The sequence below is a fragment of the Pyrus communis genome, chromosome 4 (assembly GCF_963583255.1).
Source record: "Pyrus communis chromosome 4, drPyrComm1.1, whole genome shotgun sequence".
Classification (NCBI taxonomy): domain Eukaryota; kingdom Viridiplantae; phylum Streptophyta; class Magnoliopsida; order Rosales; family Rosaceae; genus Pyrus; species Pyrus communis.
Genome location: NC_084806.1, coordinates 4,879,073 through 4,989,186, shown reverse-complemented (window position 1 = coordinate 4,989,186; position 110,114 = coordinate 4,879,073). Strand labels below are relative to the sequence as shown.

The 110,114-nt window shown below is 37.0% G+C and overlaps 17 protein-coding genes, 1 long non-coding RNA gene, 2 other non-coding genes and 1 pseudogene across 23 annotated transcripts; 4 read left to right on the top strand and 17 right to left on the bottom strand.

The window, feature by feature from the left end:
• Positions 1-1,404: 1,404 nt before the first annotated feature.
• On the bottom strand, positions 1,405-4,842 carry LOC137732196 (cyclin-D1-1-like; annotated as a pseudogene).
• Positions 4,843-10,755: 5,913 nt separating this feature from the next.
• TRNAV-AAC (transfer RNA valine (anticodon AAC)) lies at positions 10,756-10,829 on the bottom strand. The gene has a single exon. It is a non-coding gene; the product is annotated as a tRNA-Val (tRNA).
• Positions 10,830-10,911: 82 nt separating this feature from the next.
• LOC137731645 (uncharacterized) lies at positions 10,912-13,179 on the top strand. The gene is made up of 4 exons (XM_068470816.1): positions 10,912-11,546; positions 11,632-11,839; positions 12,186-12,905; positions 12,997-13,179. Exons 1-4 carry the CDS (start codon positions 10,979-10,981, stop codon positions 13,085-13,087), a joined length of 1,587 nt encoding a protein of 528 aa, XP_068326917.1. The 5' UTR covers positions 10,912-10,978; the 3' UTR covers positions 13,088-13,179.
• Positions 13,180-13,978: 799 nt separating this feature from the next.
• Positions 13,979-17,356, top strand: LOC137731936 (uncharacterized). The gene is made up of 9 exons (XM_068471199.1): positions 13,979-14,383; positions 14,491-14,649; positions 15,288-15,377; positions 15,595-15,687; positions 15,765-15,908; positions 16,182-16,289; positions 16,446-16,497; positions 16,598-16,654; positions 16,742-17,356. Exons 1-8 carry the CDS (start codon positions 14,027-14,029, stop codon positions 16,630-16,632), a joined length of 1,038 nt encoding a protein of 345 aa, XP_068327300.1. The 5' UTR covers positions 13,979-14,026; the 3' UTR covers positions 16,633-16,654; positions 16,742-17,356.
• A 277-nt stretch (positions 17,357-17,633) lies between these two features.
• On the top strand, positions 17,634-18,948 carry LOC137731935 (uncharacterized). The gene is made up of 3 exons (XM_068471198.1): positions 17,634-18,166; positions 18,265-18,432; positions 18,518-18,948. The coding sequence occupies exons 1-3, from the start codon at positions 17,878-17,880 to the stop codon at positions 18,739-18,741; spliced, it is 681 nt and encodes a 226-aa protein (XP_068327299.1). The 5' UTR covers positions 17,634-17,877; the 3' UTR covers positions 18,742-18,948.
• An 864-nt stretch (positions 18,949-19,812) lies between these two features.
• On the bottom strand, positions 19,813-19,932 carry LOC137733052 (U5 spliceosomal RNA). Its single transcript, XR_011068370.1, has one exon. It is a non-coding gene; the product is annotated as a U5 spliceosomal RNA (small nuclear RNA).
• A 470-nt stretch (positions 19,933-20,402) lies between these two features.
• LOC137732441 (protein PLASTID REDOX INSENSITIVE 2, chloroplastic) lies at positions 20,403-21,867 on the bottom strand. Its single transcript, XM_068471748.1, has 3 exons — positions 21,525-21,867; positions 21,316-21,411; positions 20,403-20,806 (listed from the first exon to the last, which is right to left on the bottom strand). The coding sequence occupies exons 1-3, from the start codon at positions 21,753-21,755 to the stop codon at positions 20,612-20,614; spliced, it is 522 nt and encodes a 173-aa protein (XP_068327849.1). The 5' UTR covers positions 21,756-21,867; the 3' UTR covers positions 20,403-20,611.
• Positions 21,868-22,330: 463 nt separating this feature from the next.
• Positions 22,331-26,934, bottom strand: LOC137731909 (DNA polymerase lambda). Of its 2 annotated transcripts, none has more exons than XM_068471165.1 (13): positions 26,760-26,934; positions 26,534-26,671; positions 26,100-26,415; positions 25,877-26,007; positions 25,472-25,534; positions 25,016-25,195; positions 24,877-24,930; positions 24,477-24,565; positions 24,224-24,314; positions 23,794-23,874; positions 23,522-23,589; positions 22,736-22,823; positions 22,331-22,644 (listed from the first exon to the last, which is right to left on the bottom strand). In XM_068471165.1, the coding sequence occupies exons 1-13, from the start codon at positions 26,868-26,870 to the stop codon at positions 22,546-22,548; spliced, it is 1,509 nt and encodes a 502-aa protein (XP_068327266.1). In that variant the 5' UTR covers positions 26,871-26,934; the 3' UTR covers positions 22,331-22,545. The 2 variants fall into 2 exon arrangements, with proteins under 2 accessions (XP_068327266.1, XP_068327267.1); XM_068471166.1 differs by having other exon boundaries at positions 26,534-26,678; positions 26,760-26,899.
• A 1,748-nt stretch (positions 26,935-28,682) lies between these two features.
• Positions 28,683-30,374, bottom strand: LOC137732452 (UDP-glycosyltransferase 74B1-like). The gene is made up of 2 exons (XM_068471761.1): positions 29,732-30,374; positions 28,683-29,563 (listed from the first exon to the last, which is right to left on the bottom strand). Exons 1-2 carry the CDS (start codon positions 30,362-30,364, stop codon positions 28,799-28,801), a joined length of 1,398 nt encoding a protein of 465 aa, XP_068327862.1. The 5' UTR covers positions 30,365-30,374; the 3' UTR covers positions 28,683-28,798.
• Positions 30,375-35,077: 4,703 nt separating this feature from the next.
• Positions 35,078-35,524, bottom strand: LOC137733003 (uncharacterized). The gene is made up of 2 exons (XR_011068361.1): positions 35,425-35,524; positions 35,078-35,173 (listed from the first exon to the last, which is right to left on the bottom strand). It is a non-coding gene; the product is annotated as an uncharacterized lncRNA (long non-coding RNA).
• Positions 35,525-38,232: 2,708 nt separating this feature from the next.
• LOC137730673 (cypmaclein-like) lies at positions 38,233-39,316 on the bottom strand. Its single transcript, XM_068469640.1, has 3 exons — positions 39,113-39,316; positions 38,951-38,993; positions 38,233-38,499 (listed from the first exon to the last, which is right to left on the bottom strand). The coding sequence occupies exons 1-3, from the start codon at positions 39,206-39,208 to the stop codon at positions 38,315-38,317; spliced, it is 324 nt and encodes a 107-aa protein (XP_068325741.1). The 5' UTR covers positions 39,209-39,316; the 3' UTR covers positions 38,233-38,314.
• A 2,396-nt stretch (positions 39,317-41,712) lies between these two features.
• On the bottom strand, positions 41,713-47,430 carry LOC137732133 (uncharacterized). The gene is made up of 18 exons (XM_068471433.1): positions 47,240-47,430; positions 46,926-47,166; positions 45,727-45,939; positions 45,428-45,486; positions 45,183-45,320; positions 44,985-45,059; positions 44,776-44,859; positions 44,615-44,676; positions 44,419-44,488; positions 43,971-44,046; positions 43,755-43,885; positions 43,210-43,269; positions 43,008-43,082; positions 42,814-42,918; positions 42,611-42,706; positions 42,443-42,523; positions 42,266-42,367; positions 41,713-42,175 (listed from the first exon to the last, which is right to left on the bottom strand). The coding sequence occupies exons 1-18, from the start codon at positions 47,279-47,281 to the stop codon at positions 42,107-42,109; spliced, it is 1,779 nt and encodes a 592-aa protein (XP_068327534.1). The 5' UTR covers positions 47,282-47,430; the 3' UTR covers positions 41,713-42,106.
• Positions 47,431-49,344: 1,914 nt separating this feature from the next.
• LOC137730528 (IAA-amino acid hydrolase ILR1-like 1) lies at positions 49,345-51,398 on the bottom strand. Its single transcript, XM_068469520.1, has 5 exons — positions 51,000-51,398; positions 50,584-50,709; positions 50,139-50,453; positions 49,912-50,040; positions 49,345-49,734 (listed from the first exon to the last, which is right to left on the bottom strand). The coding sequence occupies exons 1-5, from the start codon at positions 51,366-51,368 to the stop codon at positions 49,345-49,347; spliced, it is 1,329 nt and encodes a 442-aa protein (XP_068325621.1). The 5' UTR covers positions 51,369-51,398.
• A 3,054-nt stretch (positions 51,399-54,452) lies between these two features.
• On the top strand, positions 54,453-55,844 carry LOC137731090 (peroxidase 6-like). The gene has a single exon (XM_068470166.1). It carries the CDS (start codon positions 54,614-54,616, stop codon positions 55,760-55,762), a length of 1,149 nt encoding a protein of 382 aa, XP_068326267.1. The 5' UTR covers positions 54,453-54,613; the 3' UTR covers positions 55,763-55,844.
• A 79-nt stretch (positions 55,845-55,923) lies between these two features.
• LOC137731089 (chaperone protein dnaJ 16-like) lies at positions 55,924-60,267 on the bottom strand. The gene is made up of 12 exons (XM_068470165.1): positions 59,906-60,267; positions 58,840-58,963; positions 58,535-58,617; positions 58,321-58,432; positions 58,135-58,239; positions 57,976-58,026; positions 57,360-57,449; positions 57,131-57,239; positions 56,880-57,028; positions 56,744-56,797; positions 56,388-56,611; positions 55,924-56,297 (listed from the first exon to the last, which is right to left on the bottom strand). The coding sequence occupies exons 1-11, from the start codon at positions 60,040-60,042 to the stop codon at positions 56,393-56,395; spliced, it is 1,233 nt and encodes a 410-aa protein (XP_068326266.1). The 5' UTR covers positions 60,043-60,267; the 3' UTR covers positions 55,924-56,297; positions 56,388-56,392.
• Positions 60,268-67,418: 7,151 nt separating this feature from the next.
• On the bottom strand, positions 67,419-68,415 carry LOC137730739 (zinc finger protein 5-like). Its single transcript, XM_068469697.1, has one exon. It carries the CDS (start codon positions 68,413-68,415, stop codon positions 67,624-67,626), a length of 792 nt encoding a protein of 263 aa, XP_068325798.1. The 3' UTR covers positions 67,419-67,623.
• Positions 68,416-72,916: 4,501 nt separating this feature from the next.
• Positions 72,917-77,020, bottom strand: LOC137731617 (uncharacterized). 2 transcript variants are annotated; one of them, XM_068470774.1, is made up of 7 exons: positions 76,553-77,020; positions 76,145-76,281; positions 75,784-75,833; positions 75,129-75,688; positions 74,084-74,164; positions 73,582-73,644; positions 72,917-73,252 (listed from the first exon to the last, which is right to left on the bottom strand). In XM_068470774.1, exons 1-7 carry the CDS (start codon positions 76,604-76,606, stop codon positions 73,181-73,183), a joined length of 1,017 nt encoding a protein of 338 aa, XP_068326875.1. In that variant the 5' UTR covers positions 76,607-77,020; the 3' UTR covers positions 72,917-73,180. The 2 variants fall into 2 exon arrangements, with proteins under 2 accessions (XP_068326875.1, XP_068326877.1); XM_068470776.1 differs by having other exon boundaries at positions 75,817-75,833.
• An 8,282-nt stretch (positions 77,021-85,302) lies between these two features.
• On the bottom strand, positions 85,303-86,643 carry LOC137730553 (protein JINGUBANG-like). The gene has a single exon (XM_068469535.1). It carries the CDS (start codon positions 86,617-86,619, stop codon positions 85,303-85,305), a length of 1,317 nt encoding a protein of 438 aa, XP_068325636.1. The 5' UTR covers positions 86,620-86,643.
• A 1,821-nt stretch (positions 86,644-88,464) lies between these two features.
• Positions 88,465-89,912, bottom strand: LOC137732294 (metalloendoproteinase 2-MMP-like). Its single transcript, XM_068471602.1, has one exon. The coding sequence runs from the start codon at positions 89,747-89,749 to the stop codon at positions 88,622-88,624; it is 1,128 nt and encodes a 375-aa protein (XP_068327703.1). The 5' UTR covers positions 89,750-89,912; the 3' UTR covers positions 88,465-88,621.
• Positions 89,913-96,694: 6,782 nt separating this feature from the next.
• Positions 96,695-99,820, bottom strand: LOC137730884 (uncharacterized). The gene is made up of 7 exons (XM_068469883.1): positions 99,244-99,820; positions 98,893-99,033; positions 98,440-98,805; positions 97,769-98,011; positions 97,505-97,597; positions 97,147-97,347; positions 96,695-97,047 (listed from the first exon to the last, which is right to left on the bottom strand). Exons 1-7 carry the CDS (start codon positions 99,565-99,567, stop codon positions 96,835-96,837), a joined length of 1,581 nt encoding a protein of 526 aa, XP_068325984.1. The 5' UTR covers positions 99,568-99,820; the 3' UTR covers positions 96,695-96,834.
• Positions 99,821-100,036: 216 nt separating this feature from the next.
• LOC137730885 (uncharacterized) lies at positions 100,037-103,118 on the bottom strand. 2 transcript variants are annotated; one of them, XM_068469886.1, is made up of 11 exons: positions 102,810-103,118; positions 102,469-102,618; positions 102,235-102,353; positions 102,095-102,141; positions 101,892-101,992; positions 101,601-101,688; positions 101,354-101,462; positions 101,012-101,183; positions 100,823-100,894; positions 100,616-100,729; positions 100,037-100,520 (listed from the first exon to the last, which is right to left on the bottom strand). In XM_068469886.1, exons 2-11 carry the CDS (start codon positions 102,529-102,531, stop codon positions 100,413-100,415), a joined length of 993 nt encoding a protein of 330 aa, XP_068325987.1. In that variant the 5' UTR covers positions 102,532-102,618; positions 102,810-103,118; the 3' UTR covers positions 100,037-100,412. The 2 variants fall into 2 exon arrangements, with proteins under 2 accessions (XP_068325987.1, XP_068325985.1); XM_068469884.1 differs by having other exon boundaries at positions 102,469-102,582.
• Positions 103,119-110,114: the final 6,996 nt, after the last annotated feature.

The window sequence follows — 110,114 nt, the reverse complement described above, 5'->3', positions numbered from 1 at the left end:
ACATGTACCCATTTAAGGAAATAACTTGAATTCAAACTAAGATATAAACGAAATAAAAAGCTATGTACCAAAACATATTTTGTTTTGCCTAATATGTAGGAATTGATTAGTTCTCAATAATCTTATGAAATTTTCAAAATTTTGAATTAATTACATTTATGGGTGGCATAAAGTTTTAAATGTAAATATGTTGATGCGTGTAAAATAGAAGGACTTTGATAAAATATTTAAGTTGGAGATTGCATCCTCATTTCTCCTTTAATTAATAACATGGTAGCATGCATGGGTGCTTTTTCTCAATGTCCTTGATGGATGATGGCATCATTTATACCCTAAAAGGGCAACCATCCAAGAGGAATTAGAGAAAAGTGCACTTTCTTTCCGGCAATTGTCACTACGTTGGTTGTTTTACTTCACGGTGGTCCATTTAAACAGCCATTGACATAATTTAGATGTGTGTCCGTGTGAGTAAAACTAAAAGAAATAAAAGTGATGTAAGAAGATTTGAGAGATGATGGATACTCGATCGGTTTTGCATATTGCCACCTGGAAAATTAATTGAGAAGATAAGATTGCATGGCCTATGCATGCAGTTACTCGAAATGCATGGTTACCTTTTACAAGGCATATGTGCATAAAAGTTCATCAGATGTGATGTTACTACATGCAAAAATAATATCCCCATGTCGGGGATCTGTGACTAAATGACATGGTCTCTTAACTGGCCTTTTTCTATCTGTAGTGAGAAGCTGTAAGTACTTAATTAAAAGCACCTTTTAAGGCCTTGGCTTTTCCCCACCATATTTCACGCTCAGCTTTTGCGTATTAACGAAACTGAAACCCTACTCATTTAGCTGATGATCAATAAAATACAATAGCGAAGGTGAAATATCACTATTTATCAGGCTGAGTTGTCTGATATTGGGAGAGGTGTTAGAACAGCCACGGGTTGGTCACGAGATAACTTGCTTACTACCATGGTACCAGAGATATATCCGCTCGGGGGTACAGCTGGGGATATCTACGGTAATGTGTAGAACATCTATCACATAACTTACTTGCAGACTCATAGTGACACAGTAGAACTTCTTGTCCGTTTATGTGAACAACATTTATCACGTAACTTGCTTACAGTGACACATCAGATTTTATAATCGTTAGCCACAAGAGGCATTTATATGTGTGAGGATAAGTCACATTCTCACAATATGAACAGTCACGGTCGATGAATGAACTGTCGATCGATCTTTATTGATAGAGGGACCAAACGTGGCCTTCACTTTGCAGAGGAGCTAAAATCACTTACAAACTTCCACACAGTAAATAACATAAAGCACCAAACTACAAATTGTGTATTGTCAATCATGTGCCATGAACAGAGAGATAGCTATACAGAGAGAGAGATGAAAGAAATCTTGATTATATTTTATTGATGATGAAACAAATACAACACGCATGAAAAGGCCCCAAAGACCTTAACTTGTATTTTTTAGGACTATTAAGGAGGTTTCTCCTCCCCGTGAGTTTTTTTTTTGCTCTAAGTACAAAAAATCAAATAAATTAAGACAAAAAAAGGAGTAGGCACGAGTGACAATGCACCACCCTTGTAAACACCAGAGTTCATAAGTATGGTTATAGGCCTACCTCAAGACCAATAAAAGAGGCTATTTGCCGCCAAAAATGCACACATACACAGGTGTGCGCCACGCACTCTGCCACCAAAGCAGTGCGAGAGACTCACACACACCCCACTCAAAAGTCTAATATTGGTGGAGCCACCGATCGTATTCAGTCTTCACCTCCACCCGTTCATTCGGCTTTCCCGTCAAAAAACGCACATAGTAGAGAAGTCGAAGCAATAATTATGCCGTCGGATAAGGAGAAAAACTTGAGCAATGGTACTCGAATCACATCATATGATCACTCCCAAACCGATGATAGCACTTTCAAAAATAGAAATTTTTTGTGTTTCTATTTCATCTGACTTCACGCTGATCTCATTCAATTTAGTACTGCTCGAACCTCAAAGCTCGATTCGTAATTTTGCCAACCCTTTCTTTTCTTTCCACGCTTTCATGTCCCACCAGCTTCAATGAGCCCTTTGAATTCAATCCCCTACTTCATTCATGCTTCCATGACTCCACTATTTTATAAAACATATCTCTGTACTAAAAAACAAATCCCTCTCCCTTGGGAATCTGCAATGCCATTATATAACGAATAATGGCAATGCCCACCAGCAAAAACAACAAATAAAATAATAAAATCTCACCAAACTCTCAAACATATAGACATTATATATGCTATAATCTACAGAAAACCCCAATATCAGTCACTTTTTAATCCCAAAAACCCTCCTAAAAATTATTGATGAGGTTTCTAGATAACTTTTGGACCACCATTTATTTATTTATAATTTTCCCATCTCCCCTTACTCGGAGTTTCCTTTATCATCGTCTACAAGCAGTTATTTGTTTTCCTCCTTTTATAAGATATTGGTGATGATGATGACGAGGATGATAATGAGAACGACGGGGACAATGAGTCGGAACTCGACCTCATTCTGCCCCGAACCGTAACTCGGAGTTGCAGTGGTAACACATTGGGTGATGACTTTTTATTCCGACTATTTTGAACCACTAGATCTTGCATTAATCTATAGCATCCGATTATTTTCTCCTGCAAATGATTAGAAAATGGAAATATTTCGGAATTTTTATAATGAAAATAAATATGTAGATTAGAAAAATTTAGAATATCGTTTCGTAAAACAATAAGAATGTGTGCTTACTTTGCTTAGTCCATCACACCATGACTCGGCATGTTCAGGGTTTTCAAGCGACAGATTAGGCATTTCATCGGCTGCAGAAAGTATTGCTGCCGCAGCAATGCATGATGGCCAATATTCAAGAAAGCTAGAGTCTGTAGATCGATCGACATAATTATTAATCAATCAACGACAAAAGGTCAAGAATAACAACTAATTAATCAAAAAATTAACACCACGTATACATGTACGTACACCTATACATATGTATTACGTAAGGATATACAAGTCTGCATGCATATGTATTACGTACACGTACCCTGGATATTCGATAAGATGATATCCGTGGCGCGTGCAAGGAGAAAGCCAATGAAAGTTTCCGTTGGATCGAGCTTGCATGCAAAGAAAGCGATGAAGCTGAAGGGTGTTATGGATCGTAGCCTCCAATCCAAAACGCTCAGCACCAGAAGCTCCATCCTGCGGATTGTTCTGGGTTCGAATATAAACTTGGCACCTTCTACCTGTGATACGTGTACATCTTAAAATATAAATGACATGCTAGCTGTTTTCTAATATTATTGTCATATATAATTAATCAAATCAACCAAATAGGTTTAGATTAAGAAAAAAATAAAATTAGGGTTTGATTAGGTATAATGTGTGTACCTGAAGATCCAACAGCGAAGGAACCAGAGGTTCTTCCATCTTAGCAGCTAAGGACAAGCAAGCAATACTTAAAAGTTGCATCGGCCACCCATTTGCTTGCTGATCAAACAATAAACAAACAAAACGCGTACTATTATAAAAAGTATTATCTTCGTCATGTGGATTTAATTAATTAAGATTCCTGTGTAATTTGTTTGCACTTGATAAACAATGCTATAAGTATTAACACGTGCAGTGCACGTGTCAGAGAAAAATTATTTTTATATATACAAAGGCATGTAATAATTAGAATCTTCGTCACTGTAGTAATTATAAAGTGAGATTAACCTAATCAAAAAGGTTTATAATGGAACAATACGTACGACAAATCACCTACTGTTCAGTTTGAATCGTCGACTTCTTAGTTTGGTACTATTTTGTTGTACGTTTGAAAAGTCAAATGTAATTACTACACTTTTTTTTTTGTCGAAAGTTATACGTATTTAGAATGACAAAAGGTAATTATTTTAAGCATTTTGATGCGGGTTTGATCAATACCCGACCTCTTTACTCTAATAACATGCAATTAACCCACTAACGTTGTTATTATTTTTTAAATAGTCAATAAAGTAATTAAGTCTTTCACCAATAATTAAGATATAACCAAGATTAAATTTACCGGCAGCCGGCGGGAGTATAAGAACCGATCCAAGTAGTTAACGGAAAGATACGCCGTCAGTGGTTGAAATCCATAGTAACTCTGGACCTGTATACAAAACGTAATATTTGATTAATTGATTGAATAAGGATTGTTGCAAGGGAAGTAGTCTAATGTGCGCCGCCGGTATACATCCCTGAAGCGCAGTGTACATAGATCCGGCGGCTGATAAAGGGCACGCGCACGGCACGTGCTAGCAATGCGAGAGACGCTCTCACGCTCATGCGTTAATTTCAAGGGAAATAATTTTCACACTCTCCATTTGACTTGAATCGAATTTGATTAACTCGTTCCGATTAAAAAGATCGCTTGACGATTTACCTTGAGAATCCATGCAACGGAATCGGCTCTGGCGGTAACGTCGAGCGACTGAGAGTGTAAGCGAGACAAGTAATCGATACCGGGGACGAAGTGGCGCTCGCCTTCGATGAATCCGGCTATGGACTCTTCCTCGCTGTACGCCGGAGATTCCACTTCCGACCAGCATTCCGGCGACTCTCCGGACAGAATTCCGGAGTCCTCTGCACAGAGTAGGTCAGAGAAGCAGTCCGAGCTCCATACTGTCGACATGATGATGATGATGATGATCGCGGTCGTCTCCGGTTGCCTCAGTCATTGACTACCCATCACTTATCGACTGTGGAAATTTGTTCGGAGAAGTCGCCGGAATGCTTGTCTGTGTAGAGAGAGAGAGAGAGAGAGAGAGAGAGAGAGTGAGGAAGATTAGTTGAAGTGAGACTTTGATTTGGAGATTCCATCAGTTTCGTTGGATATATATGTATGAGATATTTGTATTTTTTTTTTATTTTTTTTTTTTCGTTTTCGTTGTAGCTAAAAATTCGAGACTAGAAAAAGATATATGATTTTCCCGGGAAAATATCTTATTCCGTTTTATTGGAGAAAAATATTACGTAAAGAGTGCGATGGCAACGGGGGTTTCATCACGTCGCCCGCGGGAAACCCATGCTATAATTCACAATTGAATTGTGATGGTAAAAATAATCTAATTTAAATTGTTTTGTCCCCTCGGACCCTTCCCTTTGAAGTTTCAATGAAGCAGTAATGACACGACATAGAATTATTTTGATGGACCTCGCGCTAAGGTGCAGTAATTGGGAAAGGAATCCTCTCCAAAGATCCTTTTCCACCAAATTCATTTAATTTGGGATCTAAATCGTTAGAATTTGATCTAACGGTTATAATTATTATAACTTTTAAAGGAACTCCATATTTGTAGCTAATAAATCAAATTTCAACGGCTCGGATCTCGAACTAGGTGGATTTGATCCCTTTCCTAGTAATTATTAACAATTTTACAGTCACGGCACCAAATTATATGAACTATCTTATCTACTGTTGGCGTAACTTTTGATTTGGGATGAAAGCCTTGATTATATATCAATATATTGGGTGCTGATTTTATGCTTAATCTAAAAAGTCATTTTTCTTTGTTTTTTTTATCGAAAATCTAAAAAGTAATTAAAGGGCATAATTTGGATAGAAGAAAAAGAAGCAAACTACCCAATGGATCTGATGGCATTGTGGCACTAAGAAAAAGTAAATAAAGAAGGCTGCACACCAATTAGACTACAAGAAATTAATTAAAGGATCTCAAGGTTTAAACTATTTGAGAGAAATGTTAAGAGATTTTTTCAAAATATGACTCCTTTATAAATTCTTCGACACCTCTTGTTTTTTACACAATGCTAATAGATCAAGGATAGTGTTGGTTCCCGTGTATTCCTCTTGTTACTAGTTTGAGGGTAGTGTTGGCTCCCGTGTATTTAAATTTGAATCTCATCATATCCAATAAATTATAGTAGTTTAAATTATTATCATGCATGTAAAAAAGAAAAAGGGCAATTCATTGAAACAATCAACCTGTTGATTTCCATACTAAGAGGATTCTTTAAAAAATACTCTTCATGAATGCTTTATCAACTTATGTTTTTGACATAATGTTTTATAATGTTAGTATGAGAATTGATGTTAAACTGTGAGGTGACAGAGAGTCCATAGAGTCTTACTTGTGAGAAAGTCCCCTTATCATTTCTCTTGACAACAAATACAATTTTTTTCTTCTTGAGAAATGCTAAGGGAGTCCTATAGCTAAAAAGGAACTCTCCATGAACTTTTTGTCACTCATGTTTTTTGGACAATGTTTTATAGTATAGGCATGAGAATTAACATTAAAATAGAAGGTGACAGAAAATATATGGAGAACCTCACTTTGAGAGAGTCCCTTAGACCATCTCCAAAGGAGATGTCAAATTTTAAGTGGAATATCATGTAATAAAATTTGAAGGTAGAAGCAAGCTCCAACTAATATGTGAATCCTATGTTGATTGACATGTGAGTTTTCATATGTCAAATTTGACATATGAGAAAAGAGGTCCTACAAATATCATTTATATAGATCTTAAAAATTTCTTTTAATTGATTTCTTTTTAAACTGAATCATACAAATATCATTTATAACAAAAAAAACATATTGGTTGAAAACAGAGAAAATCTGACATTGTTACATCAACTATAAAATTAACATTTAACATTTATCTTTTGACATTTCCCTTTGAGTGTGAAACGTTGAAATAAAACATCCGACATTTGATGTACAGGTTATGAAGTATACGTCCATTTTAATCTTGGCGCACGTTCGGTATAGCAGGAATGCATGCCAGGGTTAGTCTTCCACACACACTCATACAAGTCGTTCATATTTGCATGGGATGATCTTGACTTAAGATTCAACACGTTCACGTGAACTACTGATCATGACGTTGTTCTTGTTACAGCAGGCAAACCCTAGTTAATGCTATTTGCATCAGATGGTTGGACTGCCCTGTGTTTTTCTCAACTACACTGTAAGTTTGCTCCACACCACACACACACACGTACACATATCTGTGTGTGTATACGACCGTACTGTTTCCACATCAGGGTTTGGGAGGGAGACAAGGGCACTTAAAGTTAGCTTTTGATGGTACATGTCGTGTGGAGGGGATTGATTAAACGAGCTACGTACAGAGCTGTATACATATATAGGTGTTTCAATTATGAGAGATTGTGATGAATCTCTATCATGCTTGATTGATAACGAAAATTCAAGGGACTTAACGACGTTTGAATGAACTGTAAATCCAAGCATCAGCCGTTAATTCCGGCCCTTTCAGTTCATTGATCATTTTACGAATTATAAGGCCGGTTTCCCACCCCCCACCACCACCACCACTATATCTCACCATGGTCACGTACACCAATCATTACCACCGTCCTCATGAGCTGTCACCATCGTTTAACACTTACAAGTTAATTTCCTCATACTTTTAATAATTTAATACCTCACCCAAATTCAGTAATAAAATTATTTTTCTTGATATATATATATGAAAAATTGAGTAAGTAGCTAAGAATTGATGTTTTACTATAAAACCAATTATTAATATGGGAAGTAGTTCAACCTCTTATATATAACCCTCGTAAGGTTTCTCCTTTCTCCGATGTGTGGCTCTTTTACTTTCACATCCTCACACGCCCCCTCACGTGTGAGAGATTTTCAAGCCAAACACGTGGACAACACAAATTGGGTGATGTGAAGCACGTGTGGCCGTTGAGCTTCACACGTGGGCCAACCTGCTTTGATGCCATGAAGAAAGTTGAGGCTTCACCATAAAATTAATTGACAATATGAGAAGTAACTCAACTTACTTATATACCCTTACAAGGTTTATTCTTTCACTAATATGAGGCTATTTTACCTTCACATCCTCACAAGTAGCTGTTAGTATAATAATAATAATTGTGTGTCTGTAGAACGTTAGGTGGCCATTTGAAGTTTTTAAGACTTTGTGAACTCACTGCTATGCATGTATTCCCCCAATGCAGCAGCGTCCAACCCTCCTGAAATTCAGCTCAGTTCATCTGTCTCTTACCCAAAATAATTGAACCCTTGTTTTCTTCCTTTTAATACTATACATAACTTAAAAGTTACTCCAAAATAGCGGAAGACTTCACTATGAAAGTAAAACTACGGCTTCCTATGACACTTGTCACGGAATGAACGCCATAGACATGAGATATCTTGTGACTTAACGAGAGAGTAATATCATCAGTTGCATGCAAGGTTCTCCGAGTTTGCGTGAGAAAAAAAATCTAATGATATTTGTGCACCTTATTTTCTTTATAGAGAGATTTTTCAGTGTGATCAAAACACGGAATTCTACGCCACATGTCATCATACAATTGAAGTGAGACTTAAAAAAAAAATCTTCTAATTGTATAACGACATGTGGCTTACCACCCTGTGGTCGGTTGCACTAAAAAATCTCTCTTCCTATCTATAAATTGGGCAAGGTTGCAGCCTCATAGGTACCACTGCTAGTCTCCTAGCTGTGTGTATGTGTCCAAATCCGCTGCCCCCATGACATTTTCTAAAATTGTTAGTTAAATACAAAGTGGGATCAACACTGTTTTTTTGCTTTTGATTTTTTCTCCTTGTTATTCACTTCGGCCTTGTATTATCTGCCAGTCAGACAGATAATTGGAGGAAGGCCTTTATTTTTCCCTTCTTTCTTTTTTGTTGTTGGGAGTGCAGACTAAGCTAGATTTTGAATGAATAAACTTCATTGATGCTGAAATTAATTAATTAGATAAAGTTAAATAAAAATCAAATGAGTATTAGTGATTTTGCTTTCTGGTATCAGTTCCTTTCTTAGCTATGCTTTTAGTTTTAGACTCTCAAACACTCTATACGACCCATAATAAACTTCCTTTAGAACTTTTGGTCAATGGGGAAGATTGAGATTGACACAAGTTCCATTGGACATTTGAAGTTTAGTTCCACTAATTGAACCATATGGGGTTTTATTTTTTGCTTTCACACGACAATATTCTATTCTAAACTTCTGAAGTGAAAACTTAAACTCGAATACAAAAAAAAAGCGCACACTATCTTATCTAAATGACTTAACACACGTGCGCTGAACCATATAGAATGACTCAAAAACTTAACATAACATCATTTGATTAACAATCTATCTTCTTTGTGAAGTGGCTAGAACTAGGTAGTAGATCAATTATGTTGCCTTGATTTATTTGAACTTATATTTGAGTTGATGGGGACAAAGCCCCATATGCCAAAATAATGGATTCAGAAGTTGCATCTTTGTCATGCAACTGACAAAACCGGATTGTCCTTGGTTACAACTCTTCTCATGTTTGATATATAGTAAGAAAATTAAATAATGAAAATAGCTAGTAGTGTTACTATAATACTTAGTTGTTAACTTGCTTGGTGGATATTGGATAAGGAAGGACAAAACCAGCTTTCATTTGAAATGATTAGTGTTCCGCCTATCGTTGACATGTGATAGTTATTTCATCAATATGTTACCGTTACGTCAACAATATTCAACCAATATGTCGTTTCTATTTGATTTTGATCAGTTAAACAACAGAGATTTGATTTATGATCATTTTAACCGATTTCTCAGATAAACAGTAAAAAAGAATAGGAAAGAAATAGGAATTATGGAACTCTCAGCTATCATTTATAACTATTTAGTATATGAATTATCAATCATATTCATATGTTCAACTAAAACGTCAGTCAGTTGATACTTCTAGATTTGAGAGCGATGGAAAGCTCTCACTTACCTAATACCTAATGCCAACAAGAAAACATGTTTGGAAATAGGAGCAGGAACCATGACCATGACCCTCAGCCCCCGGGGAGCGTCTTGTTCTATTTTCCTATTGCCAAGTCCATGCTTGATACTGACTTCTGTGTTTTGTTCAACTAAAATAATGAGCCGACTCAACGTTGCCAACTTGCTAAACAAGGAAGACTTAACATCTTAGAAATTAACAAGCCTTGAGAAAGGCACTTGGTGGTCTACGTTGTCACCATTCAAGAATGGCTACTGCATGAACTGGGTTTTGAGGCTTCGTTTGTGATGTAGAACAAATGACACAGTAGATTGAAGAGCACCTTAACAAATGTAAAGAGCGAAGTTCAAGCTTTGAACATTTGAACTCCAAGCTTCGATATGATATTTTTAAGGCCGAATCCTATCATTTACTAGGTCAAAACTGCAATTTAAAATTGAGGATGTTTTGGGAATTTTAATTTTGATTTTGCTTTCAATTAGGATTCTTAGTGAATATATGTTCTGATATAGTACTTTAAAGTAACTTTTGGCATCTTCATATTATTCATTCAACAAGCTTTGAGGATTTCTCATATTTCGGTATAAATATCACCATACATCAGTTTAGTAGACTGATTATTTTGTACAAGCGATAATTTACACTAATTAGACACCTAACTATTTGAAGGAGGATATTTTAATTGTATTGTTGACCAATGAAATATGTGAATCTAATCCTGGACCAAAAAAAAAAAAAAAAGAAGGATGTGAATCTAATAAACATATAGAGCAAGAACCACTTCAAATTCAAAATTAATCTAAATTATACTTAAACAGTCAATGGGCCTTCAATTTCAATTGGTTGGGTATGAAAGAGCGACCAAACTCAGTCAATAATTCATTTGCTCTAAACCCAGCCCAACTGAACAAAACCTCCAAAGAGGAAAACTAAAAAATATTGAGATTATTAAAATTCATGGCTTCGCCCGGGTTCGAACCGGAGACCTTCAGTGTGTTAGACTGACGTGATAACCAACTACACCACGAAACCATGTTGGCATTGTTTCCCAATTTATTTTATTAATCCACACTTATTGTGGTTAATATCAAAGCGGTTGATGAATTAATCCAGTTGCTCAGTTACTCGGTTAGCAGAGAGAGAGAGAGAGAGGAACAGGAAAAGGCGACTGAGCGGCAAAGATGATAAGCACTGGCAGGTTTCCACCTCCTTGCACTTCCAAATCCCTTCTCGCCGCCGCCATCTCGTTCCCGCCACACAAATCCCAATTGGGCTTCGCCGTCTTTCCCCTCCCATCTACTTCTTCTTCCTCGCTCCCCACAGCCATTTTCAAAACCAGCTTCTTCCTCCCTCCCATTCGGGGCGCGCATCTCGGGTTTCTCGCCGTCCACGCCAGGAGAAGTAGCGGTTCGGGAGTCTCCTCCCAGAAAAGGCAACGGAGAGGCGGCGTTGTAACGGACGACGACTCTGATGACGACGAGGAGTTGGAATTGGACGGTTCTGATGACGTGTTCGATGGTGAGGAGGAAGACGATGACGAAGACGCGTTTGTGCCGTTTGGGAAGATGAAGAAGTGGCTGGAGAGGAAGCCGCGGGGGTTCGGAGAAGGCAAAGAGTACGACATTTCGATTGAAGAGAAGCTGCTCGAAGAAATTGAGAAGAGTAAGAAAGCACAGGCCGAGAGTAATCTCGCCAGGCTCTCCGAAAAGCCGAATTCGAAGGGAGACCAAAGCAAGAACAGCAGCAAAAGTCTGGCCTTTTTCTCCATTGGGTCCAATTTTGCACTCAAATTTTAATCCTTTTTCTTCAATTTTTACTGCACGTGAATTTGCAGGTGTTGGTGCGGTTCCGGATGGAGTTAGAGTGCGGGTGATCAATCTTCCGAAGAAGAAGAACATACACAGGGATTTGAGCTCGGCTTTCAAGCTGGTTCCGGGTTTGATTAGTATAAACCCCGCGGTTTCCGGAAACAAGAAGACTAAGGACCCCATTTGCAAGGGTTTTGCTTTTGTTCATTTCAAGTCCGAGATCGATGCAACTAGGTATGTGTATGGTTTAGGGTTTAGGGTTTATGGAATGGAAATGCGACTTTGAATCCCTTCGCCGTAGATATATTTGTTTAGAATATCGTTTTGTTAAAAATGAAACATGAAGAAGGGTAGTGATTGACTAGAAGGGTGCGGAAGTTTTCGGTCTATGTGGATAGGTGTGGTTGTAAAATGCAGCACAGGGCTCCGTTTTAAGTATGAATATTGAGAGTTGAGAGTACTATCAAGCATATGCATATCGGCATTTACCTTTGAATCTTGATTGTATGCATTGTGGTCTAAGTTTTATTACAATGCCGGTATTCTATTATACGAGTTGATTGGTTTTTCTACATGGCAGGTTTGTAGAGATGTTTTCTTCACAGAATGTTACGTTTGGTAAAATTCAAAAGCAGATAAAATGTGAGGTGGTAGATACGCCACAGCTGAATTTGGATCAGAAACAATCAACAAATAACCGTGGTGCTCTCCCACTAATTGTTTCTGGATTAGAAGGAGATGATAAAGCTGATTTTGACTCGGATGAATCTTCCATGGACGCATTGGAGGAGACTACCCTTGATGAATACGAGGGCTCTGATGTTGAGATTGTTGGACCAGAACTGGAAGACGTCATGGAACACTCATCGGATAACCATACTGCTCGTGAACTAACTGTTTCTGAATTGGAAGATGAGAAAGCTGATTCTGACTTGGATGATTCTTCCCAGGAGACATGGGAGGAGACCATAGTTGATGAATACGACGGCTCTGATTTTGAACTCGATGAATCAGAACTGGAAGATGCCATAGAGAATTTGGAATCTATCAGTGGCCCAGACCTAGATGGTGGAGATGGAGATAGCATGAAATCAAGGACGGAATCCGAGTCTTTATCAGCAGATTCATCCTCCTCGAAGCAGCTACTTGTAAAAGCAAAAGAAGAGAAGCTTCCCGGACAAAAGCCAGCTGTGAAAGGGAAAGGCGAAAGCTCGCCTAAGAATAAGAAGAAGAAGAAGCTTAATGTGAAACAAAAAGCAGTGAAGGTTCCAAAGTTGACGGTCGGCGGATCCGCCAAGAGGTAATCAGCTTCAGCTGCATATTTACTGAAAATTTTCAGTCTGTTCCTTCTTTAGGACAAAATTACATCAAGTTCGTTGCTTGTGCTGTAGGTTGAAGGTGAAGGAGAAGGCTGTGCTTGGTGACGTGTTCGCAAAATATGGGTCCAAAGAAGCTGTTTTGGCTTCAAAGGGAGATAGCTGACCAGGCCATTGTATGAGAACATGGAGTGGTAGTGTGGGACTGTAAACCGCAAAGTGCAAATGTATGAATGAAATTTGCTCTTCTTCCCCCTCTTTCCTTCTATATTATATAGAATATTCTAATCTAGTCTAAACTACGAGTAGGGGATTCCGTCTTCGGGTAGAGTGGCGCCACTCGTCCTACACCCCTACCCAGTTTGGCTACACCTAAAAGGAAAATTACTGCAATTTTTCTTCAACAGTAACTGACTACTAAGATTGACTCAAAAAAATCGAACAGTGAAGATTGTTTAAAAAGTCGGACTATTTCGTAGGTTAGAACTACATAAGACAACATCCAAGTTATTGAGGCAAAGTGTATACTGCATAAATCGTTGAGGCTAATTAAAAAACAATGACCAATTTGTTTTTATTAAAGAATAGACGTCTATTATCGACGCATTTTTAATTGTTTAAAAAGTCGAACTATTTCGTAGGCTGGACTACATAAGACAACATCCAAGTTATTGAGGCAAATTGTATACTACATAAATCGTTGAGGCTAATTCATAAACAATCAACAATTCGTTTTTATTAAAGAACAGACATCTATTATCGACGTATTGTCAATTGATTCAAGTGAGATTTTAGTGTAGGGTTACGCTAAGTTTTGCAAGATGGGCGATCTATTCAAGACGAATAACTTATATGACATAATATGACATGAAATGTCACGATCCCATTATATTAGTGTTATGTAAGCTGCTCTCCTAATCAGTTTTTGTGTATTTTTTTTTTTCATAAAACTGGGCCGTTGCCGACAAACCACTATTTGTGACTTGTGTCTGTAGCGAGGCGGCCCAGTCAAAAACCCATATCCTTCTCTATCTGCTCTGCCTCCGGCCCTGTGGCCTCTCTGATTTCCGAAACTTTTACAATCCATCGTCCTCCGGTAACTGTGATGAACTGCTTGTCTCAAGTTTCGTCCTACACAACCGCCATTTTCAGAACCAAGTCCTGCTTCGTCACGGCGGCGAGTTCTTCTCTGTGCGCATCTCTTCCCTGGAGAACAAAATTCAACCGTCCGATTGGGATTAAGTCTATCAACTTAGAATCAACGAAACTCCATGTCCAGCTCTACTCCTCTCGAAGCAAAAGAAGCAGCAGCAGCAAGATGACGTCGCTTCATTCGCGGAGAAATTCCGGACCCGAACCGGTTACTGAACCGGAAAAAGACGCCTTTTATGTAGTTCGCAAAGGGGATATCGTCGGTGTTTATAAGAGCTTCAGCGATTGCCAGGCCCAGCTTGGTTCTTCGGTAATTTCATAATTTTATTTATTTATTTTTCTGGATTGAATGAATTAAAATGTGGTTTAATTTCAATATTATTACCTATTTATTTTTGAATTTTTGAATTGTGGTAGATATTTGATCCTCCCGTTAGTGTGTACAAAGGGTACTCTTTGACTGAGGAAACTGAAGATTATCTCGTTTCGTTTGGACTTAAGAACGCAATTTACACCATCAGAGCTGAGGATATGAAGGGCGATCTTTTCGGCAAGCTTCTGCATTGCCCTTTTCAAGTAAGAGTTCCACTTGTTACTTCTGTTTTGCAATTCCAAAAGGCGAAGTTTTTCGCTTCCCATTTCGATATGAACTTGTAATTGATGGCATAGTAGTTGTTTGTGCGAGTTTTGAGTTGCTTTACTTGGTCTCAAGTGACATAACAATGTAATTTTGCCCAAGAGATGCTATTGTTTTTATGGATTGGCTTTGTAGTGGTGTAGGATTATGTTGTTGTCTTTCTCGTTTTAGGATCCAACATCTTCAAAAGATGAAACATCTGCGCTGGATGCATCCGAAAAGAGACCCCGTCAAGTGCCTGGGTCGGAAATTGTGGTAAGTTCAGAATCATAGCTATCTCTGAACTGGAATACCCTTGTTCAAGAAAATGAAGAACAATAGATGTCTTGGACAGTCATTACTACCTTATTTCTGAAATTTCGAGAATCTACAGGAAAATTTTGGTGTATTTCTCAATGTTATTATTTCGTTAAATAGAAGAATGATACGTGATTTTTAGTGTTTCTATCCATTTTTTAATATGATTTTTTCCTTGTTTATCCCTGTTCAAATGTAGGCTTGTTCTGTATTGTTAATTGTTTTTGTTTTCATTGATTTGGCTGCTTTAATCTCTAGCACACGTTTTGATGCTGTGCAGGAAGTAATTGGTTCAACTTCCATATTAGAAGACCAATTCAGAAAGCATGTCGAAATAGAACATTCCACTGAATCGCCACCCCTGGACACTGTAAGTTGAATATTTGGTGACGTTTGATGGCTGGAAAACATGTTTTTATATTTATTATTCTTTAGATAATACATATATGAACTACTATGCCCCTTTTTCAGATTTCCTTAATTGATTCTTTACAACCTGAAATTCTCTACGTTATTAGCATATTGATTTGCACGCGTTGTAAAAAAAATAAATGAGAAATGATTTTGTGGTCATGTCATATTTTTAGGAGTCCTGTATTCTTGAGTTTGATGGTGCGTCAAAAGGAAATCCTGGACTAGCAGGTGCTGGAGCTGTGCTGCGAGCTGATGATGGAAGTTTGGTATGCATTTTGCCTAAGGGGTTTGTCTATATTTTAACACTTAAAAAATCATCTCTCTGACCGTTCTTTTTATGTAGATTTGTAAAATTCATGAAGGTCTCGGTGTTAGAACCAATAATGTTGCTGAGTACCGAGCTCTGATTCTAGGGCTAAAATATGCTCTTAAGAAAGGTTTTACTAAGATTCGTATCAAAGGTGACTCCAAACTCGTCTGTATGCAGGTTTGTTAATGACCTTGTTATCTTATATTTGGTTTTGTCTTGAATTGTTATCTTTTGGCGTACTTTTGCTGGTTTAAAGACAGTTTTTAGCAAATTCACTCACTAACCTGCATATGCTGGTTGATGTTCTTAAATGCCAAAGCCATCTTTAAGCTTGAAACGAAGCTGTGTAGTGTTTTATTTCTTAAAGGGCCTTTCCTTCCTTATATGCAGTTGCCATTTCCTTTTGATCTTTGTTCCGCACGTGTGTAACTGTGGGTGTTATGGGAACAGGTTCAGGGGTTATGGAAGGTCCGAAACCAAAACATGTCTGATTTGTGTGAAGAGGTGAAGGAACTGAAGGATAAATTTATCTCATTCCAGATCAGTCATGTTCTCAGGGTGGGTGAAGTTGATTCTGTTTATATTTTGTGTTCTACGATAATTTTGTGGGTTTCGGGTTGCACTTCTTGTTAATTCCTCATCTGTCCCACACCAGTAATTTACCACCTTATTGGGGATGGTTATGAAGTTTTGACATTTTCTTGACTTCCAAAGGAACTAAACTCGGAGGCAGATGCTCAAGCAAACTTGGCAGTCCGTCTTAGCGGTGAGGCTTTCAAATCTGAATTTTGCATTTAGGGGGTTTCGATCTGCATACGGTCATCTGACCAACCAATTTAATTTATCATTATCTGTTTGCTATGTAGACGGTCAAGTCCAAGAGGAGGAGTATGGGAAGTAGTTTAAGCATGGTCTACTGCTGGGTATTTTCGCGTTGGTATCAAACAGAAAGTTAATATGATCATTACGAATTTTGTTACTCGTTGTCCTCAAGTTGAGTGTTGATGCAGGTGACTGAGTTTTTCAAAGATTAGACCCTGATAAGTTCAGGATCTTTGGCCTTCCAGCTGTGTGTATGACGACCAGTGTGGCTTCGGTGGTGCCTTGCTACTATGTGGTTCATGTGGCATTAATTAGCAGCACAGGAATGATTTCAGCTGAGAAACCTACCCCCATTCCCCATCTGCTAACGTTTCTATCTTTCAAGGTAGAGCCGGGGAGTGGCACCCGCGGTCATATAACTCGTGATGCAAAAGGGAGATTCAGTTTTGCAAACTCGCACCCCGCAAAGATGGGATTTGGAAGCCTCAGCATACAGAAAAGGTCAAGCCTAATGTGAAGTTCGATTCGCCTAACCAATTATCATCCTTTCATTAAACAAAAGCAGATACAATGTGCTTTTCCTACCATTTATACGACGAAATATTTGCTTGTAATCAATTCATTTGTTGTAATTGGACAAAGCCTTCAACCTCAGGTTCCTTTCGACGTTACAAAATTCAGTGTTATAAGCAGATACAATGTGATTTATCTACCCTATTTATATGAACAATACTTGCATGTAATCTTCTAATGTCCATCTCGATGCCTAAATAAATGTTTGTACATTCCAATTTGAGTACAAAGAGGTGAACATGCTGTCTGGCCAACTAGCTTAATTTACGGTTATTCCATCCAAATAACATTAAAGTGATTAAATTGATCGTCAAGTTAGACAAATAACATTTATGTATACAAACGAAATTTTACGTTAAACTAATTCAAACCGCAAAGAAAGAGGATTCATATTTGAAAACATTCAAAAAAGCATATCCGTTTTAGTCAATGTACCTACATCTTAGTATGCGAAAACGAACAAATTGATTAAATTTTGAAGCCCATAACTTTTCAAATCGCAAAGAAAGAGGATTCATATTTGAAAACATTTAGACAAACATATCCGTTTTAGTCAATGTAGCTACGTCCTAATATGCGAAAACGAACAAATTGAGTTAAATTTTGAAGCCCGTAACTTGGGGACCAAGGAAGGCATGGCCCTAAAAATGATGCGATCCCTTTTTCTTTCTTCAATTTAGTGATGGGAACATAAACTCTTGAACGACAGCCGGTGCCGCCGCTAAAACCCCTCAAAAAACCAGAGCCAAAGATGACGGTGGCAAGGCTGATCAGATTGCTGCCGAAACTTACAAAAACAAGAGCTTCACTTTCTTCTCCATCTCCTTCGTTTAAATGTCTATTTTCTTCCAAAACACCGTTTCCGCAGGACGTCGTTTCGAGCACAGCTGCCGACCTCGCTGACATGGGCGAAGAAGAAGATGACGACGTGCCCATCTACTCTAACCCGACTGCTTCCGCGGCGGCGAAGATCATGCTACCCACTATCCTTCAGCCAGGCGTCGTGGTGTACGATGGGGTCTGCCATCTGTGCCATGGAGGTATTTCAGAAATCCCATTTCCCCTTTGAATTTCTAGGGTTTTCAATTTGATCCGAATGGGGAAATTGGGTCTTGGTCTGATATGTCGTTGCAAACAGGGGTGAAGTGGGTGATCAAAGCAGACAAGTACAGGAAGATCAAATTCTGCTGCGTCCAATCGGAGGCTGCCGAGCCTTACCTGAGATTGTGTGGTCTTGATCGAGAGGACGTTCTTCGTCGATTTTTGTTCGTCGAAGGCCCGGGGCTTTACCACCAAGGCTCTACTGGTTAGAATCTCTCAGCATTAGCTTTAGATTATGGCGACCCTATCGTACTCCATCTTTTGAAATTTCATTTGACATGATTCTGCAGCTGCACTGAGAGTATTGTCCTACTTGCCTCTCCCTTACTCTGCTTTGAGTGCTTTCATGGTGATCCCGACTCCTCTGAGAGAGATGATCTATGATTACGTTGCCAAGCGGCGCTACGACATCGGTGGCAAGTCCGAAGATTGCTTGGTTTTGCAAGAGAAAGAGCTGCTGGAGCGTTTCATTGATAGGGAAGAGCTGATGGATCGAGCTCCCCCAGATTTGTAATCAGTTCTTATGAATGTGTTACTTGGTTTCACTAAGTGCTTTTGGAAGTGTCAAACTGAGTAGCATTGTCTTAAAATGATATATTACTCGTAATTTCGCGTCGACTGCACTCTGGACGCTAATGCGGCTGCCAAACTAATAACGCATTGTCGTTGTGGTGTTCCGATCTATCCACAAACCAATGTCGACACGATAATATGGTTTCAATCGAGGTTGTTATGTTTTCTAACTTCTTAACGATCGTTTTGGGGAATTGTATTGAGATTATTATGACATTATGAAAAATATGTAATTATCTTGAGCATTTTTTATGAGTATTATGAACATATTTCTTATATTAATGCATTGGTTTTGAGACAATAATACCATGAGCATTTGTCAAATTATTAATTTGTTAGAGAAAATAAAAATTGGTAGTACACGCTTCAAGAAAAGGACTAACTTAGTTACTTATGAAGATAATAGCACCATGTCATTTCTCATGCATAAGAATGACATGGGAAAATAAAATCGAGGATAGGAATTAGCGAAAAAAAAAGAGGGAAATTTTTTTTTTTTTCAGTTTTTTTAATAATTTTTAAGAGTGAAATGACTTAATTACCCTCACATGTTATGCACATGGTCTCATTTAACAGAAATATGGATGGAATATATGAAAAAAATAACGGTAGGGGGCAAATGGGCTAAAAAAATTAGTTTGAGTCCTTAATTTTCCAAAAGAAAAGTTCAGGGGGGAATTCGAAAGCTAAGTGAAAGTTCAGGGGCAATATTGACAGTTTACTCTAAAGAAAATGATCTTGGGTTCTAAAAACACTTGAAATCCTTTCTATGTGTTTTTTCTAATAAGCACTTCAAATATTTTTTCAAAATTTGCTTGCATTTTTACTAAAGATTGATTTCAAAAATATTTTTATTAAAAACGTTTTCAATTGTGTGAAAACATTTCCAAACGAATCTTTAAAATACCATCTTAAAAGACCATTACTCCAGACATAAATGGAAAACTGGATAGAACCATTCCACATTACACTAGTCGCATTTTAGAAACAAACACTAGACTGTAATTTGTAGGGCACTTCAAAGTTAAAGTACCCTTTTAAAAATAGGCGTATGCCGATATTAGCAGCGCGCACACGGTATTCTTTAGTAAAAGGCGAAAGAATAGTTCGCACTGTGCACACCACACGGCTCCGTGACTATAACAACCAGCTGGAGAAGCGTTATGTAATACGTCTTGGATGGTTGGTGTGCTTCTCCTGATCGATGTGGGACTCCATTGCAAATTGTTTTATTCTTTGTTTTATCTTTCCAGACCCTTTACCGAGTTCGTCCAAGAGAGGAACTATTGGCAGGTGACAAAGATAAACATGATTGTATACAACTGGGGATACGAAAAATTAGTCATGACTAAGGTCTTTGCACGTCATTAAGTGAGAGTGGCTCAAGAATCAACCTGAAATCCGAGGCTAGAGTCGGGTTCTAGCTGGCCTTATCCAAGATACTCCGAAGTTTTCCAACGAGAACAAATCAGCGAGTGAATTCATTTGCGGAGAAAGATGATTTCGATTAAACTGGATTAAGCGTTTGGATTTACGAAAAACATTCAAAACAAATATGCGAATTTCAACACCGAATAATAGAAGATTACGGGACCATAAGGCAGAAGGAACAGCTTTTCATTGATAGACCTCAGGAACAGATTCACAGCATAATGTTGCAACAAAAGCAACTAATACACTTCCAAATTTCCCTTGCCATCAGTTTTACAAGCACAACAGATACCAAAACTACTTGACCAACTCTATAATCTATCCTTAAACTAGCAAACTACAACGAAACAACCTTGCATAACAAGAGCTTGAGCTTCCTGTTAACTTTCATCACCGCCAGTCCATTCGTTCCAGTCCTTGTCAACATGATTTTGCGCCCATTTGATTGCCGCACGAGCTGCCTGGGGGCCTCCAGGTAATCCCCGTTCATTTAGAGTATCGGCCATGTCAATGAACGGAACCACCAAGAGTGTCCCAGGACCACCATACTCGGTGTGCAAGAAAGTACTGAATATCTGTCGACAAGAATCATCAGAGGGAAAATAGTTTAGTGCCTATACACTCCAACAAATCAACAGGAATCTTACCCCTAGAGATGATATAAAGTATCTAAAATCCATACGCAGCAGAAGCGGATTTTAAAGTATTTAAAATCTGTACGCAGCAGAAGCCACCTAAGAAATGATTCACAAAGCAGTTCTGTTATCTGTTATCCAGAGACCGTAATGTGCAAATCCTGCATTTTTGTTCTGCATGAACTTTTCTTAAATCCTGCATTTTTGTTTTGGTCCATCGTCTCGGATTTTAATAAGTTCATCAAACGGCGGCCAGAACATTATTCTAATTTAATCGAAATAGCCAAGTTCAGGCCGAGCCACCCGAAAGACAACAATGTGATGAGCATATTTTGGTAGCTATAACATGATGTAACATATTTTGGTTGCCATAACATAGACATTCAGCAATTTAAAGAGTCTAAAAAGATAGATTGATGCAAGTTTAAATCGGAAAGGCATTGAAGTACCTCAGTGCAGATGCCTACGATTTCTTCGACAGAGTCTTCATACATTTCTTTCTTGGATAGCTTGTTCAGCAGATGGGTCCTGAACTTTTCTGTCTCCTGCACCCAAAAAGAAAAAAAAAACACCAGAAATCGAATAAAAATCAAATCTTTATGAGGAAAATGACTACCAATTCTTAAAATCTACTAAAAAATCAAAATAACAAACTTACGGCATCAGCGAAATCAGGAATTGGGTCGGGAAATTTGTATTCGCCCGCTGCTCTGCATATCTGGTGCTTTTCTGAGGACAAAAATGGCGAAGCAGAAGAAAAATGTATACTACTGGTTTTTGAAACCCTAACACTCGAAATCGAAGACGAAGAAGAAGAGAGGAAGGAAGGGGAAGAGTGAAGCTTAGGAGGAGGCAGTGATAGAAGCGGAGCTGCAGTTGCCCAGCTCATCTCTTTCCTTCTTCTCTTATCTAAAACCTCCACTAAAACCTTATGCCGTATATACTCGTGGAATTGTGGGATTTGGATTTCTCACAAGGGCCTCTAACTGTGTCGAATTTGCAATTGAGCCCCCAGTCCCAAGGGGTTAATTTGGAATAAAGAACATGGGACTATTGAATTCTTTTAAGAAATAACAATACTTGATTACTCAAAGATGAGTAGGAACTAGCACTCAAAATTGTTTATTGTCAATTTATAGAACTTTATGTTTATAATAAAAAAATGTTCATATTATAAATCATCCTATAAAGATCGTCTCTACAAAAAATCAATTAAAACAAAGGTCGTTTAGCCATCAACTTGTTTTAAAACAAATGAACAGTATTAGTAAAAGCATTACGAACCGTCTAGATATTTATTACAATAAATTGACTAAACGATCTTAGTTTTAATGTATTTTTTGCAGAGATGATCTTTACAGAATGATGCATAGTATGAACGGTTCTGATCATAAGCACAAAACTCTATAATTAAAACACTACGAATTTTAAGAAGAAGTTCCTACTCATCTTTAAGTAGCCGAGTATTATTCATATTCCGTAACGCGGCGGCTCATAGAACCTAGTTGGATTTTTTCAATAACATGCGAGTACAAATGTTTTTTTTTTTTTTTTTTGGGAGACTTAACGCTGCGCATTTGGCTTTCCAAAATAAATAAGAGAAAACAAAAGAGCCACATGATTTACAAGGGATCCTATGTCCACAGGAATAAACAACTCATACAAAACATTTACACATTTCACAGATTTCTCTCTTGCGGTTGAAGCCAAGGAAACCCGAGGAAATCAAACACCTCCTTTTCTGTATCAAACTTCAAGCTTGCGCTAGCCCTCGCTCCCTGAAACGGAAATGATACAAGCAGGCACTAAGCGAACCGTGAAAGAGATACAAAGTGTGGTCGAAAGATCCCAAAAACAACAGGCCTTTACCCGTTTACTGCCAGAAGAGCCCTGCGTGGCTGGAAACAGCCCTGTGTCATCAAGCCGGAATCCTTTAGATTCAGCTAGTAATCTCAACCTGCATTCATAGATAGGATTTACAAAAATTTTGGCTTAGCATATGTGCGAGTGACAATTACCCTAATATGGCACATCAGAAAACAAGGATTCAAATGATAATTGTATACAAATACTGTTAGTATGTAAGTTGTTGAGCTGATTAGAAAATGTTATAAGATTGTTATGTGTGTTATGTCTCAGCTTATAGGCTGAGCTATTGTGTAAAACTGTGGTGTGTTGATTAAGTCTCATAGGGCTTATCACTTGACAAGTGTCTTGATCTTAAGATAGGTTGTAATGGTTGGTAGAGATTGAATTGAGGATATGTCTCTCTCTCTCTCTTATCAGTTAAGTGACTCTTCGAGCTATAGTGCTCTGCAAGAAATACAATGATAGTTGTTCAAGAGCTGTGCTCTGTGTGTTTCTTCTCTCTCTGATTTCATCTTCAAACCTTTCAAAATATTTCTTTCAAATCTTGTTAGACTTGGTTGTGTAGTGATATAGCTCGGATTCTAACAAATACTGCCCAACGGGTATGAGAGAAATGATACGAAGAATGTTCTCGAAAACATGGGCGTCAATGAGTCCTGAACATTCTGTTTATTGAACTACGAGACTAACTAATCAACAATGTTTCTTCTTCCCTCTAATTTGAGCATGCTTCAAATATGAGAAACTATGCTTAACATAGTGTAGAAGTCAATAAAGTAAACAAACCTCCGATTCAATACATCATTCCCTGTCCAAGCTATTAGTCCAAACGCATATATTTCCCGTGGGTAGACCTATAAAAGCAAAGCATGTAGTATAAAAACAATCACCCAAAGCAGGCCGTTATGCCCCAAGAGGAGGGATATACTACAATAGTGTAAGTGTACGAATATGTGATTTGAGTGCCTATATTACCGTAAGGCGATAAAATTTGGAGAAAAAATAACTGCTGCTAAATGTTTCTAGTAATAAACATGAAATAAATCACCAACAAAAACCTTAAGATCTATGCGATGCCGCAGCTCTCGTCCAGGATATGTGCAAAGCCCGAAATATGTGTCGACGCCTGAATCAGTACCCTGCTCACGTTATTGAATAAAGAAGTTAATGCAAGCAATTATAAACCACGGAAAGTGCATTATAATAACATGGAATAATAAACCAAGAAACACATTAGGGTTATGCAGACATTACATTGGCTATGCTTTCTGAAGTCAGATGATTCTATATTAAAACAACCAAGACATGTATAAATACTTTTTGCAGCATTTGACTCGACACAAACCAAATGCTTCTTACAGTTACCACCACTCAACTAGTAGGTGGAAACCTGAATTCAGTTTGTAACCCCGTGTCTGTAACACTGACATATGTACGTTGCAAAAGTCGTGAAAAGAAACGCATAAACAGAGAAAAGAATCATGTTACCTCCTCACTATGGGTACTGAAAACCAAATCCTCCCTTAAGAACTTCATATCCTTTAAATGCTTTACATACTTTGGTAAAAAGCCTTTATGACTGTGAAAACACAGATCAAAGTACGTCAAACTTTCCAAAATTAAAACCAGGAACTTGACTAGTATAGTAAGAAAACAACTACATTATGATCTTAAGAAATATGCATATCAGTATTTCTTAGTGCAAAGAAAATAAAGGGATGAGAAATTACGGCTTTCATACCTCATTCCATCTGGATGCGTAATTACAACATCCAGATCCCCACAAGAAGCTTTCCCACGTCTGTACGAGCCTCCACATACAATGACCACCTACGTGTAGTACAAAACTTAAGGCCACAAACTAGAATGGAAGCCAATGCTGTAATTGTGTGCAAGACTAATGCTTTTAAGGAATGCGTCAATGGATGTTATATTGATCCACATAACAGTCGTACCTAAATAAGGGATTATAAAAGCATAGATTCATTTGGCTCAATCAATTCCACAATATGGCAGCTGTTTAACACCAGCGTAAATATGCAAACTGAAGTTAAGTTCATTCTCTCTATTACACCAGTTCTTTGTTGCCTCACATAGTAGTTGAATCAAACGTAATTATGCTTACACACAATTATGCTTACCCCAGGCAAAACTTCCTCTCCGGCTTTCTGTAGAAGGCGCTCCATCTCTTCAGCCTATTGAATATAAAAAGCACCAATTTTTGTGGGTAAAAAGAACTCAAGTCAGCATAGAAATCAGGAAACATCATTATAATTAGACCTCGTGACGTGGGATCCTCTGTTTGATATCATCATAATATTTTAACCCCAACCTCTGTGATTTAGTTAATGAATCTTCATTCTTCAAATCATCTAATGTGCGGTATCCTTTCTCGTATAATTTCAGTGCGGTAGCTGGACCAACACCCCAAATTTCCTCAAATAAGGCGATTGTTCGTACCTGCAATCCATTAACCGAAAGGAGAAACCAGAACCGTCAATACAATAACGAAATGAAGTTGTGGACTCAGAATTAGCTCAAATATTGCGTTTGATATAGATAAGATATAACATCTCCTTATCATATATACATGTATGTGTATTACACACGTACACACCCATAAACATAAATCATAAGTGAAGTAGTGTATTTACAATTTATATGACATAAGAGTTCAGATTTCAAATTAGCAGCATAATACTGAAATCATAAATTTACTGAGGATCTTTCCAACACCTTTTCATCTGTTTCAAAGTGCTCCAACTTGGATAACTTCCCAGTAGTCACGATCTCCTGAATCTGCAATCACAGATCAACAGCTTCTGTTATCAAGTGGACAAACTAAAAAAACTCACCATTCCACACAGAGAAGTAATCTGCATATTCTCAGAATAGGAAGATTGAAGTTGAAGACTTACTTTGTCTGTCACTTAGACTCAAAACCGATCACAATTTAAGTAACTGAAAACAATTTCTCACCCTAACAATCCGTTTGTGATGGAAACATTAACCATACTTCAGAAGGCTCACAGCTTCACAAAAGACACCTAGTGACATGTACTTTGCACAAACATATTCAAAGATTGAAATTAAGCTAATACATCGTCCTCATACAAACCTATATCATGCACATTGACTTACATGATCTTGCATTGACTTTCCAATGTTGGGTAGGTCTTTAACTTGGTCCATACTTTGAATCTTGAAAGGTAACTTCTCTATAACCGCTATAGCCTTGTAATAGCTAAATGATCTTCGGTCATCACCCAAGGCTTTAATTTCAACACATGAAACAACCACACAACATCAGAATCCTGAAGAACCAAAATGCAAAGCAAACAAATAGATGTTACATAAGCCCCACCTCTATATATATTGATAAGTTTCCCGAAAATCTCGGTTATGTTCCTATTTAAATCAGGTGGGCTGTAGGGCACGGTTGATTCCAATGCTGCAACCTGATCCTTATTTGGGGCTTCGTGGGTTTTGGGTATTGAGGTCTGAACCAACTCATCACCAGGAGAAGATGATCTTCTCTTTTTCGGTTTTGGTATTTCGTCATCGCTCGAAACATAATCACTGGAAGACTTTTCTGCTTCCAATTTTACAGGGTACAAATCCTCAGACACCAATTTTCCTGAGCTCAAGCTGTCCTCAAGCCACTGATAAACTAAAACACTCTACAAACCACCCAAAGTTTGGAACTTTGAAGAATTATTATAATGCATTACACTTTTCAAAAGTACCCAATTGAAAATTAATTACAAAGACTAGAAGAAACGGTGAATAATTACTCACTCCTTTGAAATTAGCCAATTTCTCACTGCCCACTCGTTCTAAGAGGGCTTTTGCGCTCATAGCAAGTATGTGAGTGACCTTTTTCGTTAAGTGTTCCTCAATGGAGGCCCCCATTTGGACCAATTTTTGCTTCCAAATCTGAAATCTTATGTACCAATTTCTCAAAACATAAAGTAAGAAAAAAAAAAACATGGGTTATGGAGTGGAGAAGCTGTGAGTTTCAGACCTGTAAACGGCGACTCTGAACGCCGTTTTCGACTAAGAAGACGACCATTCCGGCGAACATTCCCTGAGGATCGGACGGCGGACTTTGATTTCTGGTTGCCTTTGGCGCCATTACTTTGACTTGGTCACGTTTATTCTGGCTGTTTCCAGGGCTTCTACAATAAAAGCCGTCGGGAATTTTACAGTTTTCACTTCTATGGGATTGGATGCGGTCGTTATCTAAGAACTTTACGTGCAACCGCTATCCATAGCATATAATCCTGATCGTTGGAGGACACGTGTCACGGAGAAGACATTTGGCAATCAAACACCATTTCTTCGTTTTTGATGGGTGGCAATCAGGTGAATTAAGCCAGGATGGTGTTTTTTGTCTTCGTGCCATTTTTTTTATCATATTTGTTATCTTAATGGGTCGTATCGTGTTAAATCTGTTATTTTAACAAGTTCTTGACATGTGACCCAATAAACCTGATTTGTTAATGAGTCTGTAGTTTCGTGTCAGGTTTACAAATCATTCAAGAAATTGGCATACCTCATGTCTAGATTTGGCAACGATATCTTATCGTGTTTTTAATGAATGATTCGATAACAACCAAAGAGGTTAACGGTGTACTCAATAACGACCTCACTCGTTAACAGTTTACCCGAGAAAGACCCCACTCTTTAACAAATTGACCTGAAACTCGTTATTTTCGTATCGTTTCGTATCAGATTAACAAATCAGGTAAAAAATTGCCGGGTCTAATAATAATGTGTTAGTGAAACTCAAAAAGACTCAAGGGCAATAATAAGGAACAAACATGTTCCTTCATTTGAGTACAAACTATAATATCTCTCCCACTTCCTTCCCTCTTATTTAAATAGCTATGGTTAAACCACGTTAACATTTTGTATTGATTTTTTTATATAGAGAGCAAAACAAAACAAAAATTGTGAGAGAAGGGATGAGAAGGAGATAAAAATACAAAGGGAGATAATCCTGCTCCTCCAAAAGTACTCATTTGATTAACGAATGATCCAACGGACCAAAATGTATCACACGTTATCCAAAAATACTCATTTGGAGTTACTTTTGATACTCAGGTGGATGAACTTATAAGGGCTGTGAAACATGGAATTGAGACGACATCAGCTTCTGGTCAGTGCCGAACAATGGTGTTTGCAAATACTGTTGAGGCTGTGGAATCGGTAGCAAAGATATTGAAGAGAGCTGGAATGGAATGTTACCAATACCATAAAGATTGCTCCTTGGAGGACCGTGCAAAGACATTGGTTGATTTTCAAGAGAAAGGTGGCATTTTTGCATGCACTGATTCTGCCGCACGTGGCGTTGACATTCCAAATGTATCACACGTTATCCAGGTGTGTCTGAGTTTTTTATACTGTTTCAAGTATTCATCGGGTATTTATTAGCATGAAACTCTTGGCATCAATTACTCATTTCAGGCGGGTTATGCTACTTCCGCCGTGGACTTTATACACAGGGTTGGTCGCACAGCCAGAGCTGGTCAGTATGGACTTGTGTCTAGCATGTATACAGAATCTAACCGTGACCTGGTTGCCGCAGTTCGTCGGGCAGGGGAACGGATCTGCCTGTGGCAATTATAAAACTCACAATTTGAAACAGATTGGTTATTACATATGGGGCTTGATTCTATCATTCTTGTTTTTACAGCTGCCTTGCGAAGAATCAAGGATTCATCAGCTAATGTGGAGAGCGTTCTCGCTTAAGACCGGCAAGGTTAGTAGAATAGAACTTGCATCTTAAATAACTTCATTATGATTTGAGTACATATTTGTTATGATATAAGGGATGGGACTGATTATATTTTTATACTTGTAGTATGTCTGCCGAAAAATCACACTCGTAGATGTTGATGAGGATGTTATAGCATAAGAAAGCTAGGTTGCGACGAAACTGATGTAAAAAGAAGCACACGCAATTCATATTCATAGATTTTAAACTTTTTACAACAATGATATTGACGAGTGAATCTCATGATCAATAAGAAAATAAGCTCGGAAGAAGCATAAACTAGTTTAATCTGTGCCGTTCATAAACTCCTTTGCTTCTCCATTCTTATTAGCAAGCCTCAGATGCTCTACAAAATCACCAATGCTCTTGTTAGAGCTCCCCCCTTCACTAAATTCTTTCTTAGCCGTCTCCCTCCATTTACTCGAATTCTTCTTAATGTCTTTGCTTCTCTCTCCCTCCATTACTCCCTTCAAGCACCCGACAAACTCTTCTTTCCTCACGACCCCGTCCTCGTCTTCCTTAGCTCTCACTCCAACCTCCCATATCTCCTCCACAAACTTAGCATTAGTCAGCTGATCTGCCCACTGCGGTATAGCCACCATCGGCACCCCAAGGCTGAGCCCTTCAAGTATCGAATTCCAACCGCAATGAGTCACGAAGCACCCAACTGCTTCATGTGCCAGCGCTTCCAGCTGGTTGCACCATGTCACAATCAAACCCTGTTCCTTTGCCGAGTTGACAATTCCATCGCACAGCTTACTGCGTTCTGATTCTCTTATCACCCACAGGAAATGCAGTCCGCTTTCTTTCAATCCCAGTGCCAACTCCTCCATCTGCTTCGCGCTCAAAGACACCATGCTTCCGAAGGAAACATACACGACCGATTTGGGTAGCTTTTCTTCTAACCATTTGGCGCATTCTTCGCCGAGAGGCTTCCATAGGCTTGCTCCATATCCTCTATCCCCCTTAATCTTCCCATCCAAATACGCTGAAGGCACCATGGGGCCAATCAACTTCACCGGCCAGAGCTCTGATATTCCTCGCGCAGCCTTTCATTTTTTAACATAAAATCAATACTTGCACGCAAAGTTGATAGTATGACGAGAAAACATGCGTATGTTTTCCGGTAGTGATAAAACGATAAAAATTGGCAGGATGATAATATAACATAATCGTTTGACAAGAAACATAAGTTAATTTATCTAGTATTTGTGTACCTCGCTTTCGAGTGCTTCGAAGGTGTTTGCAAAGATCCAATCAGCCTTGTCCAAGTTAGGATACTGATTCAGCTTCATCTTCAAGTAAGCCGGGTGACTATCTGGCTTCTTAAGAAAGCTAGGCAGGTCACGTAAGTTGAGCGGAGGCAGGCCAGGAACCAACAAGGGCATGTCCTCGAGCTTACACGGCAGTGAAATCAAACCGCGATGAATGTGCGAAAAAATGACGCACACAGTCGCCGAGTTGGTAAAGAATGAGGCTCCATAGACGCCATGTTTCTTGGCCACGTCAAGAGCCCACGGCAAAAATGAATCGCACACAATACAGCTGACAGGGAAATCGGAGCTTTCATACTTTTGGAGGAGCTGAGATAGGGTTCTTGAGCCATTGATTTTGAATGACTGAAGGAAAGTGTCCTCATCTGCGGCTTGAGCAAAGCCGGCCTCGTCGAACCCATCAGAGATGGGCTCGACGCCAACGTTTTGGACACGAATGGAGTTGAGAGTGTAAGTGGTGGTTGCCAACGTGGCCTTGATGCCTTTGGAGGCAAGGCGTTTTGCAAACTGGAGCAGAGGGTTGATGTGGCCTTGGCTTGGATATGGAAGCACGACAACATGAACCTTCCTCTCCATTTCTTCGCAGCTTTTTGGCAAGAAAATGATGGGAAGATGAGCATTCAGATGATGTCGGGTTGAGAACGGAAGTTGTTGTGTGGTCAGTATTAATTAGCACGAGGTTCGACTGTATAATTTTGATTCCGTGGTTGGCATAAATACGTAAGTCTGTATGCCTTGTTTAAATCAATACCCCCTTGAATTTTTAAGGGGATGGTGATGGGTAGACCTGATAAACATATATCATGCATGTAATCTCAATGTATTGTGTCATATCAAACTCGTTATCTTAACGAATTTTTAACAGGTGATCCGATAACAACATGATTCGTTAACAGGTCGTGTTATTTCATGTTAGGTTAACAAGTCATGCATAAAATTATCATGCCTATTGTATAGATCTGACGATATCTTATCATGTTGGCAACCCGATTTGTTAACGAGTTATTAACATGTTGACTCGAATCTGTTATTTTCGTGTTGTTTCGTGCTGAGTTAACGGGTCGTGTAAAAATTTGTCAAGTCTATGATGAAGTTTTGGGAAAGGGCAGGGAATGGGGCACGAGGGATTTTTTTTTTCAAACTTTTTTTGTTTTATTTTACTTCTTTTTTAAGTTCTTATTTTAATGGTGACTACTATATGCCACACAAAGTGTGTGAAACTTTTTTTTATTTTTTTTGAACAAACGATATTATCTATACTAAGTGAGGGGGTGGGCTTAGCCTCATAATGAGCTAGTAATAATGTGGTTCAAACTTGTCTTTGACAAAAAATTGAACCTAAGATCTCACACTTACAAGTGCAGAGGAATACCCTAGACCGTAGTACTATGTGACTTTTAATAAAAAAAAAATGAAAGGAGAGAGGAGCATAGAAAGAGAAGGGAGAATTTTTTTTTTTTTTTTAAATATTAAAATTATGTTATAATCATATATGGATGATGCTTTAAAAAACAACAAAATTTGTTTTATATGAAATTACATTATTGCTTATGTTTTTATATTTATGTTCAGCTTTTATTAGATGGTTAAAACGTTAATTTCATAAGATTTTTATCGGCCATCAGAGTTTTATTTATTGAGAATCAGAGTTATGTTAATAAATATGTTAGAATCTTTAGATTATAATTAATTTATTCTATTTTTCTAGACAACGCTTTTTCATTATTGTCCGTCGTAAAATAGCATACTCCTGTTGCACTCATGACATAGTGTAGAAGCATAAAAAAGATGCGGCCCAGTCGTCCCTACAGAAGCATACGAGGTGGGAAACATAATAAATCAGGGGACCGGCTTTAATTCTCTCTCTTTTTCCCGCCCTTGTTTTGTGACCGCGATGGAAACATTGAAATTTAAAAGGAGGCAGATTGTCTGCCGTCTTGTTTAGGTGTCATTCTCATCTTTTTTTATTTGTACGATCACGGTTAAGTTACGTCAACATTTTATATTTTAATTGTTTTTTATCTTATTATCTCTATAAAAAAATCAATATAAAATGTTGACGTGATTTAACCGTAATCGCACAAAATAGTAAGGGATGAAAAGGATACCCAAACAGGAGGCAGACAATCTGCCTCCAATTTAAAATGTGAACAACACTTTGCTTTTTGTGCGGAGGAGATTATGTTCAGATAAGGAAGGGAATGTACGCCGTTCAAATGACGGAAAGGTGAAAGTAAAGGGGTCTAATTCGATTGAACGACAATAATGCGAATATGGAATCTGAGTTCAGATATGTACAATGCTGCGATTGAATATCCTCGATTGACAACGAAAACATGGATGGCAACATGCTAACGCCAACCTGATGTCAAATAGACCTCGGCTGCACACACGGACAGAAATGGCCCGATGGCTTGGTTCGGAAGCCCACAAACTGACCGACCTTTTGGAGTGAGCTGGAAATGGATTTTTGGGTTTTGGATTTTAAAATATTTTTCACTATCAAATTAAAAAAAAATCAATGAAAATCAAACAATGTAAAGTTAATAAACAAGAATATAGAAGTGCAACTGTCATTTTACAACAGTGGTGGAAATATGTTGAGTTCTTGTATGACGGTGTGGGTCAAACTCCGTCCGTGACTAATCTAACAAAATTTATCGTTTGATAAAAAATTTAAAAAAAGCAAGAATATAGATATGGAGAAAATAGGTGTAACATCAACAGAAAATTTAAAATCCAAACTATAACGAAACAAAAACATCATACAACATACTAGTCATATCAGTAGCAGGTCCCGCAGGCTTCTATGTTGCCAGCGATGCCGGGAGGAACACATTTGCACCTCTTGCAGCCAACAGTTTCCTCTCCGGATTCTTTTAGTGCGGATCCTAAAGATTCATAAATTGTGTCTATTTATTATACATCGTGCGATTAGTTTTTATCATAAATAGCAGTGGTTGATAATGTGGCGATGAGCAACCGCATTAGTGCACGATCATGCATTTTCCATACCAGGTAGTCATCATTTTCAACCCCTTCAATGTCAGAGTTGTCGTTGAACCTTGGTGGGCACTTTCTTGAACTATCAATAAATCCCATAATTCCATGACTTTCCAGAAGCAATCAAACCTGAATGCTCCAAGTAAGATAGTTTGAATCATCAAGCTTTACAGTAACAGAAGTGGTGACGGTGGAGAGAAGACTGGTAATCGGCGACTGAACAATTTGTAGCTGAGTTGCAGTTACCATTTTGCAGATTTCGCGAAGAATTTTTTATTGAGACTTTTGATTGAACAGTTGGTGGGCAGACGAGAAGAAACCAACTTTTTGAGTGACCGGTATGTTTTCCGACGCCAAAAATCACAGAAAGATGCAAATTAGAGGGTAGAGAAGAGAAAGAAATGCTTTAGAGGTTGAGCGGAAACACCTGATCGGCCGACGATGATACCATGTTAAGATAGCTACAATAATAACTTTTAAGATAAAAAGAGATGAAGGAAATGAGAGAAAGTTGTATCAGTAAAAGTGTTTTTTCTTCATTAGGAAACTATACGATTTACATTGTTCACTTATATAGAAGTTTTCAATACCAAACTTGCAGAGCAAGTAATCCTCTTTAAATACCACCTTATATCAACTAACTCCCTCTAACCAAAGCACCAGATTCTAACTAACCAACTATATGTATAACAACCTATTTAATCTTTTGACAAGTGGCTTTGTTTTAACCATTGATAACTTCCTCACTTGGATCACACTCTTGAACTTCATCCTTCTTACAAATTTAACATTTAAAAATAACGATGCCATCTCGTCCTCAACAACGCTGCCATCTCCACCTTCGTCGTCAAATACCCCTCTCCCTCATCATAAACACCCTCAGCCTCCACGTCCTCCATGACTACTACGACCCCCAAAACTTCATAAAATCCCTGACGGCTCCGTCCTCACCACACTCTCTACTAGACCATTGGCCACTTACGCCTCGGTTAATCTCAGCTTTGTCAACATCACTGATCTATGCAATGCTAGATTGAATCCACCATTGGCAACGAAAATGAGGCTAGCCACACGGCTGATGTCATCCTGAAGTTAACCTGTCGTGAAATAAACCTGGGTGCACACACAGCAAGATTTCCCTTCATCCTTCTTACTGCAGTGCAGTTTTCATTTCTCTTCCTTATTCTATTAACTTTTCTGTGACTTTAACTTATATTTTTAAAAATTTCTTGATTACTCTTTATTTTATATTCGAATTTCTAGGGTTTTGCAAGATTTTTAGTTCTCTTTATTAAATTTAGGTTAGTCAATTTTTATGCAAATTACTTTAATTTCTCATGTTCTGAGTTTAAATTACCTATGTATGTGAGAGGTCTTCTTTCACATGAAATCTTGATTCCGTCACTGCTTGGTTCAAAAAGGTTAGTTCCACAAACCGCCCGACCTTTTGGGCTAGAGAAGGTTTTTTGGGTTTTGGGGGGAATGAATTGTGCAATTGCCTTAGCAATTGGGTAGGGCTGGAGTTACCCTTGCACATTCTTAATTATTTTATACTATTAAATGAAAATCAAACAAAATACACTACAAAAAAAATGAGCACTGCACACAATAAATTATCTGTGCCCTTTGAGATCAAAAAGCACCAACAATTGTGCTCATAGACCAATAGCAACAGTGCAGCTACTATCTTTATGTCTGTGCCCTCTATGGGCGTCACCATTGCTGATAGCACACAATATCGCTATTTGTGCTCAAAGAGTTCAGCACAAATAACAGCCTATTTGTGTCTTAATTCTGACAACCATGTCAGATTGTCAGGTGACATGATCATATGCGCACAATTTTCAAATCGTGCCCAATAGGTTCTATTTAAAAAAAAAAATTATTAATGTAGAAAAATTGAATTTTCTTTTAAATCAACAAATCCCACAATATACACGTATTTTAGATATTTACAACCAAGTCCTTCAGAATCCTATCCTCCCCCACAACACTGCAGCCGATGGACCCAAGTTCTTCGTGCAATGAAGCTCACTTAACCACATTCTCTTGCTTAACCTGAGAGTCCCACAACTTTTTCTGAATTGAAAATAAATCGTAGTTGAATAAGAATCTTAGTAAAAAGCATAGACTAGGAAATATTTATACCTTACAAATAGCATCCATTTCATCAAAGATTATCGCATGCAAACCACTCTGGTCTCCAGGGGAATTAAGGACATAATGAGATTAGAAATTATTGAAAAACCAGCCTAAGTGCACTTGACATGTATATATTTCCCTTACCGTGAGCCCTTTGATCATTCTCAGCATCAGCAAATAGATTCCTAACATTTTTCTTAGTTTCACCAACTTGCTCAAAACTTCAGGGCCATTAACAATCTAGCACAGTTCACAAAAACAGAAATCTCATCAATCACCAATGCAGATAATAGCTAACTTATCTCTAAGGATAAGTTGCATATCCAAAATCATTCAGACATGCTCAAATAGCTTTGTTAAAATAATGTACTAGCATCAAAATGATGTGTTAAATCATGATTCGACATGGTTCAATGTCTTTCCAAAAAGGAGTGTGGTATAAAGTTATACCAAAAAGATATCAGCGCAACTAGAAGAATCAGTTATCTTACTTATTTGTCACGTGAGGAGGGAAAACATGGGATACAAAAGCTCTTCGAAATATATCTGCAAACTCAGCACCTAAGCCACCAATTCCAAGTGTTTGAAGATTAAAGCCTGACAATGTTGCTACTTGTAGCTTCATGCTGATTTACAATCTGACGAATTCAGTTCAGAATATCAAATTTCAATACATTATTTGGTATTGTATACTATCTAAAATAATACTGAAAATGTTCACCTGAAAATGCACATCATATCATGACTCTGATATATGTAGCTAAATAATTGATCAAAGGAGCAAGTGCAAAAAATAAATTAAGAAACAATTGAAGAGATATGATATCTACACCCTTAGCAAGAGCAAGGCCAATCCTTTCCAAGAGAAAGAGAGATATTACCTAACACCAACATCATCGACAATGCTGATAGCCATACCGGTAAAGAGACCAGCAAGGCCACAAGCTAGATAGCCATATAGGTACTGATGATCACGACAATGATAAGTCCTTAAATACCCAACAATATAAAGTTGTTTTAATAACTGATTAGCAGCTCTTGATCAAAGAATGTAAACAAACAACTTTATAGATTAGATTATGTCTTTGTTGTACTGTAATACAAAAGAAAGAAAAAATCACAACCAATTTTAATACAATCAATTCAAACATTACACACAAACTAAAAATTCTAGAACACTAGAAATATGGAAAGGAAACTAATGCCAATACTATTTGATTAAAAAGAATTAATTAACAAAAACTTTAAAGTCATAATAAGATAATGTTTTAAAATTGCAGAAGTATAGAGGTAGGGTTACATCCCACGTGAAAAACCACAGGGTAATGAACTCTGTTTCTCTCAGGTTTTCAAAACTTAAAAAATTATAGGACATAATTGTATAAATTTAACTGAGATGAGCTCAAATACCTCCAAGCTTATCATACAACTCTACAGCTAGCTAACAAAAATACAGACTATCCAATTTTGAAATTCCAGTTGATCGATCACAAGGTATCAAAGGTCAAAAACGAACCCCTAAACCATCTAAACCCCTTTGCCTCCAAATACTGTGGAATCCCAAAAAATTACGATAAATTTGAAAAAGTAAACAAAAAAAAGGAAAACTTGATTGCGAATTAGGAAAAATATAAAACAACTACCTCCTTATGGCATTGATCTGAGGAATAGTGAAGACGATGGTGCTTCCTCAGAATCTTAGATCCGATCTCAGACTTAACCGACTCGACGAGTTTGAAGTCCTGCAGCTTCTTCAACTCCATCTGAAGCTTGTCTTGCTCTTGGCCCTTTGTTTGGAGCTCTTCCTTCTTGAACTTCAAGATCTCCTCCTTCTTAAGGAGCTTCTCGGTTTCTCCTTCTAAAGCCTCGTTGCCTGAAGCTTCTCTTGCATTTCTTCAAGTTCTGTCTCAAACGACAGACAGTTGGGATCTGAGCGTGAGATGCAACGAGAGGGAGAGACGGATCGATTGAGATAGAGAGAGATGCGGAGGCGTTGGTGTTTCTCAAATCTGATGTACAGGTGTTTTTCCAAGAGAAAAACGAAAGAAAATCTCAGATCTGAGAGAAGTGAGAGTGGTAGAGAGAGATGCATAGATTTTGTTTGGTTGAGATAGAGAGAATTTGGGTAGAGAGACAGAGGGAGGGGTTAAAGGGCGAGAGAGGGAAGTGGGGTGTGGCGTGTGGGTGGGTTAAGGAGGAAAGTGGGGTGTGGCTGGGTTAACTGAGAGAGACAGAAATGCAGAGAAAGTGGGGTATGTGTGGGCCTTAAGTATTTGAAAAATAATAAAAAATAAATAATTGTGTCTTTAGAAGTAAAAAGTTGGCACAAATGATAATTTGAGTCCATTATTTTTATAATGATGTCTTGAAAAAATATTTGTGCCAAATTTGTAGAAGAATGGGCACATTAATTAGTGCCTTTATGCAAAGGAAACAAATACAATTTTTTTGTGTGTAAAATTGGTTAGTTACCCACAAAATAATTAATTGTGTCCTCAATTTTGTATCCATAGGCCATTTTTCTTGTAGTGATAATTAAGAACATAGAATAGGAGAAAATAGGTGTAAAAACTATTTCCCATTTTTAACCATGGGGTAATGATTAGGTTGATGAATTTATTGATTTGTTATTTCTTAGTCCAATAAATTATAGGCGAGAGAGTTGCGTCTCACATGCATCCTTATTAACCTTAAGATTTGCAACTCAAATCGTTAAGAACGTTTAAATCATGTTTCATTGCTGTCTTCAAGTGGTTCTTTGTTTGTTTTGGGGGGGGGGGGGGGGGTGGGGGTGGGGGCGGCGCGCATTGAATGGAAGATTTACAATGTGGAGTTCCCAGTTTGCACAACGTCAGAGGACACCGAAAAATAGAACTCTGCGTTGTGATTTAGACGAGAGAGTTGCGTCTCACATGCATCCTTATTAACCTTAAGATTTGCAACTCAAATCGTTAAGAACGTTTAAATCATGTTTCATTGCTGTCTTCAAGTGGTTCTTTGTTTGTTTTTGGTGGGGGGGGGGGGGGGGGGTGGGGGTGGGGGCGGCGCGCATTGAATGAAGATTTACAATGTGGAGTTCCCAGTTTGCACAACGTCAGAGGACACCGAAAAATAGAACTCTGCGTTGTGATTTAGAATCTAGAACAAATGACATGGGAGTCGGCACAACTACGTACAAATTACACAATTAACATCGATAGAAAATTTAAAATCCAGATATATATATATATATATTTTTTATATATTATATATAACGAAATACATATACAAAAACATCATACAGCATATGAGTTCTGCTGAAATTTATTTATTTCCATTTGAGCATTTCTCGCTTCCCGTGATTTCTGATTACTTAAGGAGGTAATTCATAATTTGTGATAATTAAGGGCACTTGAGGTGGTTGTGGTGAGTAGTCATATCAGTGTAGCAGGTCCCGCAGGCTTCTCTGTTGCCAGCGGTGCCGGGAGGAACACATTTGCACCTCATGCAGCAGGTACCACATGCCCTTGTGCACACGTTTGGCCTCGAGTGCTTACTGCACCTCTGATTGCACAACCCTTCACAGTCTGCAAATTAAAACAAGCACACTCATGCGAACCCTATTAATTAACACTAATTAACGGTTGCAGTATGTGCTAAATCAATTGAGTAAGTCATGCACAAAAAGTGGTTTATATCCACGTTGGTTATAGCAGATGTGCTCTCTTCATGTTTGAATATGCCTTCCCGCATAGTTTAGAGTAGTTCAAAATAAAATAAAGTGATTTGCATGCACTTTAATTTTCTCCTCAGGCTCTCAGCAGACTTAAGTACTGTTCTCGTTTGGATCATTCAATCCAAAAAAGATTTTAGAGATACAAAACAAACATAATCATCCTGTTCAGAAGTCATTTCTAAAATAAAATATCGATTCTAAAGTAAAAAAATCAAGTCATTAGTTTTAATTTAATTAACTACATGTATCAATATAGAAGGATCGGAATTTTGAAAGCAAATGACAAGGCCAGGCATGCCTACTCAGGAATGGTAAAAGCCTTCTGTTTGCTCCTTTCACCACCGCCTGCAATAAACAGAAAGTAAAACTGGTAAGAAATATTTGCAGAAATTCAGAAAAAAGAACCCAAAGAGAAAAAAAAACAAAAGCAGTCGTGACTAGTGGGTGGTGAGTAATTAGTTAACCTGCGTTTCATGGTCTTCAATGGTAGAATGTTCGGATGAAACCACCGCCATGCAGAAGAACAAAACCACCACAACAAGAAGCAAGCGTGACTCCATTTTCCGTAGCAATATGTATCTACTTATAACAGTTTACTCTATCAGCAGTCAAAACTAGTGTTTTCTGAAAGCTAAAGTCTTGAACTACAAAGACAGAGAGCTGCCCCTTTGTTTATATAGTCCTTTTTTGACGTAGTAAAGTTACCTTATTGACCATGTCTCTTGTACCGTATTTGCATGCGCCCATGTCTTGTTCTGCACGTCTTGAACTAAGTACGACGCTGTATCGGTGTCTGAACCACGACGGACGGACCACGCACTCTGGTAGTACACAGCATTAGGCGACAAAAATATTCGTCGAAATTTCTAATTTGCCAGTGGACAAAACAAAACTCCATTTTAATTCAACTTCAGTTCTTTGGCATACGTGGCATCCAGCTAGCTTCTTGCTTGATGAATCATTCGCATGTAGAGGTTTGGTGCGTCTCATCAAGTTTGGAAGTGAAAAGTTTGGAGTTTAAATTTTGGTAAACGCCAAATTAGATATTTACTCATATCTTAATGTACATATGATTTTTCAAAAAACTTTTGGGTTGGCCTTATATACACATGCAAACCAGTTTCAGTATGTAATATGTATGGCATGCACACAGACGTTACTACGTGGGATATTAACTCGGGAAAAAAATAAATAATTTTCGCACACATTTTTTTGTTATGCTTAAACGTGTTATTTTGTTTCTTAATCATCGATCGTTTATTGAACGTAAATGCAAGAAATATAAAGAATTGTGTGCGAAACTGATGTATTTCGATAAATACATGGGTAAAAGGAAATCGATGAAACGCCCATTCCATTTCCATGAGCACCAACCACGACGCATGGGATGGGATAAGAAGGGGCATGGTTTGGTCATGGCAAGGGAGGGAATATCTGTGCATGCATGCACATGAATGAATGAGTCGGTTGGAAAGTATACTGAAGAAGCCAAGCTATTGACAAATAATACTGGTAATCTCATCTCGTATTCAGCACAGGACAGCTCAGTTCCAGTTGGATGGATTGATATCAAGAGAATGAGACGTCACTTTCTTTGTCCTCGTTATAGGCATGGAAGAAAAATCGATACACGTTCGAATAAAATTGTGAAGATATCTCAAGTTAATATGCATTATTACATATCTAACTTTTTCTCATACGATAGTGCGGGATTGATTTGTAATAATGTAAGCGTGACATCTTGCAACATGGCAGCTCTTGGTACACTGCAGTATTAATCTCATGTTGAGCTGGAGGAAGCCCTCGGCTTCTTCATACTAAACGAACCGCACAAAATTCCTGCATTTTTTCTGTTCACGACATATTTTCAAGGGTGTTATTCACATTTTCACTCTTTTTTTAGAGAAAGAGGAAAAAAAAAAAAAAAAACTTACATAGAACAATGATTACCAGGTAACATTTTATTTTAATAGTTCAATGTTATGTTTTACAAAATTTATACGTGTCATTGTTTTATTAAAAACGGAACGGCACAATAACCGTAAATCATTTCCTACTCGTCATTTTCCTCTATAAAATAATGCGGGTCATGGGTTGGCACGGGAACTGAACCGGTGCGTCGTCCAAGTTTTATATTTCCAAGGGGAAGGAGAGGCTGCAGAGTAAGCTCAAGTAAAAGGCAGGCGGTGACACATTGGTTTCTATGGTCCATGACTCTATGGTAGTATTATAAAAACCAGGTCCAGATGCCACGACATGAATGTTGTCTCCAAAGATAGCCACGAAACCTGTTCACCGCTTACATGTAATAAGATGACATTGATAGTGGGGGATAACTTTCATGGGTTCGGTACACTGTCAACAAGTAATGACGATTACATTGAAAATGAATTGATGCGGTGAGAAGCCAAATATTTTCCTACGAATAATGCTTGACTATTAAGAATGAGCAGGTACTCTTATTCAAAAATTTTAATGTTTAAATTTTAAAATTTTATACTTATGATCAAAGTCGTTCAAAACTAAAATCGCTTAGTTAATTTATTATAGCAAATATACAAAATGTTCATCTGATTTCATTTTATCTGTTTTTATACATTTTGATGGATAGACAATCTTAATTTTATTTTACATAGACGAGCTTTATAGAGTAATTTATAATATGAACTATTTTAATCACAAAAACAAAATATCTTGAATCGATAACAAACAACTTTGAGTAAGGACTCTTACTCATCCTTTCAATAACCATCTTTGACACTAAGTCATAGTTTGGTACTGAGGTGATTTTAAAAAAAATGGCTATAAAAAAAAGCTAAGAGCTTTTTTATGTTTGGTAAACATTCAGCTTCAGCTTTTTTTCACAGTTTTGGATGAAAAAAAAAACAAAAAACACAAAGCTGCAAAACACAACTTTGAAAAACCAACTTTTTTCACATCTGTTTTACATAAAAGTTTATCAAACACTATAATATTGTTTTTTTCTTTTTTTTTTCAAAAGCACTTTTACAAAAAAGTTTACCAAATACTTTGCTGCTTTATTTCACAGCTTTTTATTCTCACATCACAGTAGAAGCAATTTTTTTTCAAAGCACAACAATACCAAACCAACCCTAAGATCATTACAAAGCTTGTCTGAATATTTAACAGTACATTCGACAGATACAAGCTTTTAGAATCATTTTAACTCTTTTAAGGATGAACAACACCTCCCACCACCACCCACCAAAATTCAAAGAAACAAAAATGAAAACCTTTAAGAACAAACAATGCCTATATCTCTGAAGAGCTAACTAAGATCTCTCAACGTCAAAATTTCCAATTGTTCCCAGTAAGCTGAAGTTGATAAGAACTCAAAAACTTCAACCAAGAGCTTGGACTTTGGAGTTCTTGCCAATGCTTCCTGGGGAAAGAATGAACCACGAGAACGGTGTTGTTTCGAGCTTGAGGAAAGCCCTCTAGAAAAAAATGTTGATTTCCTTTTCACTCATCTCATATACATGGTCTCTTGCATCTGTCAAAGCACTCTGCAGCATGATCCAAAACATCATTATATAGCGGAAACAAAATGGCAACAAATGGTGAAACTCGAAGACCTTAGACGCCAAGAGGGATACCTGTCCAAATTTGGTGAGGAAGTTGCTGGCTACGTTCAGAGATGTGATTGTCACATCTTCATTAGCCTTGAGTGCTTGAGCAATTGCAAATGCCCCGTCGTCCTGAATACAAAACCGCCGTCAAATGTTGTGCAAAAGAACACTAACATGTGAAAAGGTAAACAGAACAACACATACCCTAATTTCGTTGAACCCTAGGTCTAATGAAGTTAAAGCTTCATTAACAACTTTTAAGCTACGAGCCAGGCACGATGCACCCTGCATTTGTTAACGTATAAATTAACATAAGATTTGAGCGATCATAAAGTTCCGAATGGAAGACATTTATTATCTACAGTAACGCACTTCATTTCGAAGTCCATTTGCCCGCAAGTCCAGAACACGTATTGTGGTGTTATATTTTAACATATCTGCGATGAACTCTGCACCCTTTGCACCAATCTGCCAAAAACTCATAATCCATTGGTAAACGATCCTCTTAAAAGGATACGGAAAGCTCAGATCTTAGACTATAAATAGAAAGGCAAATGTGCAAAACTATAGATTACCTGGCACCAGCCAAGTTTAAGGGTTTCTATGTTTCCATGAAATTTGAGAACTTCTGATAAAGCCTTCACCCCATCAGGTCCCATGGGATTGTAACCGAGTTCCAACTGAGAAAGGAGAGAAGTGTCTGACATTACATTCATGAATTAAATGAATAGAGAACAGAAAAGGTTAAAGACAAATATTAAGGACTTACGAACGTAATGACAGAATTATCTTTCAATGCTTCAGCTATTGCAGTGACTCCCTTGGCATGGATGTTATTTCCCCCCTGCAAGAACGATCCCCATGTTTACTAAACTAGCACGTTAAGGACATTTTCTTTCTTTTTTAAATAAAAAAAACATATATACAAAAAAATAAAAAATGCTGCTAACAAAGACACATGCTCTTCTCACCATGTCTATGGTTGTTATCGTCCGGTTTTGCTTCAAAGCATCTGCAATTTTTTCAGCTCCCTAAATATGAACAGGATTTACACATCAGCAAGGAACTTGACTTGGTTTTTTGAAGTTATAAAACTCTAAACATGCCATTGAAGTACTGATTAGTTACTTGGTATGTCTTAGCACAAACAATGTACCGTTCCAGAATGGAAAAGACTAAAACTAGGTTTCAATTCTTTTCTTTTGTTTTTCGGTCGGTCAAATTCTCTGCGCTATCTTAAGATTGTCAAATGCCAGAAAATCCAGACAGTGATGGCTGTAGCAGTAGATAGTTCAATGCAAGCTGATAACCTTGAAATGAAAAAAACATGCTTAATGTCTTCAATCATCTTAGTCGATACGTTTTTGGGGTACACAATAATCTATTTAATAAACAAAATTCCCTAACATTCTAGATTGGCTTTTGAGTCATTTTAACAATTGAAAAGGAAACCATACAAATTGTGAGTTCAAACAGTTGGGTAGCAGAACTGATCAACAACTTGAAAATAGTATACCTCGTCGCCTATATCGTTCATGTAAAGGTTCAACCATAACAAGTTTTTGGTCTTTTTGATATATCCACCAACATGAAAAGCACCTTTAGCAGTAAAAGAGTTGTTGCCAATGTCCAGAAGTGTAAGTTTACCTAAGAAAATATGCATATCAAATTAATTGCAGGAAACCGAAAAAATCTGACCAAAAATAGGCAATTAATATAGTGAAATACAAACCTTTATGTAATGATAAACCTGACATCAAAGCATTCACTCCTTCATCTCCAATAGAATTACCATGCAAATGAAGTTCCTGCCATATATCATAGCTATTAATATCAAAGCCCTTTGTAAAACTTAATCAATTCTGTTGCAAGCTCATATATTTTTATGCGGCAACATTGTGGCCGCTAAAAAGAAGAATAATGAGCAGCATTTCTTGGAAACACTAAACAGGGTTCCATCAATCTTTAAAATTGCGTAGTAAGAGTAGATTTTTGTGAACTATTATCACTGAATATCTTCCTCAGTATGACTTATTGTGTTTTCCAATTAACAGAGAGTCAGAGACGTAAGATACCTTGAAAATTTATACAAAATTCAGAGTCATCATCAACATAGAGTAGTAATTTAATTTTATCGCACTGCAAAATGGAAAGAAGAGTGGTAGTGAAGAGACAGGTACCCTTAAAGACTTGTTCCCTTCAAGTCCTTTAGCTAAAGCATTGACCCCCAGGGCGCCACCATAATTGCCACTTCAAGCAAATTATAAATTGTCAGAAGAATTTCTTTAAAAGAAGCCAAAGCCAAACAAACGGTACATATAATGATATAAACCTTAAAGTTTGTAGTATATGAGAAAAAAAGGGGGCTTGACTAACTTCAGATGTAGATTTCGTATTGTGTTATTCTCAGCAAGAGCTCCAGCAAGACTTGTAAATCCCTACCTCCATTTTGTAAATGATAAATAGAATCAGTTACTGAACTATGAATGAACTCACTGAAGACTATTATCTTAGGATATCTGGAGGCTATTCCTTACAGAGTAGTCAATCATATTGTTGTTAAGTTCGAGAACACGTAAGTTTGAATTTTTCTTCAACATTTCGGCAATAGCCTTTGCGCCCTGCACAGTGAAGTGAGCAGCATTGTAAGTGTATCATTCACAAACACACCTTTCCTCTTCCATCTTTTGCAAGCACATGAATGTACTCATTAGGGCACCAGCTTGGATAGAAAAAGTAATCTAACCTCATCCCCTATGTCAGTACTGTTTAGTTGGAGCTTTTCAATACCATTATTATTCACCAATACATCACATAGGCACTGTGAACAATAGTACACCACACAAATAATCAGCTCTCTAATTTACGAATGCACAAGAATATACACTTGTAAGTGGTGACTGAGGTGAGGCGAAAATTGTTAGCTGGAGGAATTTGTACTGACCTTAGCTCCCTCATCTCCAATAGGGTTTCCGGAAAGATTAAGAGTTTTTAACATGATGTTAGATTGAAGAACACCATCAAAGGCTTTCATTCCAGTTCCAGTTATTCCATTTGCAGCAAAACTTACTTCTTCAGCAGTCTGAAACACAATAAATCACGCAATTATGGTCCACAGTAACAGTTTCCTAATAAATTAAAAAGATAACAAAAACAGAGAGCTTTAGTATTTGACTAATGAACTCAAACCTGATTGTAACCCAAACTCTCTGAAAGAAAAAACAACCCTTCATCTCCAAAGTTACGTCCTGTCAAAACAAAGTGTTGCCAGAATACGCATGAGTTATTACATTTAGTTTGTAACTATATTAGAACTTTCAAATATTGATTTCTAGGAATTAGCGCAATTGCAGTTGGTATCCGGATAAAAACGAGTATGAATAAGAAAAAACGAAAATAATGTACAATGTGATTCTTTTAGCTAGCTAGTGTTTTCCAAAATGCCTGCAAAGATAGAGAAACTACATTCATGAGTACTAAGCAACTACCTGACAGGTCAACACTTCTGAATGACCTAAGTTCTTTGGCAAAGTCATTGAGCTTCAGCTTTGACTCTCTTTCAATCTTTGCCCCCAGACCCGATAACAGATTTGTACCGGCGGCAAAAGACCATTTCATCCCTTGTGCGGGCGTATTGCTCTCTACCGATGAAGTCCTCTGACGCTTTGGAACAAGAATTTTCTCCACCAATTTCCACAAAACTGTCAGCTGAAGACATAAATTAGTGCACCAATTTGAGCGACAAGGCAAATATAATGACTAAACAACAACGCCAGGCCAAAAAAGACTTTAATTATCACAAGCACATAAAGGTATCTATTCATTAAGACAAAACTTCAAGCAAAGCTATTTTCCAGTTGAAATTTGCTAATAATTAAAAGTAAATGCATCAACTTTCTAATTTCTATCCAACATTTCAAATTTTCAACCAAGTTAAAGTTTTCAAAATTCTATCCAACATTTAACCAAATTAAATTTTTCCAATTTCTGCTCCACATTTTAACCAAGTTAAAGTTTTCAAAATTCTATCCAACATTTAACCAAATTAAATTTTTCCAATTTCTGCTCCACATTTTAACCAAGTTAAAGTTTTCAAATTTCTACCCAACATTCAACCAAATTAAAGTTTTCCAATTTCTACCCCACATTTTAACCATGCTAAAGTTTTCTAATTTCTATCCAACATTCAACCAAATTAAAGTTTTTCCATTTCGAACACATTTTAACCATGTTAAAGTTTTCCAATTTCTACCACATTTTAACCATGTTAAAGTTTTCCAATTTCTATCCAACATTCAACCAAATTAAAGTTTTCCAATTTCTACCACATTTTAACCATGTTAAAGTTTTCCAATTTCTATCCAACATTCAACCAAATTAAAGTTTTCCAATTTCGAACACATTTTAACCATGTTAAAGTTGTCCAATTTCTAACACATTTTAACCATGTTAAAGTTTTCCAATTTCTATCCAACATTCAACCAAATTAAAGTTTTCCAATTTCTACCACATATTAACCATGTTAAAGTTTTCTAATTTCTATCCAACATTCAACCAAATTAAAGTTTTCCAATTTCTACCAAATTTTAACCATGTTAAAGTTTTCTAATTTCTATCCAACACAACCAAGTTAAATTTTTGCCTAAGAGACGGTAAAACAAAAAGGAATTGAAAGCAAAAGCAGTACCAAAAGTGACGGCCAAGAAGGAGGCGGCGGGAACAACAAAGGAAGCAAGCTGCTTGACAGGAGCAACAGACAATGAGCCTCCGCTCTGCGATTCTCTGTACACTCTTCGAGCACCGGATGGCCTAGAAGCGGCTTTTACAGCCAAGCATCTCCTCCTTCGCGGTAGGATAGCAGGTAAAACCACGCCCTGCCCACGATAGCCCAGAAAAGCACTCCCAGGCCTTTGGGGCCGCAGTAAAATCTGAGAACCGAATAGGAGTTTTAGTATTCAAGTAAGAGAGAGAGAGAGAGAGAGAGAGAGAGAGAGAGAGTACCTTGGGATGAGAGCAGAGAGAGATGACGGAAGTGGAGCCCATATGGTGAGAGCGAGCTGGAAGTTAGAAGGGCATAGAGATAGGGTTGTTGGTATGAACGGATACGGCTATGGAGGTTTTGTTGTTGTTGCAGAGAGCGAAGCAGCGGCGGGGACTCTGGAGATTGTTATCGAACAAACGAGCGAGCAGACGACGATCACTCTATCAGCTACCAATTCACTTCCCAAAACGTTTGCCTCGGCTCTTTAATTTTCTTGGACTTTTTGCCTTTCAGGCCCAAAACGAACAGTCGAGAATTCGGCCTTTGCGATTTCTCTAATTTTTGACAGCGGGTCTGTCCGATTTTGCATCCTCGATAAATTTTTTGTACATGACGTTTTTATTAATTATTAGAAATGTTGATAATTCATTTATAACGTGTACATTTTATTGGCTACTTTAAACAATATCAATGACATATTTGATAATATGCTTTGATGATCCATAAATAATTAGATTGTACACTGTATATGATAATGCGGTTTGGGTTATTTTCATTGGGCATTCGATTAGTAGCATGACTGAAACAAACCAATCGATCCATTCAATGATCTAATGGCATATTTGAGACTGTTTTAACATGTCTAAATGCGTTTAGTTATAAGTGCTTTTGATGGTGTTCAGTAAAAAAAAAAAAAAAATTGAAGTTCTTTTGGTCACTTCCAACTGATTTCCATAAGCACTTGGGTTTTACTAAAAATTTCAGCGTTTTCGAAAAAAACAAAATGCTTATAAGCAGAAGCACTTTTTATATAAATTATTTCTAAGTCATAGTATTACCGTCAAGCTGAAAAATAACTCAGACTAACACTAAGCTTTGTTTATTTTATTGTTTGACATACATAGTTTTACTCTTCTAATTACTAACTTACAAAACAAGAACGACAAAAGACACACTATCAAACAGCAGGTAAAATAAAATTGAAAAATCATGAGGAACTTTAATGAAAAACTCCTGGTACTGTTCATTTTAACGAAAAACCACATTTTTACACTAAAAAGTCAGTCTTGATACCATTCACTTTACCCTTTATTCTGTCATTATCGTTAAAACTCAAAATTTTCAAATCACTTTTATTAGTCTTCCTAAAACCAGAAGGTGACAGTTTTTGGCCTTGTACATTTCTCCCTAATGATTAACGAATCCATAGAAACGGGCAACCAATCTCAGCCCTTCATCTTCAATATATGTACTCTCTTGTAGTGAGCCAAAACCAAAAAGGTCAATATCTTTCTGCTAGGTAAGTCATCGTTCTATCAAAAATGGCTTCTGAAATGTGTTAACTTGCTGAAGTTCTCTCCATTTTAGGGCTCGTTTGGAAGTGTTTTTCAAAATTGCTGAAACGCTTTTGATTAAAATATTTTAGAACCAATCCTTAGTAAAAGTGCAAATAAATTTTGAAAAAATACTTAAAGTGCTTTTAGAACCCAAAATTATTTTCTGTAAAAGCAATTTCAGTCATTTTAAAAGTATTTCCAAATCAACCTTTCGTCACCCATGAGATTAATGGGTATGACGTTTTAACAAAAGGGCTCAACAATACCGTGTGTTGGATGTGATTAATTTAAACCTAACAATGTGTCATGTTTACCATATTCATGTAATGCAGTGTTAGTTGCAGTTTGAAATTTTCCCAATAATGGGAATGGGGTTTCAAACAAAAGGGTTCGGCAATAGTATGTGCAGTATCACATCTTATTACCATTTGACGGAAGTCGTTAAACCTAACAACGTGTTATGTTTTATTATATTCATGTAATGTGGTGTTAAATACAATTTGAAATTTTGCGAATCTCAATACTGACTCAACTTATCCTATGCAAACATATAAATTGAAAACATGTACAAATCAATCGAATCGTATTGTGTTGAACATAACAACTACAAATTTAATTGTCATACTTCGTTATCAAGTAAATCAACTCTGTGATCAATTCATTGATCCTTTAAATCATAAATCACATCTTCTACATCATTTCACGATAGAAGATAATCTGGATGAATCGATCTTTTTGAGAACTTACAAGGATGATACCAAATTAACATATAATAAGAAGATGGACTTTCATAAATTATGAAGGTGCAACTTCCCAGTTGAATCTGACAGAAAAGAATGGGCAAAAGCTGCATGTATGGCAGCCCCAATGGGAAGCACATCTTCATCGAGGATGTAGCGAGGACTATGCGGTGCATGTATGGCTCCTATCTTCTCATTTCTTGCGCCTAAAAACAGCATGAATCCGGGCACCTTGTCTATGTAAAAAGCAAAATCCTCACTCCCCATGAAGGTATCAGCTAATTTTATGTTTTCTTCTCCTACTATTTCGCTCGAGATTCGCCTTACTTGTTCATAAATTCTCTCGTCGTTTACAGTAGGAAGGATGGTAGGATGTTCCTTCCCATGGAATTCGACCTCAGCGGAGCACCGGTGCACGGCTGCCTGCCCTTTTACAACCTGTCAGCAAGAAGAATTTCAGTTGTATGTTTACGCTTAGCTAGACACGGTTACAATTTACTAAACAAACAATAAGTTGCATAAATCAGGGTTTAGCGTTCATATGCAATTTTGTTTTTGATTAAAAATTTGTAACCAGTTCGATATGTGCCTACTTCCACGTAGTTGGTGTATTACCTCTTCGATTCTTTTCATGAGTCCATTGAAGTTCTTCTTGCTAAAAGCTCTAAAAGTACCAGAAATTGTAGCTGACTGCGGGATGACATTGAAAGAAGTCCCCGCTTTAATCACAGCAACAGAAACCACCTGCATTAATGTTCAACATTGCATTGTTCAAGCACAATCCTGCTTTTTCTTTGAAACAATCACACAGACGAAATTGCAGAAAAAAAATATATACATACCTGGGAATCTAGAGGATCTGTTTCTCTCGAGACGATGTTCTGCAAACTAATTACAGATGTTGATGCTGCCAAAATCGGATCAATGGATTGCTGAGGAATTGCTGCATGACCCCCTTTCCCGTGAATTTTCGCTTTGAAGCTCCCACAACCGGCTAGAAATTCTCCAGGCCTCAATGCAACAACGCCAGTCGGATATACAGGCGCTACGTGCATCCCAAAAACTGCCTCCACATTATCAAGCACCCCTTCTTCAATCATGTCCTTTGCGCCTGAACCACGTTCCTCAGCCGGTTGAAATATAAGTACAACGGTTCCCTGCAAGGGTGACAAAATTACGAAGTGGACCAAACGAGTGGTTAGCGACACATTAATAGTAAGCGTTCGAGCGTGCCTATATATATCAACAAATTAATGAGTTTTTCATTAACTGAATATTTCACATCACCTGTAATGTGTCTTGCAGTTGTTTTAGTACTTTTGCAGCGCCAAGAAGCATGGCGACGTGGCCGTCGTGGCCGCAAGCATGCATTTTTCCCTCCACTTTGCTCTTGTTCTCCCAGTCCACCATTTCCTATACTCGTATTCAGGAAAGTACTGTCAACATGACAATGCTTTTTCAAAAGCATCTTTTTTCAACATTCCACTTTTAATCACTTGTCAAAAACACTTCGATTAAAATTTAAAAGCCAGTGAAACGAATAAAGTAGCAATAGAATATATATACATATATATATATATATATATATATATATATATATCAACCTGATCAAAACTGACAAAACCCAACAATTTAAATTGCCTTTGATAAAAGAAGGTTGAACAAAATAAATTAAATTAAACATAGTGAGATAATTAATTAACCTGAATAGGCAAAGCATCCATATCAGCTCTTAGAGCAACAAATGGAGGAGAGCCAGAGCCAATCGTGGCTACAACACCAGTTTTAGCCACAGGCCATTTATAAGCAACACCGAGTTTATCAAGCTCGCGGCGAATGAGTGCACTTGTTTCGATTTCTTCATATGAAAGTTCTGGGTTTTCATGCATTTCCCTCCTCACGTTTTTCATCCAATTCACTGTGCTGGGTTCGTTGGCCAGCCTAACTATTTGGTGTTTCACTGAATAAGTCTGATATGTGGTGGATAAGTTGATTTGGAGTTTCAGAGAAAAGCACAAGGGCATGGCAAGGGAGATTATTAGGAACAAAAGTTGCAGAAGAAGAAAGTCCATGTTGCACAAATTGCAGATGGAATAATGAGCAAGTAGCTTTGCTAGGTATATTCAATTGTGTGCGTGTGTGTGTGTGTGTGTGTGTGTGAGTATATATAGATACACACACAAATTAAAAATAAAAATGCTACAATGACTTGAAAGACTTTTCAGCTTTCAAATTAATAAAAATGATACCAGCACAGAAAAAGAAGGAGAAAAATAAATACTCTTTCGTTGGGGAAAATCAAAAGTTCTACAGCTTCTGAAAATAAAAGGTTTTAGTGTAAATTTTAGACTTCTTTCACAACCTCTATCGCACTTTATTCTTCTTCATCTCGGAAGAACATATAACAAAATAAAAGAAAAATATTAAGAAATAAATTCAAACGATAACCTAGAATCTAAGTGGAATTAATATTATGAAATAAATCTAAATCCGCACAACAAAAAAATCTGAATTTCAGAAGGAAATCTGGAAAATAAAACAAAATTCCTAATTTTACTCAAATCTTAAAATATTTTTTCTCGTTTCTGTTTTCCAACAATGGCATGGCAGGCAATATGCATATCAGATATTATGTAAGCATGGATTTTATCCAGTAATTTCATTTTTTCTTTTATGACTTTATCCTCAATCGATCGGCTGAGGAATTGTTTGTTTGTTTATTTTGAGTGATGCCTGGGGTGGGTAGTCGCAAGAACAACAGCTAGCTAGTGTGGAAAATAGATCACGTGATGCCTGAGGTGGGTAGTCGCAAGAACAACAGCTAGCTAGTGTGGAAAATAGGTCACGTGTTGAAATTTGGATTCGTGGACTTATTAAATATAAGATAATTTTTCGGGATGCATTTGAAGTATTACTGTTTCACTCAAATTAAGATATGGATATATACTTGGAAATTGAATATATAGATCATCAACAGTCAATCATATTATAGCAGGTGGAATGACATGTGTAGTGGCTAAGCCAATATTGGAATTTTTTTTTTGTCAACATCATGACTTATTATTTGAAAATTCTAATGCCATCCCTGGACATGTGGAAGAATACCACATAACAAATGTTTACTAAAAAGTAATTAAGAAACGTGAATTATATGGATTGGAAAAATCGCACCGAACCCCTTATTTACCTGGAAGAATATACGTAATTAGCATTTTCTTTTGTTTTCAAACATAAAAAAACGTGCGTTAGTTTCCAACGCATGCATCATCACATGAGTTAATTGTCAAGTCTTAAGTTGGACCTTTTGTCAATGGTGCATGAGACGAATATGATTCATGTGCGCATTTTGGAAGACAAAATATCTGCCGCCCAGGTCTCTTCATCTTCATCTTTCAACTCCCCAGGACCAATTAATTTATGCAGGGCAAAAAGAAAAACCACGGGTTGCATGCATACAACGATGAAACTATTCATGCACTCTTTTATTCGGGCTGTTTAAGAAAGTAGATTCTCATTTTTTTGAAAAAAAAATAATAAATAGGGATTAGTCGTGAGAGCTACTCTCTATTAAATTTTAACGAATTGGACCATTTATTTTGTATGTTGCACATTTAATTGTTACGATAAAATTCTAATGTTTCTTAAAATATAGTGTTCGTCAATTTTTTTGAACTCAATTAGAAGCCTCAAATATTTTCAATCAACTACTATTTTGTTAAGATGATATATGAGATGCACCTTAAAAAAAGGTCGATTTAAATCATTGAAGTTCAATGTGCATGAGATCCACAACTATTAGAAATTCCTTCCTTTGTTCTTTTATTATATTTTTTTATCGTTTATGTAAGTCGTTCAACATATACTCTAATCGAAGTAAAGACATTACTTTAATTCCTTGGAGAATTAAATCGACCATTCATCATTCATCATTCATAGTAGGAAGTCACATCATTCACCTTACCATAACAATTGTATTTAGTTTCAACAATTTTTTAATTCTATCACAAAATACATGTCCTATGATTATAATTTATACCCGGAGTATCCTCACCTGATTTTCTTTGTGAGGATTTTGGGGATTTTCTAATCATATCTGTTCATCTTATATTGTGCGGTTAGAATTCATTGTAAATTTTTTTATTTAAAATTGATTATAAACAATTTAATAAAAACAGACCGCACGATATATGATAAATAGATATGATTAAAAAAATTCTGGGATTTTCACAAAAGAAGAACAGGCGAATCCTCTCTCATGATTATATATCTGTCAAGATCTTGACAGGATCCTGCGATTCCAACTTATTAAAAAGAACTTTAATCAACATATATATATATATATATATATATATATATATATTTAAGTTCTATAAACTATTATATATCTCAGCTGATGATGTCTGGTATCGCTTTTTGGGACCTATCCTTTCTGTTTTTTTATTTGTGCGATCACAGTTAAATTACGTTAATATTTTATATTATTATTATTTTTTATCTTATTATTTTTATAAAAATATCAATATAAAATATTGATGTGATTCAACCATGATAGCACAAAATAAAAAATAAAAAAAAGTGTATAAAAAGTGGGAGGGCTGAGAAGCGGATCCATTATATTGAGCGTACGAGTTGATGCTCTTGATCATTTGTGCAATACGTCATTCAATCACTTCTACTTAATTTTTCTTTAACTTTTAATCAGTTTTTGACATACCGGGTTCTTTTAAGGTGTAAAGTCATCACTTAAAACATAGGTTTCTAGTCTAGGATTTTTAAATCGTCTCAAAACTTAAAAGTTTTTTTTCCAGACGACGTCTTTCTTAAAAACATGACATTCTCATGTATAAATAATTTATGTTGTAAATTATACGATATATCTCAACATTAATATTATCATTCAGTTAATATGGTTCAAATTATTATATTAAAAACATAAATTTCACATTTGTTTTATCAAAAAGTTGAAGAGTAAACGTATTACAAATAACAACTCCGCTTTGTCAAGCAGATTCTTGCGCCTAGACCTATAACGGTGCACCAAAAATGGGGACTTATTGCGAAAATAGAAGGAGTAGAAAATCATGTCCCCTAGCATTTTGGACTTGCACCAGTCCAACCCAAGAGTCAGCCGCATGCATGCACAGCCCTCCCTTCCCCTCCCCTGTAATTCCTCTCTTCCACAAAAGACAATCCGCAACTTTCTCTCTTCTATCTTCTTCTCCCCACCCTGCACGATCACAAAGAAGGAAACACGACACGCATTCCCCCATTGATTCATGCACCTCTCCATCTCCAACATTCCTCTCACTAATTAACCATGGCATTCTGTTCCCATTCCCCCTTGATCACCCTTCTAACCCTAGTTTTACTCTTTCCCGCCGCGATAGCATCCCGTGCCCAGCTCACCGAAAACTACTACGATAAAACATGCCCAAAATTCAACGAAATCGTCCACCGCATCGTCACCGAAAAGCAAATAGCCACCCCCACCACCGCCGCTGCCGTCCTTCGCCTCTTCTTCCACGACTGCGTCCTCGAAGGTTGCGACGCCTCCCTCCTCATCGCTTCCAACTCCTTCAACAAGGCGGAGAGGGACGCCGACATCAACGTCGCCATCCCCGGAGATGGCTTCGACGTCGTCACCCGCATCAAGACCGCCCTCGAGCTCCAGTGCCCCGGGGTCGTCTCCTGCGCCGACATCCTCTCCGCCGCCGCACGCAACCTTGTCAACATGGTCGGTGGACCCCACTACACCCTCCGTTTCGGCCGCAAAGACGGTCTAATCTCCCGGGCCGATCGTGTGGAGGGCCACTACGCCAGGACCAACATGACCATCTCCGAGATCATCAACCTCTTCTCCTCCATGAATCTCTCCGTCCAGGACCTCGTCGCCCTAAGCGGGGCCCACACTATCGGTTTCTCCCACTGCAACGAGTTCGCCAAACGCCTCTTCAATTTCAGCACGACAGCGGAGACCGATCCCGCCCTCAATCGCAACTACGCGGAGGGTCTGAGGAAGCTCTGCGCCAATTACACTACCAACCCCGGGATGTCGGCGTTCAACGACGTCATGACCCCGGGGAAGTTCGACAACTTGTATTTCCAAAACTTGCAAAGGGGTCTAGGGTTACTGGCGACGGATAACGCCCTTGTGACGGATCCGCGGACGAAGCCGTTTGTGGATCTCTACGCCGCCGACCAGGCAAAGTTTTTCGAGGATTTCGGCCAGGCCATACAGAGGGTCAGCTTGATGAAAGTGAAGACAGGGAAGCATGGGGAGGTCCGACGCCGATGCGACGCCTTCAACAACCTTCAACAACCTCAAACCTTGAACAACAAACCTCAAGACTTGAACAACAAACCCCAAGCCTCGAACAACAATCCCCAAGATTCGAACAAGCAGCCTCAAGACTCGAACAACAAACCTCAAGACTTGAACAAGAAGAAAAAAATATCCTCAGCTTAATTCGAGCTCACCTGTTGTCAGTTTGTAATCGATGTAATTTGCATTTTTTTCATTTGTTTGTAAAGTTTAGAAATACGAAAATGTTGTCTCTCCCAGACATGTAGCTGCGAATTTTGTAAGCAATTATGTGCAGCTTATGAAATTACAAACTTACAAATTCATAAACCAAAAAGGAACTGCTTCTAATATAACGTCTGTTAAGTACGGCGAAATCGCCAGTTACAACAAGAGAAACTTGGCAAAGAACAGTTGGGAGCTTGTGCAGGAGCAAATACAATCCTGCCATAATTTTTCATTCCTTAATCCAAAATGACTAGTACCCAAGGAAAGAGTTCATCGAACAAATTGTGCCAATTTACATGTGTGATTTGATGACAATGCCGATGCAAAAAGAACGGGCTGATTGATTTAATGGAGCCAAATCATATCCGCTTATGCAGTTGTTGAACGTAATTCTGGTCAACTTGTACTTTGCTTCGATGGATGCCAAAACCACTGGAACCAAAAACTGGAAAGAGAGTGCCTGATTGACTTCCTGTAGCATAAGGAGATTCTCTTGAAGTAAAATCAAGATATCGTTGACATTGAACGCTGCAAAGCTAATAGAAGAAGCTATGACACTCACCCTGGTCAGCAAGGTTTTCTTTTGTCAACCTTTAAGCGAAGGTTGAACCATTTTTTCTTCTTAGATCTATCTCTAAACGAAGGTTTCTTATCTCTCACTTGACCATCTTCTTTGACCTCCTTAGGCTGACCCTTATTTCTACTCCTACTTGAACTACGCTTCATTGGAGGAGCAATAGTATACGAGGCATGAATTTTATTCCTCTGCTTGAGAAGCTCGTCAATCTGAGGAGAAACCCAACATAGTGGGGAAAAAGAAAAGGAAATGAAAACAGCAGAAACTGAGTGTAGTTCAAAATTATCAATATGCTTAAGCATTCAAATGAAGTTTGTTTAAAAAGGTACAAAGAGCGTTACCTCTTGCATTTCTTGTGTGTATCTGGAGGTCATCTCCGTGAATTGTGCCAGAACCTGTAAACAAGCCAAGTGAAAAGTAAGGTAAAGGTATTTACAATTACAAGGGTTATATGCAGTGCTTATGTCATGTACAGACCTCTTTGTACTCGGTTTCAAATTTTGATAACTCCACTCTTTTTGATAGTATTTGAGCTTCCACCGCCCTTAAACTTTCCTTTTCTTCTGCAAAAGGTCCACAAGAAAGAACTTCTATCGTGTAGCTTGCACTTTTGAAAAAATTGTCACCTAGAATCGAATTTGCCACGAAACCGAGGTGGTAGTGAGGTTTAGTAGAGTACAGTACAACTAATAAACACAGTAAACTCGACATAGACAAAAGTTACAAACCATAAACAGAAAACACATGGGTGCCTGCTTTCAGTTCGGTTAATTCACATGGCTGAAACCCATCCAGCTTTTTAAAGAATGCAGCATCAGGATCCTTTGCACTAGCCATCTAGAGCCAAAAGATTTATAGAAACCATAATAAGAACAATTAGGATAAAAAACCTGAAACAAAAACTAGAAACATGGAATTCAAAGGTAGAATTAATTATTACGATTTCCAACAGCTCACCGAGTTCGATGTTGGGTCCAAACGATATACAGGGAAACCAAGAAAATACATCCCAGCAGACGTAACCTTTCCAGTTTTTGCACTGTCCTCCTGCACCAGAAGTAAAATACAAATGAGCAACTAAGACAAACATGGTAAAACAAGCATATGCCCCCGCCAACATTACAGACATGAAAGGTAGGTAGTTAGGACAGTTTTGTCTAGAATGAAAATAACAGTGGCCAGAACAATTTATTTATAAGAAGCATCGCCAAAAGATCCCAATCATTATATTGCAGCTGATATGAAACCGTAATTCTTACGCATATATCAGTTAGTAATTGAAAATACTAGCACTGTAGCCCCATTTTCATTCTTCCTTCCATGCCTCCATCCCCAAAGAAAGATCAATTCGGAAAGAAGATGATATTAACATGTGACCCTTGATTTTACATGACTTTGACTGAAAGCAAGACCATGTTCTTATAAGATAAAAATCGTCCCACTCTTCAATTTATCCTATAAGCCACCCAGCTCTATATTTATAGTTCACGGTCATATGAAGGAGCTTATTGTGGTGCTGGGCTACATTAATGATCCATAACCCAACAAAATTAAAGATGAAAAATCTTGGCACCTGTAGGCAAAGGCTCAATCCACCAGTCTCCTCCTGATCAAAATACAATAGCTGCAAAAAGAAAATTTCGTCCACAAAACTTGACAAGTTAAAAAAGCAGAAGATAATCGAATAGTTACTTTCCAGGTGACACGTGTACGAAGAGATCTAAGACTTAACCTTGAACTTGCTTTTGTCAGAAGATTGCACTTGGCACACAAATCCAGCTTTTGCTTCCGCTTCCGTTATTGTAACAGAATAGAAGTGAGCACATTGCTTTTCAACCTGTTAAAAGACAGGAAAATGAGTGAATAAATAGAACACTATAATTAAAATAATAAACCAGGCCAAAAAAGGATAACTTACCTTTTTCGTTATAGACTGCCCCAATGGAAGTGGAAGGATAGTGACCATCCCATTTAGTGCCTCCTCCAAGACAGTAGCTGATACGGTGGTCTTTATCGGCACTCCAAGTTTACTGATGTGTAAAATAGTGTTACATCATCAGGAATTCTTTCATAAGTTCAGAGAAGGGAAGAAAATTCTGAAGAACAAAAAGAGCAAAATAAACCAACCAAACCTGAAAAGGGCAGCAAACATGGTATTTACAGCACCCAAACTTGAAAGATCTAGCTCCAAGTCGTGGCTTTCTGTTTCAACAGCCTAGACAACCAACAAAGGAATCATGTTCAGCAAAAAATATTCATGTTAACCAAAAGGATAAAATGCATCGACATAATCCAAGTTAAACGCATGCATCAACAGAGGGAGCGACTGCAGTCTTGACAGCCCTAAAGTGTGGGACAAATAATTTGCCTCTGATTAAAAAAAAGGTGACTGAATCTTCAATAGTTCACGATAATAAGCACCCAAAAAATATCTCACCTGAAAGCCGGCTGTGTCATACTGACGTCGTTTGTCTGGATCAGACAATATATTATAAGAAAACGTAACCTCCTTGAACATATCAGCTGCTTTAGGGTCATTAGCATTTTTGTCAGGATGGTACCTGAATGATACATTGTAGCATTATCAATAAATTTTTCTCTCTTTTACTCTGTAAGATTTGAACCCATTCAAGCAACCAAACGACCACATGGAGTCATGGACCAAGGCGCAGCACATTTTCAAAATCCTTTATATTATACAAGATTATCAAGGAAAAACATATAAGGAAGTGCAATCTGATGCCTTAAACTAACCCATTAGATCAAACTGAACATTCAATTTAAAACCTAGGAAACTTCAATCTTTCTACTGTAAATCCAACACCTAAACATCTGGAATTCCATAGTCAGAACCATCTAATATAGAGTTAATAATATGTTAGCACGAATCTGTCCAAAAAGCCTACAAGAAGATTTCACCACAGAAATCCGAGACTCACATGACTACGCAAAAGAAGTGTTGCAACGCAGCTGCCCACGATGCGGAATAGCATAGCTTATAAGATAGTGATTAGCAAATCTATGCAACTATCAGGAAACCTTTAATTTCGACCTAATCCTTCACCCAATCTACTCTCTCTCTCTCTCTCTCTCTCTCTCTCTCTCTCTCTCTCTCTCTCTCTTCTGCAGATGCTCCACACAAGCGATGGTCAACAAACCGGGAACCACTACTTCCAGCGAATACTAATTCTACAAAATTCTTAACCCTTATTCCTAAATTTCATGCCTTCGTCTTTGTTTGCATCTAAGTTGCGTTTGACTTTGGATTATGCAAATTACCAGCATTTATTACAATCTCATTAGAAACAAGAATCCGTGCACCCAATTTCACAACTGATATTCTCAATTACATCAGCTACAAATTAAATACAAATTAACTTCAAAAATTACAGAAGGCATACGCTCGAACTCATCGAAGAAGAAATAAACAAAGTCCAACAGTGCCTCGGAACTCAAAAGCTGATAAAAAAAAAAAAAAGGGATAAAATGGAAGATGAGCGTACTTGAGAGCCAGTTTCCGGTAAGCACTTTTGATTTCCTGGTCGGTGGAGTTCCTACTGACGCCGAGGACCTCATAAGCGTCTCGCCGGAGCTGCTTCTCAGCTTCCTGCTTCTCCGATTTCGATCGGCTGCCCGGCATTTTCAAATTGAGGGCCGATTTCTTCACAAAACCCTAGAAATTGCCTCTCGATTACCTCCGAAACGCCGATTTCACGATTCCGGAGTGAAAATTTCCCTCATTTCAAAGAAGTGGAGGAGCCGAATCAGCTGTCGCACAGCACTGGAGCATCAGAAAACCAGGAGGCAGAGAGACTCCATGCACATCCAAGCTGGAGCCTTGGAGGAGAGAGAGGGGGTGGAGAGAGAGAGACAAGAGAGATGGAGGGGGAAATTAGGTGTCATATAGTTATTATTGTTATAAAATATGTCAACTCCGGAGAAAATTTGAAAAGGAGAGGATTCCTGATAATGTACGCCGGGGTGCGTAATACGCATGGTTTGCACGCGATCGGCGCGTGTGGTGTTATACCAAAGCCGCAAGAATTTGTATCCTTCCTTTCTAACGTAAACTACTAAATAAATCACAATTATGTTCTAATCTACGTTAATTAAATTTGAGATTTACTCCAATTAAGTGGGAAAAGGAGTTTCATGCAACAAAATTTCATTTTGGTGATGTTTTAAGTAAATAATACATTTTCGTATAAAAAAGTTAAAACGCGTATTAATATTTGATTGACTTGAACATCGCAATAATAAAATCCATTTTGTAGACAAATTTGTCTCATTAAAGGAAGACAATCATCTGTAAACAAAAGGCTAATCAGTATTCATATAAATCATTAATATACAATCTCATCATTTATTCGTGTAATAGTAACTTTTTATTTAAATACAAACGATCATAGAGGACGAAGATTTGAGCTTAAGGTCATCTTCAACCGAGGGTTGGCTAGATGACTCGTTTTAGCCCTCTGGTCCTTCAAGATATTAATATTTTAATGAACAGTACATGGCCATATTTGCCTCCGTCTCCAACCGAGGGTCAAAGGGTCAGAGTGCTCGTTTTAGCCCTGTCACAAAAAACCGTCTCCAACCGAAGGCCATATGGCCAAACATAATTTATTATTTAAATTTAAAAACAACAACAACTTAAATTTAAAAACTACAACTTGTATTTAAAAACTACAACTAAAATTTAAAAACTACAAATTAAATTCGAAAACAACATTAAATTAAATTTAAAAACTACAATAACTTAAATTTAATATTTATAATCAACATCATCTTCATCATCCGCCATCGTAGGAGTATAGTCAGAGGTAAACAACTACCGTCGGCTCATAATTTTTTTTTTTCTATCAAAATAGGCCTTACTCATTAGAATGTAATTCGAAGTGTTCTTTTCCATATTCTTATTATCCATCTCTTTTTGTATTTGTTTGGCCCATTCTTCATGCCTACATTTCCTTTCTTCCACCTCAAGGGCATTTTGGTTCGCCAATAATTGTAATGAGGCTGCCACTTCATGTTGAGCGGCGTAATCATCATTTGCCTTACCCTTTTCCTTCAACCTTCGCGCCTTGTTTTGTCCCATAGCCCTAAGTATGGAACTTTCACCCGAAGACGAATTTTCTACCCTTATTTGTTGAATGGTTAGAGATCCATCTTCATCCATATCTGCAGCTGAGGATGCAATTCTGAACACCGGCGTAGAAGCTATTTGTGGTGGATCTTCAAATAACACTCACCCTTTACAAATTTCCCAACAACTGTGAAACTGAAAGGGTTTCGAGCTGCTGTCCATATACAACACCTCCACTTTGCATACCTAAAAAAAAATTAAAGGAAATTAATTTATGAAATTAAATGTAATATAATTAAATATTTAAAATAAATTGTGAAAATACTTACTTCCTCGTAGTAATTAGTGCCGCTTTCATGTCTACTTGCGGCTGCTAACAATGCTTGATGCCATTTGTTCAAACTTGGCTGAAGATGTTTCTTCCATTTTGAAGAACAACTCTCGTGGTTTCGAATATTCACTGGAGTGGTGCCTTCATAGAACTCTAAGTATTTTTTGGATACACGAGTTCAAACACCGTCATTTGTTTGACAATTCCCCCTCACACTATCTTCTGACACCCATCTATAAGCCTTGCAAAAAGCTTCATCTTCTTTTCGGGTCCAAGCCCTACCTTTCATTGCAGACGAGGCCATTTCAAAATTATTAAAAAAATTGAAGGATAGATTTTTGAAAGAGGAAGGAAAATATGAGAATTGAAATGGTGTAGGAATGGTGAAAATTTTGTGAGGAATGATTTAGGTATTTATAGGGAAAAAAATAGAATGTGATATCCACACACCCCATTTAACTTCTCACACACCTTTAAAAAGAAAAAAAATATTGAATCCAACGATAACTGGCGCTAGCTAGCCGTTGGATTCAAAATTCTTTTTAAGAAACCAACAGGATTAATCAGTTTTCTAGCTAGCCCTCTAGCCCTTTCAGATTCCGTGGGGTCCTCTCAGATTCCAAGAGCCCTCTGGCCTAGCCCTCGGTTGGAGACGATTTTTGGACTATTTTGGGCCCTCTGGATCCTTTAGTTGGAGATGGCCTAAAACCTCACGTACAAGCGTGAAAATTCTTGACCAACTAAACTACAAACTCTTTGAAACTCAAATTTATTATGCTTTGATAGTGTGTTCTGATGCAAGTGATGAGAGAATGTTGACCAGATTCGATGACGAACGTTTCAATAAACAAAATGACGAGTACACTATTCAGAAGTGCATACTTTACATAGTAAACTCACACTAACAAAAATGGAGGCAGATTGTATGCCCTTCCCATCCCATTCTATTTTGTGCTGTCACGGTTAAGCCACGTTAACATTTTATATTGATTTTTTATAGAGATAATAAGATAAAAAGCAATAAAAATATAAAATATTGACGTGACTTAATCGTGACTGCACAAATAAAAAAAGATAAAAAGAGCACCCAAACAAAAGGTCAGACAATATGCCTCGCACAAAAATTTACGCCATTTTAAGAGTGAGAAAGAGAAACTGCGCACTGGGAGACACACCTCCTATTTGTTTGAAAAAATGGCTCAAAGGGAGGTGGGTTGGAGCATTGCCTCATTGATCATAATCAAAGCTAAAAAGGCTAATGAGGTTATTCAAATCGCTATCAGTGCGGTGGGATTGAATTAGAACCTTGACCTCAAACTTTTACAGATTATTAATTATTAAAAATAAAAACTTATCGTTTACAGTTAATAAAATATTTATTTATTTATTCTTCTTCTTTCTTGGGAAATTATCATTACCATGATTTATGAACCCTTCATATAAAAGCATATGAAATAATGGGTCTGACATATCATCATATGGTCCACATGCGTCATACATGGAAAATAATAATATATAAATTTATCATCACCCTTTTTGTCGAATAAAATGTTTCATTTATTTATTTTTGGAATTATAAATGCCGATATGATTGAAAACATAAATATGACAGGCTATATACATAGACATTCTAGGATTGTTGAAACTTAATTTTGTTGTTTAGGGCAAAGTATGGGGGTGGGGGCAACAATAAAAGGTGTTTGGGTGCCAAGAAAAGGTTTGATGAAGGTGATTCCAGGCAAGAGTGGATGTACATTGAGACCAAAGTAGTTCCAGGACTATCAAGTGTTTGAATAAATATCTTCGTAAGTAAATTGAAATTCGTTTGCCCGTTTTCCACTTCAAATCATAAATCCACCACTTACTGCAGACTTGTGTTATATATGGCTCATGCAATGCATGGTCAGAAAATCATTCATTTCTATTACACCTCAATTCCATATAGGAACAACGTTAAGTTTTATTATGGAAGTTTGCTGTCATGACAGAGAGTAAAAGGTGAAGTAATAAGAACCAACATCAGCCAGCTTCATGATGGATGTGTATATCTAACAATACATACAGTTCGTTGGACTTCGTATATAAAGATAAATATCCTTAATTATTTAAGCTACAAATTGCAGCATTTCTTATTTTATATGCACGATAACCTTTTTTTTATTATTTATTTGCTTGGGTGATTTAGTTACAATTATGTATTAGGTTTGCTTTGTCGAGGTTGGTGAATCACCAAGCGTAACTTATTGTGCAACAAATAAAAAGACAAGCAGAAGAATATGAGTTGAAGGAAACATACATAGTGTTCTCAAATTTGATTTGGTTTTGTTTAATATTCCTTTTTTCATTTTTTTAATGAGATTTGGCAATTTGGCATGAAGGTGTCTTTCTTGTAAGAAATCAGACTGTCAAGAGGGCGACCCTTTGCCTATTCGTGCGAGACGGGGCAAATGAGAGATGTAATGTAACACCTTCTCATCCTTAGCTACATCACATCCATCCTTTCGACGGCTCGGAAAAATATATCCTATGAAACAGAGTGTTTATCCATACATTTTAGGTCATTTTTCGATTCTTTGTTTCTTTATTCAGAAAATCAAAAAATAAAATAAATTGATAAGTACACACTTTCTAAGTTTCTCATACATGTTTGATACTAACCTTTATGTCCGCTTGATTTATTCAATTTCATGACAAAAAAAATCAAAAGATGTGTGTGAGCCTAAAAATAATGTGAAAATTATATTTCTAAAATAAAAACTCGCGAGACTGCTCAGAGTTTGACATAATTGTAGTTAGTTTAAGTTGTCCAGGCCCATAGTGTAAAAAAAAAGTTGTCCGGCCCAAATCAATTATAATGCCAATTTATAGATTTGAGGCCCATTGGGATTTCATTCCAAGTTGAGTCTTGACTTTTCATCCTTCAAGTAATTTTCAACTTGGTTTAAGTAATTAGGCTGTTTGCTATAAATGTCACATATAGTACTATAGTAGTAAGGGTTTTTGTGGCAAATGGTTATTGAAATTGATCTGTTTCATTATTTTGGTCTCTTAATTTGAAAATCAGTTAATGTTGTCTATGAAAGTGACTATCATAGATCAATTTAGTCATAACGGTTTAATTTCGTTAAACTTTCTGTTAGTTTGCTATCATGCAACACATGGAGCCTACAAAACCAACAATTTAGGTCCACGTGGACAATGCCCCAGGAAAAATCAATTACTTGGAATTTAAATAACAGTTCGAAACCAAAGAAAATAATTTAAAAAGTAAATAAAAGTAAATCAAGAACTCAATCGATGTACAATCGTTCAATCGTACGTGCTTAAAATATAAAATTGCATTTCATAATATATATAGTAGAAGAAAAGTAAAAGGAAAAGGATTCACACCTCGCGTGGATGTTTTTATATGCAATGTGCATGGACGTGTACTAACCGTAGTTTCTAATTGTACGTAACTGAAAATTATATACGCAATTGCAATACTTAAGATTAATAAGGTAAATAAGTCAATTTATAGATAATTAATTTGTTGCTTTAAATAATAATGTAAGCATATCTGCAATTAAAAATCAATTAGGTGAGGAGGCTTATTAGACCGATCGACTACCACTACTAGTTTTAAATTTTATTAATTAATAGAATAAGAAATTAAGAATGCATGATTTTGGGATTTGGTTTTTATTAGTTTACGACTTATAAGATATGATGAGATGGACAGCTTCATCGTAATCTTGAATCCAACTCCATCTATATATATGAGAACTTTTTTATGTCCCAGAAACATGACTTGCTACATCAGTACATCAACTGTCATGATATAATTGGTTAAAAATTTATTTTTCAAAATTTCAACTAATTAATTATAACACTTAGTATGTCGAACATTGTGTTTGGCACATCATAAAATCTCTTATATGTATATATATTAACAATGACAAAATGCGATAGCCAGTCTGATAGAAAATCCATCGAATAAAAGCCTTTTATTTGCCACTAGAAAAGACCTCAACATTGTTGGAGTGAGAAGAATAATTCAAACAAGTTGTTTATATTAATAAAAAGATTATTCAAACAAACACTTATGTTAAGAAATAGTTAATACACAAGTGCCTTTAATTACTTGGACGACTGACAAGTGTTCTTTGTTATTTTAACATCCCATGATATGATACTCTTCTAGAGTATTGATGCTTTTACTGGAATGGGTCAAAACAAATGAATTTGGGAAGAAAAATACAATTGTCATACGTTGGCCTAGCTCTTCTAGAAATTTTTGGGTGCACGTAAGAACATGTCTAATCATAAAAGCAAGGATCATGGGCTAAAGATAAAATCTCTAGTCTTCTAAACTGACATCATTCATGAAATTTTATCTTTTTAAAATTTTATTGTTCTAACGGTGAAAGAGGTTAAAGGTTAAAAAGTGTTAAGTGCTCATTTTTATTGGCTACTGATATATATTGTTCTAAGCTACCATCTTAAGAATTCATGAACAAGATCTAGAGCTAATATGGCCTCACAAGGAGTCTTGGGTCTCAACTAGCCTAGGTTGATTGGGTGCGTCAGAAAGGATTTTTTTTTTTTTTTTTTTTTTTTTGGCAACTTGGGGCTAAATCTTCTCCTGGCCTGGGGTAAAGGTCATGCGTTAGATATGCTATAACAGAAAAATTGACCACCGTACGGTGTTATTAATTCACACGTTATAATATCACTAGTAATACTAGAGAGATCATATTTTTTAAACCAAATGATGTGTTTGTAGATGATTGGATTGTTAACTAAGTGTTGATTAACGTATTTATTTATTATTGATGACACATTATTTGATTTACAAATTTGATTTAAAATTTTAATCTTTCTACCATTACCCTAATATCGCGGACAACAAAATTAATATTTTGCGAATCATTTGTCAAATACACGGTTTGTAACATGATCGAATTGCAAAACACCAGTCACACCGAAAATTTTGTTGTTATGCTATTATGTAATTTTCACTTCGAGATTTTCTTTCATTTTTTTTTCAAAAGAAATGATGTCATGATTGTTTGTTTGTTTTGCGGTTATTATTATTAATGGAGAGGGTAACTTCTAACATTGAAAAAGAAAATCACTAAATTAATAATTTCTTTTAAAGAACCAAGAGCTAGTTCATCGCCCTTCTTTTAATTTTTTTAACAAAGTTCATCGCACTTGAAATGAAAGAAAAAGAATTCTTGTAATTATAGTTGACTCCTCAAGTCGTATACCTATAATATTGCTGAGTTTTCTCAACAAAAAATAATAATAATAATATTGCTGAGTTGGAAACCAAGTCATGAATCGTCGATGTTGCACTTGATTTTAACGAAAATTAGATCTGTTTTAAGGATGCTAATCTACAAAAAGTAAATTCAAAAAAAAAAAAAAAAAAAAAAAAAAAGATAAATCAACACACACAACGAGTAGACTATGGAATTTTCTCCATACCGACATGTCAAACTTATAAAGTTAAAGGTAAGAAAATTCCCTTAACATTAGAACTTTAGAACAGAAAGTTTAATATCCAGTTGTCCACACAAAAAATGCTAATACAATACAAACAATTGTCAGCAAATTAAGGACCTGAAAATCCTGCATGGCTTCATTTGCAGCTACTAAATATATGTACATTTGAACGTATAAAAAACTATATATATATATATATATATATAATGCAGTTCATATATTTTTGTTTCACTTTGGAAGATGAAAAATAAAAAATCTCAAACTACTGGAGAACAAATGGCAGCTTTTGTACTGAAGAAGAAGAGCCATGCATGCTAAGCCTCACTCCTAGAAGATCTCCGAATTTTCGACGGCACACCGAGCTCTAACTGAAGATCCAACGGTTTACAGCTCTGATGAGTTGAAGCAGATAAAGGAGAAGGCTTGAAGACGATAGGCCTGCTTTCTCCCGACCTGTCTGTTTGCGTTAACGTAAACTTATTAAGGTTTATAACATGATCTTGTTCTCCCGTTTGGGAAGAAGGAAACTGCTGCTGAGGTGGCACTGAATACCAATTGGAAACCTGAGAGTGGGACCCGCTCGAGGACCCATAACTTTGATCGAACGAGTTGAAGCTGATCTGGGATTCTTCGTGGAGGGTGAATGGATGGTCAGGATTGAGATACGATGAGGGGTCGTAGAACCACGATGGAGCCACCGTAGAGCCATGGTGGTGGAAAGTTTGGAAAGGCTGGAGGTAATAGTTGATTCTGGCTTTTCTGGCTTGAAGCTGGAGCCTTTTTTTCTTCATTCTCTCCTTTTTGTGTGCATTTTGATGCCCACCCAGTGCTTGCGAATTTGCAAACTCCTTGAAGCAATATTGGCACTCGAATTTCTTGTCATCTGGATCACTAGTCGAGCTTTTCTCATTCTCTCTGTATCGTTCCAATTTTATCGGATGTGAGACAGAGTTTGATGAATTTACACTTTCATCCCCACCACCTTCTGCTGCTGACCGTCCTCCTTTCATGGAGGTTTCTTCATTCCTACGTGGATTCAGCTCAAATCCGAAAAGCCTGAGCTTCTTCTCGGCACAAGCTCCTACGGTATTGGTTTCCGATTGCATTTCTAATTTTGTAATGTGGGGGAGGAAAAACTATAGGAAGATATTTCGAGTGGTTGATTTGTAGGGAGTAGTTGTCTGGCTTGTGCTTCTTTTATAGTAAACTCTATGGGTTTCCAACGATTTATTGCATCTCAATTTATATTGGTTTTTTCTAATGTTCATGATGGGATTAAGAAATGTACACCAATTAAGTGCCAATAAAAACAAACGGAGAAAAGGAAAAGTCAGATCGGAGAAGCTGTCTCATGCATATATCAGTTTTTTAAACCCTTTCATATTAAGTTAGATGTAGAACAGTAGAGGTAGATACACACTTGGAAAAGTTCCAGACAGTACGTTTTCATTGTTAAGCAAGAAAGAAGTCTATTTATTTACTTATTTGAGCGATATTTTAATTAATTTATGGACGTTTTCATTGTTAATTATGAATAATTATTTTATGTATCTATTTATACGAGCGTTATTTTAATTTAATTATTATATTATGAGGAGAGCGATTCAAGAATTTGGATGCATAAGAAGGATAAACTGTGTTAACGAAATTAATTAGGTCTAGATTTTCATTCGTCAAACTAGGAAATGTGATATAATTACACACTTTAGAATATATAAAAATACCATTATATACCACCACTTGAGGCATTTTAAAAACATTTATTCCATGATTAAAGTTACTATGAACATAATTAACTGCATCCAATTAACAAAAGTCAAAGAAAGACGGGAATTTTCAAAAGAAACAAGGGATTAACTTTGCAAAAACCAACAAAATCTTTTTCACTGTACTTAAATGAATATCTTAGATTATGTTACAACGACTCAATGAGTCATGAGTGGATTCGTGTATTGTCATCCCAAGAACCTAATCATAATTTTTTTTTTTTTTTTTTAAAGCGCATTAGAATATATAGTTTATTTTACAGGTGTTGGTGCTCAGTCCCATCCACTCCAGGACACCAATTATGTAATTAGAATTTTTTTAACGAAACTCTCAAAGTGGGATGCTTTATGCTGTTATGGATTTTCTGACATCTTACAATTTAAAGTTAATTTCTGTGCTAATACTCTAAAATATTGTGCTAAAAATATGAGGTGACAGAAAATCATAGAGAGTCATATTTTTTAGATAATCTCCTTAGCATTTTTCATGTAATTAATATACAATTATGAGATTTGTAGCTTTGTGATTGATCAGCACTAAAATGAAACTTCTTGGTAATTAGAATGATTAATTATCCTAAACCAACGAAACACAATTAAAATATGTGTATTAATTTTGACCATGTTTCTAAAAAATATGTACTTAATAGGAACATAGCAAGGCAGATTAGTTGATAAACAAAGCAATATTTAAGAAGTGGGCAATGAGGTCAGCATATATACTGGTTAGGGTCTTGGATGAGATCTTAGCGTATCTTCTTAGAGCAGGCAAAACCCTAATTTTTTATATTATTACCCAAAAAACATATGTTTTCAGGTTAATCAAGTCATCATCTAAACATTATTTTTATGAATTAAGAGAAGCATTTGGGATGGACAGGTGTTCTGATTGGACCCCGCATTTTGTAGCTTTGGGTTACAGATTCTATAAACTTCTTAGATTGTGTTGTTATTCCGTTGTCTTTTCTTAAGATCTTGTTCATGGTGGACTTCTTCCACCAATAGAGATTTCTCTCATGCTCATCTAATTCCCACTCCTCTTTCTTTCTTCTCTCTCTCTCTCTCTCTAAATTTCTAATCGGCCTTTTTCCTGCTTTTGGGAGAAGAATTCCAATTCCAACCAGGCATGCTGTCATCAAGCCATTTTCAACAGCATGTGGAATAAAAATGAGGCCATTTAGAAATGGTGGGTTGGTTTTGATTGATTGATTTCATATGTTTCCTTTTGGTTTATCCATAATTGGGTTCATATTTCATAACTTGATCCCCTAAGACACCCCTCCAAAAAGAAACCTTACTTCGTTCCACTAATCTTGCTTTCCTTCCACTACCCTATCTTGCTTTGCTTCCACTTCTGGACTAATCTCCAAACTAATATTCTCTCTTATTTTATTAATCTACAAAGAAAACCAAAATTGACTGAGGGCAAGTAATATGGATTACCTGTTTAATTAAAGATCAGAACTACCAAAGTTAGATGAGAGAGTGACAATTTTATATATGTAGTCTGTGTATATGATATCACGAAGTTATGATTTATGAAACATCTGATCAGATGCATGCATTATACATACGCTAGCCAGTTAATTATATGTAGCTAATCAGATCAGATGTTTACCCTTTTAGGAGAACAACTTCTATGAACTTGGGATATCATGTTGACGACAATACAATATTTAAAGTCGTTCATACATTACTATATGAAAAAGTTAAAATAAATGGTAGTGTATAATTGGTTTATAATGCTACCAAACTGGTGTTCCGATTGCATGAAAATAAATGGTAGTGTATAATTGGTTTATAATACTACCAAACTGGTGTTCCGATTGCATGAAACTTCTTTTTATCCTCTTAACTCTTTTAATACGAGAGATTTTGCCTTGTCAACGTGTGCATACATATGATGACACGCAAAAATTTCTAATGTTGGTACAACTGAATTTAAATCCAAAAAACCTATATACACACGGCGACACGCAAGATTTTCTATTGTTGGTACAACTTAATTTGAATCCAAAAAGCCTCCGGAATACAAACGAAGTTGCGTGGCTACCTGCTACTGAAACAAATTAACCAATGCATTAGAGATTTAGTGCCTTTTGGTTAGAAATTTGTCACCCATAATTTTTATAAATCATTTATTCAACTGTTACTTGGACATTGTTAATGGGAAGCAACAAGGCTGAGTCCAAACTGATGCCTCCCCAGTCATTTCAAGGAAAGAGGGTGGGGGAAAACTTATCTTCATATAAGTGGAGTCACTGCACAATGCACATGCCTTTATCATTTTAAACTATTAATTTGTATTCCTAGTTAAATTTGAACTAGGGTTTGCTTGAAGAAAATCTAGTACTGAGAGTGACAGAAGAAACTTCATATATATGATTTTTTTACATTCCTTTATTGAATTTGTTTTTTAAAATATGCTTTTAGAGTAATATAACGCTGACTTCTTGCCATTTTTCAGCCGCAGAGTGCAGATTATCCGAATCCAAATATTGATCTGAAATACTATGTTTAGGCACATAGCTAGCTTGGTAGAGCTGAAGTCTTACATATATATACGCAATCACTCTTTTACTATTACACGTTCAACTTCCTGGTGCTTGGTATGTATATGTATGATTACGATAGAAAACTATTTCTAACAACGTATGTCATTTAAAGTTAAAAGTGCACAGAGGCATAGAAACGGTTTCTAGGAAGGTCATCTTAAGGTTTTTTTTTTTTAAAAAAAAGCACTTGAATTTAATAAAAATTTCGACGTAATTAGTATACTACTTTATAGTAAAACCAACTTATGAGCGCAAGTATTTATAATATAAGTAATCCCTTTTTTTGGTCAGTATAACATAAGTAGTCCCTAATAAACTCTTACAAGGCGGTTTATTATCGTATGTATTATGTAACGGAGTCAAGGGAAATGTAATCCCAAAATAAAAGCAAGTCTCAAACATGCTGTTTTATTGTATCCCGCAATTTTAATATCCGTCTATCGAATCACAAAGTGACCCATGCATTTGGTTGAGGTAGATTCTATGCCCTCTTACTTCTCATACATTCTCATCTCTTTCTGTTTGTACGATCACGGTTAACCTACGTCAATATTTTATATTACTATTATTTTTTATCTTATTATGTCTATAAAAAAATTAATATAAAATATTAACGTGATTTAACTGTGACCGCACAGACAATAAAAAGATGTGAGTTATGAGAAGTAAGAGTGCAGAGAATCTGCCTCTGTATTTGGTCCCATCCACCCACGACCGATCCCACCCGATTCACAGCATCTCCAAAGGCCTAGGCAATGACTAGGCATTTCCATTTTGCTGCACCACGTACACCAATCTACCATACGAGGAACTAGGCAAATGCCTAGGCAAAATAGCCTGATGGAGTTTCAATTATTGCCTTGTTGAAACTGCTTAGACAAATCGGGTCCCATCATTATTTTAATCAAAACCATATGATTCATGCTCCTTAGAACTTGAAATTGAATTATATTTTTTTTATTTTCAAACGATAAATTTTGTTAAATTAAATATTAATTAATCACTAATAAGATTTGATTTCACGCCATCATACAAGAACTAACACTATGGTACCATTATTTTAATCAAAACCAAATGCTTCACGGTCCTTAGAACTTGAAAATGAATCATACAATTTTTTTTTTGTCAAAACGACGAATTTTATTAGATTAAATGTTAAATTAACTGCCACATAATTTAAACCCCCGCATCATGAAAAAGCTTAGCACTTTTCCACTACTGTGGTAAATAACCACTTGCAAATTATATAATTATTGAAATAAGCAAAATATAAACAAATACTAAAATAATTAAAAGCCTTTCTTATTTGCCTTACCATTTGGAGGGAAAAGTTTTAGAACAAGCGATAAATCATTCTACATCTCAAAAATTTGCTACAATTACTATAAACCAATAACGATCTCTAATTTAAAAATGCGACAACTGGTTGAAGGGCAAATATGACACCCCGACTAGAGCAAGTACACGCTGATCATTTCATAAAAAGGGGCTTTCTAACATGCGCTTTCGATCACCGAATAGTAACCGATGGCCCCAAGATATCTTGGTTTTCAATGTACATTTGTCGCTGGAGGCCGCTTGGAACGAGGCAGGAGAGCAAGAAGAAGCTTCTTCCTAGGTCCCTGCAACAAAATCAATCTTCATGAGAACCAACAATACACCGTATGTCGAGCAGGTTAACTCTGTATTCTAAAATCAGAAACGCTAATACATTCACAACCACATCCAAAGGTCACAAGGCAACACGCACTCTGCTGACGAGGTGCCAGATTGATCCACATAAAAGTGGGGACTTGAACAAGTACCACAAAAGACACTTCCCCAGATGTTAGAATGCATGCAACACAATGCTCTACTGTGCACACTAATCAAGTAGGATAAAACACCTAAGTTGGACATCATTAGTAAAGCAAACTAACAAGAAAAAACAAAAGGGGGAAAGGGCAAGTACCATAGGTATTCCCAGCTCTTTGAGATCATTTTCTCCCATCTGCTTCAATGCGGTCATATCAATCTGCGTAAGATCAGATATATCAATTATAAGCTCAATCAGAGCAAAGCCAGTAACTTATTTATGGCCACGCAAGCACCAAAACTCCAAAATTTAGCTATCTGGGCAAGTCTGACAAAGATTAAACCGCTTTCAAATATTATTTGAGAAGCACGTGCTGTTTCACTAATATGGTTTAGAAACAATGCTTAAACACCACCACACCTCAAATGAGTGGCGCTATGCATAAAAAATGTGATGCCCAAGAAACAGAAAAAGATAGAAAGAATTCATCAAGGTTGTTCTGTATGCAATACAGTCTATAAACTTAGGAACCGAAAAAATGCATTAGATAAATTATAAAACTACAGGCCAAATGCTCAAGAATTTCAGGTTTAATGTAGCCCAAGGAATAATTATGCACACTGACATGAAAAAAAAACAAAGATACGAAGCAACATACTTCCTCAGCCTTAAAAATAATGGCATATTTTCCCAATCCCAGCGTATGTAGCAAGCCATCTACAGTCTGCTGTTCATCACCCTGCAAACACCAAACACACAGAGAATTTGTAAACCCATAACTGAGGTGGTTATTAATCCAAAGTTGAAACACTACGTAATTATAATTATAAAGCATAAAAACATTCAAATACAACCATGGAAAAGTACTTAATCTCCTTTTACTTCCAAGAACCAAGGCTAAACAAAAAGCTGCCAGACACAGGTGAGGCACAAGCATGGTGAAATTTCTCACGTCCTTAAAAATTTTAACCTTACAACCACTGGTGAATATTTTAGAAGTATGCCCCCAAAAACTAGCCTATCCATTTATAATTTTGGTGGTTTTGTAGAACCTACCACAAACTAGTAAAACTGGCATCTGCTACGATCTGAATGGACCTCTACATCTAAAATCACATGCAATGATTACTCATCCTCCAAATGTGGGCAACATAAGGGCAAGAACTAACAAATTCCATTTCGCCCCCTAAGTAGTTTTGTCAGCACTTCATACCGTAAACTAATAAATAACTTTTGTGTAGATGGACCAATTTTTAGAAAACAGCACCAACTTTTTGTAGGTTTGTATCTCAAACTTACCTCTCCAAAAACAATTATCTAATTTCAGCAAGAAATTGAGTTAACGGCCTCTGTTTTAACACTTAATCTATCTAATCTTGAGGAACTGCCTTTCCTAATTCCAGAACTTTGAAGGCAGCATACGGTTTTCTTTATCATGCAGACAAGGCATGTTTTTTGCATCACGAAAGATAGATATGGTTCTAATTGTGTGATGGGGGTGGGGGTGGGGGTGAGGGAGCAGTAGGCATGAAAATGACGGTAAGATCAGCATTTGTGGAAACACAAACTGGACCTAAAGCATAAACAAGTTTAATGAGTTTATGATTAGACCTTCCATTCAGTTACTTTTACATAGAGCTACAAATGCAAATCATATTTGGATATACAAGCAAAGCAGATAGCAAAAGGCAAGTAACATGTACCGCATATGAACTTTTCTGTACAATGCTGCTCAGTGGAGGAATTTGACTCAAGTGGGGTGGGGGTGGGGCCACAGGTTTCGCAGACACATGAGGCAATGGAGAACTGGACATGAAAGGAGCACTACTTGCAGGCCTTGTAGCACCGGGAACATCTTTCCTCATATATGGATCCAATCTGACATCATCAAATGCCCTGCTTAGTGGCCTTCTCTCCAATTCTTTGGGATTCCTCGGAGAGGAGAGACCCCTAGAAGTGACTACAACTCTATCTGGGGATCTTCGTCTTAAATGGTCCAGAGTCCAAGGGGAATAAGAGTTTCTTAACGAGTCCACATGAGGCAAATCATCTGCCCTTGAAGAAGGAATTCGACGTATAAAGCTAGTCTCTTTTATTTCAGGAAGGTGCTGACGTGAGTCATGGACAGTGACAGGGCGCTGAACTGCCTTTGAAAGCTTCTCACGAAGGTCCCCATGCCTCTGACCGTCATCACTCTGAGCTCGTCTAAATGCATTTTTTTGCATGAGTTTAAATCGAAGATCACCTTTACCAATGTGTGCATCTTGGAGATTTAAAGGTAGAGATTAGAAAATGGAAATTAATTCAGAAATGCGGTAATGCAGCAATATTTCAATTTCTTCAGAGTAAGCTCATTACCATCGTAACCATTGAAATTCAAACTTGACCTACCATTGTCTCCTCGCTGGCTGCAAAAAGGGTAAAATAAAACAATATATTATTTTAGACATGACTGTGACTTCTTTAAGGAATTTCTGGCACATAGGATGTAAGAACCAATTACATATCAAATCCATTTGGTTCTGTTTTTAACACTCATATACATATTTTGCGACATACCAATATCTCCATATAACTCGATAGTCAAGTTATTCGATTTCATATCAATAGTGCAATCTACTAGGAACAGAAGCACTAAGTCAGACATGACTTTATTCAGCAAAACAGCAGCTTTTCCACAGCGGATAAAATATGATTTTCGAAGTAGCGAAGGGCATACCGTTTATTGTTGTGTAAGCTTCCATGCGACAAAGAACCGTCTACATTACTTCCTAACCTATCTCTAACAGACCGCTTGGTCCCAGCCACGGGTATGGAATCAGTTAATGAAGACCCCGAAACAGACCTCTTCACTACCTGTCAAATGGTGATATAAGTCAACGAACTTTCAAGGACACCAAAACCAGGAAAAAGCAAAATCCAACATTCTTAGCAGTTGTTGAAATATAATCGAGTAAATACAACTAAATGCATAAAATTCAATTCCCCCACTTCAAGTTTATTTTCATTAACTAAAAAAGTATGCTTATTTAGTTCTAAGGAGAACCCAAATGAAAAAATATATATACATATATAAATATATGTATACTTCTCAAACTTATGTAGGAGAAAATGAGAAATTGGATACCTGGCCACCGCGCCCAAGCGTGATGGTGACTCGACCCCTCGAATTCCCTGACATAGTTTCGAATCAGAAACCCTAGGAAATCAATCAGCTAATCAAGCCTTTACTGCCAGGCATCACCGCCGCAGAAACCCTAATCCGGTAGCCGATGCCAGCCAAAGAGAAGCTCGAGGAGATTGATTGATACGCGCCTGCTTGTCTGTGACTTCTGGGGAGCACTTAGGGTTAGAGAGAGAGAGAGAGAGAGAGAGAGAGAGGGAGATTGGTGATTTCGGGGTCGAAACTTCGAAACGAAGGAAAACGATGACGCAGCGTTGCGGAGGAATATCAAAAGGCCGGAGTTGCGAAGACCAGAAAGAGAGAGATTGGTGTTTTTCGATCGGCCAATACGAGCCGTCAGATTACCGGACGCACTCAAATTCTCAAGCTTTCCTTCCGCAAATCAGAACGACCTTTTTCAGTGTTTTGACTTTTGACCCCTTTTTCAAATGAAAGGCCGAAAATTAAAAACTCAAAAAGATTATATACAAATAAGCACGAAATGTAAGGAAAGGAGTCAAAGGACCATGTTTACTTTGGTAAATAATAAATAATTATCTTTCTTTTGTTAATTTTTTTTTAACAAACGATACTATTTACGTTAAGTATGTGTTAAAGATCGAGAGTCTCATCGGGCATTATGAATAAAAGGCCCATCATACACATACAAGGCCCAACTCGAAGTCAAAAGACGGCCCAATTACTAGGAGGAACTTCAATGTTGGGGTACCTCTTGGCATGAAGAACATCTTCCATGAAACGAGAATTTTTTGTAGTAGTACATCTGGCCGTTGAATTGCCTTCTGAAAATTTATTTTTATAGGACGCCTTTTGGCATTTTAATTGGCATTCAATGAAGTAATATTGTTCTTAACCTTATTTAAACCACTTGATTGCAAATTTACCAGTGCTTAATTAATTTCTTATCGATTATGAAAAAGTGCACATCAAATGATCATTTGGTAATGTGAGAAATGCTAAGGAGACTTTTTCAAAGTAAGACTTTTATGACGCGATCAAATTTTGCACCCAAAATGGGTATGTGGCCCAAATTATTGTTTGACACATATTAAGTTTATGACAATAAGTTAAGAAAAGTTAAGTTTATAAATACATGTCTGTCATTGTTTAAGGCCACATCCATTTTGGGTGTAGAAGATTGATCTCTTTATAGACTCAATTTAACGTCAACTTTCATGCCAACATTATAAAACATTGTGAAAAAAACATGAGGTAACAAAGAGTTCATGGAGAGTCTCATTTTTTGGGGAGTCTCCTTCGCATTTCTCTTGATAATGTTTGAAACAATACTCATTTCATTGGATTTTTTTTTAACTATACTCATTTATTTGGTTAGTTCGAGAATAACTCACAAGATCTTAACAAGTGAGAATAAGTTCGAATCAAGAAAAGTTGAGAGTTCGATTGGTACAGTAACGAGCTCTCTCCGGTCACACATACATGTGAGAATCAAAAAGAAAGACGGAGTCGAATAAGAATTAACCTAACCTTTTTACACCACAATATACAACACTATAAGACTCTTCAACTCGATGGATGACCGTATGTAATGAAATGATTCAAATTAACTAGCAAAACTATTTAGCTCACACTAATCTCTGACCATATCATGACGCGGTTATATGATCATAATCGGAGAGCAACAACTTGATTATTATTATTATTATTATATAGGCAAATCATGACATGCATAGGGTTACATGCATGTGCATGGAGCAGCTTCATCATCATCATCATCATCATCATCATCATCATCATCATCATCATCATGCTGTACTATATAGCTAGAGAAAATGTATGATGGAAATAGAAGGCACATAACTGTGGTCCTTCGAAAATGTAATGAGCACAAGAACTATTAAGAACCCTAATTAATGATTAAGACTTCCTTAATTATGCACATATAAACTGTGCTAGGACCTGTATTGAGATTTAGAGGTTTAAAAATGTGGATATAACGTGAGTCACTCATGAAGTACTACTTCTCCTTTTCTCTATAAATAGAGATGGAAGATGAATCAAACTTTGTAAGACGAATCAAAATTTAATAAGGGGTCGACTACTTAAGATTAAGCCACTCAAATCATTCACGGTTTCGAGTCCAGGCGTTAGGCCAATTAAGCTGTGAATCTGAATTTTATCCTGATCAGAATATGTTTAACTACTAACTACATATATAGGTCAGACACAAAATTCAAATAAGATATGTTGAGGCCTCAAAATGAAGAATAATTAACAAACCCTAACGATAATTAATATATTGCAGATCTGTCTTATATGATCACTCGATGGATGTGCAGGCATACGATCGATACAGCTCTCTCGAAAATTGAATCCATTAGCATCCAACAGGTATGGAAATAAGTACGCCTGGAAAAATTAATTCAGCTACTCATTTAAGCACTCATACATGCATATGGAATTTCAGAGCTTCATCCTTTAAGTAGAAAATGTACCATTAATATAGAGTCTTGACAAATAAGAACCATAGGCTCATAGAATCACAATATTTATTTGTAGGAAGGGATCGAGAGAGAGAACGCATACAATCTTTTACAGCACAAGCACACAACACAAACACAAACACATAGAGTCTTGACAAATAACAACCAGAGGCTCATAGAATCACAATATTCATTTGTAGGAAGAGATCGAGAGAGAGAACGCATACAATCTTTTACAGCACAAGCACAAAACACGAACACATACATGGTATATTAGTTATTCAATCGACCAAACTTTTAAGCTCAAAACATATATATATTTACTAGCTATGTGTCTGACTGAAACCCTTACAAATTCAATTAAGATACCAGCAAATTAAAAGCAATTCATCGTCCGTATAGAGACGAAAGCTTTCAACCTTGCGTAGAGATTTGCTTGATCTAGCAAACAATCGGACCACAACGCTTCAATTCCCCAAGAGACCTCAAGAGAAGAAAGAAACTAACATCAAAATCTGCTGCTAGTCTATATCGATCCAAGAAGAAGATAAGGAGAGAGTACCCTAGCTAGCTAGGGTTTCTTCTTCTTGAGTGAATCCATATATCTTCTCAAGCTAGTAGTCGTCTGACCTCTCTCTGGCTTTCTTCTTTCGCTTTCTTTGAGTGGAGGTGGAGGTGGAGGGCGGTCTTGGTGGGTAGTTTGAGGAGCACTGGTGATGATGATGAGAGTGAGGAGGGGTTAATGATGAGAGGAAGAGGGGAGAAGAAGACATGATGATTATTGCTGCAGACTACTATACGTGGTTATTGTGTTTATTTGCGTTGAAGGGAGTGAAGAGATTTAAAGAGAGAAGATGGCTAATATTACTTGTTCCACATGGATAGATAATTATCACAATGCTATACCACCACACTGTCTACTTTCTCTCTCCGAAACCCCAGAAAGCTTTTGACCTAATAAGCCTTTGTTGTACTTCTACCAGCTAAAAGTCTAAAAGAGAGGCGGTGTTTTTTACTGTACACAGAGAGAGAGAGAGAGAGAGAGAGGAGGGCACGGAAGAAATATTTTATAGCTTGTGTTTTTACCTTTACAATCTTTTACCTCTTTTCTGTTAAAACTATTGAAACATATCTCATTTTTCTTGTTGGTAAATATTTTCCCCTTTCAAGAGTTAATAGTTGGAGACATGTACTTGTCAAGGAAAATAATTATACAATACACCTCATCTCACAACTTGTTTAAATTTCAAAGGGTTTACAACCTTAGACATTTAAGGTTCGTTTAGTTTTAGTTTTTAATTTTTTGTTAGACGTAGAGGGTAAAACATATTAGATGTAGAAGAGTATATGATGGATGATAGGAGAGATGCAAAGCAAATGTATAAGTCGTAAAGATTGATACACAAAATAAAAACAAAAAACAAAAAACGATGTTAGGTTTTTTATTATCACTTTCAACAATTTTTTTTTTCCATTCATTCTTCTTTATTTTGCTCCTCTTGCCACCATTATCATTTCTCTCATATACTTCTTTAATATTTCAAGCAAAGCTCACAAAAATAAAAAACTGAAAAAGAAAAACGAAATGGTTTGTCAACGTGGTCTTAATTACTTAATTATATATAGCCTTTTAATTAATAGATGCCTGCTACAAATTATTGCATTCCAATGTCAATTCGATTCAGTATATCTACGTTGTATAAGTTCTGTTAGAAAACAAAGTTTCATCTGTAATGAAGGTAGAATTACAGAAATGAAAGGGACTAGTTAAAAGGCAGATAAAATGATTGAATCACTGGGTCTTATCTAATATATTAACTGTCGTCTTTGCCCCAATCATGAGATGTTGATTGCGGTGAAAGTAATTACAAAACTGCTTAATTATCCTCCTTGCAATTGCTTAATTATCTGTTTTATCCCCTATGTTCGTAACCATAATCATTCACTTTTGTAACTATTTATTGACCAGAAAATAATAGGGAACTTTAACGAAAAGCTTGTGGTACTGTTCACTTTAACGAAAAACCATATTTTTACACTAAAAAGTCAATTATGATACTATTCACTTTACCCTTTATTTTGTTATTTTCGTTAAAATTCAAAATTTTCAAACAATTTTCATCAGTTTTCCCTTTAATAATAATTACAAAACTGAATGATTATGGTTAGGAACATAGGAAGCTGAAGATGATTAAGAAATTGATGGATATTTAAGATTGTGATGCCTAACGAAATTGTTGTGAATGTATTAATAAAATTCACTTTTTATTTTCGAGTGAAAATGTTATTATAACGAATTAATTATGTAGAAAATGTTATTTTTACACGTAAATTATATGAATTATTAGGGGGAGTAATTTAATTTATGTTTGAACCTAAATTCACTACTTTTTAATGGACTCAACTTTTTTCCACTTTCTTTCAGCTGCCTTCCTTCAACACTTGGTTGAGGCCAGTGCTTCTGTCATATCGTCGATAAAAAGCGACCAGATACTTAAGTGCTTAAGTACTTTTTCTTTCTGCTTGCTAGCCACGAACTTCTACAAAGTTGAAGGGGGAAACTTAATTAAGCAGAACATTTGGTTCAAGGGTTAATTAGCTTCTACGATGCAATTAATCACATTTGAGTAAAGTCCGCAGATTTATGAACTTCCGCTAAAATGATAATAACAAGAATGTCCAAGATTTTTGGCTAATCGGATTCTTCATATAGATTATAGCACATAACTTGTTGCTGAACTTAAAATCCTTCATAGCTAGAAGAAGGTAATCATCATGTTGGGCTCCACAACAAATTTGAATTTGTCACGGCTATGATTATGATTCCATTTCCTGGGGCAACCCAAAAAGTCACACTCTTCGGAATCAAATTTGGGGGAGCCATGGAGTGGTATACTGCATATAGACCCGGCAGCCACCATGTTGGGCTCCACAACAAATTTACCCCAACCCTATAGCTAATTCTTTCTTTATTCTCATATTCTGTCAACTTCAAAAGCAATTAAAACTTGAGTGTAAAGTGAGAAACACATTACTCTTGCCGACTTAATTAGCTAAACCCATGTTTGCACATTGACTTCTTGATAAGAACAACTACAAGATTGAGCTCACTTTCCTGGCGAACTATAGAGATTAGACACATACAATAGTTTTCCTAGCGAACTAGGGAGCTCTACTAGTTTAACTCTTCTCACAACTATTATCTCTTATGTAAGATCACGTCAGCGCGAAGGAATTCATCTTTTTTGTCGTTTTACTTTGAGTTGAAAACCAAAGTACTACGAACAAACAAAAGATAAACTATGAACATTATTTTATTAAACAGAAACTATAAAATGATTTGTTATTGATATTAATAAGTTACATTTATAAAGAACAAAGTCTAAAATACCGTAATTCGAATAGATAAGACCCAAATCCTAACTTACAAAAAACTCCAATAATTAAACAACCACAAAACACTAATATTTTCAACACTTTGTTTTGCTTCTCAGATAATTTTTCTTGGTAGATTTGGAGGTGGGGAGTAACTAATCTGATTCCTCATCTCAATTTTTAGGACAAAAGAGAGGAAGTTGCGGAGCAATGAGAATGTTGGGTTAAAGTTCGAAAATAATTGTTGTGTGGTAGAGATGATAACGTAGGAAGTGGGACTAGGAAGCAGCTAGGAACCAAAAACCACCAGGAGTAAAATGTCAAACCACTTGTTGACTTCCCACCTTACTTCTTTCTTTCTTCCTTGTCGGCTTTCTCGAAACGTCTTCTCAAACAAGGCCGAAAACATAGCCCAAAAGTTTGGGGTCACAGGACAAGGCATGTAGCAATGAACTCGCCCAAAACACTTCCTCAAGGGAAATATTCTCACCCTCGTTTTCTCCTTCGCACTTTACCGTAGATATAAAAAAGAAGTTTTAGAAAAAAAATGAGAGTGCGGAATGAATTTTCTATTTATAAACCTTAAAAAGTTAACTTGTGTGCAATGCGCATGCATTATGTGCACTCTTAGCTCATCAACCAATTATTCAGACAAAAACAAACAAAATAATTGAGCCTAGTGAACATAAACTATATGGCACCACACTGCACTTACTTAAATTTAATATACAGAGGATTTTTTTTTTTTTTTAACATCAATATTTTTACACTAAGGAGAGAAGAAGTTCGCCTAAGCCACATAATTGGCAACCTAATTTGGAATCGAATTCGCTATCCACGAGATTCAAACCTAAGACCTCTCACTTCTAAGTGAAGAAGAATATCACCAGACTATAGTACTGAATGACAATATACAGAGGATTAATCTGTAGTAAGTTAAGAATTAGGTTAATGTCAAGGTTTAGGGAACTTTGTTATGCACTACGCACATTTGACACGGACAAAGCATCACTTGTGCAATTGATATTACTTATCTTTTTTACTATTATTTTATTTTTCAACGAGTTTGATTGGGATATCAGAGCATTTCCACCGGAGGTGGAATAGCCCAGCACCCAGTAAAAAAAACAAATTGGGACTGTGTCAATCCACTCCAGCCCACAAATTTGCCTGGCACCCAGCCCGTGCCAGTCTCCAGACCAGCCCATTTTTGACTGACCTTGGGACCGGGCCATCTGACGCCAGCGTGACATCAGCCACCTTTTTTTTTTTTTTTTTTTCCGCTGCAGGTTGCCCAATACCAGATCTCACAAAATGTACGGAAAAGCCACCTTCGCCCTCATCTTCACCTTCCTCCTCCTCCTCACCTACTCAATCTTCATCGGCACCGTCGACATCCGATCCTACTTCCTCCCATTCATCCCCTCATCACCACCACTTTGTCTGGTCCCTTTGCGCCACCACCTCCCCGCCTCTTAAAGTCTACATGTACAATCTCCCGCGCCGCTTCAACGTCAACAGTCGGAGCACCGACTAGACTTCCATCACCACCCAAACTTGGCCTTCGTGGCCAAAGAACTTCGGGCTCAAGAGGCAGCATAGTATTGAGTACTGGATGATGGGCTTGCTTTTGCTCGACGGGAATGGCGGTGATGGGAAGGGGAAAATAAAAAATTTATTTTAGTTTTTATAAATTCAGAAATTAAAAATAAAATTATTATTATTTATTATTTTATAATAAAAAATAATAATATTTTAATAAAATGAACTGGGCTATTTTTTTTTAGGGATGGAGATGCTTTGGTCTATTACTGTTTATTGGGGTCTATTACTGTTCACTTGAGTGGATAAATGAGCTGGGTGCTAGCGTAAAGTCTTAGGGGTGGAATTGCTCTCATGTCAAGTCAAGTGTAGTTTCTCCATCCACTCTCAAACAATTAATCAAACTGTTGGCTTCTTCATTTGAAAAAGTATGGTGTTATCTCTGCATTTCTTTTAACTCACGCATTCAATTTTCGATTGTCAGATTAAATGAAATGAAGAATATTAAATAATAAAAATTAACAAGAAGTTTATATGAAAAGTAAAAATAAGTATATAAATAGCATCATTCTTACAAAATATATTTTAAATATGAGAGATCATATTCACACACGTACTTAGCCAAGTTGAATCGAAGGTTAGGTGGAAACTTGAAAGTGGTGATTTTACTTTTATCAAATATTGAAGTATTTAAAAACTCTTAATTAGCTTTCTTCATGTAATTAAAATTTAAAAGCTTCGAATAGAAGAAATTACATATGGGCTTGGGCGCAGTAGCATGCTAGCTTTACATGAGCACGACAACTGATGGGATGTTTCAACAAAATGAGGAAATGGGTGTTTGGCATGTTTCTTAAAGTAATGGGTAAAATAAAGTAACAAACATCATAAAGAGGAATATTATCAATTGATTAAATGGGATTATCACCTTGTCTCCCAAAATTCCATCCCCAGAATCTTCACAACAAAGAAAAGGAATACTTGACAACTTATTAAAAATTAGGTTCAAAGAATTTCAACCTAATTTCAAGTACTTCATTTGTTTAGAAAAGTGATCAATAATGTGATTAGTAACTATGAGTCTACACTGAAACAACAATATGCCGGATATGTTAATGGCACACACAAACTTTATAATACTTGTTTTATTTTCTCATTTTGTACAGTTTTAGAAAGCTATGTACATGACATGTGTTTTCACTCGAATATGTTATATGAAAATTCTCAAGTAATTATATAATCATCAACAATCACGTCATATAATTTATAAAATATAATTTAAATAGATTGTATTCCTAACATTACCAATATTGTATGTAAAGTCCAACCAAATTATGAAAAGGGAACCCGAATTTGCCAGACCTTAATATCACAATCCAAGCTGCCACTATAAACAAAATAAGAATCACCAGAATGATCGGAATCACTATTATCAAGAGCTGCAGTCAAACACTTCACCGGCCGCTTGTGACCTTCCAACACAGCCAGACAGCAATAACTCCTATTTAGATCACCGCCAACTGGCCCTGACGATAATCTCCTCCAAACCCTAACACTATAATCAGCAGATCCACTGCACACCACATCCGCCGCCACCGCCAAACACAACACCGCCTTTGTGTGTCCCCTCAACGCACCCACCACCACCATGTCCCCACCGCCGCCGTCCGCACCACCATCTCTTTCCCAAACCAAAACCGACCGGTCGCAGGCACCAGAGTACAGCACGGACCCGTCGGTGCTAAAAGCCAAGGCATTCACGGCCGACTTGTGCTTCTCTAGGGTTCCAACAAGCTTTACGGATATTGACTTGTCTTTCCTCCACGTCCACACCTTTATCTTCTTATCCGCCGAGCCAGTGTACACAAAAGCTCCGTCACTTGACAAAATTACGGCGTTGATGGCGTCGTCGTGGGCGTTACTAACCGAGTCCAAGCATTTAAAGTCGGAAATCCGCCAAATTTTGAGCGCCCGGTCCCATGAAGCGGAGTAGAGAAACGACCCGTCATTGGATATCGCTAGAGCGGAGACGGTGTCGATGTGATGCTCCCAGGTGCCGTTCTTGTGGAGCCGGATTTGCACGTAGTTCTTGGAACGTAAGAATCTTGTGACACGGTCTTTTAGAGTTGGGAGTGTGGCTATACATTTTAGCTTTTCATACGTGTCGGTCGTGTTAGTTTTCCAGACTCGGATTTTATGGTCTTGGTGAGCACTGAATAAGAGCTTGTTGTGGTTGTCCCCACTTCCAACAACCACCAGAAACTTGACGGTGCTGGGAGTGGCGACGGTGGCTACCACCTTGTTGTATTGTGGATTTGAAGGGCGTGATAGGGTACTACTCCATGCAGTAATCTGACCGTCGGATGAGCCACTGTATAGGAAGTTTCCAGATAGGGCTAGGGTACAGATGTAGGACTGGGATTGGAGGGTGGCTATGCAGCAGTGAAGAACACTTGGGGATCGTAGTACTACTAATTGGTTGGATTTTGATGGGGTGAGAGAAGGAACAGAAGGGAGACTTGGCTGGGAGGATAGAGAGGAGAAGGTTGAAGACTCAGAGAGAAGACTGGAGGTGGAGTTGGAGGCTGAAGATTCTTCATTACTTTCTGTGCTTGTGTGACAGGGCAAGGGACATGGAACAAGTCCCATATTATTTAAAAGGAATAGCGAGAATGCAGCTAGAAGCCTAGAACTAAATGAGTTGTTGGAATTTTATGGAGTTTACTTTTTATAGAGGGGAAGACTACAAAAGAAGACAAGCTTATAACAATTGGCCTCGATCGGTCCTTTTTACAGCAAAGATTTTTCAACGTCATCAGTATACGGGTGATACATCACGTATAATTATATAAATAGTGAAATATATATGTTAAAAAATTAATAACTTAAAAAATAAAATTTCCCACCAATTCTATTAAACACGTGGTGTACTATTTGTGTTTTCTTTACAATTAAAAATTTCTCAGAACGTAGAAAAGAAGACAAGCTTATAACAAGTGGCCTCGATCGGCCCTTTTTTACAGGCCTATTGCAGCAATTTTACTATATTCTCAGTATGCTTATTGGACGATCGAGGATGTGCAAGTACCTTCTTTTGTGTAGAATGCAAGTTGAATATTTGGACTTAAATCATTCGTTCCCTCGACCTTTTTTACCCCAATGGATTGCAAGCTTTTAGGTGGCAAAGAGCTGTCCGATCATCAATTGGCTGGGCCTAATAATTAGTGAAGATTTTTTAGCTGATCCGTACGATCCTCTCAAATTCTGTTTTACCAAATAAACAAGAAAAGACGACTACAGAAGTTCACACGCTTTCACACGCACGATTGATCTATGCACTCATATAGCTCGTTGTTTACTCATCTAAAACTAAAAAGGTTGACTAATCTGAGTTCAGATACGCGGTAGCAAACATGCCTCTGCCCAACCTCTACCTACATTCTCCTTGTGAAATGCTTCTTCTGAGTTACCATGAGTTTAACTTTGTCAAGTCTTCTATTTTTGTAAAAGAGTAATACTACACTTATAACATTTTTAATAACACATTTGTACTACTCTCTAGTAGAGATATAGCCCACCAACGCATGTAAATTCTGTTTCTATTAGAGATGTGGTACATATATGGTATAACAAATTTGATAATAAGAAAAGCCCTAATTCCTCATCATCTCCCTCTCCTTCACAAGATATTGTGAAGAAACCCAACTTGTCTTTTCGATCAAGTTCAAGCATTCCTTTAGGTTTTGGTTTTGATCTTCGTCTAATCACAAGGCAATGGAACAAATTCAGACACCCTTTTACCTTTAACCCCCAGATAGCAGCAAAGATAAAGGCCCAGTGTTGTCCAGGCCCAAAACAGAATCATTATCATTTCAGTGTTTTTTGTACGGATTCCACTGGTCTTTTCTTCCCTTGCCAAAGTTGGAGTATAATTCTCTCTCATTTCATTTTCTCATATTTGAATAGTTAAGATTAAGTCACGTTAGTATTTTATATTAATTTTTTTGAAAAGAGGAAGACAAAATGGTAAGCGTGAGAGGAGAAAAGGAGAATAAGAAAGAGAAGAATCCTACTTTGCCAAAGTCCTGCCAAACCTAAATACAAAAGAAATCCACAAGGCAAAATAATAGTCAAAGAAATCAAAGCTTATGGTCGCAACTCATATGTAACATTCTTATAATTAACGATCGATTTATTTTAATTCATCCGAATGCCTAAACACTCCTCGTACAAAAAGATATAAATGATTTCGGTTCTGAAATTTATATGGCAAAATCATGTAATATTATTAAAAAAAACATAATAACTTTCCTCCTTACTGAAAGTAAGAGAAGTATTACCCAATCATCAAGGCAAAATATAATCAACAAAATTATTGATAAAGATTTTATCAGAAAAAGTCAGACAATAAATTAAAAACGCGTACATATACATATATATATATATATATATATATATATATATAAAACTGTATATTCAATTGTAAATATATACTGCTGAAAATATCTGTTCATCCTAACTGTATTCAACTGTATCTGAGTACAGTGACAAATCCACAATAAGAAACCAAAAAAAAATGTAATAAAATAATGGGTAAATCGAATCCTAGTCAATAAACCAGAATTAAATTATAAAAAATTAAAAAAAAAAACTAAAACAATAGTAACAGAAATCCTATTGCTAACACGCCACGGAGGGCCCACAACCGCGAAGTAGAACCGAGGTGGTCCCCAGCAGCAGACGTGTCCCTCGCCTGAGTGGACGGCGCGGATGTAGTCGTACCGTCGTAATTGGGATTGGCGCCGTATAGCGTCTGGATCCCCAAAACGTCGTCACTGGCAAGCTCCACCTTCTTCGTACGCGACGAGATCGTCGGGTACATAATCGCATCCTCCACCGACGAGTGCCCCAACCCCAGCAGATGCCCAATCTCGTGCACCGCCACGGACTCAAGGTCCACGGCTGACTTCACGGAGGACTTGCTGATGTCACCGGTGATCACCCAGTTCTCGTCGCCGTCCAGGTGGAGCCTACCGCTCGGCGGGGAGAACGCGTGTGCAAGAGTCCCCAAAACCCCATCGAATGGCTCGCCGTCGCCGTGGTCTCCGACGAAGAATCCGATCTTGATGTCCGCCGAGTAGAAGGAGGTAGTTTCTTTGAAAGTTAACGGTGTCGCCGCCGACCACCGCTGGAAGGCGCCGACGAACACGGTTTTTACCGCGTCGGAGAGCTCGTTCTCCGGCAAGAAAGCATAGGTCAGGTCGCGGCGGTTCTGCGGCCAGACGGGGGTGCTGGGGAAGAAGGAGTAGTGCGAGACGCTGTGGAACTTGGTGGAGTTATACGACGCCGGTTTTCCGGAGTTCATGGTGGTGGTGCCGTTGACTACGTCAGGGTTGCCGCATCGGGGTTTGACGAGGTGTTCGAGGGTGGGCCCATCGAGCTCGCCGGTGACATTGAGGTTGAAGTTCTTTTGGTAGGTTTTGAGGGCGGCTTCAAGGTCTTCGTCGAAGTCGTCGGTGAGGTTGGTTGTAGGTAAATTTGGAATGTAACCGAAACGGTTGAAGTATTTTTTAAGCTTGCCGAGGCCGTCGACTTTTTCGCCGGCGTGGCAGTTGCCGAAGTGTTTGAAGGCGTCCCAAGCGCCAGGAATGGTGGCGTTTGGGACGAGGTAGGACGGTATGGAGGAGATGTTGGGGAACAAGCGAGCTGAGGTCTGTGAAAGTGATGAGAGGCAGAGAGCAATGGCAAAAAGGTGGAGTGGAAACTGAAACCTCTTCATGATTACCTTTAGGGTTTTGTTTTTGTTATAGCTTTTTTTGGTGGTTGTGGGGTTTTTGGAGAAAGAGTTTTAAGAGTGAAGTTTGGAGTTTGAGAATGTAAGAGTAGAGATGGAGATATGAACAAGAAACGTTGAAGCCGGCGAAGACTTGGTGTAGGCCGCGGATTGAATGTTTGTCCAGCTTGGTGGATATGCATTTGGAAGTCTTTGTCAACAAAATTATTGAATTGCATTTGCCTGTTGAATTCCTTTTATAATTTTTTTTTTTTTTTCTAGGTGTGGGTTTGAAATGGAACTTGGAATGCTTGTGTGATAGAAGCTTCTTTCTAGTTTCTTCCAGTTTTACTAGAGATACTTCTGTTGAATCACTCGGGCTACGTTATTTATGGGGATTTTTGGCATGCTATGGTGTGTTTTACATTTGAATATTCAACGGTTATATCATTTGTTAGGAACGCAATGAATAAGATTTGACGATAAAAAAACTTACATCGGAACTTGATAGAATATATACCTTTTTTTGTAGGAAAGCTATAACAAGTACACGTAACTTTCAATATTTTGATCTTATATAATCATACACTGATTTTAACTAATATGAGCGCGGATCTGCATAAATTAATTTTTATCTGTTTCTACTTATTTGTAACGATCAAAAGTAAAATGTTGGATCCATTATGTGTGAAAACAGAAATTGTTTAGTGATTATTCATACAAAACGTAAAATATATAGAAAGAAAAAGAAAAATGAATGGGAGATGGATATATGTTTTGACTTGAAAGTGAGGGATGATGACATGCGATGTGAAAATAAGGGATGAGGAATGGTCAAAGTTGGGGGTTGAACTGCTTTGCCTTGCTTTTGCACTCTCGAGTCTCGATCACGTATCAATCGATCAACCGAGGAGCTGGTAAAATGTTATTGAGCTCATAAACGTCGACGTGGAACAAAATAACTGGTGAAGAAATGTATATCTGGTTGGCCCCTTCCCCCAAAGATTCATCTTTCTAAACCAATCATGTTCCCTTCTGGTTGCAAAGAGAAAATTTTCAATGTAATCAGAACATAGAGCGGTATACTATACACATTATATAATAGCATGTAGCATACTATCTCGTGTTCCGAGTCATTGATAAATCTCTCCAAACGAAGCCAATCATGTTATGGGGTTTTTAGAGCAACTCCACCCCTAAAAATGAGTTGGCTCAAAATCCATTTAATCCACTCAAATGAATAGTAATTGACTACAATAAATAGTAATTGGTTAAGTGCATCTCCACTCCACAAACTAAATAGCCTAGTCCATTTTATTAAAATATTATTAATTTTTATTATAAAATAACAAAAAAATATTTTAATTTTAATTTATGACATTTTATTTATTTATTTTAAAGTTTTTTGGCCAAAAAATCTGGACCGTTGATCTGAAAATCGAGCGGTCCAGATTGTCCCACGTCACTAGCCGTTGGGTTTGAATTTCAAATTTTTTTTACCGTTGGAAATCCAATGGCCGAGGCTTAGCCATGTGGCCCCTGTCTCGCGCCCTTTTTGTGTGCCTGCAACGCGGGCCCAGCTTGTCGGGAACGTGGGCTCGATGTGTCGGGGACACACGCCCATGCCTGCATGTTTCCCACATGCCTGACGCAAAAAAATTTGTGTTGTCTGTTGATGTCATGTTGGCGTCAACGTGACGCCAGATAGGCCAGTTCCTATCTTAGCCCATTTTGGGCCGGCCAACAAACTGGTTTGGACTTTAGGCTAACCTATTTTTAGGAATGGAGGGGTTGTTTTGGGTGCCAGCCTATTTTTTTAGGCTTTGGGCCAGCCTAAAAGATAGGGCTGGACTTGTTTTATGTAGGTTAACTTGTACATCTAATATTTGGTACGTGTTTGTATATTTTTGTGAAGTAATGATAGGATGACTACAAATTTGTACCGTACTACATGATGTAGCAAGTGATTCATATACAACTGCTATTCACTTATATAAACTCATAAATTGATGTGGCATGTACACATCATTTATCACATCAGATAGTATACCAATATGATGTAAAAATAGAGTATTCCTAGCATTTTTCATTTGTTTTTATACAGGTATTTGTATATGCTTGGCTGTGTAAATTGATTGTTCATACAAATCAATTGGGTCGGAGTCAATCCACGAGAGGCGTTGGATGTAATCATGTTCTTTTCATAAATTTCACATCTACAAATTACAGTTCAAGATAGAGATATAATTTAGCCTATGATTCAACTATAACGGATGAAATTCGACACGACCAAATTGTTGTGGCAAGGTTTGAGCTTAGGTTTAATACCTAGGCCCGAACTAGTTTGAGCTCATCCTTTTGATATAAGGTTAACATCATCCATTTTATGCTATTTGTTTACAAATATATCCAAAATTGACTGGAAGCAGAACACAAGGTCATCCCCATTAGTAAATACCCAAGTATATGTACTCTAATTTGAATTGATTAGCATTAATGCAAGTAATGCATAGTATCTTCGTCTTCAACCCAATTGTGTCTCAATTTTAAACTCTTTCTCATTTTCTTAAAAATTAATTAATGAAGATTAACAGAATGAACATTTGGATCAATTGTAGAATCAAAATAAGTTCTAAATGTGGGGATTGAAGAAGATTGTACTATGTTATGTTATTATATATGTAAGCATTAGACAAACATACCTTGGCTCGGACACTCCTTCGGACTCCCGGAGGTGGATGACCAGAGACAAGCGATGGGATGCTTCTATTTATTGGGTATTAGGACCTTTTCGGTTTCTTCAACTTTTGACCCTAATGCTTTAGCTGTTTTCTTCACCTTGTTTGCTGCTGGTGGCCTTCTCCGGTCTCACGTCTGCGGTGACGAGTTTGTGAGTCTGTGTGTCACGTTTGACCCTTTCTTTGGTCGCTTTAGGATGATGCTTGTTGGTGGCTTTGCATGGGATGCTGTTGGGGTTTCTTTGTTTTCAATTTTGAACTCCAAATTCTGTTTTGGTTTGGTTCGGAGGTCCATTTCTATGTTTGAGTTTAAGGCTAAATAGCCAAAATGGTCATTGGGATTTGCATAACTTATCAATTTGATCCCTGAGATTGAAAATCAATAGAAATAGTTAATGAGATCGTTCACCATCCATCATTTTGGTCTTCGGTTAAAAACTCTTCGGGCAATTTTCAAAACTTCGTAAGTTAATCGTTTCTTAACCAAATTCGATCCATAATATATCAAAAATTCAAAATGAAGAGAGGAAAGTGTAGAATAAGATTACCTATTTGGAAGACTAATGGTTTCAGGATATGGCCGGAAAATAGCCTCAAAGGTGATTGGTCCGCGAGAAAACTGGAAAACTCGCTGGAAACTGGGTAAACTTTAAACGTTCATAACTTCTTCAATACTCAACAAAATTGAGTGATTCGAAAACTAAAATGATACTTCTTGACGATAAAAATAGAATGGTATCTTTCTAGATGGCTAAATCGCCGTGGTTTGGCCGGAAAATGGCTCGAAAGTGGCTAACTCGAAAATGGTTAGCCACTTTCGAGCCATTTTTCGACCAAAACACGATGAATTAGTGGTCAATAAAGATACCATTATCTTCATCTCATTGAGAAGTATAATTTTCGTTTTTGAATCACTCGATTTCGTTGAGTATTGAAGAAGTTATGAATATTTAAAGTTTATCCAGTTTCTCGCGAGTTTTCTAGTTTTCTTGCGGAACAGTCACCTTTGAGGCTATTTTCTGGCCATCTTCGGCAACTATTGGGCTTCTAGATGGGTATAATCTTGTTCTACACTTTCCTATCTTCATTTTGATATATTATGGGTCGAATTTGGTTAAGAAACGATTGAGTTACGAAGCTTTAAAAATTGTCCAAAGAGTTTTTAACTAAATGACCAAAATGATGGATTGTGGACAATCTCATGGATAATTTCTATTGATTTTCAATTTCAGGAACCAAAGTAATGAGTTATGCAAATCTCATGGACCATTTTGACTATCTAGCCTGAGTTTAATGTTGTAATTAGGTCTCTCTTTGTATAAATTTGCTGCGTTGGTAATAAATTTACCTTTGAAAAAAAAAACAAGCAAACAATATGAACACAAACAAGCCAAGGAATTATAAGAAAGGTCAAAAGTCTTAATTTGCATTATATATATTTCTCTCATAATTCATTAGCTTCAGATGAACATCATCCATTACGTTGTACTTGGTCATATAGAAAATGGAACCTTCGACATCCGTAGTCCGGATGTGACAACTACCACGTTCCTAAGTTCCTTGATCAAAATATTTCCTTTTTGGTAGTTCCCAGAAGATTCTACAAGTTCTGTTATTTATATTTAATTAATTGTTTTCTTGCAACTAGAAGGAACCCTATTTATGTAGTCAAGACCGTCACAGCCACATAAAAAACGTGTTTGCCTTAAAAAGAAGAGTAAAGACTTATTTTTTGTTATACTCCTTGTATCTCGAACTTAATCACATTTTTGAAAGTTTATAATTTTGATGTATTGTCATTTGAGAATAGGCCCTTTTCCGTCGTGCGGAACATTTTTTTCCCTTCAACTGGGTAGAAAGTCCGGACAAAGTTTTATCGAGGCTCATTATGCATACTATTCTTAATTTATACGTGTTCAATTTGATTTGCAATGAATATCGTACTTTTTTCAAAAATAAAAAAAATAAGTTATTTTTTTAAATAGGGTTAAGTTTTCGAAGACATTCCAAAAAAAAGTCTTTAAGAAATACATGGAAGGGCCGCGCTTTCAATTCCGGCTGCCACATGACGCATATAGTATGTGGTTATATATATGACCTATTCCCTCACAAACCAAAACCATTCATTATTTACTTACAGAATTAGAAACAATTGTTCATCGGTCTATGGCAAGTATTCCCACTCACGAAAACTCATGGGCCGATCAGTGGGACTACAACCCCGATCCTCTTCCGGCTTCCGTGACCAAGAAGAGCTCCGCCGGCGGCAGTGCAAGGGTGAAATATGGTAAAAAGGTTGAAGAAGGGTTTGGGAAGACCAAGGCAGTTGCAGCAAATGGCATGGCCAAAGTGAAGGTAGGGGCTCGTTTTGGACTCCACTGGATCAAGGACAAGTTCCACAAGACTACCGGAAAACAGTAGGGGCTAGGGCTAGCTAGCCGCACAGCTTGATCATTCTCTGATTTTGTGACCATTTCTTTGTTGTTTTTGTTGTATATTTTGTGCACAGATTTGATTGTTCATACTCTGGTTAATAAATGATTTTTTTTATTTGTATTGGAAGAGGAGTAAGGATTCATGGTTTTTATATAACTTTTACTCGGTTTAAGCCTCAAATATTTTCGTTTAATTTGTTTAATTATGGATTCTAAACAATTGTACTTGATCCACAGTACCTAATTCTCACAACTTTAGATCAAATCACAGTTCATCTATCGTCTCAACCATTCGTCGTCTCTCTAAGCGTGACTATTCAATTAGTTGGAAAATCTCATGTGCAACTCCACCGATCAAACCCATATGTCATTTGACTACTTAAAGTTGAGGACAATATCGATACTGGATTGGATTAAGTAGTGAGCCTACCTTGCTCCGATGCACATGTGCAATATTCTATGCATATTGCTGCAGCTAGCACGTATCTGCATGCTGATGCAATAACAAATATATCATTATCCAGATGTGAAAACCAATTTACATCGGCTGTTTTGTTTATTTAACAAGTGATTAAACGTAATTTAACATTTCATTGGTCCTCTGTTTACTTCGTTATCACGTCAAATAATGAAAGTCCTGTATAATGCTTAATTTATTTATTGTAGCGGATGATATTCTACTATTCAGTCTAAATCCATATCGGAAAAAAAAATGATTTAAAAATAAATAACGTTATCTGAATTTGAGGATTGTCCTTCCAAGCAAATTTCTGGTTCGTCTGTTTGTATTTAGGCACGCTTTTGTTGACTTGTAGCTTCGAATAAGGAACTATATTTCACCTTCCTCCCCCTCCCCCCACAACCGGAAGCTTCCACCAGGCCAGGGGTGGTAACTGCGACGGTTCCTTTACCGGAGCTTTTAATTTATTACAAGAAGGTTCAACGATATCAGTTATTTAATTGTGAGGAAAGAAAGTTCTTCTGTTTCCTTGAGCTGTGCCTCTTCTGGTTTCTCCTGTGACAAGATTTTGTAACATAAGAACCAGCCCTCTCACAGCCAAAATGATTACTTGGCATACAAGCAAATTGATTCCCATATTTTGATTTCCTGAATCCCAAGAAAACTCTTATTCTGCATCTCAATTAAGTGCGGATAGAAGAGTTTGTCCATGGAATCGACTAGGCCGAATCGGAGAAGGGCAGATCAAGGGGCCGGCAGCAACCAAGACACAGCTCCTGTTTCCGACACCAAGGCGAGCTCCGGTGAACGTGCCAAGGTTAGCCATACTAAAAAAGTGGAAGAAGGGCTTGAAAGCAAAAAAACTGCGGCATCAATCGGCATGAATAGGGTTAAAATAGCACGTCATTTGGGCATCAGTTGGATAAAGGGCAATTAGAAGCAAGCAACCATTGAAGAAAGAAATCCTCCACTTTTCTTCAATGTTGTCCTTTTTATCTCCTTTTTCCGGTTTGTTGTGTATTTTGTACAGATTTGAGCGATTACAGTTGGTGGATTTTTTTTGTTTCCAAATCATGCTTCGATTCATTTTGCTGTTAAAACTTGTTCCTAACTGATTTTCCAATAGTTGAGGAAGGAACCCTCTTGGGTTTCTCGGAGAGATTCTTGAGCGTAACCAGAAGCGTGTGACGAGAGATAGGAAGCGAGAAACATATTCCCGCTTGCATGGTAGAACTTCTCCGACCACACATCTAACTCAAAATAGATAGATAAAATCTTGCATCCACCAAGATTGAGTATCTGTGGATCTTACAGACTATACAATTCCAACCATTTTATATAACAAAGTTTGTAAACATGTCTCCTTGCTTGTTCCACAATTTTTTTAATAGATACCTGCATCTTGATAAATTGTCATACCTACCTACGTGGGAGGTACAAATCTAGTGGAATTCGAATTTAGCAACGAGTGGGTCTGTCGTAAGTAGGAGGCAGGGAGGGGCAGTGCTCGTTCATGTTAGCGTACGGCTCTAATGTGTTATATAGAGGAAGTTCCATCCGGTATTCACCAAGAATCTGGCAGAATGGGAGCTTTTCATCCTTACCGTTGCACCAACTTGGCAAGCGGGTTTGGTTATCCTCAAAAACCTTAAGCATGTATGCATCACGAATCTGCAAGCAAGTATTAAAAAAACCGTGTCATACGTAGTAATATTGGCATAGTGCACTTATGAAAGTGAATGAAAACAAATTAAGTGCAAAGCGACTTACAGTGAACTCAGTAACTTGAATAGAGTTGGAAATAGGTCCGAAAATCCCAGCTTCTTTATACATTGCAAGAATAAAAGCAACGCATGTGGTAGATTTTCCATCACTATATACCCATTCATCTTGTTCAGGAATTGTAAGCAAGTGATCAAAGGCCATTTCGCGGCTTTCAACCTCAGCTAGAATCTCATACAGGTCCAAACCCTACGAGGAAAAACACAGGTTAAAATTGAGAAACAATTCAATATGAAGCAAGTAGACCTCTATCCTTCATTTCTCAAAAAAACAACAGAAGTAAACCGTACGGCGCACGATGTGAAATAACATGATTTAATAGCAACCTCAAGTGAAGCACAGTTACCTCTGTATCAAGCCGCTTGTTGAGAGCCTCATTCCACATATTTGCAGCATATGCAGGCTGCATTCTGGTCCACATAGACATGACAGAAACCACCTGGAAACAGGAGTTCCAATAAGGATAAAAAACTTAATAAAACCAAGCATGCTACATCCAAAAAACCATACATACCCATGCAGTACAAGTAAAATAACTTCATTTACAAACAATTTCTATAATGCTTATTGTACTACACCCCATAATTTTTTAAAGAAATAAATGCCATACCAAGTGAGTATCAAGAGGAGGAGGAAAGTTGTCGGCCATGGTGTCAATCCAGCTAAATATCATGTTGTGATAACCATATGGCTTCCCTGACATGCTCCGAACATACTCCCATGCTGCAGTAGAGTTGAATTTTGCACGTACATCTGGATGCAAGGGAAGCAAGGCTATTTGTGGATTAGAACTATCCTTGAGTGCCAACTCCCACCACTCATCCCATGGAATCACTGCTATAATTTCTTCACCCTGCAATATTAAATTATGATTACATGTAAAATCACCAAAAAGAAAAGAACTAAGCACAATAACTTTACCAAAAGAAAAGAACTAAGCAAAGTTCAAAAAAAATTAATAATCTGTGCAAGATTGTCATATGTTTAATTTTGTCCCTAAACAAACGCTCATCATATGTTCATCACTATGATCCTGATTCAACTATTATTCCAATATATGCAAGAACCAAAACATTTAGCTTAATTTCTGTTCCTAATATATCCCAAACACATGAAATGAGTTGCTTCACTAAGCATGTACTCCCAACAAGCAAAGAGAAAACATGAAATGTACATAGTGATGTTTATTTACTAAAGCTATATACCATTAGGGTGAACTTGTGCCATACTGTCCCTTAACATTTTATCCACTATTACCTACGAAGGTTCTCGATGTGATACCTTTTCATTCTCGTGTCCTGATTCACCAACCCATAGGTTGCCCATCTCATCCTTCAAGCACACTGCTGTATGGCCAGCAAATGCTCCTGTTACCCATTTTTCCAATGTCTCAAAACCGCCCCATCTACCACGGATCTTTGAAACTGCTAGAAAATCACCAGTATGAACATCTGCAGGATTTATAGCCGTCTGCCACGGGCGAGAACGTTTTTCAAATGTTGCACCCATGTGCTTCTTCAAAAAATCCAAGTTTGCACTTTGACCCCAAGCAGTGTTGGAAAACAGAGGCAAAACATCTATTAAAGACAGCATCGTCCCCAGCATCCCTGATGGCATCAGAAACACAGAGACTCCGTGCTGCTTTACCTGCTCAACAGTCATCAGTGTGTCAACTCGAATCAAATAAGTTTTCCTAGCTTATTCAAACAGATTTCAGTTATTGAATGCACATACATATTCCAATTCTGCAGCCTCTTCCCACGAGTCGAATTTCAATGTATGTTCTCGAGCAGAGAAGTAGTAATCCCATGTAATCCGATATGGTGTTGCAAAAACATAAAGATCCATACACGCCCAGCTGTGTGCCTCAGAAGTCTGCAGATTAACAAATTTGATAAAACCAACCCCATTGACCATAAAATCTACAATAATTTACAGCTCAAAGTTCAAACCAAGATCTCAATAAACTGAATTCAGCTAAAAATTTACTTAATTCAAGACAAAAGCATTCAATTATTCAAGTACCCACATAATACCTAACAAATTTCAAATCAAATTTAAGGGAACAAAAGCAAAAGATCGAACCTTTAGATAAAGAACGCCGCCTCCCAAATCGGGTTTGCCCCGATCGCCTTCGGTGAACTCGAGCCGTGCCTGGTTACCGGAAAAGCAAGCTCCTTCCCATTGAATCGAGCTGTTGTCCGGAGTCACCGACCCAATAAAAGAAGGCAACAAATCCACAGCACTATGGAAATTGTTGAGCACCGGCCACGATATCTGCCTTGGCAGAACCGGAAGCACGTCCTTGATCCTAAGGGGCACCTTCAGAGCGTCCCCAAATCCTGACCCCAACCCTAGAAAGCATAACAAAAGTAACAGCAGCCGTGGTGTGCGGGAGAAGGGAGACATTGATTGATGGTTGGATAGATGGGATTTTCCGGGCGGGAAAATCTTAACCCTAACCCTAGAAGTTGGGGACGTGAAGAGAAGACGTTGGTCAGAGGTGGTGATTATCCATGTTCCTTGTTGTTGGAAATTTTTGGAATTTTGGAATTTTCAGTGACCGACTTTTGACTTTGTTTTAGGTAGTTCGGACCGCCGGCTACGTTCTGTGATGTCCGTTGGATGATTAGTAGAAACGACACCGTCTGCTTCACATTGCACTCTCCGTCCCCCTCAAAACTTCTTGTTAATATGCTGATTTGTTTCCCTAGTGAGGTCCGTAAGGTAACTAAAGCAGTCGCCTAAAACTCGATCGTCAGAATCAAGAATAATGTCATCTTAAAAAGACGCGTTGTTTGAAAACTTCACGGAAAATAATAAAAGAAACAGGCACACCTTTTTAATCTAAAAAACTAAAAGAGAAATACATTAAGCCTCGATAATGTACAACTTCAACCACTGTCTAACCGCGTTAGTTAAAGTTAGAATTACATGAGGTCAATTGCGCTAGTCGATGTTGTACATTCTTGTGGTGGGGAGATGAGTTAGAATTACGTCAGGTCAATTGCGTTAGTTAATTTGACAAGAATGTACAACATCAACCAAGCTCTAACTGCATAAAATAGATATTTACATCATGAACTGAACTTATACAATTTTGTCAAATCACTTAGACTGGGATATCACACAATTTGAAGAGAAAATCATCACGAAATGGGTTTCGTCTACCTTGATAACTTGTCCTCCTTTTAGTCAAGAGACGCCGCAGACTCATTTGAAGAAGCCGGCGATCTTCAAAACAACGTATGATTTTAGACTGACCAATTTGACATCCCGTAGAGGAAGCAATTCGAGTAGCAAGGAAGAACAAGAACACTGTCTTCCACCACCATCGGCTGCCTAAACGGATTTAACTGAATCTACATGGCAGAGGTATGGATTTTGGTATATAATCAGATTAAGCAGCTATGGTTTAATGCCAGAATATAATAACAGTTGAGTAAGTTTAACATACAGGGATATTGAGAGGACGGCCAGTTACGCTGCTCATGCAACTAGCTCCAAGATGACAAGCTTCTTCGCAGTAATCGGAAAAAACTGCTGGGACGTTCATATCCTTTATTAGCTCCTGAAACACACCGTGATGCAACCAACAAAATTAAGAGAAAAGGATTAAAATAAAGGAACCAAAACAAGAGACGATTAGGTATCAAAAACTGACAATAGTCGGTAACCAGCTTGAATAGGCAGCAATTCCTGCATTTGGAGCGATGACCAAGTGAGGTGATGAATCCTACACACATTTGAGAAGTCTTGAGAAACCACAAAAAGGAAAACCGATAAGGCTAAAGAGAAAACACATGATCCTTAGCATGAATTTATGTCCATACAAAGAGACAAAGTATACAACCTTAGTTATATCCCTGTAACGGTCGTGATAAAAGCCGCTTCTAAGTTGCAATGTAACTGCTGGAGGTTCACTAGCATGTACATCCCCGCTGACAGTCTCACTTGAGGATTTACAAATGCAATCTCTATCAAGGCAATGTGCATACTCGGATAACGCGATCATCTCACCATCTCTATACATCTCAAAGAGGCCAGGGAGAATCAAATATAAATCAGAGATATTTCACAAGAGTGCAGCAAACACAAGCAAGCAACCCTTGTTTTATCTTCATGAGTGAAGTTCAATAAAAAACGAATGTAAATGAATACCAAGCAAAACATCATTTCAAACTATAGAACCAACCTTTGCTGTGGAATCGAAGGCCCAACAAGCTCTATATGCACGTTCATGTTAGGGAAAAGTGCACGCAACTCTGAGAAGACAGAAAGCTGAAGAAGCTCTTTCTCAGGGCCTGACCAAGTTTAGTTCATGAACGAAATTCCAATATAACAATGATAGTAAACCAAAGATATCAAACCTGACAACTTTCAGGATGACTCTTAAAAATTTGCAATGGTAGCAGAATTAGAAATTCGAAGAAAACACATACCAAGATAGTGTATGTACAATTTGTTGCTGATTCCAGAAGTCCAGCTTCCCAAACCAGCTACTTGAGTGGCATGGTAAATTGTAAGAGGCTGAAATGAAAAAACAGATGTTAATAATTTCCAGCATTTAAATTGGAATTATGGATTCGGATGGGAGCGAATGTTAAATTAGGCTCCCATGTACTAAAGGCAATTAGGTATCTTTTCTTAATATGCACTCCCAACTGTTTACAAATGGTTCGGGTTTGATTTTATACACAAATTCTAACTCTCAGCTAACACACCTATCATACCCAATGGAGAAGCAATGCAACAGGTGAATGCAGCGGGATGGACCTCCACTCATAGTACTCCTTCCAACTGGTTAAACACTCTGATATCATAACTGAAGGTTCTGCATGTTGATATTACAAATAGAGGGTTTGCAAGTGTATGTCATAAATCTACAAACATCAACTTCTCTTGAATTATCTTAGTAAGATGAACAAGACGATACCAGTACAAGGGCAAAAGGTATTCGAGAGATCCCAAGAACCATTCAACCTGCCAATGGAAAAATATGAAGGGCCGGAATTAGAATCAACATGGAAAACGATATAATACAGAGAAATTCAGATGTACCAGGCAGAATGAAACCTTAAACAATCAAACGAAACAACTGAATCCCCGCAACAACATTCATACAACCACATTCCCATTTGATGGACCCCTCTTTTTTCCAAGACTGAACACCTCGTCTCGTGCTTTTCACACACCTAACAAGATCACACCCGAAAGAGATATTATCAGTGATGACCCTCGGACAGTAAACCAGCTAATAGAAACAACATTACTCATTGTTTTCCGTCTTACAAAGAAATCGTGGAATACCTGAACTGTAGCTTCTTGAGTAAAAGTGAAAGGAAACTCGTTCAAGGTGTCCATATGCTTCATATGTTGCTCTAACCTTGCGCACTCTTCTTTGTGCTCAGGCCAATGCGCAATCTAGGCCAAAAAGTTATATAGTAGCACGGGCAATCGCTTAAATTCAAAGAAAACCCAACTCAAAAAACAAATTAAACCAATTTATCCCTTCCACACAGACCATTTCAGCACAAATTAAGACTAACCCAAGTGCTATTTTCTTAAATTAACCGTGATTATGCTGTGTGATTTGCATGAAGCAGAGAAAATCGAAGAGAGAGAGAGAGACAGAGAGGAGAGAGAAGTACCTGGTGAGATACGGCGCAGTAAGCGACGGCTCCACAGCGAGCACATCGTCTGGTGGGTGGGCCCGTGCACCGAGTACCCAGTCCCTTCCCGGCACACTCCATCGTTTCGCAGAAAACTCTGCTCTTCCTCTCTCTCTCTCTCTCTCGCGTTTGAACTTGGATACGTTTATACGGTACGAACTCCGGACTACGGACGTCGGACTGAACAGTTATGGGCCTTTCGAACTCAACCCAATGGTAACTAGGCCCATTTAGTAATAAAGTTTGAAACCCTGAATATGTTTGTCGTGAAAATATTTTTGCCCTAAGCGTTTTTAATAAAAATGTGTTTTTTTAGTAGTACGGCACCATGTATGATAAACTTTAAATTATTTTTCAACTCAGAAGTACTTTTTGCTTTTAGCTCAAACATTATCATAAACACTTTATAATATCTAAAAGCGTTTTTAGCAATTCTAAATTGGTCAATTAACGATCATTTTCGCTACCTTTTGTGAGGAAGATGAGTCAATAAGCAAAATACACATCCCACTTTTTTTCTCTGCTTCCATTTCCATATGAAGGAATGAAAAATGGGGTTCGATTTTAGTGGCTGTTGTAAGATTCTGTGCTTTTGTTTTAAGCTTTGTGTCATTTTCCTAATAATAAAACCCAACTGCTGATTTGAGTGATTAATTAGTTTAGTAGTTTAAGCATGCACGAACAGAACACTAACTATTCCTACCAAAAAAAAAGAACATTTTGTATTAAAATCAACCCAAAATATATCCCTTTTTATGAACATTATAGTAAAAATTCTTAGATCTCACTAGTGCCACCATGTTTGGTACAAATATTATTGTGTGCGTCCAATGTAATGCGCTGAATTCGTTTGTATCAGGTGGTGGATAGAGTTGAGTGTTTTTGGTAGAAAATAAATATTCTACTTTAATCTGATCTAACTTACCGAGAGAAAGTTTGACTCAAAGTTATAAAAAAAGTATATCCACTTCAATGGCGGATCCATTCGTGAAACTGGATGGTCTCGGGAACACTCAGAAGCCCAAAGAAGCGCATGTGAGGACCACGCAACGGTATGGGCAGGTGGTGAAAGAGAGAAGAGCATCATGGTTGTGCAAATGATGTGCAACAGAAGCTTTGAACCAAGAAGAAATATCTAATTTTAGACAAAGAGAAACACAGAGAATACTACCACGGCTCTGTTGTTATTGGACCTTAGTTCCAATGAAGAAGAAAAAGAAAATGACTCTCTCTCCACTTCCCACGCAACAAACTCCTCATTTTTCTTTTTCTTCTTTTTAATTGTGGTCCAATCAGGTTGTGTCATCTAACATTTTAATTAATAAATGGGTGATGTGTTATTTAACCAATACTTTTTTATACCATATGTTTGACACCATTGTTTATTGTAAAATTCACTATAAATTCGTAAGACATTTGAACAACAATTCGTAAAGTATTACGAACTCGTAATCACTTGAGATTTCATCTCTTACCATCAAATTAACTAAAATACTAAAGCAAAAACTCTGACATTTTTCTATGTTGTATATTAAATGATAAACCTAATTAAAATAATAAACCCAATATCTCAGCACAAGCATAGTGTTTTTTAAGTGTAATAGACATTATTTATATGATATATAATAAATTTATTTAAATTCACCTAGTTCGCCTAAGTCTCGTCTTAGTGCAGAGGCGCTACACCTCAGCTCATCGTCCAACTAGCACCTAGCATACCTTAATTAGGATTATCCAATATTAAAATCCTGAATCCGTTACTAACCCAATCTAACAAGAGTTTACGCGAACGTTTGCTTGGTGTGTATTGTTTATTTAAATAAAATTGCTAGCCTACCACACGATGTTTTTTTCACCCTTAATTGTTCAGCAACACCTTCCCTAAACGCCATTGGAGTGATGATATTCCATTTTCCTAATCTTATTAATCAATAATATTTATATTCCCATAATCTCCCATTCCTCGGTTGAGTCAATTGTCCCTCTCAAATCTTCCTTTTGTGGTTGAATAAAAAAAGAAAATTTGTTCTCATTGCCTGTTTGGTAAAGAGAGATCCATTGCTCCAACAAATAAATTGCTGGTACAAGAACAAGATACAACAACAAAGAAAAAGATGCCACAATCCCACTCGTATTACAAAAAGTGAGATGCCATATCTTTAAAGAAAAAGAAGGATCATTCACACCGTGATTCTCTTTTTTACCTTCAAAAGTCACGTATGAAAGTAATTTCTAGATATGCATCTCCGTTAAATATTATAAATAACATTGGTAAATAAAATCGTCTCTCATTAGGGTAAATAATAGATATTTTACGAATGAAGCGTAATATGTATGTCTTTTTTTATTTTTTTTAATGTCATTTGAAAGTAATTTTAATCTTTTCAAAATCAATGTCAAGCAAACCGAAAATTCTAAAACGGCCTCGTTGCATGAACCGATAACTAAAAAATAAACGATCATGGATCCTAATCCGTGGTATGTTTTGGGTCATAAGAAAAGAAACTTGAAAAAAACAATTATAAGTATGAGAGATGTTTTTCAATTGTCATTAGTTTTCAACCTTAATTGCATGACCGAATATGCTCCATACATCTATTTATCGTGAACTGCATAATAAAATAATGATCAATTGCTACTTGGAATATCTCCTATGAAAACGTCAAATGTAAATTGGAAGGGCTATGTGGCAATGTTAAATTTTTTTTTCCTCCAACTCAAATAATTTGTTTATTCAATTATTATTGTAGGACCTACTTCAAAACAAATCAATAAAAATTACTTTTCATGATTTATAATTAGTACATTACTAAGACCCGCGTAAAAATATGAAGACATCAGTTATAGTTTGACATAGAATTGGCAACACACAATATATCTGTCAATCAATTTAAGAGTAACATATAAATTAAAGCTTAAAATTTGACATCTCTTTAAGAAATGCTCGATTCTCAATTATCTTTTATATTTTAACCTGAACCGATGGATTGAATTTGGGACAATGGCGAGTTGCAACCCCACATGATCAACGATCTTTTGATAATCATGTAAAGGTGTCGAGGCAATATAATTTTGTGGGACCTAATTGATGCCCTAAACATTAAAATTGAGATTAAGTTTGACTAAAATCAAATGCAGTATTATTTTAATCGACTCTAATTGTAAAAAGAGAGGTCGTTTAATGGAAATGGCTTTCATGATTACAAAGTCAACCAATTCTTAAAAATACCTCTTTCCGAATTCAAGGCGAAGATTTCAAGCCATAATTTAAGACAACTTAGCAATGATGGGGGTCTAAATGCATGTATCTACTTGGCCAGTAGTAGTTGGAACATGCATCCTATACGATTTTAAATGAATAGTTAGAAGAAGAAGATCATTCGTTTTAAGCCCGAGTTTTTGTAGAGCATGGATGCGTGTAACGTATCGATTTGGGATTCTATCGGCGAATTACACCTTTAATTTAAGAAGATTAACCTTTTAAACAAAATCTTGTAAATTATATGACGTAGTTGTTGATAATTAAATTATTACTTGAATGTTAATTAACGTGTTTAATACTTACTGATGACACATAATGTGGTTTGCAAATTTAGTGTAAAAAGTTGGTCTACTTATCATTACTTTTCTTATAGTAAGTTTATGAAGACATTACGCACAAATAATTCATCAATAGAGAATACAATTACAACATGATTACGATAGCAGTGTCAACTGGGTGCATTTTCTCTAGTGACCAAATCTTCGATCTAGATAGATTAACAAGCAATAATAAATCTTCTAAATAGTCACCACAAGAAACAAACAATAACACTTGCACAAGAACCAGTAGTGCAAATCTACTACAATAGATCAATGGTGACATATCCAAAACCGATTAAAACACAAAGTTAAATTGCCAAAAAGTGAAGCCACATAAACTGCTAGGCGGCTAAAACAAACACAAATCACACTAATTTGAGAACGAAACCACCATTTGGGATCATTTCCACAGTGAAAAAAAAGACACGATAGTCTTGACATCCGCAACAATTATAGCCAAGCAAGGAGAATCGTCACTAATCTAGCCATGGAAGGCTACTAAGCTACGACGTGGGTCTACAACATTGTTGAATCGATAAAGATTCACGGCAGTCATGACCGAGGAGCACTGAATGACTGATGAACTTGTGTCCACCATGGAAACCAAGCAATAGAAGGCGGTTTCGACCCACCAAAACCACGAATACGACCCCAAATGGACAAATCTAACCCGAAATAAGGTGTAGATATGGGTTTGGGAGAGGAACTCCATTAAAACATGGAGGGTTGCTCACAAAATGTGGGTAAAGAGATAGGGAAAGGGAGGCGTGGGTGGTGAAGGAAGAAGAAGAAAAAGTGTAAACGGAAAAGGAAGGAAGGTTGTCGCCGACACCAAGCCGTAACGAGGTTCCAATGACCAGAGAGAAAAGATGACACGTACGTGAACAACTGTGACTAACGCATCACAAATTAATTAAAGTATTAACAACTTAGTGGATGTTTGGGTAAACTAATGAAGTGTGCCAAATGTTGGGCTGAAATTCTGTCACACGTTGGACCATAATCGGATGACGCCGTGGGAGCTGGGATTCTGATGACAACCATCAAATCGTTTACCCAACATCCGCACTGACCAGCTGTCAATATATACATATATTTTATATTTATATGTATGTGTGAGTATGACTACGAGAGAGATGAGAAATCAATCTCGGAAAGACAATACGAGCGATGACGATATTTGATGATATCCTAAAAGATTTGATATGCTTTGACAAAAATAAAAAAATAAAAAAATAAATAAAGAGATTTGATATGCAGTGTGTGAAATTAAATTTTGAATTTTGGAAGCAAAAGTCCAAGCATTAAAAAGGGTAATGTTGGGTCCCACCTCCACATTATTTTGGGACTCCCAAATCTCCTCGATTCTATTTCTTGTCTCGTTGCCTTAAACACCCATTGTTGGGAAATTTCGCAAAATATTACTTCTTTTAAGAGGAATGTTGAGCGAACCTTCTCAAATTAGGATTTTTATATACTTTCGTCATCTTATAGTCTGACGTTAATTTTCATAACATTGTAAAATATTATGTTAAAAACGTGAAGTGACATAGAGTTTACACAGAATCTCATTTTTGAAAAGTCTTATTAGTATTTATGTTCTTTTAAACTATGGTTATGTGGTCATAGGGATTACACACCATAAAAAGCAACTTTTTGATTTTTCTATTTTCTTGAGTTTTTTTTTTTTAAATAAATTTGATTTTATCAGCACTAAGATTGAGGAAATGGGTCAAACATCATAATAGATCATCCATAATAATTTAGTTTTAATTAATTTTTGGCAAAAATAGAATTTCAGATTTCTTACTCATAGGAAAATAAAAATTGTATTTTTGTCGTGAAGGGAAGGAGAGAGTCCACACCAATGGCAGAGCCACAAGATGATACGCACACATGAACAATTATGGCTAACATAACCCAACGTTTGGTAAGCTTCATTAGTTTACCCCAAGCATCAACTAAGTGGCCTCGTATATGAACTGTGAACTTGTAAATGACAATTAAAAGTTGTTTGATAAACATTTTATTTTTATTTAAAATGAAAAATTATTTTTTTGGAGTTTTTCAACTTTGGTAATAACCAAATGAATTTTATTTTTTTAAACCTAAAAACTGAATAATTATGAAACAAACCTTCAATAATCATATTTTTATAATAGGTATGACAACTGGACCGAGTGATGCCAATTAATATAACAGCAAGTGATAAACTGTCATTAGTGGGTAAATTCTTCATCTTCAATAGACTGTGTTCCAGATTGTCAACAAAGCGAGGACTTCAACTAAAAATCAAATACTCTTTACCAAATTAAATTATGAACCCCTTGTTAATCACTCACTTGAGTTAATTCTAAGTTCTTGAACACCTTAACCACAAAAATTATTTAATGACAGCGTTTAACCAATAGAAAGTAGTCAAAAAACCAATAGTAATATTATTTGTTAAAGAAAAAAAAGGAAAGGGGGAACGGAGCATGAGGTAGCACGTGGAACGAAGAGGTGTGGGGCCTGTGGGGACAAGCCAAGATTCGGGAGGAGATACTGCTTGCCAGGTCTTTTTATTCTACTGGATTCTTTTTATCAAATCTATCAATTTAAATTTTTGAAATTTGATTTAACGGTTAAAATTATTATAATTTTTAAAAAAATTCCTGTTTTTAACCATTTAATCAAATTTTAAAGATTCAAATTGATTGAATTTTATGAATTTGATGGAAAGAATTCGGGGAGGATCCCTTTCTTTTTATTACAACCCAACAAAACATGTTTTTTGGTAAAAAAAACCCACCAAAACACGGGGAAGCTCACCGGTCACTGTGTAGTCTGTACCAAACTCAACAGTCAATGCCACCGGCAAAACCCGGTCCCCTAATTTTTCCCTCGTTTCGTGCCACCGGTTCGGTAGTCGCGCGCCCGCCCAAGGTTTTGGCGGTGCGGTCCTCCGCTGACCGCCGGTCAACACAGCCGTCCTGTCACTCCGCACAAACCCCGACGTTGACCATAATCTTCGCTTTACATTAACCATCATTTTCTTGTCTTGATCACTATATCACTTTTTTAATTTTGTATGAAAATTAATTCTCAACTGGTGACAATTAATGATTAAGAATACATTAGTGTGTTTTAAATTACAATAATGCTAGAAAGATTAAATTTGAAGACTAAATGAAATGGAATTTGATGATTGAATTATTATTTAAACATTGATAAACGTGTTGATTCCTTATTAGTTACGCATTATTTAGTTTGTAAATTTAATCTATAAAATTAGTCTATCTAACATTACTCTTTAAAGTAACTAGAGGGGTCATTTTCAACATTCAAGTTTGAATTCTTATTTATATATAAGTCGGAAGGCAAAAACGACCAATAATCCTAAAAATACTCCTTAATTAGAATCATAAAACATTTAATTTAAAAAAAAACTCAAACTCATAAAATATAAAAACATATTTAAAACAAAAAAAAAATAAAGGAATAGAATTACAAGTATAAAATAACAAAATGTTATTCATAGCCTCTATTTGTACTATCTATTTGTATCATTTAGTTAATAGAGCTGGAATTCACATACCCTGGCATACACTACTTCTATTAAATATATGATATAAGTAATGATATAGTTTAAATAAAATTTAATGTAACTATCATATTTTTGTCAAATAATAATAATTCAACGACATAACAAAGCTAATAACG

What these genes read in the sequence shown, in the direction of transcription:
- LOC137732133 (XM_068471433.1), bottom strand. Translation starts at nt 47,281, where the DNA reads ATGGGCTCCACTTCCGTCATCTCTCTCTGCTCTCATCCCAAG. An exon ending in AGAGTTTGGGTTACAATCAG is followed by an intron (nt 45,321 to 45,427) that starts GTTTGAGTTCAT and finishes ATTGTGTTTCAG; the next exon opens with ACTGCTGAAGAAGTAAGTTT. An exon ending in AAGGGAACAAGTCTTTAAGG is followed by an intron (nt 44,047 to 44,418) that starts GTACCTGTCTCT and finishes GATATATGGCAG; the next exon opens with GAACTTCATTTGCATGGTAA.
- LOC137731935 (XM_068471198.1), top strand. Translation starts at nt 17,878, where the DNA reads ATGACGGTGGCAAGGCTGATCAGATTGCTGCCGAAACTTACAAAAACA. An exon ending in CTGCCATCTGTGCCATGGAG is followed by an intron (nt 18,167 to 18,264) that starts GTATTTCAGAAA and finishes CGTTGCAAACAG; the next exon opens with GGGTGAAGTGGGTGATCAAA. An exon ending in TTACCACCAAGGCTCTACTG is followed by an intron (nt 18,433 to 18,517) that starts GTTAGAATCTCT and finishes ATGATTCTGCAG; the next exon opens with CTGCACTGAGAGTATTGTCC.
- LOC137730553 (XM_068469535.1), bottom strand. Translation starts at nt 86,619, where the DNA reads ATGGGACTTGTTCCATGTCCCTTGCCCTGTCACACAAGCACAGAAAGT.
- LOC137730673 (XM_068469640.1), bottom strand. Translation starts at nt 39,208, where the DNA reads ATGGAGTCACGCTTGCTTCTTGTTGTGGTGGTTTTGTTCTTCTGCATG. An exon ending in TTGAAGACCATGAAACGCAG is followed by an intron (nt 38,994 to 39,112) that starts GTTAACTAATTA and finishes TGTTTATTGCAG; the next exon opens with GCGGTGGTGAAAGGAGCAAA. An exon ending in AAGGCTTTTACCATTCCTGA is followed by an intron (nt 38,500 to 38,950) that starts GTAGGCATGCCT and finishes TTTAATTTGCAG; the next exon opens with ACTGTGAAGGGTTGTGCAAT.
- LOC137732294 (XM_068471602.1), bottom strand. Translation starts at nt 89,749, where the DNA reads ATGAAGAGGTTTCAGTTTCCACTCCACCTTTTTGCCATTGCTCTCTGC.
- LOC137731909 (XM_068471165.1), bottom strand. Translation starts at nt 26,870, where the DNA reads ATGGCGCCAAAGGCAACCAGAAATCAAAGTCCGCCGTCCGATCCTCAG. An exon ending in ACTTTGAAACAGATGAAAAG is followed by an intron (nt 25,196 to 25,471) that starts GTGTTGGAAAGA and finishes AATGGATTGCAG; the next exon opens with GTACGAACAATCGCCTTATT. An exon ending in GAGAGGAAGTTTTGCCTGGG is followed by an intron (nt 24,566 to 24,876) that starts GTAAGCATAATT and finishes TACTACACGTAG; the next exon opens with GTGGTCATTGTATGTGGAGG.
- LOC137732441 (XM_068471748.1), bottom strand. Translation starts at nt 21,755, where the DNA reads ATGAGCTGGGCAACTGCAGCTCCGCTTCTATCACTGCCTCCTCCTAAG. An exon ending in TTCCTGATTTCGCTGATGCC is followed by an intron (nt 21,412 to 21,524) that starts GTAAGTTTGTTA and finishes TTTTGGGTGCAG; the next exon opens with GAGACAGAAAAGTTCAGGAC. An exon ending in TCGTAGGCATCTGCACTGAG is followed by an intron (nt 20,807 to 21,315) that starts GTACTTCAATGC and finishes TCTTGTCGACAG; the next exon opens with ATATTCAGTACTTTCTTGCA.
- LOC137732452 (XM_068471761.1), bottom strand. Translation starts at nt 30,364, where the DNA reads ATGGAGAGGAAGGTTCATGTTGTCGTGCTTCCATATCCAAGCCAAGGC. An exon ending in TCGAAGCACTCGAAAGCGAG is followed by an intron (nt 29,564 to 29,731) that starts GTACACAAATAC and finishes AAAAAATGAAAG; the next exon opens with GCTGCGCGAGGAATATCAGA.
- LOC137731089 (XM_068470165.1), bottom strand. Translation starts at nt 60,042, where the DNA reads ATGCCGGGCAGCCGATCGAAATCGGAGAAGCAGGAAGCTGAGAAGCAG. An exon ending in TTGAAACCGAGTACAAAGAG is followed by an intron (nt 56,798 to 56,879) that starts GTCTGTACATGA and finishes GCTTGTTTACAG; the next exon opens with GTTCTGGCACAATTCACGGA. An exon ending in ACACACAAGAAATGCAAGAG is followed by an intron (nt 56,612 to 56,743) that starts GTAACGCTCTTT and finishes GTTTCTCCTCAG; the next exon opens with ATTGACGAGCTTCTCAAGCA.
- LOC137731090 (XM_068470166.1), top strand. Translation starts at nt 54,614, where the DNA reads ATGGCATTCTGTTCCCATTCCCCCTTGATCACCCTTCTAACCCTAGTT.
- LOC137731645 (XM_068470816.1), top strand. Translation starts at nt 10,979, where the DNA reads ATGATAAGCACTGGCAGGTTTCCACCTCCTTGCACTTCCAAATCCCTT. An exon ending in AAGCAAGAACAGCAGCAAAA is followed by an intron (nt 11,547 to 11,631) that starts GTCTGGCCTTTT and finishes GTGAATTTGCAG; the next exon opens with GTGTTGGTGCGGTTCCGGAT. An exon ending in TCCGAGATCGATGCAACTAG is followed by an intron (nt 11,840 to 12,185) that starts GTATGTGTATGG and finishes TCTACATGGCAG; the next exon opens with GTTTGTAGAGATGTTTTCTT.
- LOC137730739 (XM_068469697.1), bottom strand. Translation starts at nt 68,415, where the DNA reads ATGCAATCGGAAACCAATACCGTAGGAGCTTGTGCCGAGAAGAAGCTC.
- LOC137730885 (XM_068469884.1), bottom strand. Translation starts at nt 102,911, where the DNA reads ATGGAGTGTGCCGGGAAGGGACTGGGTACTCGGTGCACGGGCCCACCC. An exon ending in GTTTCGTTTGATTGTTTAAG is followed by an intron (nt 102,142 to 102,234) that starts GTTTCATTCTGC and finishes TTCCATTGGCAG; the next exon opens with GTTGAATGGTTCTTGGGATC. An exon ending in CAAGCTGGTTACCGACTATT is followed by an intron (nt 100,730 to 100,822) that starts GTCAGTTTTTGA and finishes GGTGTGTTTCAG; the next exon opens with GAGCTAATAAAGGATATGAA.
- LOC137730528 (XM_068469520.1), bottom strand. Translation starts at nt 51,368, where the DNA reads ATGGACTTTCTTCTTCTGCAACTTTTGTTCCTAATAATCTCCCTTGCC. An exon ending in AACTGCAAGACACATTACAG is followed by an intron (nt 50,454 to 50,583) that starts GTGATGTGAAAT and finishes TCACCCTTGCAG; the next exon opens with GGAACCGTTGTACTTATATT. An exon ending in TCATGAAAAGAATCGAAGAG is followed by an intron (nt 49,735 to 49,911) that starts GTAATACACCAA and finishes TCTTGCTGACAG; the next exon opens with GTTGTAAAAGGGCAGGCAGC.
- LOC137731936 (XM_068471199.1), top strand. Translation starts at nt 14,027, where the DNA reads ATGAACTGCTTGTCTCAAGTTTCGTCCTACACAACCGCCATTTTCAGA. An exon ending in TTCTGCATTGCCCTTTTCAA is followed by an intron (nt 14,650 to 15,287) that starts GTAAGAGTTCCA and finishes GATGCTGTGCAG; the next exon opens with GAAGTAATTGGTTCAACTTC. An exon ending in AATCGCCACCCCTGGACACT is followed by an intron (nt 15,378 to 15,594) that starts GTAAGTTGAATA and finishes TCATATTTTTAG; the next exon opens with GAGTCCTGTATTCTTGAGTT.
- LOC137731617 (XM_068470774.1), bottom strand. Translation starts at nt 76,606, where the DNA reads ATGTCAGGGAATTCGAGGGGTCGAGTCACCATCACGCTTGGGCGCGGT. An exon ending in CGCTTGGGCGCGGTGGCCAG is followed by an intron (nt 76,282 to 76,552) that starts GTATCCAATTTC and finishes ACCATTTGACAG; the next exon opens with GTAGTGAAGAGGTCTGTTTC. An exon ending in TACAGAAAAGTTCATATGCG is followed by an intron (nt 74,165 to 75,128) that starts GTACATGTTACT and finishes TGGTGTTTGCAG; the next exon opens with GGTGATGAACAGCAGACTGT.
- LOC137730884 (XM_068469883.1), bottom strand. Translation starts at nt 99,567, where the DNA reads ATGTCTCCCTTCTCCCGCACACCACGGCTGCTGTTACTTTTGTTATGC. An exon ending in GCGGCGTTCTTTATCTAAAG is followed by an intron (nt 99,034 to 99,243) that starts GTTCGATCTTTT and finishes GTTAATCTGCAG; the next exon opens with ACTTCTGAGGCACACAGCTG. An exon ending in AGGCTGCAGAATTGGAATAT is followed by an intron (nt 98,806 to 98,892) that starts GTATGTGCATTC and finishes ACTGTTGAGCAG; the next exon opens with GTAAAGCAGCACGGAGTCTC.